Here is a 119,435-nt window from a genome sequence, read left to right on the forward strand (position 1 = left end):
ATTATTTTATATTGTAAAAACATTTTGCAATGTTACTGTTTTTTTTCTATATTTTTAATCAAATAAATGCAGCCTTGATGAGCATAAGAGACTTCTTTAAAGACTATTACAAGTCTTACTGACCCCAAACTTTTGAACGGTAGTGTATATATATATATATCAGTGGCGATTTCTTTAAGACTGCAAGGGAAGCTCAGCTTCCCCTATAATGTCACAAAATTAATGGTCAAATTATGTACTATTGTATTAACATTTTATTGACTAAAAATGCGTTAGAAAACGTTCATCTCAAAGACGAGTTCGTTCAGAATCAGTTAGATATAGCAGGTCGGCTGACTTGCTATATCTAACTATCTAACTTCTCATACATTCCCGTAGCGTCACAGTGCATTTCCCCGTTGAAGCCCAGCGTCCATTGACTTCAATGCGGCTGCTTTGAACGTTTTTTTTCAGTGCTTTGAAACTAGACGGTCATTGGATAAACGCTGCGATTATGTCCCGCCCACGGACGCTCAGCGTCTCTGGGGGTGAATGAGGAGCAAATGAGGAGTGGGCTGGCCTGGACTCCGAGCTTCTGCGTGATGATTGGAGGGTCTGTCGAAAGATTGCATCTCCTTTTGACTGACAGCGATTTTGTACTATAAGGAATCGCTGAAGCTATTCGCGCTCAGTCCCATCGCGGATTTCTCAAGTTCAGTCGAAATAAAAACTGCTGCAACCTATTTCTTTATATTTGCTTGGCGAAATTGCTTGATTTTCATCATACATTTCACACAATTATACACCACATTCCTTGTTTCACTTTTACAGAGTTTAATATTTTTTTTAGATCGTTCATTCATTCATTCATGTTAATATTTAATGTAGTAATCAATATATATATATATAGATTACTACATTAAATATTAACATGGAGGATGACTATAAATTAATATATATATATATATATAGTAATCTTGAAAAATTTTAACATAACATAATGAAACCTTATATTTCTATTAAAATACTTTATAAATAAATAAATAAATAAATCTCCATAATAACCTTATTTAAATTGCAAAATATTTATACTATATAGTAGCATCTGACTAAAAGAAAAAATACATCATATTTTGCATAATAAAACTAAAGCTTTTTTTTTTACGATTGTTTGCATTGTGACTTACTTATGACAATAAGGCACATTCTTGTGAATAAATAAATAGACAATTTTATGATGTAGGCCGAAAATGAGCTTCCCCTATTTGACAGACCAGTAGCCGCCACTGATATATATATATATATATATATGTATGTATTAGCTTTATTTTACCAGGAAGTCTCATTGAGATTAAAATCTCTTTTACAAGATAGACCTGGCCAAGGCAGCAGCCATATAGACACAACATTTTAAAATACAAGAAGTACACATTACTAGGTACTAAGTACTAAGTTACTAAGTGCACATACTTTGGTTACAATTTGTCAGTGGTACCTTTTTACCATGTCAAAATCAGCCATTTTCAAAGTGAGCCATTTTAGTGCATTTACCTTTAAATGCTAATGAGTTCTGCTCACCCCGCCCCTCTTTTCTGTGGGGTGACAAACCATAATGTTTACTTTAGCTGCAATTAGCCGTGTTTAGCTGCGAAACTGGAAACTAGCACATTATTAGGATAGGCGATTTGCAAAGATGCATAAAAAACTCTTATACTCACTTCTGCTGTAGGTGAAGCTGGATCATGAATGATTTGTGTACCCATAGACACATTTATGTAGATCCCCGGGTGCAATATTCCATTTCCAATATTTGAATTTGTAATTAATTTACATTCATATAAATGAAACAAAACAATCAGACCACATACAGCAACAAAATGACTAAATTAATGCTAACATTTATCATAAACAACATAAGATTACTTAATAAAACAAACACATAAAACAGTCATAAAGACACGATACGCTATATATGTGTTTATAAGTGCATAAATGTTCTTTACTACCTTGTTCTCCTTTCCAACCAGGTGCCAAACAACAAAGTCAAAAAAACAAAACAAAATACTGCAAAATAAAACAACAAACATTGACTAGATGACTAAATTCACTGATAAATAAATGTCTTTATCGTTTAAATAACTTACAAAGTGCAAAGAAACATGACCATATATATTATATATAAATAATATATATAAAAATAAAAAATTATATATATAAAAATGACCCTGTTCAAAAGTTTTAGTGATAGTTGTTCATGAGTCCCTTGTTTGTCCTGAACAGTTAAACTGACTACTGTTCTTCAGAAAAATCCTTCAGGTCTCACAAATTCTTTGGTTTTTCAGCATTTTTGTGTTTTGAATCCTTTCCAACAATGACTGTATGATTTTGAGATCCATCTTTTCACACTGAGGGACTCATATGCAACTATTACAGAAGGTTCAAACACTCACTGATGCTTCAGAAGGAAACACGATGCATTAAGAGTGAGGGGGTGAAAGCTTTTGAATTTGAAGAGTAAATTGAAGGGTAAATTGAACTTATTTTGTCTTCTGGGAAACATCTTCTTTCTGGAGAGATAAGTCATTCAACAATTTGACGGCCAATGATAAAATCCAGTGACGAGAGATCAACTTGAAGTAACAATTACCCACAAGACTGAAACTGGCTGAGAACTTTATATGAACAAATAAGCAAATCAAAAGCATTTAAATGTACATTGTGGAGCAAAATAACAAAAAAAAAGCAAAATTTACAGCCACAAATTTTTCATTTAAGCTAAAATCAAATGGAATGAATATACTGATGTATGAGGGAAGTTTCTGAGACAATCCTGAAGGAACGGGAAGTCGCAAGATATTTCATACTTCCCTGTGATGCAACTCCAGACATTTTCCACCCGAAGCAGAATATGTTACTTCTGTGGCACGTCAAGCATGATGCGGTGAACCAGCGGTGCACTGGCGACTCTGACCGTCCAAGTCCACTGTCCTGCTGAGTTTTGCTTAAATACATTGATGCATCCTAAGAAAACTCACCCCGAATGTTGGGCCTTTTTGAGATCAAATCTAAAGGATTCAACTCCAGTGTATTTTTGGTGAAGTGTACATATTTTGCACTGCTTGTGACCATTGCAGGTGAAGAGAGAGGACCTCAGTACGCTTAATCTAGTAAAGAACTACCTCCAGTCAACAATGTCTAAAGAAAGACAACATGTCCTGGCTCTGCTGTCTACTGAACAGCATGGAAGCTTGATTTCCAAGATTTTGTAGCCAGAAAAACACAGGAATTGGCATTTGAGAGAGAACGAGAGAGAGCGTACAATAGTGTTAAGTTACAATGGTTAGTTGTATTACATATCCAGGGTGATATATTCTGGTCCTTGAGGGCCTCCTTCCAAAGGAGCTAAAAGCTCTAACACATCCGAGCTTGATTAGCTGGTTCAGGTATGTTGGAACTAAACTCTGCTGGAATGTGTATAGTTATGTGTATGCAAACAGGGATGCACATGTGTGCGCTTGTGCGTGACCATAAGTTCAGACTACTTATTTTTGTACCAACATGGTTGACAGCTGTTAATGCACAATCACTGTTTTAGATCAACTAACTGTAATACTGTATAAGATTTCAGTTGTGCACAGAGACCAATGGCCAAGCCAGGATATTCATTAAATAATATGTTAAATTTCAGATTTAGTTTCTCACCAAACCCTATTGTATATAACCAGAACACTTGGAATATACAACACATGTTGCATGGGCCCACTCTGTGATACTTTGCATGTTTTTTAAAAGGTTGATGTTGATCACCATTTACTGCCATTATATAGACAAAACATTATAGACATTATATGTGTTTTTTTTCCCTTTTAATTCTCCATTTGTGGTCTGAAAAAGAAAGAAGAGCATGTGGCTAAACAACATAAGAGTTTTTTTTTTTTTTTTTTTAATTTTTTGGTGAACTATTCCTTTAAGAATGTTTGAAATTAAGACATAAATCTTAGTATTATTTATTAAATGTAACAAAATTATTTGTATTTAATACCAAATTAATTTAATTTAATTCAATTTAATTTTATGGTACAACAGTATTATAGCAGTATATTTCTTATTGTTTAATGTTTTTATTTAATAATCACAATAAAAGTATTCATATTTTTCATACTGAATATGTCAAAAACAGTGGGAATATGGCCTATGAAAACTCCTAATTTTTACCCAAATTCCAAAACCAACCCTAAAAGAATGATTCATGCTAAAAAAAAAGTCTTTAGAAAAAAAACATGATTTTTAACTTTTAAAAATTATGTTTATATAGATGCACTCCCTAACAAAATCACCCCAGTCATTCTAGATTTTTATTTTTTCAAATATAACTGTTCAAGTAATTTGGTGCAAATTTCCTGTATTTTTTTATACCACAGTATGTATTGCTGAAAAACAAAACCATAATTTAAATAGCTAGATAGTCGAGTTAGTGGCAGTATTTTCATGCAGTATTCTTTTTTGTCTTGTCTTTGGCACCAAATTGGTCAAAGCTGACCATAATGCAGTCCTGGCCTAATGGTTAGAGAGTTGGACTTGTAACCCAAAGGTCATGGGTTCTTGTTTTGATACCAGCAGAGACTGTAGGTGGGGGAATATCTCTATTATATTACAATATTCAAACAATAAATGCCATATTGGCGCTGTTCAATGTGGAGTGACAGATCACTGTAGCACCTCAGTCCAAGAGAAGCGGCAGCACAAAAGGGCACATGAACTGATCATCATTCTTTAATAGCAGTTACAGCATGAAATAAACATGAATGAACACCCAAAGCTTAAAGAAAGAGAGCAACTTACTGAAATCCATATCCTGTCTCACGTAATCACTCAATCTGTGTTTCAACCATGGAAAGACTCAATATACAACAGTAATATGTCACGTAATGTCACATTTACCTCAGAAAAAAAAAAAAAAACATTCAGTGATCATACACTCGTTAGTCAGCTACAAAAATTAACTCTAGAGAGCAGCATTTCGCTAAATATATGCACCATATAACATATTCATTCGATTTTTTTTTACTGTTCTTCAATATTTAATTTATGTTTGAATAAATGTGTCAGGCTTTTCTGACAGCCACAATGTTTATATTTCAAGAAAAAAAAAACTGTAGAAATATTATGTAATTGTAAATTTAGTATAATATTGGTATAAAAACTTTGTTAACTAACTAAAGTGTTTGAATACAAATCAGTTTATTTTAACCTTTGATATTGTAGTAATGTAGTACCAACTGACTCTATATAATTTGCGAAGTACTGTACCTGATATATATATACACACACAAAATAATGGATATTGATTTCGGGCAATTTGACTTGTCTTAATGTATGCTTTTTTTTTTTCATATTTAGAAATTTTGATGTATATATGTATATGTGTTTTATATGTTTTATATATGTGCCTCTGGGCCACAAAACGTCATAATGGTCAATTTTTGAAATTGAGGTTTATACATCATTTGAAAGCTAAATAAATAAGCTTTGTTTTTTTTGCTTATGGTTTTTTTTTTTTTTTTTAGGTAGGACAATATTTGGCTGACATACAACAATTTGAAAACTTAGAAAAATAAGATGAGAATAAAATACATATGTAAATATAGAATAGAACAGAATAGAATAGAATAGAATAGAAAGAGGTAGAGATGCAGGGATGTGCTAGGATGGGGGTGGTAACTAATAAATAAAAAGTTATTGCACATTATATTGCACAATGGGGGAAACATTTAACTGTTCATAAGGAGAATTGCCTGGGGGAAAAAACTGTTCTTGTGCTTGGTTGTCCTGGTGTTTGGGGCTCTGTAGTGCCGGCCAGATGGTAAAAGAGATGATGACTTGGATGTGAGGGGTCCAGAGTGATTTTCTGAGCTCTTTCCCTCACTCTGGATGGATACAGTCCTTGAAGGGTGGGCAGGGGAGCACCAATATCCTCTCGGCAGTCCGAACTATTCTCTGTAATCTTCTGATGTCTGATTTTGTAGCTGAGCCAAACCAGACAGTTATTGATGTGCAGAGAATAGACTCGATGATGGCTAAGTAGAACTGTTTTAGCAGCTCCTGTGGTAGGTTGAACTTTCTTAGAAGGCGAAGGAAGTACAACCTTTGTTGGGCCTTGTTTACAATGGAGTCGATGTGAGTGACCCACTTCAAGTCCTGGGAGATGACAGATGTCTCCACTGTAGCCACAGTGCTGTCCATGATGTTGAGAGGGGTGAGTGCAGGGGGGTTTCTCCTGAAGTCTATGATCATCTTCACTGTTTTGAACGTGTTGAGCTCCAGGTTGTTATGTCGGCACCATACAGTCAACTCTTTAACCTTCGGTCTGTAGGCAGACTCTTCACCATCCTGAATGAGGCTGATGAGTGTGGTGTCTGCAAACTTCAGAAGCTTGACAGAGGGGTCTTTGGAGGTGCAGTCATTGGTGTAGAGGGAGAAGAGCAGTGGAGAGAGAACACATCCCTGAGGAGCGCCAGTGTTGATGGTGCGGCTGCTTGACATAAATTTCCCCAATCTCACCAGCTGTTGCCTGTCTGTCAGAAAGCTGGTGATCCATTGACAGATAGAGCTAGAAACAGAGAGCTGGTTTAGTTTGGTCTGGAGGAGTGTAGGAATGATGGTGTTGAAGGCTGAACTGAAGTCCACAAACAGGATCCTCACATAAGTCCCTGGTCTGTCCAGATGCACAATGAAGTGCAGTCCCATGTTTACTGCATCATCCACGGACCTGTTTGCTCTGTAAGCACACTGCAGGGGGTCTAGTAAGGGTCGACTGATGTCCTTCAGATAAACCAGAACCAGTTTTTCAAATGACTTCATGACCACAGACGTTAGCGCCATAGGTCTGTAGTCATTAAGTCCTGTTATCTTGGTTTTCTTTGGGACGGGGATGATGGTGGAGCGTTTCAAGCATGATGGAACTTCACACAACTCCAGAGACCTGTTGAAGATCTGTGAAAAGATGGGGGCCAGCTGATCAGCACAGGTTTTCAGAGAGGCTGGTGCTTTTCTCCTTTTGTTCTTTCTGAAGACCTGGTGCATGTCATTTTCACTTATTTTGAGTGGAGGAGGGGGGGAGAGGGGGCTTGCTGGAGGTGTTACTGGTTGTGAAAAGAGATAGTCAGAACGGGTATGGGGGGTTTCGAATCTACAATAAAACTCATGAAGGTCTTCAGCAAGTTGTTGGTTTGCAAGTTGTTTGGTGTCTTGTAATTTGTGATGGCTTTCAGACCTTTCCACACTGAAGCTGGTTCGTTTGAAGTGAACTAAAAACTTTTTTGCGTAGGTCCTTTTAGCCACTCTAATCTCCTTATTCAGCGTGTTCCTGGTCTGATTGTACAAGACTCTATCCTCTTTTCTGTAGGCATCCTCTTTGGCTTGACAAAGATGTCTGAGTTTTGTTGTAAACCATGGTTTATCATTGTTGAATATTAAGGAAGTCCTGGTAGGAATGCATATATCCTCACAGAAACTGATATATGAAATTACAGTCTCTGTGAGTTCGTCCAGATCGTTTGCAGCAGCTTCAAAAACACTCCAATCAGTCCGTTCGAAACAGGCTTGTAAAACCCGCTCTGTTTCATTAGTCTATATCCTTACAGTCTTTAATACAGGTTTAGCTGTTTTTAGTTTCTGCCTGTAGGTCAGTATAAGATGGACCAAACAGTGTTCAGAGAGTCCCAAAGCTGCCTGTGGGACAGAATGATATGCATTCCTTATTGTGGTGTAACAGTGATCCAATATATTACTGTCTCTGGTGGGACATGTAACATGCTGACTGTATTTGAATGATTTCAAAGAATGATTAAAACAGAGTCCGGGTGTTTTTGCTCCGTGTCTGTGATCTGATCGGCGAGTTTCTGTAAAGCCAGGCTCACATGAGCTCGCGGAGGAATGTAGATGCTCACAAGAATGAATGAGCAAAACTCTCGTGGGGAATAGAATGTCAAGTCACCTTTTAGTCAAGTCACCTTTATTTATATAGCACCTTTAACAATACAGAATTGTGACAAAGCGGCTGTACAGTATTAAATAGGAAACAGTACATCAACAATGCAAAAGGGCAACAATAAACCCTCAATTTTCAGGTAAAGGTAGTTAATCAAATACAATAAAATAAAATACAATATCGTGTGAAGAGAAAGTGTCCCCAACTAAGCAAGCCAGAGGCGACAGCGGCAAGAAACCAGGCTCAGTCGGGGGGCCAGACGCAGAGGACTCATCTGGTTCCCGTGGTCTTGTGCCAACAGCCGTCTAGGTGACTGGTGATCCGTCTCTGGGGCTCATCTAGTCGATGTGATCTCCGCTGACATTCAGGGCTGTAGAGGTCGTCTCTAGGTGCTGATCCACCGTCTGGGCTAGGTACGGACTGGATCCGGTGGACTGCAGTGACCATCTGATCTGGATACAGACTGGATCTGGTGGTTAAGGTGACCTCGGAATAAGAAAGAAACAGACTAATATTGGCGTAGATGCCATTCTTCTGACAATGCACTGAGTACATTGGGGGTTATGGGAAGTGTTCCCGGTTCCGGTTGACCTAATTAATGCAGCCTAATAATCCTTTAATGGATCTGAATTATAAGAATATGTTGATGTGTTATGTGTAAGCAAGGTTAAAGAGATGGGTCTTTAATCTAGATTTAAACTGACAGAGTGTGTCTGCGTCCCGAACAGTGTTGGGTAGATTGTTCCAGAGTTTGGGCGCTAGATAAGAAAATGATCTGCAGCCCGCGGTTGATTTTGATATTCTAGGTATTATCAAATTGCCAGAGTTTTGAAAACGCAGCGGACGTGAGGGACTATAATGCGATAAGAGCTCGCTTAGGTACTGAGGAGCTAAACCAATCAGGGCTTTATAAGTAATTAGCAAGATTTTAAAATCTATACGATGTTTAATAGGGAGCCAGTGCAGTGTTGACAGAACCGGGCTAATATGATCATACTTTTTGGTTCTAGTAAGAACTCTAGCTGCTTCATTTTGGACCAGCTGGAGTTTGTTTATTAAGCGAGCAGAACAACCACCCAATAAAGCATTACAATAATCTAACCGTGAGGTCATAAACGCATGAATTAATGTTCCAGCATTTGACACTGAGAGCATAGGTCGTAATTTAGATATATTTTTGAGATGGAAAAATGCAGTTTTGCAAATACTAGAGATGTGGTTTTCAAAAGAAAAATTTCCATCAAATAGCACACCTAGGTTCCTAACTGATGACAAAGAATTAACAGAACAGCCATCAAGTATTAGACAGTGTTTTAGGTTATTACACGCTAAGGTTTTAGGTCCAATGATTAACACCTCTGTTTTTTCAGAATTTAGCAGTAAGAAATTACTTGTCATCCAATTAACTCAACTACACAATCCATTAGTTTTTCAAATTGGTATGTTTCACGGGGCTGCGAAGAAATATAGAGCTGAGTATCATCAGCGTAACAGTGAAAGCTAACACCATATTTCCTGATGATATCACCCAAGGGTAACATGTACAGCGTAAAAACTAATGGCCCTAGTACTGAGCCTTGCAGCACTCCATACTGCACTTGTGACCGATATGATACCTCTTCATTTACTGCCACGAACTGATGGCAGTCAGATAAGTACGAATTGAACCATGCCAATGCACTACCACTAATGCCAACATAATTTTCAAGTCTGTTCAAGAGAATGTTATGGTCAACAGTATCAGAATGGCTTACACTTAATGAAAAGCGCTTCTAGATTGGAACAGCACATCTTCTTTAACACTGTTACATCTGTACACCACCTCTCATTGATGTAAAAGCACGTCCCGCTGCCACGCGATTTCCCCATTGATTCTGCGTCGCAATCCGGTCTAAACCGCTGATAGCCCAGCAGATGTAGCGGTATCGCGTCATTCAGCCAGGTTTCCGTGAAGCACAGAGCAGCGGAGTTTGAAAAGTCCTTATTTGACCGAGTGAGCAGAAGAAGTTCATCCGTTTGTTGGGTAGAGAGCAGAGATTCGCCAGATGGATGCCAGGCAGCGGCGTACAAATTCCGCGTTGTCTAAGCTTCATGGGCGCGCCGGTTCGCTTTCCCCTCCTGCCAGGCCTAAAGCGCTTGATCAGTGCCGCCGCTCCACCAACTACGATGTTCAGCAAAACGTCTGAATAATCGAAAACCGGTAGGAGATTTTGTGGTGTGTTCTGCCAAATCTTCAGCAGTTCATCCCTTGTAAAACTGACCGTGTTTGCAAAACAAAAAAACTAAAACAGCTGGAGAGCTAAGCACAGTGGCTGCCATGTGCTGCGCCATCTTGTTTACACATATGATATCTACTACTATACAGTGAAACATATCATTACTACAATATAGTGAGAACGTTTCTTGTCTGTTGACTGTATTTTATGATTTATGGATTGATAAATATAAATGTATGCAAATGTATGCATATTTAAGTTAATTCAAGTATTGCATGATATAAATGTATGCATATTCAAGTCCATTTTGAAATTTAAATATTTCAGAAAACTTCTCAAAAAATATTTGCAAATCTTTACTGTAATCTATGAACTGGGAAAGTATAGCGACAAAAGTTCATTTTTACCCTATTTACCTGGGGTGTCTTGCCTTAACTTTCTTAATTAAGCCAATTTAAAATAACATCTGAGACTTTCTATACACATTTTACAGCTAATGGGGAAATGATTACTGACCATTGTCTTCCAAAACACTTAAGAATTACATTCCCTAAACAAAATTTCACTCTAACATTTCTTTTGTGTTTTCATTGTGATCAGTAATGTTTACTGTCCATTAATGCAATGTGTGCACCAAAATATAATTGCTCAAACCCTTAATTTCTTCTGGTGATTAAAATACAAAATAATTATAATACAATAATAGATAATCATCTTTAGAATCATTAATTTAGCTCTTCAAATTAGTAACCAATGTTCAGTTACATGAGATTAAACTTGATTTTTAAAGTCAGTTTAGTGTAAAATAAGATGAAATTACTTGTAGCTAATTTGACTTGAAACCTAACTGGGTAACCACTTAATTCTGCTTCGTGAGAAAGACCTCTAGTTGGTTTTTGGCTACATGCAGTGGTGAAAACATCAAGTAAACATGTATTAGTGCCCTTGTTACACAACTTGTTAATTGATATATATACCTCACTCTTTTATTCTTATATTTATTTTGCCAAAAGAGTTACAATACTTTTTAATGAAAACAAACATATTACTTATTTAGATACTTATTTAATTACCTAATACAGTTTTATAATGTGAGTGCTAATTTAAACAAATGCAAATAATGCATTGCTGAAATCCATCTTATATGCAGTGTGCGGAAAGAAATGATTTGCGACAAAAGCAACGTTGTCTTAGTGGGCACAAGGTTCAGAAGTCTGGAGAGGAAGTTAAAATGCATGAGGTTTTAGTAAATGGTGTCATCACACCTAAGCCAGTTTTCCTGTAGTGTTTCAGACTAGCAGACCACAGCTTTTACCAGCCAAAAGTCACAAAGACGAACAGAAGGATGCTCTGTATCGCTCTCCTCATTGCCGTACTGGCCTGTATGGCCAGAGGTAAGTTATTTCTGCTCTCTATACTAACTTTTTTTGGATAAATGTGTACAATTAGACCTCCTGTTCCCGATTGCGCTTTACATCTTCTGCAAGAAATCAAATCATAGCCAAAAAAAAATCACCCTGACACTCTTAATCAGCGAAAAATATTAGCCTGCAGTGAATAGATTTTAATGTCCAGTTGTGAACAGCAAAAAGAAAGAAAGGATTTTTAACTTTCATATTTTTAAGATGTGCCTTGTACTTGTTATTTTTTTATTCATTTATTTAAAATCAACTCAGCTGAAGCCAAACGGACAAATTCTAATTCTCTATATATGATAATTCTATACATAATTCCATTATTGTTTCATTAATTCCCAACACTTCAGTTGTCTTATTTAATGGCTTTTTGCAAAGAGATTAAAAGTTTTCATTTCAAAGCATTTTTTCTTTTAAATTACTACTAACTGATTAATTCAAAGACCCATATAAAGATTTTTGATTTTAATTTAAAACCCTTCTTCTCATAACAATACAAAACATCATTTGGTAACACTTCATTTTGATAGTCTCCATTAGACGTTAACCGTAAGCAACTTTGCTACTCCATGTCAACTAGTCGTCATTAGAGTATTAGTCTGCTTAATATCTGCTCACAACTTAGTTTAATGGTTCCAACACACATTCTACTGACTATAAGTAACTTTACAACTACATGTCAGCGTATTCTAATTGCTCTAACAGTCTAAAATACTTGTTGTAAAGTTACTTATAGTTAGTAGAATTTCTAAAGTGGATTATCAAAATAAAGTGCAACCCATCATATGGTGCCTCTTTTTTGTTTTTTGTTAGTAGGTATATTCTTTTTCAATCCTAGTCTTCAAATCTGCGTTCAGCAGCAATAATCCTATTGTGCATTAACTAAATGTTTCATCACATCATGTCAGAACAGCACGAACCCAACGGTGTGCATGGGTAATCTAATGTTTTTTAAAGACAGGTGTGTTGTGTTTGTGGCTTTGATGGCCGACTTTGTAACAGTCCTGTCTAGCTTTGGTGTGTCCTGTCCAACACAAAGCAGAAGTGAAAGTGGGAATGGGAAACAGACCCCTGGGATGTGGCTGTGCAACGGGCCACCGGTGCAATGTGTTTCCTGAGGGACCCAATCAAAGGGGCTGCTTCTACAATGTTTCAGACATTTCCCCCCGTCATATATAGCCATTTCACGGCTTTCTCTCGTTTCCCCTTTCTAAAGTTAAAAATAATGTTTGGGCCCCTTCTTCAAAAAAGTGACAAGACCCTGTGTTGCTGCAAAAACAGTGATCCAAACTCTCGCAATATCCGCTATTTCACATTTCATGCTGGAAACAGCCTTAAATTTTGCACAAACCACATCTGTACATTACACTTTTAGTGATGTCCACACCATTAGTATATGTTGTTGATGCATAATATCCATGAACTGTTTTTAATAAATGACAAGACTCTAATAAAATACATACATCTTGTCCCTGCATATTTTCTAAAAGAGACATGTCAGCAAAATGTGAAAATTCTGTCATCATCATGTTATTCCAAACCTGTAGGATGTTCTTTCTTTTGTGGAGCAGAAAATGAGCCATGTTAAGCAGAACGACTCAATGTCTCAATCAGTGTTGGATAAGTTACTCTAAAAAAGTAGTTAATTACTAGTTACTAATTACATCTTCAACATTTAATTACTTATTACTAATTACTTTCTAAATCCTGTATCAATCTCAACAACTTAATGATACAAGGGTAGACATGAAACGTGTATTTTAATTCTTTCAAATAAATAATAGATAACTACATAAATTATTCTGGTCATACTTTAGATTATGGTCCAGTTCTCACTATTAACTATTAATTAAACTATTAAACTTTGCCTCAATATACTTCTAATTATTGCTTATTATTACTTAGTAAAGTAGTTGTTAATTTAAGAATTGTGTATTAAGGATTTAGAATAAGGTCTTGTTAATATGTGCTTTTTAAGTAATAATAAACAGCCAATATCGCAGTAATATTCATGCTAATAACCAACTAGTTCATAGTGAGAACTGGACACTGAAGTGTTACCAGTATTCTTATTAACTCACCAAAGTATTTAAAGTGAGAAGGGTACATTAAAAACATGCATTTTAAGGGAGAAGTCCACTTCTAGAACAAAAATTTACAGAGAATGTACTCACCCCCTTGTCATCCAAGATGTTCACATCTTTCTTTCTTCAGTTGTAAAGAAATTATGTTTTTTGACTGATATGGACTTCAATGGTGCCCCGAGTTTGAACTTTCAAAATGGAATTTAAATGTGGCTTCAAACGATCCCAAATGCTCTTGTAAACGATCCCAGCCGAGGAAGAAGGGTCTTATCTAGCAAAACAATTGGTTATTTTCATTAGAATAATACAATTTATATAATTTTTAATCTCAAACGCTCGTCTTGCCTTGCTCTTCCTGAACTCTGTGTATTCTGACTCAAGACAGTTAGGTTATGTTGGAAAAGTCCAATCGTATTTTTTCCCTCAACTTCAAAAATTATTTCAAAATCATCCTACATCGCTGCAGAAGTACCGACCCAGTCTTTGCAAAGTGAACATGCAAAGAAGATCAGACACCCTTAACAAAAAGGTAAAACAGCGATATAGGACGATTTTAAAGTAAAGTGAGAACATGAGATGGGAATTTTTCGACATACCCTAACTGTCATGAACCGGAACAAAAACAGAGTTCAGAAAGAGCAAGACAAGACGAGCGTTTGAGATTAAAAAGTATGTAAATTGTATTATTTTTATGAAAATAACCAACCGTTTTGCTAGATAAGACCCTTCTTCCTCGGCTGGGATCTTTTACAACCGCATTTGGGATCGTTTGAAGCTGCATTTAAACTGCATTTTGGAAGTTCAAACTCGGGGCACCATTGAAGTCCACTATATGGAGAAAAATGCTGAAATGTTTTCCTCAATAAACGTAATTTCTTTACGACTGAAGAAAGAAAGACATGAACATCTTGGATGACAAGGGGGTGAGTGCATTATCTGTATATCTTTGTTCTGGAAGTGGACTTCTCCTTTAAGGTTAGATTTTAAATTTTTGATGTTATATCCACTATTGTACTGTATATAAATGTTCTACAGCCAATACACAGTATTAAGTTTAATTACATAATAAGTAACTGTAATTAAATTACAGGAAAATAACAGCAATCGCTTACTTTACTTTTCAAGGGAAAAGTAATTAAATTAAAGTAACTAACTACTTAGTAACCCCTTTAACCCAACACTGGTCTCAATCACTATTAACCTCCATTCTGCAGAATAGAAAAAGATCAAATGAGATCAAGTGAGTTTTGTGTTCCTTTGAGGAAAGAAAGCCAAACTGGCTTGGAAAAACATTGGGTAAGTAATTGATGACTAGATTTTCATTATTGGGTGATCTATGCCTTTAATCATTATCAAATAAATAAATAAACAATTAAACAAACATTTTTTAAAATACATTTTAATGAGGTCTACATATTTTGCTGGAAAATGTTTGCAGTGTAAAACTTGGTCAAGTATTTATTTTGCATCATTGTTAACCATCTTTTTTTTTTTCACTGGATTATTTAAATTGTCCGGCAATGTAAATATTTAAAGGCACATACACACCATGTAGTCTCTAAATTAAAGGAATAGTTCACCCAAACATAAACATTTGCGTAAACTTTACTCACCCTCTTGCCATCCAAGATGTAGATGAGTTTGTTAGTTCATTCGAACAGATTTGGAGAAATTTAGCATTACATATCTTGCTCACCGATGGATCCTCTGCAGTGAATGGGTGCCGTCAGAATGAGAGTCCCAACAGCTGATAAAAACATCACAAAAATCCACAAGTAATCCACACCACTCTAGTCCATCAATTAATATATTGAAAAGCCAAAAGATGCGTGTTTGTAAAAAAAGCAAATCCATCATTAAGATGTTTTAACTTTAAATTGTTGCTTCCAGTTCATAATCTATAATAACACTTCGTTCAGTAAAAAATGTGTCTGGTCTGAATAAGAAGAGAAATATGGATAGATAAAGCACCATTTACATGACAAAACAGATCTAAACAAATATAGGGATGGATTTTAATGTGAGAGACAACAGGATGGACTTTTTCAAGTGTTATTATGAATTATAGACTTATAGTTTAGTCGAAAACAATGGTTTAAAGTTAAAACGTCTTAAAGGTGGATTTGTTTTTTACAAACACGCAGCTTTTGGCTTCTCAAGATGTTAATTGATGTACTGGAGTGGTTTGGATTACTTGTGGATGTTTGTTTTTATCAGCTGTTTGGGCTCTCATTCTGATGGCACCCATTCACTGCAGAGGATCCATTGGTGAGCAAGTGATGCAATGGTGCATTTCTGCAAATCTGATAAAGAAATAGATTCGTCTACATCTCGGATAGCCTCAGGATGGATGTTTGTAGTTGAACTGCTCTTTAAATATGAGGTCATTAAAACTAATTGCATAATGCTGTTCAGAATAGTTTGAGATGGAGTGTACAATGTCACGCCACTGAACAAAAATGCATTCCCACACTTTATTTTGATAGTCCACTTTAGACATTATGCTAATAGCAAGTAACTTTGCAACTGCATGTCAACTAGTCATTAGAGTATTAGTAGACTGTCTGCTTAATATCTTCTAACACTCTTCTAAACTTTGCAAGTATATGTCAGCTTTTTCTACTAACCCTAAACCTAACCTAACAGTCTCCTCTGAGAGTTAGTAGACATGTAGTTACAAAGTTACTTGTAGTTAGTAGAATGTCTAAAGTGGACTATCAAAATAAAGTGTAACCAGAGTATTTAATGTCAACTACCATATCATTTCATAAACTTCATTTACATACAACAGGGCTCCTTAAATGCAGTCCTGAAGGGCCACTGCTTTCAGAGTTTAGCTTAAACCCTGATCAAACTCACCTGCATCTCTCAAGACCCTGATTATGTTCCTCAGGTGCCTTTGATTAGGATTGGAGTTAAACTCAGTTGGCAGTTGCCCTCCAGGGTTGCATTTGAGGAACCCTGCCATTCAGCAATATAACTTGTTTGAGGGGAAATTTTGAAGCCTGCTATATGTGTGCTCCCTTTAGCGAATGAAGAACTTATCAGCCCATATGATATGACAATGAGTCATTTGGATAAGAACTCAGCCCCTGGCACCAGCAAGGGTCCACCCGAGGTGTCACCATCTTCAGCGTGCTGCGGACTGGACGAGCTAAAGCATTCCCTCTCCCAGCTAATCCAGGAAGAGCAGGAGAGCAGGGGCTGGTACGGCGAGATGGTGAAGATCCTAACTCAGCTGGTGCAAGAAAACAAGGAGGTGGCCAGCGTTCATGCTGAAATGCTGAAGGTCCTGCGGGCCACGAGCGACCAGGGCGAGCAGCAGCTGCACCACCTGCAGAGCATGGCTCGCCTCCAGAGCCTCCTCGTGGAGAACCACCAGGCATTGCTGCTGCAAGTGTCTCGCATTGCTACCATGCTGCAGGATTCGGCTAAGAAACAGAGCCAATAAATGCATGGGCGAATGGCCATTTTGATGGCATATTATTCTTGTACTAACAAAAAGGCACTCAATAGTAATAAAAAAAAAAAAGAAGAAGAAGAAGAAGAAGAAGAAGAATCACAATAACCTAGCTAAAATGACCTAAAGCTGAAATCCTAATCAAGAAATTAAATGAAGCTGATATTTTGTGTTATTCTCTCTTACATCCTGTTTTCTGGCATGATTTTATTGTACTATTTTGTGTTATGGTTCATCTAACCTGTTGCATGAAAAAACGTCAATAAACAAGCTACTGATGACACCTTTGTTTGGCATCAAGAATCATTAATAAATCAGTTTCATTGTTTACCAATGCATAGAATGTTTCTATACACACTTTTTCACTTTTCTTGAGTTTCTCTGCTCTTCTGTGTGTCTGAGCAGAGTTTCCCGCACCAGTGATAAAGCTGAACTCCACTCCGCAGAATCAATCTGAGGTGGTCTGGTTAGTTAACAAACACTTCACTCTGAGCTGCGATGGACAAGCGGATATCATATGGAAGACGAGGCTCGGCAGACACCAGAAACACATCTCACCAAAGACCATCAGTGTCCCAAAGCCTACCACAGAGGACACAGGAACATACCGTTGCAGTTACAAGAAACGAACAGATTTGTACTCAGAGATCCACATTTATGTTCAAGGTATGTACACTGTTAAACATTTAGATGATTGTCTAAAGGTCAGTTGTAATATATATTTAGGATGGTTCTCTAAACTCATTTTGAAATTTTGCTTTTAGTTTTAATGTTTCCTTAAAAACTGCAAAAATCACAGTGCTCGTGAAAACTAAAAAAATATATGTTGCCAACTCACCCTAATAAAAAAGTAATATATTTAAAATACATTTATTTCATACTAAGTATAGTTTAAATCTATTAACAAATATACTCAAGATTTACTGATATAAAAATGATAATTCCACTTTATTTGGAGTACTACTTGTGCATATTAAATATATTTAAATGCAAGATATTTAAAGTGTACCTAAAGTATACATGCAATTGTTCCACTTTTGCACAATCAAATATACTTCAGAAATTCTTTAGTAGGACTACTAATCACACAATTAAAGTGCATTAAGTACAAAATTAGCTGTTCCAGTTTAGCAGACTTAACGTATACCAGTTTAGTATACCAAATGTACATCTGCAGGTTATTTTTATTAAGTGCATAAATATGTAAATATATTTGTAGTATACTTAGCATGCAATAAATGCATTTCAAATAGATTTTAGTATATTTATTTTTCACTAGGTTACACAAACTAATCTGTTACTACTCATGCATAAAAATTGCATGGTACATGAATAAAACAAAATAATAACACAAAAGTGAAAAGTCCAAAACTTTAAATAAAGTTTTATGACCAGTTCCACAGTGTCCCAGAAAGCAGTAGAAAATTACATCTAGAATGTTCCCATTCTTGCAAAAGCAAAATTTATATATAAAAAAGTACAAAAGTAGTAAAAAAAAAAATTACCTGCTCTAAACTAATGCTTCATAATTATTGATAGAAATTCTAAAAATATGGATGCAATGTGAAAATAAATAGTAGACTAATATTTAGCACCACAGAATTAATAAAACAATTAAAAAAAAAAATTAAGTGAAACATTTTTGTTACATTGTTACATTGTTATTGCACAATAAATTTTGCATCACTCTGAAAAGGAGTCACACAGAACTATTTCATTTCAGAATGCTGCTACTGACCAATCACAATCAAGCACTGCAGAGAGCTGTGTAATAACACATTTATTAACAATGTTGGGGGAAAGTTACTTTTAAAAGTAATGCATTACAATATTGCATTACTCGATTAAAAATAACTAATTGCATTACTTAGTTACTTTTTATGGAGAGTAATGCATTATGTTACTGTAGCGTTACTTTTTATCACCTGAGCTGATCTTGCTTATTTATTTTTAATAACAAAAAGCCTAAAAGTTATATTTTTTGCACCGGTAAAGGCCCTCACACACCAAAAGTAAAATTAAGAAGTGCCTCTGCACTTACTCCCAGTTTTTATCAACACGACGACAGGACTGTTAATTAACAGTATGCACAGTATGCTAAGAACAAAATTTACATTAACATGCAATGAACTTGTTTGACATTTAATGAATTAAAATAGTGCTTTACAGCATCAGCACTTAAGATGTACCAACAGCAAAAAGATATTTAAAGTTAACATATTAGCTGAAATGTCTGTATGTTTTACTGCAATAGATTCGGTCAAAGCCTTTACTACCCCTCAAAAGCGAATAGTAATTGAAAAAGAAGACTCAAACTACTTACTGGACTGCTTGGTGACAAACCCAGCAAGTACTGAGTTTTCGCTCCAGATGGCAGATGGATCTGCTGTCCCAGCCGAGATGAATTACACAGCGGATCCCAAACGTGGCATCCTGATTCGAAATCTTCATCCGAGCTACAACGGAGATTATGTTTGTACTGTCAAAATTGACGGAGTCCAAATGAAGTCTGAAATCTTTCAAATAACTGTCAGAAAAAGTGAGTTGCATTAGTTTTGTACACTGTTTTGTACACTTGTATTAATAAAAACATACCAAGAATCTTACCTTATTGTACCAATTCAGCACTACACATCTATTTATTGCAGAAGCACAACAGCCACCATGGGTGTCACTTCCAGCTGATCAGTACGTGCGAATTGTGGGTGAAACGCTGCATATCCCTTGTCACACCGAAAACCAAGATCATTCATATAACATCACCTGGAGCTCATCGGAAAAGGTGAAGTGCTGTGTTTTGAGAATTTGATCTGATCGCAAACATGAAACAAAGCATGAGATTGTGGGTGAGGAACTGAATTAATTAGGCAATAGAGTGGGCATCATGGTATTTTTGGTTTTGAAACCTCTTGAAAATGTGGCCTTCGGCTGTGAGTCATTGCATAGTGTCTTAGCCTACATCTGAGTCTTGGCTTGTGGTCACAAACATGACCGCAGTCTGTTTTGAAATTCTAGTGGATCTCCAGTGGTCTATTCTTAAGTGATACAATCATTTTGTATGATATACAGAATGAAATGCACTTAAAAAAAATCTGCAAAATTTACTGTAAAAAAACAGCAGGTGTGGTTGCCGGAATTTTACCATAAAAATACGGTATCAACGTTTTATGGTTTTCACTTAAATTTTCAGGTAAATACCCTTATTTAATTAACTGATATGATGTTAATGTACCAACCTATTGAAGTACTGAAATCTGTTTTGTACCTTTGTAATACACTGATAATCACCAAAAGCAGGTGGTGATGAGAAAGTCACATGAAGAACCAAAGCTCATCACAAACAGCTTGTAAAAAATAACATTTGTGACCCTGGACCACAAAACCTTTCTTAAGTAGCACGGGTATATGTGTAGCAATAGCCAAAAATATACTGTATGGGTCAAAATTATACATTTTTCTTTTATGCCAAAAATCATTAGGATATTAAATAAAGATCATGTTCCATTAAGATATTTTTGTAAATAATTTCTTACCGTAAATATATCAAAACCTAATTTTTGATTAGTAATATGCATTGCTCAGGGCTCCCATGGGTCCTTAAAATCCTTGAAAGTTTGTGAATCTGAAAAAAATGTTTTCGAGGCCCTGCAAAGGTTTTTAAATGAAATGTCTTTTGAATGAGCAGCTATTGACTTTCAATTTCATGATCACATGCACTATGTATAAAGAGAGCACATCTTACAAGTGTAATCTTGTAATCTTGTACATCTTACTGTATTTCTGTCATTGCATCATGTCTCAAAAGCACATCTTGAGCACCTAAGACATGAGACGCAGCACTTAGAAATGGTTTTTAAAAACAAGTAAAAAAAACAAAAGTAAACAAAAGCTTGCAAAGCTAGTTCTGCCTCGGGAGTCTTCTGATTGGTTCACTGTTAATACCTAATGATTATTTTTGCTTGACATGACGATGAAAGATCATACTTTGTTACCCTTCCATTATTCGCATTACTGTGTGGTTTGTGGTACAGTTCAGGTTTGACTCAGCATTGCTTTGACAATTTAGTGTGTTTTTTTGTTTGTTTGTTTTTGCCAAAGGTTCTATAAAAAATCATACCAATCACACGCAGAGACATAACAATATTTGACAGTTTAAATTTTAGTTGTTTCTACATTTGTTCTTAGGACAAGGTCTTGGCACCTTGAAGTTATCATCAATCAAGGCTGTAACCATGTTTTGAACATTTTTTAAAATAGTACAAAGTATAAAGGAGTAGAGCAGTGAAGGAAATGCCAGGTCTATATAGAGCATAGGAGTAATTATATATATAGCATAGGAGTTGATTGTGGTTCTCTGGCCTCATATGAAACTCAGTGTGCTAGAAATCTGGGCGTTCTGTTTGATCAAAACCTAAAGTTTGATAAACAGGTCAGTGCTGTAGTAAAATCATGCTTTTTTCTTCTTTGTCTACTTTCTAAAGTGAAACCTTTCTTATCACAGAGTAACTTTCAAACAGTGATCCATACCTTTGTAACAACTCATTAAGATTACTGTAACTCACTTTATTATGGTGTTTCTCAGTCCTCTCTCTCTCGTCTACAGCTAGTGCAAAACGCAGCTGCTAGATTGCTCTCTGGTACCCATAAGTATGAGTCAGTAACTCCTATTTAATTTTCACTGCGCTGACTACCCATCAAATATAGAATTGATTTTAAAATTCTATTATTCGTCTATAAAGCCCTTAACAATCTTGCCCCTCAGTACCTTCCAGAACATTGAGATCCAGTGATCTTTGTCTACTTGTCGTGCCTAGATCTAGACTTAAAAAATGAGGAGATCGAGCTTTTGCAACTGCTGGTTTGCTCTATTGTTGCTTTTATTGTTGTTTTTATTTTTGATACTTTTGTTTTGCTAATGATAGTTGTTTCTCCCTTAAACTTTGCATGCTTGTTTAGAATCACCTGTCGCATACGCTCAATTGTAAAATTTTGAGTTTTCATTTCGGCTTTATAGGCTTTTGGGTATATTTGGACAGGTCCCTTTTCTAATGGACTCCGTTATAGCTTTGTAAACAGTAAATTGCAACATGTTTTTAATAACTACTGGCCTAGAGAGTTCAGAGAATTGCACTGCGGTGTTAAACCTAGGACTAGTTCGCAAAAGTAGGTTTTTCACATCTTCTCAACCATTTAAAAAACAGTTTGATTGACAGCAGTGGTCCTAGAGGCAAAATTGTTCGGAATGAGGAGGTCTATCATTCTACATGAATATCGCTTGGAAAACCACACAATGTACAATTGTTTACACCCTCAAAAAAATGCGGGCAAAAAAGTAGGTTTTGCAAAAAATTTGAAATACCTGAAAATTCTGCACTTTCGATTGCTGTAGCGCCCCCGTCAGGACAGTTGGGAGGAGCCTTGTAGGCAGTGTGAGTACTACCATTCCTCCAAGTTTCAAGTCTACACCACATATGGTTTGGTCTGTCAGATCAGTTTTACGTGGGAAGCGCTCATCTGTGAACCCCTAAAAATGCAGACATTCTCTTTTTTGTTTGCCTAATATGTTGAAAACACAAAACTTAGAAATTCCATATTTTTAATTAAAAATGGCTGTATTTGAGAAAAAAAGTCTAGTAGTGTACATCACTGGATATTGCTGTTGTTGAACATTTCTATTTTAAAACAGTTGTCAAATTATTTAATAGTTCACTACTTCCATCTTATATCGCACTCGTTCAATGTTAAAAGTGACGCTTCAGAATTGACTTGCTTCTGTGAACAGTAAACACTGCCTACTTTGATTTGATTGGTCATCTCGTCAAATTATCAGCATGATTGTAACACTGACAAACACTGTTAGAACAGTTAAGTGAACAGTAAAGTAACAGGTCATCCGCATTGGATTAGAGCACTACCATTCCCTTCCAGATTTCTGGACAGCTCATCTGAAAATACGAATGATGACTCAGTGTGCTCCCATGGCCTGTCAGTCCATGGTTACCTTGAAAAGTAAAGGTGAACCACTACTGGCTGTCCAGAATGAAGTAAAATGCACACCTTCTGAATAGGTGCGTTCCAATTTTGTCACAGTATAAGTACTGGGTGTGGTGTGTTTACACTGAAAATTTCTAGCAGAAGAAGTGCACGTCACTGGTGCATTTAATAATAACAAAAGGTGTTGGCCACTTTATGCACTGAATAAACCACTTGGTTTCATATCCTGTGCCTGGTTGTGCTTCAGCTTACCATGATGTAGAGTGGTGTGGATTTGGTTTGATGAAGCTCTATTTGGATCATCTTGCCCAGTGTAATAGTAATTCACAGTTTTCATGAAAAGTAGTCCAGCTGGTTCAGTGTCATGTGTATGTCCTCTCTTGATGGTAATGTATCTACAGTCAATATCTTTCTGCAGTGGCAAATGTTGTTTATGTCATCGTTGTTGTCCTCTATGGATGCCAATAGCTCTGTTTCCCTGCTGGCTGGTCATTTCGAACTCAGGGTTACAGAACTGGTTACAAGATGAAAAACCCCCAAAACAAAACATAGAAATCCAACCTGGTTTAAGTGAGTCAATTTAAACATTCTCTGTCAAATTCAAGGTTTAAACCCAACATTGTGATTTTATTTCAGATGAAAGTTTAATCAGGTGCATTTAAAGTTGTCCTTTTTTTTTTTTTTTTTTTTTTTTTTTGTAAATGTAGGAATTCTAGTTGCACAGATTTCTTTTCTTTTCTTTCTTTCTTTCTTTGTTTTTTGTTGGCTGAAAAGGGTAATTGCATATTTGAGCTTGAAAGGCTGACACAGTTGATACTGTTTTTTGAAGGCAGAGCATGTCATTTGTTGCCAATTAATCAAGCAGTGGTTTTATACAACACACACACACTAGAGCATCAAATTTCAGTTCTCCTATGCTATTTTCAGATTAATTGTTGTAGTATCTCTTACTGAGCAACTATATGCGCTCACTCTCAGTTTCAATAGGCCTGCTCTGACGATGCAGTTGCATATTGTGTATCAGTTCATTATTTAAAGCTGTTTTATAACATGGAAACATACGTTTAAATATGTTTGAATACATTTGAAAAAATGTCAGCAATGTAATATTACAGCTTCTTCAACTCTGACAGACTGACAAATATTGAGGTGATTCATTGGACCCCTTGAGGACCAGATCCAAACCAAGACATAACAACAAGAACCAGAAGCATTACAATATATTATCAGAAGTTGTCAAGCTTGCATATTTTTGTTTTTTTTTACAAGAAAATCACTGAAACAAATGGTTAATGCAATGCAGTTGTGAGTGTTTTTCCTGAAAGTGCTGTGGGTTGGAGTAACCATTTGTTTCAGTGATTTTCTTATAAAAGCATACAATAGTCCATGTTTTCAATTCAAGCCAGGTCGTTCAGTTCCTCTGAATCCATTTCAGTTCCTGATTGTTTGCAAATATGTGCCAGATTGTTTTGAATGCATACCAAAATGTTTGATTAAAGAACTTCTCATGATTTGTCCTAATCAGGTACTGAATTCCAAAAAAAAAAAAAACAGCAGATGTGAACAAGTTTGCTTCATTAGTCTTTTGACCATTCATCAAGTAAACATGTCCGACGCAGGGAATTTAACCTGCACTGTCCAAAATGAAGCTGGAAAAAACAGTGTCACAGCAGTTCTCAAAGTTGTGGGTAGGTTTCTTCAAGTTGTAGAGTGATTGTATTTAAGCTTTATTTGTGAAATTGTGTTTAAGTTGTGCACGTGTTGTCTTTCAGATAAACCGTACATTAAGCTTGAACCCATCCTGTCCTCTGAATACAAGGTGAATGGAACAGACATTGAGGTGATGCAAGGGGACAAGGTTGAACTTGCTGTGCAAATTGAAGCATATCCAGAAATTAAACAGACACATTGGAAAACTCCCGAATCAAATAACACCCACGAGGAGACATTTAACAGGATTAATAATAGGTGAGTTCTCTTGTTTCTGTTCTTATAATTATTTTTATTATCTGAACCTAGATCAGTTCTAGAAAAATATATCTCAAGGAGAAGTCCACTTCCAGAACAACAATTTACAAATAATTTAATCCCCTTGTCATCCAAGATGTTCATGTCTTTCTTTCCTCAGTCGTGAAGAAATTATGGTTTTTGAGGAAAGTACTTCAGGATTTTTCTGCATAAAATGGGCTTCATTGGTGCCCCGAATTTGAACTTCCAAAATGTAGTTTAAATGCAGCTTCAAAAGGCTTTAAACGATCCTAGCCAAGGAAGAAGGGTCTCATCTAGCGAAATGATCGGCCATTGTTTTCGAAAAATAAAAATTTGTATACTTTTAAACCACAAAAGCTCATGTAGCACAGGCTCTGGGATGCGTTCTTGAATGATTCATTCATTTTGAATGAATCTTTAATGTGACTCGGGAAGAATGAGTCGTCAAGGGGAGCAAGACGACATCCTATTAGGTTCTGTACTGGAATTAGTTCACCTGTTTCGGGTTTTTCGAGTCGTTCATTCATCTTACGGTGTATTTCCACTACAGCGTAGCGAGCTGAGCATTTTCCATTCATTTCTATGGAAGCTGAGCTTAAACGCTTGCGCAATGCGTGTACGCTCAACTTCCATAGGAATGAAAGGAAAACGCTCGCGCCGCTCAGCTCGCTACGCTGTAGTGGAAATACGGCGTTATGGGGCTGTCACATGATGCTGATTTTGCTAAAATGAACGAAATGACTCGAAAAAAGATTTGTTCATTTTGCTGAACGAGACTCAAGGTCCAAGTTGGTAAAATGATCCGAACTTCCCATCACTACTACAAATCATGTCTTTGAAGTTTCATCGTCTGAGCTCCGGCTCAAAAAGGAGTATGTCGAAAAACTCCATGTCATTTTCTCCTACAACTTCAGAATCGTCCGACATCGTTGTACCTTTTTGTTTGTAAACAGCGTTTGACTTGCTTGCACTTTCTTAGTCTTTGCGCATTTGCTTTGTAAACACTGGGTCTGTAGTTCCGCGTGACGTAATTCAGTAGTATATGAACGCACATCCCAGAGCCTGTGTTACACGAGCTTTTGTGCTTTAAAAGTGTACAATTTTTTATTTTCCGAAGTAAAATGACTTTAGAGCCCTTTGAAGCTGCATTTAAACTACATTTTGCAAGTTGAAAATCAGGGCCCCAATGAAGTTCATTATATGGAGAAAAATCCTGAAATGCTTTCCTCAAAAAACATAATTTCTTCACGACTGAAGACAGAAAGACATCAAATGAACATCTTGACTGACAAGGGGGTGAGTAAATTATTTGTGAATTGTTGTTGAACACACAGCCTTTCAAATTATATTCTATCTCATAGCATAGGAGCTCAATACACTAAGAAGACTCATGCATGTCCAGTTTCTGTGCTTCTTTTCTCCCAAAGTTATGAGCAATTAAAAGGTCTTTGTATTTATTTCAACTAGGTGCATGTGTCTTTTCATCCCCTCATGTTTAAATAACTAGTATGTGTAAAAACCAAAATCTGGGCTTTCAGGTTAACTGAATCATAGAGTGGTGAATGCTGTGCAGATGAAAACCATACATGACCTTGTTTCCTTATAAAGATTGATTTTAGATGTTTAGAGCATTTTCTAAGTGCCGTTTTACAAATTTTCATGTGTTTCCCAGAATTAAATGTATTTATTCATTTGTTTATTTTATGCCTTTATTATTATTTTTGACTACAGATGACATTAACTATGTCAAATTAAGCGTATTAAGTGTAATTTCACAATTAGTTTGCAGGTATAGAAGGGCCAAAAATCTTTAAACAGAACATGTAAAATTTGACTGTGTCAGCACACACTGTTTGTCCGGGCTAACTCGACAATTCTGAATACGTTTTGCCACGCACATTCTGGCTGTGTTAAGGCATCAGTTTTTACTGCTTTTCCTTAGAACACGTAAAGATGCACAGTTTTACTGTTAAGATTACAAATTTGAATGTCTCCCTCAATGCACACACATTCTGGCCATGTTTGAATGTGTAACACTTTTTAAAGCAGATTTACCTCTAGATATACCCATATAGCAATCCTTTCTTTAGTTCTTTTGATATCTACTGTGATAGAGTAAATTAATATCTACATTACAATGGCTTTTGGAAACTAAGATTAATCTTAAGATGATTCTGTGATGTGCTTAGACTTTTAATACTTTTGGGAAATGACCAGAAACATTTATCTATTAAATGAAAGCATGCTCTATTTTGTTAAGTATTTTGTGTTCATATTTTTGCTCTATTTTGTGTTCATATTTAGCAGTGACAACTGTATGTCCACAATCGTGGTGAGAAAAGTTGGAGCACAAGATTATGGTCACTACATCTTGACTGCCAGGAGTGCCAGCATCAGTAACTCAATTATTTTTACAGTTCATGTCTACCGTAAGTCCAGTTGCTTAATAGAGAACATAGGATCTCATAAATGAACAAAACCGAGGTTTGATAATGGTTTCTTTCCAACATACAGAGAAGCCAAATACTTTGATTAACTGGGAAAATGGAACTGCCACTTGTGTGGCAACTGGTTATCCAGTACCCAGGATTCAGTGGTTCCAGTGTGAAGATGCCAGAGCTATGTATGTCATTTTTTTTGAAAATTAGATCACATATACCAGCCTCGTCTCATTGTTTATATGCAGGTATTTATACGTAACGTTTAGAGGCACAAAACGTACATTTTTGTAGTTTTTTTTTTACTTATGCTAAAACGTACAGTTTAGACGCATTTCAACGTTTATAACGTACAAATCGCTACGTATTTTTAGCTAAAAAAAAAATAACTTAAAATGTTTAGGTATCTTTTATGTCATTAAAGGAGAAGTCCACTTCCAGAACAACAATTTACAAATAATTTACTCACCCCCTTGTCATCCACAATGTTCATGTCTTTCTTTCTTCAGTCATAAAGAAATTATGTTTTCTGAGGAAGACATTTCAGCATTTTTCCCCATATAATGGACTGCTATGGTGCCCTGATTTTGAACTTCCTTTTTAAACGATCCCAAATGCGGTTGTAAACGATCCCAGCCGAGGAAGAAGAGTCTTAACTAGTGAAAAGATTGGTTGTTTACATAAAAAAAAAAAAAAAAAAAAAAAATGCAATTTAAATACTTTTTATTCTCAAATGCTCGTCTTGCCTTGCAGTCCTTGAACTCTGTGTATTCTGGTTCAAGACAGTTAGGGTATGTTGAAAAACTCGACCGAATTTTCTCCCTCAACTTCAAAAATGATTTCAAAATCATCCTACATCGCTGCAGAAGTACCGACACAGTCTTTGCAAAGTGAACATGCAAAGAAGATCAAACACCCTTAACAAAAAAGGTAAAACAGTGATATAGGACGATTTTGGAGTTGAGGGAGAACATGACATTGGAGTTTTTTGACATACCCTAACTGACATGAACCGGAACAAAAACAGTCCATGCAGATTAAGACAAGACGAGCATTTGGCATTAAAAAGTATGTAAACTGTATTATTTTAATGAAAATAACCGATCGTTACGCTAGGTAAGACACTTTTTCCTCGACTGGGATCGTTTACAACCGCATTTAGGATTGTTTGAAGCCACATTTAAACTGCATTTTGAAAGTTTAAACTCGGGGCACCATATCAGTCCATTATATGGGGAAAAATGCTGAAATGTTTTCCTCAAAAAACATAATTTCTACATTAGAGTACATTATATGTTTTGGAAGTAGACTTCTCCTTTAAGATATTTGTATCATGCCTTTTTATCATTTTATCAACAAGCAATTTAGATTTTTAGCCCCCTAAACCCACCCCCAAACCTTAACCTACCTTGTTTATAGCAAATATGCATTTTTATATTTTTTATTAATAAGCGATTTAGTTTTTTAGTCCCCTTAACCCACCCCCAAACCTAAACCTACCCATTTTATAGCGAATACAAAAGGATATAAAACGGAACTGACCAAAATATGCAGGGTGATTATCGTTTTTGTAACAATATAGAATAAAAAATATTTTGTATAGTCGCTAATCCCACTCTTACCTCTAAACCTAACCATAACTCTCTCTGTACAGTAATAAAGAAAAACATGACAGACAAATAAGTGCAATCACAATCATCTATTTATTGCAAAAATGTCAAACGCAGTACTGAAAAGCAGTCCAAATGAAGATGCGTTGCAGCTGCAGTCCTCTTTGGTGGAATACGGAAGGTTTGTTTGAGGTGCAGAGCAGAATTTAAATTGTTACTCACTGAAAATATTATCCAGGTTGCAGGTGTCATCAATACGTCAGTATTTGTACGTTTATATGCTGTAAAACGTCAGTATTGTACGTTTTAGTGTCTGGAAAAACATAAGTAATTGTACGTTTTGTAGAACCACATTTTACGTAAAATGCATATGAATTATCATGAGATCACGTCAACATGTCGTTTGTCATTGAAGGTACTATGGTATGTTTTTTTAAGATATGTTTGAGAATGCTCTAATTTTCTGATTTTATCATGATTTGGTAACAGGTGTAGTTATAACCAAACATCAGCTGTGGAATTAATGGCCACCCAGTTCACTTTGGGGGATGTCAGAGAGTATGAACCAGTGCTGGTGAAGAGCGTCTTACCAGTGACCAACGCAAATACTACTTTAACCTTTGAGTGTGTTGCTACAAACATTGCTGGAGAAGATCATGATATGTTTACTTTTAAAATTTCATGTAAGAAAAATGCAAACATCTTTGCAGTTGAGCATATACTTGTGCATTTAAAATGGAGTTGTCATCTGATGCATCTTTATTGCTTATAGATCTCCCTGGTGCTACAACAGTATGGTCAATGTCAATGTGGATCACTGTTGTTCTCATAGGAGCATTGGGTCTGGCCATCTTAGGGATGTTGATCCTCTTCTACGAGCACAGAAAGGTATGTTTTTTAGTTGTACTCAGAAATGACGAAAAAAATTGCTTTTTAACACTACCTTCTTTTTTAAGGCACACAAGTATGAAATCCAGTGGAAAATCATTGAGACCAATGATGGGAACAGCTACACATTTATTGACCCCTCCCAGCTTCCATACGACAAAAAACTTGAATTTCCACGAAATAAGCTGAAGCTTGGTACTGTAACCTTGATTATGCTTGCTGTTTTACATTATTGTAGTGTTTTTGTTATTAATGATAAGAACTACTGCAACAAATGATCCATTGCTAATACTTCAGGACAAGTTTTAGGAGCAGGAGCTTTTGGAAAGGTGGTGCAGGCAACTGCTTATGGGCTTGTCAAGGATGAAAGTGTCACACGAGTAGCAGTGAAAATGCTCAAACGTAAGTTCAATATTATGACAAATTGGGTAATAGATTAGGAAGTGATTTTAAAATGCAACATGTAAAAATCAGGTTTCAGATATATGCTGTAAAGCATTAAACATATTTCTAGCCCTGACAAATTCGTCAAAATTTAAGCAAATTCAAATATATATTCATTGTTCCTAGTGTTGGGGAAAGTTACTTTTAAAAGTAATGCAATACAATATCCCATTGCTTAGTTACTTTGTATGGAAACCAATGTGCTACGTTACTTTTGCGTTACTTTTAAATCTGTACTGGGCTTACTTGATTGTTTTTAGAATAAAAAAGTTATATGTTTTGGCAAATGTACAAGCCTCCGCACACCAAAAGTGAAATGAATAAGCCTCAGGCTGAAGTAAATGCAAATTCACATCTGTATAGTAGAGGGCACAGCGCAAATAGAAAATAGGATGCAGGAGAAGAACAACACTCTTCAGCAATTAAAAAACAAATTAAACACTTCATTTGAAGTCATTTTTGATTATTAGTATGGTTGAACTGGATCATTGTCAGTCAATAAATGGAAAAACGAAGTAACTGGTGTTACTTATTTGGAAAAAAGCAATCTGATTACATATCTTATGTTACTTGTAATGCTTTACCCCAACACTGATTATTCCAATTATCTGTCATTAAACACAAACCACAAGCACCTTCTTCTGCTGATTAAGTACAAAAAAGGCGTTTCATTTTATGTCACTTGATTGTTTTCAGTTTGCAGTTTAGCACAAAATCATTGCTTGCAAATGGCCATTATAATTAAAAGAACTGATGTGTCATTTAATTTAGGGAACTAAAATACAGTCATTGCATAATGGAGAGAATAGAACTAAAAATCAGTCCTGGACATGTATTTTGAACAGATGGGAAGTGAGGGTTATGACACTCTTTTTCTCTTTGTGTGCCTCCTGTTAAGAGAACCTTATAATAACATTCTTTTTTTGAACCAAACAGCTAGTGCTCGCTTTGAAGAAAAAGAAGCACTCATGTCTGAATTGAAGATCTTGAATTATATTGGACCGCATGAAAACATAGTCAATCTGCTGGGAGCATGTACTCAGGAAGGTAAGTCATATTTTCACATTGAATAAAAAAATCATTAAAATCATCATATTTTGAAAGAAACATAAATGAGTAATCAGTTCGCAGACACTTACTGAAAGTGTCTTTTAAAGACAGGGCCCAAACTCAGCAGTATGTTTTTATTGTAGAGTGACTTCTTATATGTGTAAATACATCATTTTCCTAACCCTTTTAAATATTGGTAAATGTTGTGCATACTGGTTATTATGGAAGACCATTTCTGTCACTGAGTAATAATTCTAATAATAATAATAAAAACATTAATCGCAGTTTTTTACCTTATAATTCACACTTTTTTTCTTGCAGTTCCAACTTTTTTTCTCAAAATTGCTTAAATAACATGCAATTGCGAGTTACAGAGTTACAACTGCATGATATAAACTCACAATTCTGACAAATAAAGTTGTAATTCTAAGAAATAAAGACATAATTACGAGCTATAAAGTTGTGATTCTGATTTTTTTATTCAGAATTACAAGTCTGTATCTCACAATTGTGACATTTTTTCACTGAATTGCGAGAATCTCACAATTTTTTTTTTCTGAATGGGACTTTATATCTTGCAATCGTAAAAAAAGTCAGAATTGTGAAATTCGCAGTTGCAAGGAAAAAAAATCAACTGCAAGTTCATATGTATTAAAAAAAAAGTCAGAATTATCTTTTTTATTTTTTATTTAGTGGTGGAAATGGGCTTTCATAGGTTATAGACTTTTAAATATAAAAATAATCAGTAGCAAAAAAACAAACAAACAAACAAAAAAACTGGTTGATCTCTGAATTTGACTTTGCTCTGGTGTAGGACCGATGCTCATGATCACAGAGTACTGCTGTCATGGTGATCTCCTCAACTTCTTGCGTCAACGAGCGGAAACATTTGTGAACAATGTTCTTGGTGTTCAGAGTTTCCCAGTGGATTCAAACCTCTACAAGAATGTGTCAGTTCAGCAGAACCATTCCACATGGTATGTTCTTGTCAGTGGCTAAATGTGCTCTGCTTGTTGTGTCTCTTTTATTGTCAATCATTAATTTATACCTTCTTCTTGTAGGATGACTTACTCTGGCTCAGAGAGCTACAAGGGGACACAGTCAACAAAGATGTCAAAAGACATTGGTCAAGGTAAAGTAACTAAGGTAATGCTCTTCTAAATATTTCCTGAAAAGAAACAATTTCAAAATTATGATTTTTGGTTTGTTTCACCAGAATCTTGTAACGAAGGATGGAAGGATTCAATGTCACTGGATAATACTGATCTGCTGGAATTCTCCTATCAAGTGGCAAAGGGAATGGACTTTCTAGCCTCCAAAAATGTAATATTTCTTTGTTATATACAGTGTTATTTTAATAGCATTTAGACACTATTATTAGTTTTATTTTTACACTTTTACAGGTCTGGCAAACTTTTTTAATTGCCACCATCAGTGTTGCACTGCAAAAAATGTTTTTCTTACTTAGATTTTTTGTCTTGATTCCAGCCAAAATATCTAAAAAAAATGTAATCAAGAAGCATTTTCTAGACGAGCAAAAATTATTGTTTGTTTTCAGAAAAAAGACATCAAATTTAAGTGAGTTTTTGCTTAGAACAAGCAAAATAATCTGCCAATGGGGTAGGCAAAATAATCTTATTTTAAGCACAATACAAGATTATTTTGCTTACCCCACTGGCATTTTTACTTTGAAAACAAGACAACAATTTTCACTTGTCTATGAAATCCTTCTTGATTTTAGAATTTTTAGATATTTTGGCTGGAAACAAGAAAAAAATCTAAGTAAGAAAAGCATTTGTTTTGCAGTGTGGGGAAAGATACTTGTGTCAGTGAATAAATGGGAAAACTTATTTAAAAAAGAAGAAGAAAAAAAACCTGTGATATTTTCTTCTAAATTTAAAAGTAATACATGACATTACTAGTTAGTTGAAAAAAGTAATGTGATTACATCACACTGGCCACCATTAGCTGCACTGCTTTCAGTTTGAAATAATTCATCTTTGGTTATGAGACACACAAGAATCACTGGCATTAACACACCATTTTTTCATATGACTTGAAAACATGGAATATAGTGCCCAATTTATATATACTAATTTTACAACACTTTTATTACAATTAAAAAAATGCAACTGCAGTGAGGACAGAATTTTCATTTTTGGGTGAACTATATCTTTAAAAAGATTCCAAACTTTGCAGTATGACTAATTATGACGCTATTTAGTGTGATTGTCATTTTCTAATGCTGTATATGATCAGTGTATTCACAGAGATTTGGCTGCACGGAATGTTCTTGTGGCTGACTGCCGCGTTGTCAAGATCTGTGATTTTGGCCTTGCACGAGACATCATGAATGACTTGAATTATGTGGTAAAGGGGAATGTGAGTTAGTTTTTCGTGTGTTCTTTTTATAAACAAATTTACCATTTAGAACCATTTAGCATTCTGCTCCCTTATGAACTACTGAATTACACCACCAAACCTGATAGAACACACACTGTTCATCTTTTCGTAGATTTGAGCCGCTAGCACACGTGCTAACATAATTAACATAGTGACTATGACTGTGCTGTAGTTTATGGAAGCCAGTTTCAAACTAAAACATTATGACGTTTTATTTCACAATTCTGAATTTTTTCTTGCAACTGTGAGTTTACATCTTGCAATTCTGACTTTTTTTTTCTCTGAACTCCCTGACATAAACTTGCAATTGCTTGTTACAAAATCACAGAATTGTGGAATATGTTATATACAGCGGATAAAATAAGTATTGAATACATTGCCATTTTTCTCAGTAAATATAGTTCCAAAGGTGTTTTTGACTTGAAATTTTCACCAGATGTTGGTAACAACCCAAGTAATCCATCCATACAAAGAAAACAAAACAAATAAGTTCATAAATTAAGTTCTGTCATGACAACACTCGCATATAACATATATGAATAACCCCCAAAGCATACATGCATCACGTCATAGCAGATCTATACAGGTGGAGCTGGGGAAGGTGGAGGGTTTCTGAAGCATGCTGCAAAACTGCTTACAGCTAGCACTAGTCATATATTTGAATGCTGAGCAGTGAGCTCATTGGCTACTGATACAGGACAGAACCAATCAGCTGTGCCATGTGATAATGATGTCATTAGGTCAGATTGAGTTAGACCTATCAGGATTGCACCATCTAGAGTTTCATGCCAGAACTCTGTATTTATGTGTAGTAAAATGGAATAACATGAGGAAAAAGTATTGAACGCATAAAGAAAGGGAGGTGCAAAAAGGCATGGAAAGCCAAGACACCAGCTGAAATCTGTTAGTAATTAGAAAGGAATCCTGCCCCTTGTCAGTGGAAATTAATATTAGCTGGTTCAGTCCCAATACTTACAGTACCAGGATGATGAAGATGAAACAAAGGTGGACATTTTAGCAAGACAATGATCCCAAACACAGCCAAAGAAACCCTCAATTGCTTTCAGAAAAAGAAAATAAAGCTGCTAGAATGGCCCAGCCAATCACCTGACTTGAATCCAGTAGAAAATAAGAACTAAAGATCAGAATTCATAGACAAGGCCCACAGACCTTCAAGATTTGAAGACTGTGGTTCCTCCATACAGGAGGCATCCTGAAGCTGTCATTAACATCAAAGGCTTTTGTACAAAGTATTAAATACATTTCAGTAGTTCAGTACTTGTTCCCCATTTCATTCCATGTACATATGGAATAAGTTACACATAACTTAATTTCTGAAAATATTTGTTTTGTTTTATTTGTATGTATGGATTGCTTGGGTTGTTATCGACATCTGCTGAAATAATTTTATGTCTACAGCACCTTAAGAAATATATTTACCGGGAAAAATGGTGACATGTTCAATACTTATTTTACCCGCTGTATAATATGTATATTATATGCAATATTATATCATGCAACCCTGGGTTTATAACTTGCAATTGTTATTTATATATCACAATTCAGCCTTTTCTCAGAATTGTGAGAAAAAAGTCACAATTACCTTTTTTTTATTTTTGCATCCTGTGGTGAAAACAGGCTTCCATAGGCTTCAGTTCAAACAAACAAACAAACAAAAAAAAGATATGACAGCTTCCCATCTGGTTCTCATGAGACATACCACAAATTGAATTTTACAGCATCTTTTGGTCTCTAAGCTGACATTGTGAGTCTCTAGTCTGCATACTGAACAAAGAAATACAGACATAAATATATAAGGAACCCAAAAATATGGGTGTTACTAAATGTAGATGTTAGTCACTGCTGCTCTACATATTGTTGAGAAGAATTCCAACATTAGTAATTGAGCATGGAATGCTTGCTCCTTATCACTGCATTCAGAGTAGCAGTTGATAAACATCTTTTACCTTTTCACGTCTACTTGTTTTTACATCGTGTTGTACTGGTTCCACAGGCACGGCTGCCAGTGAAATGGATGTCACCTGAAAGCATCTTTGAATGTCTTTACACAGTACAGAGTGATGTCTGGTCATACGGTGTGCTTTTGTGGGAGATCTTCTCCTTGGGTAAATGAATTGACTTGTTCAAAAAATTAAAATAAAGAAATAAAAATACTATAAATAAGATAGACTGGAGGCATTTTGTTGATGTGACTGTTTCCTGTTTTTAGGTATGAGTCCTTATCCCAATGTGGTGATTGATGCACAGTTCTATAAGATGATTAAAGACGGTTATCACATGCCACAACCAGATTTTGCCCCTTGTGAAATGTGAGTATAAAAGCATTTGTAAGGTTTTGGGAAAGAAACAATAAATGATAAGCTAGTCTATACACAGTAAGTGACTTGACCTCCTGTAGGTACAAAATAATGAAAATGTGCTGGAGTCTGGAACCAACGCTGCGTCCGACTTTTGCCAACATCAGAGAACTTATTGCTAAGTTACTGCCAAACCAACCCAGTCAGGTGAGGCACATCATTTCAGAATCACTTCTTATAAAAGCAAGCAAAATATACTTGCGTAACTGTGTTTTTTATTTTTTATTTTGGATTTAACACTGGATTGTATTTTGCCAGATTGTAGTCTGAATTTCTTACATAACTAGGGATGTCAATGTTAATTTGTTAGTTAACTGCCATAATCATGTAATCAATAAATAAGTAACTGTAAACTGATTATGAGCATTTGAAAATATATACTGTAGTTACAAGTATTCAATTTTGGAGTCTGATTACATAATTTAGATTTACATGTAATCAGTTACTTACCAAAACTGTACAGAGGCAACCTACACTGTGTGCAGAATTATTAGGCATGTTGATATTCTGGTCATATTTTTTTTCCAAACACATTTTACCAATTCCAAACCACATCAGTCTTAATAACTACTGTTAATTTTGTATCATTTAATCATTTAATCATTTATATGTGATCTATAATTGTCCGTGAAGGCTGGGAGTGAAAAACTCCTTATATTCAGGTGTGCATAATTATTAGGCATGTTTTCTTTTACAGATAAAATGAGCCAAAAAAAGATATTTAACCCAGACTGAAAAGTCCAAATTATTAAATGCCCATGAGTCGAATGCAATACTAATGCATTACAAGAATTTGCAAAGTTAAGGCTTGACCATTGGACAGCGAAATGCTTGTTGAGTCTGCATGGTCAGAAAAAACAGGTGGAGAAGAAAAGATGCATGTTAAAAAAATTCTGACCAGAATATCAACATGCCTAATAATTCTGCACACAGTGTACATACACAACTTTACTGGAAGGGAAGACAAATTAAAATGGGTTATACTCATAGACTGCAAAAAATATGGACATAGTGTCCGCGACGTCATCCGTAGGTTTCTTAGTGGGCGGGAGTGGGCCGTCGCCATCTTGGAATCGCGTCACTGCACGTCACTCCCGGATAATCGAAAATGGGCAAAGAGGTGGGACGTGGGTGGAGCTGGTTGTTGAAACCACGCCCACATAGCACAACTGTGGTGACGGCAGTGGCTATCCACCTCTCACTCAAGTGGCCACGCCCTAAATTATGCAGAACTTTAAGGCTTAATATAAATTAAAAGGATGAGTTATAAAAAAATCCACCCCCTTACAGTTGACATGAAGGGCAAAATTAGCTATATAGACCAAGACCACTTTTTGTACCTGGCTGTAAACCTAATTTTTTTTCTGCTGTAAAATTGGGCATTTTAACATGGGGAGTCTATGGGATTGACTCCCTTTTGGAGCCAGTCTCTAGTGGCCAGTTGATGAATTGCAGTTTAGTCACTTCCGTGTTGGTTTCAAAAGAGAGAGCAGGAGGTTGCCACTTGGTCATACTGCACTTCCCACAGCGCTACATGCAAGCATCAAGACATATGAACAGCTACAACACATAATTGAAATGTTGTATTTATGTAGGAAGTAAAAGCTTCATCTCTTCAGCAGAACAATGAAAACATGTATCCGGAGTTTCAGAGGCAGCTGATGGAAAAACAGTGTGACACAGAGTCAGTCTGCAGAGACGAGGCCCAGCCTTTGATGAGGAACAGTTTGACCTAAAATATGAAACTGAAACAAACTCTGACAGAAATGTTCTTTTAATTTTTCAAGTTTGTATTTAGATGTAGTGCCACCAAGATGAGCCATATACTTCTATGTATTTTGTCTTCACAATGATGACTTTGTAAAACGATGCTATATCATTTTGTGATTCTTTTGTAGTATTTTACTCTACCAACTTTTTTGAAAATATGGCAGCTAACACTTTATGAAGCATCTACTGTACTTCTGTTTGCATATATGTGTGTATTCCTTCTTTGTGGCATTTTTTTGTTTTTATCTGCTTTGTAAATACAGCCGCTGTTTTTATTTTTTATGCATGTCACTAATTGTAATTTATATCTGGAACCAGTAAAATATAAGTAAACTGCAGTAAAATGTTATTTGTCTTTCAAACTGCACAGCACATGATAACATAAACGTGCTCCACAATTTTGGTAGCCCCCTATCAGTAAAAAAAACATGATTTTCTGTTTCACTTGGACTAAACGTGATCTCATGTGTATGTATTGTACACAAATTGTGGTTTTACAAAACGTTTTTATAGACACTAAAAATTGTATATTGTATACACCCAAATGCGCAATTGTTCATGGGATTGTAGTTCATCAGTAAAGCTGTTAAATACACAGTCTTGTACGTGTCTTTTTGTCTGTTTTCAAGCTTTTTTTTAGCTTCAAATCCAAATTTATGATGTTCACATTATAGTTGGTTTGGTTTATATACAGAACACTACTTAAAAATAACACTTTATTTCTTGATTTTAGTTTTTAGTGAAGAATTTATAAGACTGCCATCTACAGACTAATTTAACAGTCGTCTGTATAAGTAATTGTTTCTGTATAACTAATTATTAACATAATTAAAACATTTTTTTAAAAAATAAATGGCAATTTGTATAGCATGGTAAAACAAATGTATATATAACAAATTTAAAAGCATATATATACACACATGCACAAAACGTGTTGAAATAGTCAACACAAAAATGTGTTAAAAAATAACACACACATATATATATATATATATATATATATATATATATATATATACTTCTTTAAAAAGGATGTGTTAATTTTTATATATATACAGCTAAGGTCAAAAGTTTACACCTTGCAGAATCTGCAAAATATTTATTCAAGTCAGTACTAAATAAAAAATAACATGCATTTTGTATGAGCCCTCTTATTTTGGTAAAATAATTAAAACTTTGCAGATTCTGCAAGGTGTATGTAAACTTCTGACCTCAACTGTATGCTCATCAAGGCTGCGTTTATTTGATAAAAAAAACAAACTAACAAAAACCAAACAAACAAACAACAACAGAAAAAACAATAATATGACTGAAAATACTATAGAATACTGTTTTACATTTAAAAATGTAATTTTTAAGCTGAATTTTCAGCGGCTCTTTCTGTCAGAAAAGTTTATTTTCACCATTTAAAATGGCTGTTTATATTTAATATTAGTATGCTTAGTATGAGTATGCTAAATGCAAAAAATAAAATGCATTTCTTATATATATATTACTGACCTCAAACCTTACTGACCTGGTGCTGTATGAAAGAGAAAAGAAAACATTTGACAGTTAATTTGACTCATTATAAACTGAAACCAAAACTTATTAACATATACTGTAAGTCTATCTAACTTACCTGTATACATTAGACTGTGACCTTCTGCCAGGAACATCAGGCCAATCTGCTGCTGTCCAGAATCAGGTGGTTTGTCTTCGTCTGGCATCTCAGCTGAGACCTGTCCACTATGGGAGACCCTACCAGTAGTTGTGAAGTACCAGTGGCGCAGCTCTCAGCATCACTGATGCACACAAGCCCTCACAGCACGTCAAGCTGCAAACCATGTGAGGGACCCTAACCTACCCTAACCAACCACAAGTCAACCAACCACTCATAGCTAACAACCATGCATAATGCCATAACGCATAACTAACAACCAGGTAGCAATGCACCAAAAACACTCTGAGGAGGCCAGCAACCGCAAAACAACCTAACAGCAACACAGAACACCTTGGCAAAACCATATAAACGTGCAGGAAACCTCTCAAAACATCCTGACAACCACATAACAAAGCACTGAAATCCAAATCAAGAACATGTGCTGAAAACTATAAATTACACTATAACTATCAATATATACAATATTTACATACTTCAGGCTCAATGTGACACTGTGATGACTCAGTGTCTGGGCTTCTTTCTTCTGGGCTCCTCAGGCAGGGGCTCTTCGCTGACGTCCACGTGAATTCGAGGAGCCAAGCTTCTGCTGTTGGTGGAGAAGCTTTCGGTGATCAGGACGCGTCCGTCAGGCTGCTGTGTCTCCACCAGTGAGGGGCAGCTGAGCGTCTTCCACAGATGCTGCTTGATGTTTAGTCCCAGCTCAAGGCTGTAGGGACGGCGTCGACCGCAACGTGTCTTCATCAAGGGCTCAGCCACAGAGCGGTAAATGTCCTGGTAGCCCTGGACGCTGCAGCCGTGAATGGAGACAGACTCTTCCTGCTGACCCAGAAGTGGCACTGGAGAGACTGATGCTGCTGGACGGACGTCGGGAAGGACGGCAGCATTCCTTAGGTAGCGCTTTTCCAGACCCCTGGGTCTTCGAGCTTTTGCAGACATGCAGCTGTAAGAGTGCTCCAACCTGATTACAGCCGCCAGCTGTGAAAGCTCACATGGGTTTTGAACAGAAGAGACGGCCTCCACCACGAATCCACTCAGGTGTGTTGGAAGAGCCCTGGTTCTTCTTGTGCGACGCTGCTCCATGCTAACCAATCAAGAAAAACTTCACAAACTCAACAAATCACTGAGACTCACCAAATTGTAGAGTTGTGAAGAGCTTGTAGCAGAGCTTGATCAGGATTCAAGGCTTTAGGAACAGTTGTGTTGATTTTCAAATGTCAACTCAAGCTGCTGTACTGACACAGAATGTTGAGATTCGTTTGAATGTAAACAACACTTGATGTCATCAATAAGTCAATTAGAGCAGCATGAGCTCTGTAACATGTATTATATGTTTCTCTATTAACATTTTCATTCTCATTTACAGTTGTATATAGGCAATCCTTGTCTGTGTGCTTACATAGTTTTGTCTGTCAAGGCCAGAATCACTATTAGGAGCTGCTCTGTGTTAGTGGTTCATGAATGAATCTTTTAAGTGAAAGAATCATTCTTGCACTGAATCATTTCTGTAATCCAATAAAGTCTCTTGCTTTTGAAGAGCACACCTGCTTTGATGGGTTTTGTTGCCTCCACAGACTGACTATAGCAGAAGCCGGTAGCATTTAAGAGCGGCCTGTCAAGGAGCATTTCATTGGTTTTGAATCTACTGAACCAATCTGTGTCTGGAGTCTGAATGAATCTTGTTTGTGAATGAACACAAATATGCACATACATATGGTTGTTTACATTATTATTTGATCTTTATCATTTTGTTTTCTTTTTCTGGCTTGGTAAATGTCCAGTAGCTGACCAAAAAAAGCAAAAACTATTATGTAAGCAATTCCGTTTTTAATCTGTCTTGATTTTGTAATTACAGACACTAAGAATGAACTGAAACTTGAGGTTGTGAACAGCTTGAAGAAACTTGACGTTGTAAAAAAAAGGATCATGGAGATGCTGAAATGAAGAAGGCAAAGACACATTATACAGTAGCTTCTGAAATGTATACAGTAATTTTCAATCAATAATGCCATTTGACTCTCCTGGTTTGGATTTTTCTCACATAAAATAATCAATAAATCATCTTTATATATTTATTTTAAGGTGTGCAAGTATATTATGGACAGTAAAAACAATAAAAAATAGTTTGTGTGCAATATGTGCAATAAAACTAACATTCCTTGTTTCTAGTGTGGTGTGTTTGAATGAGAAATGAGCACCTTCACAATCGGTATAATAATATGGATAATATTTTAAGCAATGCAAATGTAAATTCTGCTCTGGACCTCATACAAAACCATTAAATTCCACCAGAGAGGACTACTGCTGCAACACATCATCATTTGGATTACTTTTGGCACTGCTTTTGACATTTTTGCAATAAATAAATTATTTTGACTGTATTTACAGTATCTGTGATTTTTCTTTACTGTACAGAAATAGTTATGGTTAGGTTTAGAGATAGGTTTGAGATTAGCAACTATAAAAAATATCTCTTTAATGCTATATTATTACTAAAATGCACATTTTGGTCAGGTACATTTTAATTATAAAAATGCATTGATAAAAATATCTTAATGATATAAACAAGTCGTAAATATTTTACTGTTTTAGCTAAAAATATGTAGCAATTTTTACGTTTTATACTCTGAAATACGTCCAGATTTTTCAACATCAAAAACTTTTTTACATTTTGTGCTTGTAAATGTGTAAACATTGAGACCAGGCTGGATATAAATATGAGGTGACACACACGCAAATTTTCTATACTCATTAATTTTATGGAAAGACCTGAGTATAGTGTAGCAATTGATGTGCAATGCAAGACTGTTGAGTTGCACAAATCAAAAACTGGCTTAAACTCATCTGATGCTGAAAACATTCATTTTCAGGTCAGTTTTTTAGGAAGTTTAAATCACCTGTAGACTTTAAGAATCAGCCTGGAAGAGGATGTATGTCTATTGGCCTCATCTGCAGAAAGATGTCCAAGCAACACAGCTGGAGTTTTGGAGTCTCCAGATGTCACATACACAAATTGTTAGAGAAAATTGCCATAATTTTTTATTATTTATTTATTTATTTTTTGGAAACAGGCTGTATAACATCAAAAAGTAATGGCAAGAATGTAAATGGTATTGGTTTTTCCATGTCTTAATATACTCATCCCTTACAGTAGCATGTGTTTGCATACACTTCAAGGAAAAAAAAAAAATAGCAGGGTTTTTAAAGAAGCAGCCTTCTGAAAAACATCATGCAAGTGCTGGTTCTTACACTGTTTAAAGGATCAAATGTAAATGTTTTAAAGTCTCTTTCCCTGACCAACTCTATCAGTTTGAATGTAGAAATACTTAAATATCAAGAACTCACATGCCAAAGATATTTCAAATCAGCAAAAAACACACTGACACAAATTGTCCCATAAATTATGTTCAAATGTAAGAAAAATCATATCTTTGGTTCATATAGGCATATCCCAATGCTTTCTTACAGTAAAGGTGTCTGATGTTTCTGTACAAAAGCACCTAATTAACTCGCATTATCACAATGAAAATGCATGCATCATCTTTTGAGTTGTTACTCTCTGTTCATGTTAAAAGTGTAACAGTACTGCTATGATCGTAATAAATCTGATTTCTTTAAAACGAACTATCACTGGCTAATAATAACGCTAATAATAAACGTAACTTCATAACAAACAGCTTTAAAACAAATATCTTAATGTCACTTAAAAACAAATGTATTAATGTTACATTTGGAATTGTACTAACTGGCCAGTCTTCAAAAAGCCCTGAGCACACACAGCAAAAATAAGCTAATTTACATTTAATACGAATACATTTAATCTGCAGCAGTCACTGTAAACACGCTTCGGTTTCATGACAAGAAGAATTTGTGCGTGGTGGGCGTGGCTTGCGACAGAAACGTCACGAGTTGTACTGTCCGTCACTGGCTGTCGCTAGGATACCGTGCATGCCTCCAGTTCCGGAGTTTACAGTACTAGTTTACGGGTAAATGTATTTTTAGTGAATTATGGCAAAATCGCCCGCTGAACCGGTAGGACTTCATGCTTATTTGTTTAAGACTGTTCTAGAAAACCATTTCAGCAATATGAATATGAGTGTGTTTTAAAATAAGCATACTTTGCACACTACTGTTTTTACTGATTTGCTCAGTTGTAGAGACAGAATCACGTGCGCTTGTGCATTATTTGCAATATTTAGTTTAGCTTGTAGATGACGGTGATAAATCATTCAGGGCAAATAAACGTAATTATTTGCTAAATTGGTTTTAGCAAGATATGTACTATATGTATGTATTTTTGTTTGTTTACTGTAGGTATTTACTTTTTAAGGTTCTTATTAAAGTACAAAATATTTCTGAAAAATTTAGTTGTATAATTGTGTCAGAGTAATAAATTAAAAATGACCTTATATTAAATTATCCTTTTTTTGTTGGAAACAAAACAACAGCAATGACAAAACTAACTAAAAAACGGATCCACTAACTTAAAGAAGAGCATAGCCATTACTTACCTGTTACCTGTTTTCCTCTAATTATTGCATAACAGATAACAATGCCTTCCTCTGGACGTTGGGACTGGAACGATGAAACAAAAACCCTGGAGTTCACACGGTAAAGAACTGATGGTGGTGCCATGTCTCGTTAGCTACTATTTTATGATGATGTTCTTTAACAATCAAAAATTTGGCTTTGCCATTTGTCCCCCATTTATTTTTATCATTTTGTGCACTGGCAAAATCAGTACTCAAGATTTCTTTTATTTGCAGTTTTGAAGCCAGAGAAGAGGTGAAAGAGAAGAAAAAAACAAATACATCTAAATCCCAAGAGCAGTCCAGAAAACCTCTGGAGAAGTGGCAAAAGTACTCAGTCTTGTTTACAGTGGACATTAAACAGGACTTTGTTGTGTTATTCTGAGCAACTGATTTACTCAATTTCATTTTTCAAAGGAATACTGTGCGGCCTGCTGAACTGGATGCCTTCAAGACCTCAATAAAATGCTCACAAACAGAATACGTCACAATTCAGGATGTTAAGTGTAGGTTTGCTATTGAATTAAAGCCATGAAAAATGGTCTTTTCCTTATAACTTGGATGATTTAATATACATTTAATGTGTTACAGTGGCAGCTGTCTGTTTGCTACAGAAGAACGACAGGTTTCCCATTCCTCCACGTTTTCTATCTCTGCTAATGTGAGTATTATTTTTATTCTGATTTATTTTACTGTGTATTTTGAGGATGGCTTTTACATATTTATACTCGTACATAATTTGACTTCCTGTTTATTATATAATATATTAGCTTCTGAGTTACCCTTAAATTTAAAGCTGTTTTTTAGTTGTAGTTATATTAGCGCAACTCATTGATTCCAAATATTTCTGGCCAAAATGTTTACAGGAGCAAAGAGCTGGATGAGCTTCTTGCCAATCTTCTGCTCTACTTTTGTTGCTACTTTGAGAAAAAAGCTCTGGAGGAAAAACCAACGTTTGTCATAGCGTGAGTTTGAATTTGGAGCTGGGCATGAATTAAGTTATATTAAAAAAAGCACAAAATTATTGAAATGAAATGGCACGATTAAGATGTGTGTGTAAAGTATTTAGCAACCTTTTTAATTGTATTCATCTTTGACAATTGCTTTACCAGCGGGCCATCATTACTTAGTGACAGTGAGATAGCGATGACTGCTAAGCTGGAGCTGGCACAAAGGCAGCTTGCTGTCTGTCACTTTAGGCTGCAGCTGAAGCTGCTGCCTCATGAGCAACAAATTTCTGACAGGTCAGAACAGTGTCTGATACCATACATGCCATAAAAGTTATGTGTATTTCTGCTGTCTGAAATTGAGAGTTCACCCAAAAATGAAAATTTGTAAATAAAAGTTTTTTATTTAACCTCACGCTATCTAAGATGTAGAAGAAAACATTTTTAAAACCGTTGGTGTTTCATAAAATGCAAGTCAGTGACTAAACGCTAAATGAGATTTAAAAAAGCATATGAAGGAACACAAATGAAAACCAGTGGCTTCCAATGATGTTGGGAGTCATGAAGCGAAACGATCGTGCAAAAACACTTTTGGTTTTTATTGTTTCTCTTTGTTTATGTAAAGAGGTGAGCTGATGAAGACTAGTTTATTCACTTTATATGCTTTAGACATATAAAACATCCATGTTTCATGTCATTTTTGGGTGTTATAACAATATTTGTGTATACGTGATGTCATTGTGTGGTTACGTAAATGAAATAGAACTCATTAAAACAAGCTGTCCGGAATAAGTTTGCAGAAAAGAATCGTATTTCCCTGTTTGCCCGAGGCTCTGGATTACAAGTAATAATGTTGTACTGTAAATAATGTTCTGTTTCTTGCACAAACTGATCGTTTCACTTCATAAGACCTCGATAAATTACCAGGAGCCACTAGTATTAATTTTGTGCTGCTTGATATGCTTTTTTATTCTCAAATACTTGCACCACTGACTCAATACCACTGACTCTCATTATATGAATCACAATGGTTTCAGCTAAAAAAAACTTTTTTTTCTGTTCGACTCAAGAAAAAAGTCACCTACGATTTACATACACCTTGCAGAATCTGCAAAATGTTAAATATTTTACCAAAATAAGAGGGATCATACAAAACACGTTATTATTTATTTCACATAAATGATGTTTACATATAGTCCACAAGAGAAAATAATTTGTAAAAAAGACCCCATTCAAAAGTTTACATAAACTTGATTCTTAATACTGTGTTGTTACCTGAATGATCCACAGCTGTGTTTTTTTTTATTTTTTTTTATAGTTGTTCATGAGTACCTTGTTTGTCCTGAACAGTTGAACTGCCTGCTGTTCTTCAAAAAAATCCTTCAAGTCCCACAAATGCTTTGGTTTTGGTCCAGCAATTTTGCGTATTTGAACCCTTTCCAGTGACTGATTTTGAGATCCATCTTTTCACACATGAGGGACTCATATGCAACTATTACAGAAGGTTCAAATGCTCACTGATGCTCCAGAAGAAAACACGATGCAATGAGAGCTGGGGGGTGAAAACTTTTGGAATTTGAAGATCAGGGTAAATATAACTTATTTTGTCTTCTGAGAAACATGTAAGTATATTTTGTAGCTTCTGAAGGGCAGTAATAAATGAAATAAAAAAGGAATTTAGACAAAATAAAGAAAATGTACGCATCTCCATTCTGTTCAAAGGTTTTCACCCCCGCCTCTTAATGCATCGTGTTTCCTTTCTGAAGCATCAGTGAGTGTTTGAGTCTTCTGTAATAGTTGCATATGAGTGCGAAAAGATGCATCTCAAAATCATACAGTCATTGTTGGAAAGGGGTCAAATACACAAAAATGCTGAAAAACCAAATAATTTGTGGGACCTGAAGGATTTTTCTGAAGAACAGCAGGCAGTTTAACTGTTCATGACAAACAAGGGACTCATGAACAACTATCACTAGACAAAAAAACACAGCTGTGGATCATTCAGGTAACAACACAGTGTTACACAAGTGTATGTAAACTTTTGAACGGGGTCATTTTTATAAATTCAACTGTTATTTTCTCTTGTGGACTATATGTAAACGTCTTTTATGTGAAATATCTTATTCCAGTCAGTACTAAACAAACAATAACATGCATTCTGTATGATCCTTTTTATTTTGGTAAACATAAAATAAAATAAAATTTATCGAAAACATTTTGTAGATTCTGCAAAGTGTATGTAAACTTTTGACTTCAACTGTACATCTTAGATGGCTCGAGGGTGAGTAACCTAACAGCAACTTTTCATTTTTTTGGGTGAACTGTCCATTTAACGATCAATGTGATGGATGAGAGCATATCTGATTTATGTTAACAGAGTCAGGATGTCCTTAAATGCGTCCATTGACCGTGACATGCAGCTAAATGAGGTTTGTGCACTGATACCGTATGTGGTTCATGAAGATGCAAAAGTTAATATATTAGCCTTAGTTCTAGCCTTAGTTTCATATATCGTTCCCATGATTACATTAGTGTGTGTTTCCTCTTCCTCAGTGTCTCCTTAGATTTTACAGCTATGCTGCATGGGTGACCTTTGAGAGGCGGGGCCTACGGGGCATTCGAATGGAGACTGGACGCTTGTTCGGCTCAAATATGTTTAACCCCGCCCTGAAGGAATCAAAAAAAGGATTGAAAGATCAGGAGAGTTCACAAAAAAATCAATCTAAGGTTCTGAACCCCCGACAAACATCACTGAATAACTGGTAAGAGAGTGGCATAGCCCAACAACATGGGGAAAACTGAGTAAAATTACAATGTAGTCTAAGAATGTTTAATGTAACTGATAAACTGAAATAATTATGACTCATGCAAATGATTTCATATTATTTTTGATTGCTAAATATTTTATGCAAAATGTTTCATTAAGTGATATATAAAGTTATTATATTGTTTTAATTAAAATATTTTTATTGACAAAATTATGTTTAAATGTTATTTTTTAAAATTCATATAATTTCATTAATTTAATAGATTTTTAAAGCAAATGTTACATTTAAAATCACTGTTTTAGTTAATTTAAAATGTTTTATTATTTTTTATTAAATATTGGTTGGGTTATTTTTATTTTAGATATTTTAAATAAATAAATAAATAAATAAATAGATAGATAGATAGATAGATAGATAGATAAAAATAGTTTATTCCCTTAAAAACACACCCTATGTAATGTATGCATACAGTAATGCAGAGATTTTAGAGGTTCTGTCTTGTCTTTGTGAGGTGTTGCGAGTAATTTGATATAACTTGATCGACTTTTGTGTGCAAAAGTGAATATTTAGGCTTTTACTGGCCCGTCTTCTGTCTCATACCTCATTTTCTGCCTCTTGACCTTTAATCCAGGAAGTCAAACAGTCTCCCTCCCATGAATAAAATCATAAAACAGCATTCCCCTCTGATGGTCTCTCTGCTGCCTACTCCGCAAGAAAAGGCTTCTCATCTGTTTGGGCGCCTCAGAGGTCCAAAACAAGACTTGAATGAACAGTGTTATTCAGAGGCTGTGATAGAGGAGCTCAGAGAGCAGCTTCAAGTGCAGCTGAAGACTCTTAGGTAGGCTAATACTTCATCATGCTGTACTGAAAAGCATACTATGTGTCTGTTTTGCTTTTGTTTCTAATCGTGCATCTACTTACCTTTGCCTTTAGCTTTGGAATCCTTGGAAAGCCTTTGAGCCAGTTCAGCTCAGAGACACTGAAACCTCATGGAGGCCAGAGCGAAGAAGAGACTGAGAATGAGGAAGATGAGGGGAGTAACAGCGATGTGGTGAAGGCTGACCCACGCGTACACATCAGGAGTAACAAAACCTCTGTCGCTGGGCAAAGATCGCTCACCACAACTACAGACAAGTGCATGCGCTCTAATCGAGCTGACTTAGTCTCCAGAGCTACTACTGAAGCGGTGTCCTCAGACACAGAATAAATCTGAAAAACACCTTGCACTGAAACTGCCCTGTGCTGTTTGTGTGTTTTCTATCATGCAATTTTCTTCTTTGTTGCCCTGGTTATTGTCTGCTGTACTATGCAAGGGGGTTGTTAGTTATAATCATATTTAGTAATGAGAAATAGCAGTACGGCCCCTAGGTGGCTCTTTTTAATGTTGTTATTCAGTTCAAGCATCATAAGAGTTGTGTGTCAGATTAAAAACGTGCGTCAGAAGAAAAAACAGGGATCTTCCTCTGATTATTTTGTTTTATTTATTTATTTATTTTTTTAGTAAACAATTTGTTTATAATTGCAACTTCATCTGATTATTCTGTTTTATTATATATATATATATATATATATACATATATTTATTAGCATTTATTAGTGTATGACTGCATCTTCATCTGATTATTTTATTTTATTAATTTAATGTTTTTTATTTTATTTTTTAGCAAACAATTAGTGTTCATTAGTGCACATCTGCATCTTCATCTGATTATTTTATTTTATATTTTTAGTAAATAATCATTGTTTATTAGTGCATGACTGCATCTTTATCTGATTATTTTATTTTATTTTTTTAGTAAATAATCATTGTTTATTAGTGCATGACTGCATCTTTATCTGATTATTTTATTTTGTATTTTTGGTAAACAATTAGTATTCATAAGTGCATGACTGCATCATCTAATTATTTTATTTTATTTTTTAGTAAAAATTAGTGTTCAGTTGTGCATGACTGCTTTTTCATCTGATTATTTAATGCTTTTTTGTAAACAGTCAGTGTTAATTAGTGCATAATGATTGCATCTTCATCTTCATCTATTTTTATTTTTATTTATTTATTTATTTTAGAGTATGCAAGACAGGAAGTAGCTGAACTGTTTCCTAATAACAGCGTTAATGCTGCTAATGTGACACGCTGCTTTGTGTAGGAGTTAAGTAAGTCCAGTAGATGGCAGTAGCGCAACATTAAAGATGCGAGCTGCCGTTAAAATCCAACGAAGAAGAACTAGAAGAATGACAAGAATTTTTCCCAGTTGTTGATGTTGGAGTCTGCGCTGCGATGAGCGATCGGTTTGTTAAACCAGGTAAGAGTGTATAGAAATAATAATACATTATTATAAAGCTCGTCATTTAAGTCTGACGCGTGAAGAGTGACGTTCGTGTGAGGAAGCGGCGGCAGAAGTTCATGTTGTCATCACTGTCTCGTCGCTCTCATTCATTCCCGGATACATTTATTTGGAAGTTTTCCTGACATTTCCTGGGAGCTGTAAACGATGACATGAACTATGAATAATACAGAAAGGCGCGACAGAACAATAACCAACCTAATATTAATTGACTATTAAAGGAATAAGTATTCCACGTTTGACAGCTCATGTTCTCAGACGTGGCAGTTACTCCGGTGTTGAATGTCTCCGTTAAAGGTACACGAACGCTGTTAATTAAACACAATAACGACAAGTCTGGACATACATTTCTGGATTTCAGCAGGGTTGTCAGGTCATTAAAAACCACACCAGTCCAACCAGCCCAAAAATGAGTACGCCTAACACCCAGGATATAAGAAAGTTGTGGTAACTTTAACGCCGTTAAATGTTGTTAAAGCATTAAAAATGTATTTTGCCACACATATATATATATATATATATATATATATATATATATATATATATACACATATATGTATATGTATATGTGTATATATATATATGCATTTATATATATATATATATATATATATTTACACACATATACATACATACATACATACATATATGTAATGCATACATAAATACTAATGTATTTATGTATATGTATGTCCTAAGAAAAATGCATTCCAGTGTCAACGTACAACATTCCATACAACGTCAAAAATGTCAATAAATAAATAAATACAAATATATTTAAAAAAACAAAACAAAACATTAAGTCATTATAAATCTAAATTATAAGTAATTTCGATCTCTAGTAGACTATTCCATCCATATTTGCATTTTGCCTAAATGCAGGCAATTTATGTTATTTTATTGCCCCTGAAATACATTTTTATATATATATATTGGTAAATGTTGAAACATATTTTCATTTTCAAAAATATATTTCATTGAGCTTCACTGTTTAAAAACTTGGATTGGATCTTTTGCGAACACATACAATCCTGCAAAGCAAAATGACAAAATTTGGCACTCTTTGGGGTGGTCCTGTACTTAGACCCTGGGAGTGCAAAATCACATACTCCCTGAGTAGGTACTTCTTTGGTATAAATAATTACCTTGCAACAGTTAAAAAATACATTCAATATAGTATGAATTTTTTTATTTGCACATATTGTATTAGTCATGTTGTCTTTATTACATAGGAGAAAAAATGATTTTACACACAGCGTCAGTTGGTAGAATACACAGAGGATGAATAAATGTACTTAGGGTTTACAGTTGTGAGCAAACTAGATCGATGTACATGCATAAGCTTCATTTTCACTCTCTGTTGAACCTTTTTGATTGCTGTGGCGAGCTTGTGTTTAGGTCTGGGCTTTGCTTTCTTTGTGAAAAATTAGATGAAATAACTTTTGGAAAGAAACCTCTAAAGGTCATAGAATGACCTTGCACACATTTAGAAAACATAGATGGTTAGATATGGTATGGAATGTGCTGATCTGTGCTTACTTGCGATGCTGCATTCTGTACAGGTAATCAGGAGCACGGGTGGAACGACCCACCACAGTTTTCATATGGCTTACAGAAGGATTCAGGTGGAATAAAGAGGAATGTTCTCAACAAGAGGGTGCATGCGCCCCAATTCACTGGTCAAGCTCATCCCACTGGTAAATGTTATATATATGTCTATCTTGATTCACCTGTTTGCAGCAAATGACAAATTGTATTTTTGAACAAAATGTGAATTGGTTTTCTGTTTAGTTTTCCATATTTTTTTTTTTTGAATGATTACTTTTATTTTTATTTACCTTTTATTTGTATTACCTTTATTATTAAATAAAACAAACAAAAAAACTAGCAAAACCAATGTATTGCAAAATCACAGTTTTTTTTATTATTTTATGTGCTTTAACAAGTGTTTTTTTTTTTTTTTTAATAACTGACATGCTATTATAGATTTTATTAATATTTTGAGTAAGTTTTTGTTTTTGTGTTTTCTGTTATTGTTAGAGTTTTAGTAATTTTGTTTACTTTTTTTGCCGTTTTTGTATATATATATATATATATATATATATATGTGTGTGTGTGTGTGTGTGTGTGTGTGTGTATGTAGTTTGTATTTATTTTTATTTTAGCTTTAGTTTTAAGTTATGTTAGTACTTCAAGTTAAACAAATGAAAATAAGAAATGTTATCTGGACAACTAGTGAAATAACATAAAATAAGTTTTTAATTTTTTTTTTTTTCTTTTTTGTTTTTAATGGTTTTAGTTCTGGTTTAATTACACTTCAGTTAGACATTACACTTCAGAAAATGTAAATTATCTTATTATACCTGCTTCTGGGTGAATTTGAAATAATGTTAGCATCTGTAAACATGTCTACCATAGAAAATACACAATGAGAGAAGAAAAAAAATGCAAACATGTAGTGTTTTTAAGTGTAATTCATCTGTGACTGACAACACTATAACACAAATTTATATCAACACAAAATTAATTCTGAATTCTGAATTCTGATTCCACTGTAGGTTCTGGATCAGACATGCAATCCCCACCAGTGGCGATGCTAACGCCACCCCGAGGAATGAATCCTCCTCCAATGAATAGCAGCACCCCGCCATCCATATGTCCGAAACCTCCCTCAGACGGAAAGACAGAGGCAATAGAGATGGAGACAGAGCCGTCTATTGAAGATGTGCAAGAAGCACTTTATGGGGCGTTAAACGCATGCAGACATACTGTAAAGGTTAGAACAATGTTGAAATGTTGAAACTGGTCAAAGTTCAAGAGCCTGTAAGGCCAAAAAGTGGGAAACAGACATAATTTAAAAAATAGTTTTGCACAGTTTTTTCATTTATTGCAAATAAATGGAACCAAGGTTATTATAGTTTAACTGAAACTAAAACCTAATTGAAAAAATAAAATATAAAAAACTTATTTAAACTAGTTAATGCAACATTCCTTATTTTCATTTAATTTAAGTTGCTGTACTAAAATAACACAAGTAAAAATAAAATAAATATATATAAAAAATAAGACGTATTTAAAATAGGGCTGTCAAATGATTAATTGCGATTAATCACATACAAAATAAAAGTTTGCGTTTGCCTAATATATGTGTGTGTACTGTGTAATTATTATGTATATATAAATACACACAAATTAATGTATATATATGTAAGAGAAATATTTATGTACATAATATTTTTATTTATATATAATATAAAATCTATAAAAAATTATAATAAATACATATACTTGTAAATATTTCTTAAATATGTATGTGAATGTGCTTGTATTTATAATAAACATAGTAATTACACACAGTACACACACACATATTAGGCAAACTCAAACTTTTATTTTGCATGCGATTAATCGTGATTAATCGTTTGCCAGGCCTAATTTAAAAACAATAACAACTAAATAAAATGTCAAAAGAATAGATTTACTACTATTTTAACTACAATTAGCAAAAGCAGAAAATATTAAAATAAAATGTAATTCAGAATATCAACAAAAAGTATAATAGTACCTCACTGAAAATAACATTAAACGGAACTAATGGATCAATCACATAACCTCAAACATGACAACAAATATTTACATTTTTTGCAAAGAAAAAAAATTCTCATACCTTGTAACAGGTTCCAAACCTTATAAAGAATATTACAGTAATTAAAACTTTTTTCCTGCCATTGTATTCATTTTTTACTTGTTAGAGTGGAAAAATGAAAAGTCATGATCCTGTTGTCACCTTTTGTGTCATTGTTTTTTAGAAACAAATTTGTGATGATGTGGAAAGACGTCTGAAGCTTTTTGAGGACATGTGGAAAAGTGGAAAACTTTCTCCTTTGGTTAAACACAGGATGCATAGATTGTCCCAGGGTGAGTCTTTTTCAGTTTTCAGACTGTTGTTTACTTTCGCACACTGATTCTGTCATAAAGTATTGCAAAAGAAGTTTTACACATATAAGAGGTTATAATGAAAACAACTCAAAACGAATTCACCAGTTTAAAATGTGAATTACTCTTTTCTACTCTTCTGAAGCGGCACGTTTGAAATTGAGAGAATTGTGACATCACAGTCTGTCCTCCCTGACTGCTTTTCAGATCCAAGAAGGATCTTGAAGGATTTGCTCAACCCAAAAATTAAAGTTAACGTTTTTTTAGCTGAAAGCTCACAGCTATCGGCACTTTAAGAGTCAAAAACAAAACAAAAAAAACAAATACAAGCAAGATGAAATTAATACTCATGGCTCCTTACGGTATATTGAGGTCTTATGAAGTGAAACGACTGGTCTGTGCAAAAAACTTATTTACATTATTACCTGCAATCCAGAGCCTCATGCGAACTGAAAACTGTGATTATTTTCCCCAAATTGGTTGCTTCAGACAGTTTGTTTCAATTAACTAGTTTGTTTGTTTGTGGTCATTAGTTTGTTTACATAATCACACAATGATGTCACATATACGTAATTATTAAGGCACCCAAAAATTATGTGAAACGTGGACGTTTTACATTTCTAAAGCATGTAAAGTGAATAAACTAGTCTTCATCAGCGCACCTTTTTACATAAACAATGAGAAACCATAAAATCTTTTATTTCACCTGTTTTAGGATATTTCTGAAAATCATCATTAAAGGAGAAGTCCACTTCCATAACAACAATTTACAAATAATGTACTCACCCCCTTGTCATCCAAGATGTTCATGTCTTTCTGTCTTCAGTCGTAAAGAAATTATGGTTTTTGAGGAGAACATTTCAGGATTTTTCTTCATATAATGGACTTCATTGGTGCCCTGATTTTAAACTTCCAAAATGTAGTTTAAATGCAGCTTCAAAGGACTCTAAACGATCCCAGCCGTGGAAGAAGGGTCTTATCTAGCGAAAAGATCGGTCATTTTTTTTTTCAGAAAATAAAAATTTGTATACTTTTTAAGCACAAAAGCTCATGTAGCACAGGCTCTGTGATATGTGTTCACGATGCTACAAATTAGCAATGGGTCGTTCTTGAACAATTTGCTAATTTTTGACGAATCTTCAATGTGACTCACAATGTGAATCTTCAATGTGACACACAACGTCCTATTAGGTTCTTCGAGTCGTTCATTTTATGTGGCTATCATGTGATGAATGAACGACTCAAACCCAAAAACTTGTCAGATAGGAGGTGAGGTGAGCTAATCATAGACTAAAGAGCCAGGTAAACAATGAATGAATCTTTTCTGTTTCTTATAGCATTATAGTTTTGTCTTGTTTGTAGTGTGATCAACGTTTGCGTAAGCAGTAGATGTGTTAGGGAAGTAAGACATAACATTTTAATTATATTTTGCTAAAATGAATGAAATGGCTCAAAAAGATTAGTTTATTTTGCTGAACGAGACTCAAAGCCCAGAACCTGTGCTACATGAGCTTTTGTGCTTAAAAAGTATACAAATTTTATTTTCTGGAAAAAAAAAAAAGATGACTGCTTGTTTCGCTAGATAAGACCCTTCTTCCTCGGTTGGGATCATTTAGAGCTCTTTGAAGCTGCATTTAAACTACATAAATTATTTGTGAATTGTTGTTTTGGAAATGGACTTCTCCTTTAATATATTTCGACTGCTGTGGTCTATCTTAATAAAAGTTGACTTAAGAAGGAAAAACATGCTAGATGTGCTTTCTTTCAGACCTGAAAAGAAAAAATTGGGATTCAGCTGATGAGATCCACAGAGGCCTGATGGTGGATCATGTTGCTGAAGTCAGTCAGTGGATGGTGGGAGTCAAGCGTCTTATCGCTGAAGCCCGGAGCCTGAACCCAGAACAAATCAACAACCGCACTGATCCAGACTCATGAGGACCGTACGATGTCCATTCCTCTGAAAACCCATGCTGCATTATATAAGTTGCCAAAGTGATTTGTTAACTTATGTAAAGTTTTCTACAATCTACCTTTCGCCCATTCCCATCTACATCATCTAATATTACTTTTTTGTGGAGTGGTGGTGGGGAACAGTCTTTTTTTTATTTTTCCTCATTAAAAATTGAAAATAATGTATATTTAAAATAATGTAGGTATTAAGTATTACCACTGTATATAAAATTTGCTTTTAAAAAGGAGGTGATTGTCAATTATTTCAGCTTAATCTAGCAGGTTATATGTATTTTCTGAGATATTATATATCTCAGTGGCTATCCTTAAAATGTCATCTTGAAAAACTGTCCATTATGATGTGCAATAAAATAGGCTAAAACCTAACCTCAAACTATTGTAGCCATTATAACATGCATACATTATGCATAGCTCAAAACAACAAAAGTAAAAGCCTTTTTTGATGTAAATGCATTCCATGACATATACAGTGACATTTTATATATATATATATGTGTGTGTGTGTGTATATATATACATATATATATAAAGAATACTAATACTGTACTGTTACAAAAGGATGCAGATTCAAATTTTAGACCAAGTGTTTTCATATTTCCTATATTTCCATTTTAGGTGGCACTGTTCTTTGGTACATTCAGACCTAAAGGCTAGACATAGCAAAGAACCCGTGACACACAGGAAAGTCTAGGATTGGCACACAAATGGTGATCTTAATCTGCCTACTAGCAACAACAAATTTTATTTTTTGAGATTCTCCATTTTTTTATGGCAGCTAAAGTTTAGACAGCTAAACTTCATAACTTTACTTCATAGGGCTTTATAGGATGTCATAAACTTCAGTCCAGAGAAAGAAAAAGAAGTATAATAATAGAAGTATAATGTAATATATATCTCTAAGCAGCAATTGTTGGGGTTTGAGTGCTGTTGGAAATGTTTTGAAATACACAAGCATTATACAGACAGCATGCACCAATATGAAACAGTGCATGCTACATTTCAGGGCGATGGGCAATGGAGATTTGTTAATTGTTTGGAAACACATTTTATTAAAACTGTAATAGTATTTTGGGCATTATTCATAATAGGAAACCTAAATGTCTATCCCTTATTTTTTTTTTTTTTTTTTTTAGACTCGTTTTATTTCAGCGCTGATCTAGTGCATGCTTTAGAAGAGACCAAACTGAAGTCTGTGCTCAAAAGCATTCAAGATTTACAACTGTTAAATTTGGAAATTTTCAGGTCTATGTTCAACACGTTATTAACAGGTAAGAAATGGATTATAACTATTAAATATAAATATATATATAATTTAGTACCATAAATTCTCTACAAATACAACATTTTAAATAAAATACATTGTTGAACTAAAATATAGTACATTAATTTCACTGAAATGTAAAAATCTAACATTTTTGACCACCTCGGGAACAGCATCAGAGAGTTAATTAATATTACTCAGTACTTATTTAATTGCAATTAATACATTTTTACTAAAACATTTTCCAGTGGTTTGTAAAAGGTGTTTTTATGCGTCTTTGAGCTGACTTTTAATTGCATTTGCACCATTCTGACCAACAGTGGTGATGCTTTAAAGGGGTCATCGGATGCCCATTTTCCACAAGTTGATATGATTCTTTAGGGTCTTAATGAAAAGTCTATAATATACTTTGGTTAAAAATTCTCAATGGTTGTGTAAAACAACACCCTTTTTACCTTGCCAAAATCAGCTCTGCAAAAATCATCCCATTCTGGTCAAGGCTGCTTTAAATGCAAATGAGCTCTGCTCACCCCGCCCCTCTCTTTTCTGTGGAGTGACGAGCCTGTTTACCTTAGATGCATTTAGCTGCGTTTAGCCGCTAAACTTGCTAACTAGCACATTATTAGGAAAGGTGATCGCAAAGATTCATAAAAAAACCCTTATACTCACTTCTGCTGTAGGTGAAGCTGGATCAGAATGATTTGCGCAAACATAGACAGACATATATGTGGATCGGGAGGCGCATTCCCTTCACAAACAAAGGTAATCCACTGCATCTTCAGCAGCTCAGATGTCGGGAGTAAATGACGACCACTACCTTCATTATTACATCCAGCAACACAACACCTCAATCGCTCAATTCTTGTCTAACGTACATCTCTGCTCCAGCATCAAAGCATGGAGGTTGGACTGTTGCAGCTGATCTTAGGTAAGACGCTCAAGTCAATCAACTATCGTGGGAGCGGCCTCTGTGGGTGTGACGCCACAACGTCAGGCATCTGAGAATGGCTCGATTTGATTTGAAGGGAATATTATTTTTACAGATTAATTAAAAACCACTGCATGGATTTTTATCATTATAGGGTCGATTTGTTCAAACAACATTTATTTATTTACACAACTTGCAGTTTCTAAATCTGAATTCGGTTCATTTAACTTAACATTTTAAGTTTTCATTGTCTCCGTTTGTGAGTTTTTGTCCCCTCAACCTAAAACCGCATTAAATCAATTCAATAACTATATCACGTTCTCAACATCACTTATCGCAAGAACTGGTGAAGCCAGTTGCGGACAGAAGACGTTCGTCAGCCATCTTGGTGAGCTTCTCAACATTGTGGAAATTTTCTGAATCTACAAATTTGATAAGTAAATATTTGTATTTTTTTGGTTTAATATGTGTAAAATTGCGGATGTTGTCCAAGAAGAGTACAGGTATGGTTTAAAGTGTTGTATTTTGTATGCCAGTGTTAGTTTTGCAGCACTCAAAATCCTCACGGGTCCACCGTATTTTCCACATAAATATTATAATAAATATTGTCCCAAGCAGTACTGAGCTCAACTTATATTGAGAACGAAAAAAAATGCATTTTGACTGTTCAACAACTGTATGGATTTAGAACGGTGGGAATTAAAAAAAAATGAACTTCTTTAAACTTAACAGCGTCTTATCTCTATAAAAACGTCCGTCAGATACTTTATACATAGATGAGAAATTAGGGGAAAAAAGCAAAATAACTACTCAAACTATCCCTTTTACGCACGTTAAGTGAAACGCATTAACACCTCTCTAGAGTTGGTTTGGTTTTTGCTGACATAACATTAGATCATGTACATACTTTTGATATTGCTGACATAACCTTAAATAAATATGGATGTTTATGAATTATGGTTGGTTTGTGCTCTCTGTTATGCCAGGATAATTAGTTATTAACTAAAAGCTTTTGTCATGTTAACTTGTGTTGGAGTTTATTTAACATCATTTTTTTAAGGCAACCATGTAAACTTTTTAGGTAATTGCTGTAACGAACTCTATGAGTAAACTTTTAATTTTTTTTTACAGTGTACTGTGACCTTAATAACTTGTCACCATTGGGGAATTTTTAAGATCGTCGGCAGCAAATACGCAATGACAACTACAACACTTTGTAAAGCACTTTTATTTATAAGCCCGGTTGCATTAGAGCCAAACTGCAAAAAGTACATTTTACTCGAAAAACAATATCATACCCACCCACTTTATACAACAAAAACAGCATGCCTCAACAAAACACAGTATATACGTCAAAAACTATCAAAAGATGCTGTTAGGCCTTTCATAAACTGCTGAAACGATAAAGAAGACAAAAACATCAAGGAGGCCACAAAGCAACTCTCTTTCAGTAGCCGTTTACAATGAACCACGTTACTAGAAGACATAGAAAAGGTTTCCATGCATTTTATTTCTTTTAATTCTAAATGTCTTTCTAAGGAGTTAAATGATGAGAAAAAAGAAGAGGAAAACTTTGGTTCTGTAATGACAATTGAGTAATTGTGTCAAATGTGATACAAGTAGCCTGAAAGTGTTTAGATACAACCAGAAAAAGAATACTATGGATTATAGTTGGTTGTCTGTTGATGGCAGTGTTTCACACGATTCAATCGGATGAACAGCAGCTTTTATACAGCCATGGCAAAATGTTTGATAAAATGAATCAAACAACAAAAAATCGTGCATACAATCATCACGTTAACATTCTTGCTTTACAAAATAAATACTAAGAATCAAGAAGCAATATTTGACAAATCTGACTAAGCTCATACAGTAGTACTAATAAAAATGTAACCGGTTTAGTAAATCTGAACACACGTTATTAATCTGTGCATATAAGATGCAAAAAACATTACATTACAAATGTTTAGATAAGACAGAGATCGATCTGAATAGCAGTTACTCTGCAGATAACATATTCACCAGCAATAGTTTGAATACAATATCAACAAGTTAAAATGCTAGGTCTTTTAGCAATGTCCACTTTCTCGTTTGAATAACTTTTGATTGTTCGTGTTAATAAATGTACATTTGCTGACCGTCAAGCAAATAGAGCATTTTAAAAAGACATCAGTAGATAAACACCTCAACACTGATTATTGAAAGCTCTCTCTCTCTCCAGCAACACGCGTCCATTGAATTTGAATAGAAGTTAAGCCCGGACATCAAACACAACCCTTAAGAGCTTTTTCAAGAGACTTCCTTTTGTAATAAAAAGAAAAAATCCCTGAATCCTAAATACAAAAGGAAGAACAAATACACCAGCCCTACTGGAAGAACTTTATCAAAGTGCTCTGAGCACACCACACCAGACCCGGATCTGAAAACCCTGTACGGCAGGAAAAAAAAAAAAAAAAAACAGCTCTCGCATGCGTTTACTCTTCCACTGCAGCTTTTGATAATGCCACCGTCAGCACCGGCTTTAACTTTAAGCAACAGTTCGTTGAGTGGGTTGCTCAGCCCCCTTGATCCATCTGTTCTTGCAGTGCGGATCATGTGGGTTTATTAGATTGTGTGTGAGTTTTTTTGTGCCATCGATGCAGCTTTGATTTTAAGGGCTAAACGTATACTGAAATTCACTGTTGTTTATTGTGCTTCACTAAACTCGGTAGAAAACGTTCAACGGCGATTGTCTGGAAATCGGGCAGTGGAGGACAAGCTGTGTTGATATCTCTCACAGGAAATGTCATTACTATATTCTTACCTAGCAGTTCTACTTTATTTCAAATATATAAACATGTACTAAAGTATTTCTGTTTAATGGTAGACATTAAAATATCAAGAGATCCATTTCAATCATATTACATTCGAGTTTATTACAGGCGTAGGAGAGAGAAAAAAAAAATCTAGGTATTCGTTTTTTATAAAATGCAGGAAACAGGATCTCGTTTGGAATGTAGTAGTTGTCCCAAATCTCTCATTTGTGTCAAATATCTGCAAACGTAGCACTTATGGTCGAAAACATGGTGGCTAATTTTGTAAACATAACCAAGATACTAAAAAAAAAACATTGATACCACACAGCAGGGTTGCAACAGCAAAGTGGCTTCATCATACTGTATCCATAAAGAAGTGTTCTGAGCAATGAGAATAAATGCTAACGTGAATGTGATGACACCGTAAAGCAGAGGGCCAATGAAGTTCAAGGAATGAGATGAGAAGCTGGGAGCTTGTACATCCTCAAGCCAGTGATCCTGCAACTCTGGTATTTTCAGCTAAGACAGAAAAAGAAAGCAGGGTCAGTATGCAAAATGTTACAGAACAATTCATGTTTTTACGAATGTAATTCACAAATATTTTCTGGAGGGTTCCATGCTTGACCAAACACAGCTTTCTGTCATTTTCAAGAAAACCGGAAAATGTCGTTCAGATTTTTCAGGTGTGTTTGATTTGGAATGGAAATAAGCAAGACGTCCAGGACTGGAATTGTCCAGAGGCAGGGCTCTACGCTTACTTGTCTTTTTAGGAGCACCTTCTAATCAATAATCAAAAATCTGATAAAAAATAAATAAATAGCTTTCCCATTGCAAGGTAATATTTGACTCCTTAAAGTGATTTAGAGGGGAATTTTGTTTTTACCTTTGTAATGCCATTTCTCTAACTTAGGCCTTTCATAAGAATGTCATCAATTTTGAAAATTTCTAATTAAAACAACAAAATACGAACAAGTATAATAAGAGCAAGTTACCAGTCAAATGAAATCAGTATTAACAAAATTAATTTGTACTACGGAGGTGGCACACAAGAACACAAAAGTGGCTTGCAGGTGTATTTTCATGTTTAATGAGGCTCAGAGGTGGCATGAGTGCAATCAAATTCATAAATTCATGTTGAGATTAATGTTTTAAATATAACACTTTGAATACAGAAATATGAAATGATATAAATAACTGAAAAGATACTTTAAAAATGAAACTGATTTAATTACTGAATCATTCATCCATTTGATTTTGATTTTTTGTTTATTAGGTCTTTATGAATGTGAAACTGAATCATTGAGTCACTAGATTAGTTTAAAAATGCACGTTCATTCATAAACGAAACAACACTGTGTTTGGAGATGCGCAGCGGCTCAGTTGTGACTTTTTTCAGACTATTTTTGACTATGAAATAGAGCAAAATCAGGCAATAGTATTAGAGTCAAACAATCTAGGTATTAACTTCTTGTTTATTTAACTGGTGTATTAAATCAATATCTCATTTACAAACTCCCTTAAAAATCATTAAAAATGCAACTAAAATGGTTGCACTGTAGAGCCCTGAGTGGGTTCACAAATATTATTCAGTAACAGTATAAATGTGATTTCTTCGCCATAAGTGACACAAAACAAGATATTCCATATACGATGACTGTTATCTTTGCCTTTAGATTAAGCCATGAATGGAATAGACTCCCAAAAGAATTAAAAGATATAAAAAGTCATTGTTGTTACTCTAAACAGGCTCTAAAACAAGAGCATTTATAGGGATTTTAGTGTTAAATTTTGTAAAATTTTGTTTTTTCTCTTTTAAACATCAACCTGTCCTGAAAATTAGCCACCTTGGCTAAATCTGCCATATTTCACAAATAATTATGTATTAATAATGTGCATTGTCCCTGGTTAAATAAAGGCAACGATTATAGTAAAAAAAAAAAAAAAAAAAAAACTAGTGTAAAAATAGCAGTTGTCACGGCCCGTGCTGGATAGATGAGTCGAGAGACGAGATACGATACAAATAACAATTTAATATAACTCTTAGTAGGAACAGGTAGGAACAGGCAGGAACAGAACGATAATCCACACACATCCAAATAACGTCAAGGACCGACAGCAAACTCAAATCACAAGCAGACTTATAAAGGGTGGTGATTAAGACACAGACAGGTGTAGTAAATAAACTAATCAGGACAAAATGAGGACAGGAAGAACCAAATATGGGCACAATGGGAAAAACAAACATAAACAGTCCAAATGGCACACAGAACTCTGACATTACTCCCCCTCCCGGAAGGCGCGACCTCGCGGCGTGGAAAGGAGTGAAAATAATAAAGTCATTGTGGGAGGAGGCTCTGGTGGCGGACGGTCTTCCGGGAGGAGGACAATAAACAAAGTCCAGGGTGGTGACGATGGAGGGAGGAGCCAGGGAGAACTCAGGAGGGACCCGGAGCAGGAGGAGCCATGCGAGACCCAGACCACAGCCATCATGACGACCCACGGTGGAGCCGACGGAGGGAGGAGCCATGGTGGAGAAAAGGCTGACGACTCCAGGGGGCGACCGACGGAGGCGGAGCCGCTGGCGGAGGAGCTGGCGGAGGAGCCCGAGGCGGAGACGGAGAGCCGAAGATCCAGGGCGACACCGAGGATCCGGAGGGCCAAGGCGGAGCCCTAGGCTCTGGCGACCGAGGCGTAGGCGGAGATCCGAAGGTCCGCGGCGGAGCCGGAGCGACAGAGGATGGAGGCTGTGCCAGAGGGAGGAAGGAGGTCCACAGAGCCGGTGGGACGGAGTGACGAGGCGCAGCCGTAGGAACAGAGTCCTGAGGTGATGAAGGGCCGACGACCGACCAGGGCGGAGCCGGAAAGACGAGGGAGCCCGGTGGAGCTGGTGGACCGATGGGCGACGATGGAGACGAGGGCGCTGAGAGCCGTGGTGAAGCCGCAGGGTCGGAGGGCTGAGGCGGAGTTCTGGACTCTGAGGCTGGAGGCAGAGATGAGGGATCCTCCAGCCCTGACGCCGATGGAAGCTGGCAGACCCGCGGCGCACCCACTGCACAGGTGGTGGGCTGAGGGTGAGCAGAGGGGCTGTCAGGGGACAGCGGTGAGCAGACAGATGTTGACATAGGCAGAAGAGGGAGGGTGGGTGGGGATTCCATACAGGCAGGCATAACGAGACAGGTAGATACTTCTGTAAAGAAGTCTATTAAATCCCCAGAGTTATTCTCTAGATCTTCCGTAGAAAAGTCAATCAAGTCCCCAGAGTTATCCTCTAGATCTTCCGTAGAAAAGTCAATCAAGTCCCCAGAGTTATCATCCAGCTCACCCCCAGCAGTGGTGCAGTGGGCAGGGCTCTCCATAGCCCTCACTTGCTCCATCTTGCACTCCCCCGTCATGGTAGATGTAGCCGGCTCTCGCACCTGATCGGATGTGTAGGGCTCTGGCTCTGTGGCGATCTTTAGCTCTGTCGCTCGTGGCTCTGGCTCGTCATCCACGGTGGGCTCGGGCTCAAACTCCGCGTGTCGGGGTGCTGGTTGGCTGGGCTCTGGGTCTTGAGTGGGGCTGGTGTCATCCTCCGCGGTCAACGAAGATCTACAGGACACCAGCACCCACTCCATGTAGTCGGCGAAGCTCTCTCGTGGACCCTCCCCGGACAGCTGCGCTTTCGTGGCGATGTTCAGTCCTGCACGGTAAAATGTGCAAAGGCTGCTGTCCGGGAAGTGTGTGAGTGGTACGAGGTGGACAAAGTCTCTAGTGTGGTCCACGAGAGAGCGATTCCCCTGCTCCAGGAGAAGGAGGAGGACAGCAGGGTTATCCATAACGAAAAACAAAAAAACAAACACTGAGAAAAAAAAAACGGAAAAAATAAAGCAGGGAAACGCCGGGGATAAACTGTAGGGTCGGTCCTTCTGTCACGGCCCGTGCTGGATAGATGAGTCGAGAGACGAGATACGATACAAATAACAATTTAATATAACTCTTAGTAGGAACAGGTAGGAACAGGCAGGAACAGAACGATAATCCACACACATCCAAATAACGTCAAGGACCGACAGCAAACTCAAATCACAAGCAGACTTATAAAGGGTGGTGATTAAGACACAGACAGGTGTAGTAAATAAACTAATCAGGACAAAATGAGGACAGGAAGAACCAAATATGGGCACAATGGGAAAAACAAACATAAACAGTCCAAATGGCACACAGAACTCTGACAGCAGTATTTTCTTTGAAATAATATTAGTTAGATTCTATTTATACTACTTAGTGCAAGTGGCAGATATATGCACCTCACTATTGTAGTACACTATAAAACAGCATGCAATAATAACATATTAAGTGTAAATGATTATTTTTATTAAAATTATTAAATGAATGCCACCTTATTGGGACAATAAAGCCCTCCCTACACCTAACCCTAACCCATAAACACCCATGAGGCACTTTATTTTATACTTTTCGATTATTTCCTTCATTTTATTGAAAACAAATGGCTTTCTGATCTGTTATGTGATGTGAAAAGGGAGAAGAACGTGTTGAGCAAAAGGCGGATTCGAACTCGGGTCACTCGCGTCAAAAAGTCACCACTGCAAAATGGTGTACACAGTAAATTTAAGCATTTTACTATGATAAAGTACAGATTTGAAAAATTAATACTTTTTTACTTTTTATCTAACTTTTTATTACATGACAGTTCTTAAAACCAAGTTGTACATTCTTTAAATCAGTTCCTAGGAAACCTCTATGGGGACATGAGATGCAAAACTTGCCTTTGCCCGAAAAACTGTTTTAATACTTGCTGGCAGCCTGACAATGATTCTTATATAACGCAAACACAAAGGAGCGGTTGCCGGAAAGGAACTGAACCCAATGTACAGTTTGTCAGAACTCTCTGACAGTGCAACACTATATCGTTAAATGTATTGATTTTTGAATCTGCCTCTGCAATCGTCATGTTTGTGGATAGTAATAATAATAATTGATTTTTAGATTTATTACCTGACTCTCTTATTTAGTGATAGCAGACGGAGAGCCTGAGCGATGGAAGTGGACTATCTGCCACTTGCCATCTTTACGGTGCCAGATTCGTGTCTCCTCTGACTGGGCAGTGCATGGCATTCCGTTTGTGTCCAGATACTGCGTGATACGAATGTAGGCGATGCAGGCAGCCTCCTCGCCGATCAGGTGGATATGAGGGTTCAGGATTGTGGTGTGAACCGGCTTGCTGTTCTTTGACCATACTGTTACAAAATAAAATCACATTTTCACAAAATGATCTCTTGGTTGCTAAGAGAGGTGCTGCAATCCTAGCGGACAGGGAATGCATGGTTCTCTCAAAGTAATGAGCAAAATTTCTTTCAGTTACATTAATAGAATGTTTGTTCATAGTTAGCAGGACTTGAATAATTTTCTCAAAATATTAGCACAAAATAAAATCACCATTTTTTGTTTTTAAATTATGAAACCATTTAGTTGGATATTTATATACTTTTTTAAATGCTACTATTTACTACTTCTTTTGAGAAGATTCCAGAGTAATGTTCTCATAATGTGGAACATTACATTAATGTTTCCTCTGACATTCATATAAACAAGATTTATTTTTTTTAAAGCATTTGAAAAACAAAAAGAATGTGTTGAATTTCAATATGTCAATGTTTCAGTTTCTTTTTAATTTGAATTAAGTTTAATTAATTTTTTCGTAATATAATGCTAATCACTGAAAATCTGCTTACATCACACAGATTGCTACTGTGGAAGCCTGTTTCCGCCACTGATCAAAAAGATAATTTCAACTTTTTATCTCAGAATTCTGACCTTTTTTCTTGCAACTGTGAGTTTATCTAAGTCAATTCTGAGAAATAAAGTCAAAACTGCAAGATATAAACTTACAGTAGTAAGTTATAAAATCAAAATTTCAAGACATAAACTTACAATTCTGAGAAAAAAAGTCAGTAATGCGAACTGTGAACTTGATATTGTGATAAAGTCAGAATTGTAAGTTTATATCATCCAATTCCGACTTTACAACTCGCGAGGTACACGTTGCATCTTACAGTTTTCAAAGTAGAAGCGATGGAAATCCAGCCCCTCCACCAGGTTTCCCAGGGCCTCAGGCTCAAATGCTGTAACGCTGGGATCACACATCTTCCTGCACACAAACATAATATATCATATTAATACACTGATAATATGTCATATTGAATGCAGCTCCGACATTGACTTCTTGGTCTTGTTTAAATATGTTGCTTTCCAGAGATGAATTCTTTATGTCATGCCAAGATAATGATATATACCGACTTCAAATTGGATTACTGATCCTACGATTTCTGATGATAGCTGGCTGAGGAGCTCTTTAAAAACTTATTTTATGATTAGCCTAGGAAGCCAGGCATACCAGCATTTAGACTGAGAGGATAAGCAGAAATGAACAAGTTTCCCATGAGGAATATCTGGAATGAGAACTTGTTCTTCGATAAGCATGACGAGAGGCCATCTGCTTCATCTGCAAATTTTATGACAGCGCCATCCACCGTTCAAGAGACAGCAGAATCATGCTGAATCAGATCAAATCAATGCCTCTTAGCCGGTTTGTTTCTTCACTATTATGAATCTTAACATATTTTAAAATCTTTGATGTGCTGAAATGAAACTTGCTGTGCATGCCACACATTTCATCAAATTCTTCAGTTAAATGTATACAGATGCACAAATCTGTGTCATTATCGTTATAGTTGTGGTGTGGACTATTCTCATATAATGAGAACAGTTGGTAAAAGTTTATAGTTATAGTTATCGTGCTGGATGTGAACAGGCATTAACAGATGATAGAGCAAAAGTGTCACAGCCGTCTACTACAGTACATTCATATTTATAGATTTATAGAGTAGCAAATTGTGCATGGTGAATGACTGGATGGAAAACAGATGGTCACTAAACTCACGTGTAATTCTCAAAATCTCCATTGCTGATGGCTTCAATGAGCTGCTCAGTTACTTTGATGATTTCTTGCTTCCTCACTGCAAAGCAGAAAGATAAACATTTAAAAGTTTCTCCAGGGGATTAGACTGTGGTAGATTTGACTATAGGTGTCACTTTTAATTGATTTTCCTTTCCAGAGAAGTTTGAAGAAGTACCTGCTAAATATACAATTGTGTAAGCAGTAACAGTAACTATTAGTGATGTAACAATATCAAAATCTCACAATACGATAATATTGTGAGATGAAGTCCACAATATATTTATCCCAGTATTTAAAAATAATAAAGAATTGGAAAAATGGAAAATCTAATGCACTTTGAGAGTTCAAAATTAAGAGCTCCAACCCATGTTCTTACCTAAAAAAACTTAAGTCAGTGAAAAGTCAGTGAATTGACTTGTACCTAACGTTTAAAGGGGACTCAACCCTCTTTTTATTTGTTATATACTGTTTCAGTCTAAATTACATTCACACTGGTGTTTTAGGAGGACAAACTAATTAGAATATAATAATAATAATAATAATAACAATGACAGTAATAGCCATATATTATAAAACAATTCCGCTGCAAAATAAATGAAAATGAATACTTCATAGGTATATTATTTTTGCTTTACTCTACAGTAGGGAAATTACAATCCTTGTTTCCTAATTTCTACACTTGAAAGAGATATTTTGAATTTGGACTGCAGTAACCGTAAACTGGTAGCTGTCTGCAACTCATACTGCACTTTTAAGCGTTTGACAGGAACAGCAGTAGAGCTTTTATTTTGAAGGAAAACTCCAGCCTCAAACACGTCTCACTACAAATCTAGTGAAATGCTGTAATCATCTGCGGTGAAAATAAAGCAGAACTCTTGGCCGTTGCATTCTCAAATGCGTGCTAAACTTACAGCACATGCAATAAACAAGTTCACTGCATTCATTCACTGTGAAGGAGCCGCTCTGAGGCGTGAAAAACACCGGATCATGAGCTGATCGCCTAAACGGAGTGAAGTGAACGCTTCGCTTTGAGATGCGCAGTGAAAACAGAATTGATAAAGGGATTAAGCCATATTGTGCTTTTGGTTTTAGTTCGTTTGACAGATACTGTGTCAAAGCATAATGGCCCAAACTTTAAAGACCTTTTATTGATAATATCGTTACATCCCTAGTACATCCCTATCCCCTAAATTCTAACTAACATGTCGCTGACAGGGAACTCCTGCAATGCTCTGAATCGCTAGAACCAGGAAAAGACCAACAGACAGACAGTCTCACCTCTAGTATCCTCATCCTCAATTGTGGTGTTGGTACTCTCTGACGATTCCTATAAATGACACATTGACATTCAGGATTTGAATTGTTAGTTTCAAAGCCAAGATCACATAAAGCATGATCAGAGTTGACCAGCTGTTTGCTCTGTGCCTTCAAGAAAAAAAGAATTGGTGAAAATCAGAGGATTTCAAGTCGGCAGCTTCGGTTCTGCAACAATAAACGAGTCAGATTTCCATCCACGTTACAAATGCGATGTAACATCAATAACAGCAAAAAGAAAGTCCAGCTCCACGGCAGCCATGTTTTGGGTTGCGGCCTTTAAAGGTTGCCAGTTTGTGGCAGATTGTCAACAGGATGGAGCCTGTTTCACACTCACCATCAGCTGGGTGCTGGAACTGGACTTCCTTTTCTGGAAGAGAAATGAGAAGAGGTTAGACAGGAACAAACATTATGAGATGGACAGAGGGCGACGAGAGGAACAGCTGCGATTCTGTATACTGTATTCTTGCACCAACAGCCTGTAACAGTCCTTCTCAAATTCAGTCCGCCCTAAATTTGCTGTTTATTTCTTGAATGGCTTATAAGACTTCAGAAAGCACTTATTGTACAAACCTACCTGGTCTCACAAAAACAAGTCTCACTTTTACAGGTAAAATGACCACTAGTGTTGCTCCCATCAAGACTGAGCGACTAATGACATATATTTCAGTCTGTTCCATACATGATCGTATGGTTTTAGAACACTTAAATAATATAATGCACAAGCCATATTTAAAAAACAAGTCTGAGTTTTGAAAAGCAACTATTTTCAAAAATAAACAAAATTAACCCAATGATATACACAACTGGTCAAATATTTCTACTTTTTTAGATTTATTTCTAGTAATATTAAAATATTTATATATTTAATCAGAATATTTAATATATTTAAAGACTGGCTCCGTCCACAGAGCTCCAAATATCCACCTAACCAAAACCATACTTAAAACATATTTGAAATTGCTGTTTTGTTCACTGTAGTGCCACCAATTGCGCAATGAGTACCAAATGAGATTTGTATCAGCAGATAAGGGCTGCAACAATCGCAGTTAAGGGCAGAAATCGTTTAACATGTCAGTTTACCTTCTCAACAGAATGAGAGGACGTCCAAAGTGGATGCATGGTGCTGTGAGACAACAGACAGGCCCAGTGAGGACAGGACTTGCTTATGATATGGCAGAAATAGTACGAGTAGTATGCTATTCCAAAATGAGCCGTGGTGTTTTGGTCTTGTGTGTTTTCAAAGAATTGTTTGAATGATTCAAAGACTCACTCACAGATACACAAAAAGACAGTCACTTGTTGTCAAGTGGAGTAAACTGTTGTCTATAATATAATACAGTATAACATAATATAATATAATTAGGGCTGTCAAAATTAACATATAAATTGTATTATTATTATTTTTTTTTTTTCAGTTTACACAGCATCCCTTTTTTTCCTGGTATCCCTAGTGTTAGTATCCCAAGCACCATAGGACACAAAAGAGAACTTAATTCGGCTGGCTGTGATCAGCTAGTAGCGCATCAAATCCTCTTTTGCTAACAAAAACACACAATTGTGTCAAAATGTGCGTTTTTGGCCGAGTTGCATGAAAACACAGTTTTGAGTTAAAAAGTCCTAAATTACCATAAAAAGTTAGGAGAAAACAGGATATGTGTGTCAAATCAGTGTTACGTGCTTCAGGTTTTAAAGAGACAGTGCTGCTTTTAAAGTAAAACCTGCTGCAGTCTGTCATTGATGAAAATAAAAGAACAAAAGAAAAGCAAAAATCACTCACTGCTCTGCTCTCTGGTTAACTTTTGTAGCTTGAATAAAGATTAATCTGTATATAAATATATTACATTATAAATATGTTATACTAATTTGCGACTAATGTTTTTGAATGAATCAAGTTTATCATTCATAAAGACTCGCTTTGTTTCTGAATGAATCGGTTGAATGAATGACTGAATGACTTATTAAGACTTTGACATACTGCCATGTACTGGCAGCTTATGATTCATAATGAGAGTATAATTTAAAGAAAATAATTTCATATTGAAATATGAATTAAACAAATACACATTTATTTTCATTCATGCAATGCTGAATCAAAATATTTCTTTCTAAAGCTACTTTTGTAATGTCTATTGACCGCTTTACTCATCTAATACAATAACCGAGGGTAATTTCTCAGGCTTCTTTGATGTGCAATTAATTTGCAATTAATTTAATTAATCAGCACATCATGTAATTAATTAGATAAAAATGTAATCACTTGACAGCCCTAAATATAATGTATAACTTTATATACAAAATGAAGTTTGCAGTGTGCTAACTGCAGACTTAAATCAAACAAGATCAATTAAAATCATTATCTGTATTAATTATGTAAACAGTGAATATCTGATTTCCACCCTACCTTCACACCATCTGTCTTCTTGCTGACCCCACTCTTTCCTCCTGAATGAGAGACAAAGAAAAAGAGCGCAATTGCTATAAGAAAGGGCACAAAAGCCCAGAAAAGCACAGTGAGGGGCATAGCGCTGCTCGGCTCTCCAGCTGGAGTTTGGCTCTGGAGGATCTGTTGACTTTCTAAAATAGGTGCTGGGAGTTTCCAGCATACATAATCACATACTCCCACACGCCAGGAATGTTCACTTTTAAAACCGGCTTTAAACAAACGATCAGGAACAGTGAGCGAATATGAATATATTTAAAAACATCTTGATTTAAAAAATATGTATGCATGAAGACTTTAACAAAAAAGAATTAGAATTAGTCCAAAAATAGAAGACTATTAATAGCCGAAATAAGTTTTGAGGGAAACATACAAAAAAAAAAAAAAAAAATCCTTACTTTTGTTTATTTTTAGCAAAAACTTGCTCTGTCTTGATTTAAGCATGCTTGACCTGTGTCACAATTTAAATAATAATGGACAGAGCGTGTTACTAAAATCTAAAAGTGCACTGTTGACTCAAGCCGGTATGTTTCCGCTGGACATTATCTTAAAGTAGCTAGCGGAGAATGACCGCTCTGGGTAAAAATAGACAGGATGTGATGAATGATCAAGAGTGTTTGGGAGTGATAGAATGGCCTATGCAAACGCTACGGCTGCTGCACTTGAACAGGTGGAGCAATCTATTTTAGATCGGACATTGCTGACCTTTTACAGACCCTCACCCGCATGACACCCACACGAGAAACTGAATTCCTAAAAAAGAAAATAGTTTCCAAATGGGATTGGATTAAGGAATCGGGATGCCCCCTGAAACTGAGACATTTAGTCCGTGTTCACTTTATGATCTCCTCCTATTTGAGTAGATTTTTATGGACATGCGTAGTGCCTGTCTACATAAAAATAAAATGTTATAATTAATAAATCACACTATGTGCAGTGTGAGCACCAAACCAAATCTCCAGGTGCTCTCATGACAACACGACTGAAAAACTTGAGTGCATTCCTGCTTATAATAAAATTTGTATGCATTATAGCTCCATCTAGGATAAGTTATGAGTTATAACAGCTGTACCGATATCTCACCACCAGAGGTCACCTGTATTACTTGTATACTGAGTGCTTGGGAATTGGCATCTTAGGTGGGTTTTTCATTCATTAATCAGCCTTTGTGTTTAGTACAGGGGTTGGACAAAATAATGTGAACACCTGGGGAACAGACGATATTTCTTTTACCACCATCTGCCTTTAATACAGCTTCCAACCCTCCTATAATTGATTCACAACTTTCTCGAATGATAAGTCATCTTTTGGAAAATCTGCCAGTTTCTTTAGCGGTGTTGGAGGAGGGAATCAGCTTCTCACTCTTCTATATATTAATATATAAAAAATAAATCAGCTGATTCGTCTGGCCAGGGCAGATGTTGAAGTTCATCTTGGTGTTCCAGTTGTCCAGGTTTTATAATCATGACTCAATCTTTTTCACACATTAGCCTTGGTTTCTATGATTTTAAATTTCACAACTGCAGCTCTTTCATGGATGCTGGCTTTGTGAAACTGTCTGTGGACAGTTGTTGTGGTCTTTACAGTGAATGTTGAGGTTTGCTGTCACTTTGCGGCAGTAGTTCTGTGTTGTTTAGACACGATCCGTCGTAGTGTTTACGATCAGTTTTCGCCCACTTTTATTTTTCGCTGATGAAGTCTTGCCATGCCTGAAGCGTCATGACTGTTCTTAAAACACCAACCAACTGGGCTGTTCAGGTTACAGACATTCCTGCTAAACAGACTACTGTAATTTGTTCTGATAGATTTTATAGACCTTTTGTACTAATCACTGCTGAACCCAACATATACTGCACTGATAATTATAAAAGACAATCTCAGTGTGTGTTTTTTTAATTATTAACTACAAATGTGACCCTGGACCACAAAACCAGTCTTATGTAGCATGGGTATATTTGTAGCAATAGCCAAAAATACAAAATGATCGATTTTTCTTTTATGCCAAAAAATTATTAGTATATTAGGTAAAGATCATGAAGATATTTTGTAAATTTCCTACTGTAAATATATCAAAACTTAATTTTTGATTAGTAATATGCATTGCTAAAAACTTAATCTGGACAACTTTAAAGGTGATTTTCTCAATATTTTGATTTTTTTGCACCCTCAGATCCCTTATGACTGGTTTTGTGGTCCAGGGTCACAAATGATATTAACCCAATAAAGTGTGCTCACATTATTTTGCCCTAACCCTTCTTTGGCTAAATTTGATAGGATGACATGATTTGAATAGACATGCCAGTGATTTGAATTTGTTTTATCAAATTTTCAAATGTTTGCAAATGCCAGACTCATAAGCATCAACCGTCTTTCTGCAGAAGGTGTCAAACACAACCTTTCAAAAACATCAAGCTTCTGTACAAACCTTCAATGCAGTGAATCCAAACAATTCCAGAGTAAAATAATCTGTAGTTCTTGATCAAGACATAATCATGTACCCAAGCAGATTTTCACAAAGGGATGAAATAGAAACAGCAAATAATAGTTAAAATATTAGATTTACCTGAGAAGTTTCTGGTGGCCAACATAGTAGTAAGAATTGCACCCTAAAAAAAAAAACACACACACACACACACATAGGTTGTTTTTAATCATATTTTCTCAGTAACAATGATGCATTGTTATGCAAAATTCAGAATTTATCATTTGGCTCCCTTTTAGTTCATTATCTGGAATTTGAATTGAATCTACGGGAAATTTAAATGGAATGACACGAAGAGCAATTCAGAAGTGTTCTTCCACCTTGGTCCATAAAAGTTTTATTTCACTTATAAATATGATTGTATAGTAAATATGTATGTGTAAATGCAAATTTTTATAGGTGGCATTTCAATCTGTCCTCAAGGTTTTTACTTTTTTAATTTAGTTTGCAATGATTTGTCAAGCCAACATTCAAAGTTTGTCTGTTCTAGTTTAAAAAAAGTATTTGAATTGACTTTAGATTCAAATTGCAATTCTGCATCTTGTTTGCCACCTCAAAGCAAAGACTCCAAATAGCTGAAATTTTTAAGACCAACTAGCCTGATTTTCACCCATCATTTATTAAAGTGAAGTATGTCACTCTGTGCACAATTATTATAATTCATGGAACAACTCTTTTGGTTACCAGCCCAGAAATTTAAATGCAACTCATATGAGAGCTTATCACAGCCTTATATGAACATACCTTAAGCTTTCTTCTAGCGTTGAACTTCTTCAAGCATTCAACAGTCTCCTGTCTGTGCATGCAAGATGCAACAGTGGAGCGATGCTAAAAGCAAAAAGTGAAACGAGAGGAGAATGTTAGTTCTATAGCTGTTTCCAGAACACGTAATCTCTATATAATGAATTAATCATCTAATAAATATTCCCTTTAGATCTTCCTGGCTGTCAAAATACCAAAAACTGATACTTAAGTATGGTGTTTATGAAACATGAGCAGAGCAAATGAATATGTACAGTAAAGGCCTGATCAAACAAAGATTGATAACTATAAAGATTATTATAACATTATTAGTATCCACACCAACGCACAATAATGTTCTGTTTACTGTAAGCATGCACTGCAGTTTGGTCGAGTGTCACTTTAAATGCTTGAGCTATTTAAAAGCAGGATGGATACTGATTGGCTGTTGGAATTCTTTTTAAAGCTATTGTTTCATTATCGTTATATTTGTGGTCTGAACTTTGCTGTTCTTTGCAATTTATTGAACTTGATGTCATCTGTCCACATCATATGCGGGGTGCCCCAAGGCTTGGTTTTAGGACCTTTTGTATTCTATATATTTTCTCTATATATTATATATTTCATTTCAGATCATTAAAAAATTGCTGATTAAATTAACTGAATTCAAATACACATATAAGTGAAATAATATTCATATAAATGAAATAAATGAAATAAATGTGAATACATTAACAAGACCCTAAGATAAAACACAGTTCTATGTCCTAAAGTACTGATGGAAGGACAGAAACAGTGTTTCAGTTGTGAACTCACTGAGATCCATGGGTGCTTGAGTGCCTCCGCAGCAGTGATGCGTTTAGATGGGTTGATGGTCAGCATCTTATTAATAAGATCTTTCGCCTCAGGGGTGACTGTGTCCCACTCAGGTGAAGGAAACTGTGGGTGCAACAAAGTGATCCAAGTGTGAATCAGAGATCCATCAGCACTTTTGGCATCATCATCAATATTATACGAAAGACACCGCTTAAACTGACATCATAGGCGCCAGCTTTAATTTGCTGATAGAGTCTATGTTGGTCTTCATCCCAAAAGGGTGGGTATCCAACCAGCAGGATGTAGAGAATCACTCCTAAAGTGGAAATTGAGATGGATGGGTTAGGAGAAATTGTTTTACAAAATTGTGCAAGCTAAGGAAAGACCTAGAAGTGTAACTTATCAATCATAATTGGACAGAGAGGGAAAAAATAGAGGTTTTATTCCTTTTAGGGCAAGCTTTGAGTTGGCTTTGGGCTGGAATTTTTCTGGGAAGTGCCAACCCTTCATTTAGCATGTGCATTAATAGCGTGCTAGAGTTCCTTCCTAACAGCTTCCAATCTGCTCTTGTAAATATGTAATATGACTTCAGGGATTTGCTCCCATTTAGTCACAAGAACATCAAGGCACTGATGTTGGGTTGATGTGGCTTGGCTTGATGATAGCAAAACCAAAAGTGTTTCACACCAGACTCAGTAAAGCATTTCTTAATGGATCTCACTTTGTGCACAAGGCTGATGTCATCCAGGAACAGAAAAGGGCCTCCTCGAACAAACTGGGAAAATACTATTCTTTAAAATGTCACTGCATACTGTTGCTACACAAAATGAAAGAGTGCAGCTTCATGACGAGTACTTCAGCAATCACATTTGTGATGTCATTTCTATCTTTTCCGGGGCTATCTGGGATGTATGTGAAATTGTGAATGCAAGTACAGAATACAGGAAAGCTCTGGTTGTATGAAACTAAATCATTCAAGGACAAAACAGTTACTGGAACAACTTTTTGGGAAATTCTCTGTGAAATATAGCAGTTCTGTACAACGGGGCTAAACGCATATGATATTAACATATATCTATATTTGATGCACAAACATTAAAAACTAACCACATGCCCACAGGTCAACAGCTTTTCCATATGGGTCCTTCCGTAAGACTTCAGGGGACAGGTAACCAGGAGTGCCGGCAAACCCTGATGTGAAAAAAAGGTACATAAAAAAAAAAGAAAATACAAAGATAATTCCATTTAACTTTGTGAATGCATTGAGAATTTTTATATTTTTTATAATGATCTCTTAATCTTCAACAGAAAAATATATTTCAATGACTATTGCATGAGAGCTCAATCATACTGTTTGTACCCATGTGTTGTCACACTTTTAGGGCCAGTTTTACTAAAAAGGGCAGATTAGCATTAGATCGCAATTCCATAAATGCTGATGGGAGGGAAAAATTCTGCGTGATTTATCAACAGTGCACACATTAAAGAACATAGATGCAGCCAGATAATTTCCATAATGATCAGCACATTTACCACAAGCAGCGCAAATTAGCACCTGGTTTAAATAATGGCGCAAATATTAGTAATTTGACAAGCGTGAATGTTGGTAAAATGTGTTGCATGATTCATTTGAATACTGTCCTCCCATAAATTTTGTGTCTGATAGGAAAACACAATATACAAATGCATATTCAATAAGGTTAGGCGCAAAAATAACTGTTGTTGACCACGCCTGTTCACTGTGCGTCTTTAGTAAATCCTGACAGTACTATTATAACGCCAAAAGATGGATTGCACTGGCGCAAGCTGTTAGTAAAACTGAGCCTTAGTCAAAAGTTAATCCTAATGTAATGATCAAACCCTGAGTTGACAAGGAATATTTGTAGCAAGCGTTGTGAGACCGCTGAACCCGAGCTTTGTTTGGTTTTGTCAACTCTAAACGTAATCAGACAAAATTAAGGAACGTGCACTGATGAATGAACAAGGGAATTGTATAATTAAGAATTAAGATACTTAAAAATTCTAATAGGTTAAAAAGTACATAAATTGTCTGTTTTTTTTTAGAAAATAACCAATTGTTTTGCTAGATAAGACCCTTCTTCCTTGGCTGGGATTGTTTAGAGACCCTTAAAACAGCATTTAAACTACATCTTGCAAGTTCAGACTCGCAGGCATCTGTACATTTTTGTTTTGGAAGTGAACTTCTCCTTTAATTGGGTACATCTTTTTAACTGCTCCTTAATGCAAATATATAATTAGCCAATCACATGGCAGCAACTCATGGTCAACTCATGGACATAGTCAAGAGGATCCACTGATGTTCAAACTGAGCATAAGAATGGGAAAGAAAGATGATTTAAGCGACTGTGAACATAGCATGGTTGTTGGTGCCAGACCGGCTAGTCTGTGCATTTTAGAAACTGCTGATCTACTGAGATTTTGATGCATAAACCATCTCTAGGGTTTACAGAGGATGGTCTGAAAAAGAAAAGATATCCAGTTATCGGCAGTTCTGTGGGCGGAAATGCCTTGTTGATGCCAGAGGTCAGAGGAGAATGACCAGACCGGTTTGAGCTGATAGAAAGGCAACAGTAACTCAAATAACCACTTGTTACAACAGAGGTTTGCAGAACAGCATCTCTGAAGGCACAACACGTCAAACCTTGAAGCAGATGGATGACAGCAGCAGAAAAGCACACCGGGTACCGCTCCTGTCAGCTAAGAACAGGAAACTGATTGTACAATTCAGAAGGTAGAATCAGAGTTTGGCGCAAACAACATGAAATCATGAAACGCCGTGCCGTGTTGCTGACTATGTCCTTCCCAGCGTACCAATCTTGTAATGGCTACTTACTGCAGCAAACCATGTCACAAAGCTCAAATCATCTCAAACTGTTTTTTTGTTTTTTGTTTTTTTTTGACAGTGAGTTGAGTCTGCCTTCAGTCAATTCAAATGGCCTCCAAAATCCCCAGATCTCAATCCAAGAGAGCACCTTTGGGATGTGATGGAATGAGAGATTTGCATCATGGGTGTGCAGTGGACAAACCTGCAGCAAATGCATGATGCTATCATGTCAATATGGATCAAAATCAGATGAATCATCTGAGAGCACTAGCAGGGTCCTAATGAAGTGGCCAGTGAGTGTATAATCAGACCATATTGAAGGCTGTCATTTTATTTAAATGATTGAGAATTACATATATATTGCATATACACTTGTAAAAGTAAAGGTGCTTTAAAAGGTTCTTCACAGCAGTGCCATAGAAGAACCAGATTTGGTTCCACAAAGAACCATTCAGTCAAAGGCTGAATCATCACTTTCTTACTTTTTATAATCAGAAGAACCTTCTTTCACCACAAAAAACTTTTTTGTGAAACAGAAAGGTTCTTCAGATGTTAAACGTTCTTTATGGAACCGTTCAGATGAAAAATGTTCTTCTATGGCACCTTTATTTTTAGGAGTGTATGCAGTCTTCCAGCCATGTAACACACAAACAACTGTTGCGGTCTGCTCAACCTATCAGCAAGGATACCTTGATTAAAAAGCGTCCCGGCCCCAAATTATGTAATGCAATGCCTCGTTTTTGGGCAAATGTTTCTGAGCCACATAAAATTAAGGGTCTTATGTGCACAGTGGTGGGTAGAGTAACCAAATACTGGACTCAAATACAAGTACAAGTGCTTATTAGAAATAATTACTCAAGTAGAAGAAAACGTAATGATGATAGTAATTACTCGAGTAACAGTAAAAAAGTATCAAATGAAGACTACTTGGGTAGTTCTGTAGATCTGATTCAGAACATGCATGGCAATGAAGGTGAAGTCAATTAATCATATATTACATAAGGGATGTTTTGTCCCCATTATGTGTGAAAGAGTGTGAGGCGTGTTAAAACCCACTGAAATCTGAACAAGATGGCGCTAAGGCCCAATGATATGCCCATTAAAATATACATCCAGAGAGGCAAAGTTTAAGCTCACATGCCGCCAGCTAATGACGCAGCATTGAAGTGAATCATATGAAAGAGAACATAAATTCATTTGTTTGTGTATGTGTGTGTGTGTGTGTCAAATGCATAAAGATTAAAATCAGAACCAAATATTCAAAAGCAAGGGTTAGGGTTAGGTAGCACTTTACTTTAGGAACCAATTCTCACTATTAACTAGTCACTATTAACTATTAGCATGCATGTACTAGCAGGCTGTTTATTAGTATTTATAAAGCACACATTGATGGATTATTCCTCATGATCATGTTTTAGATCCCTTAATCCAACACCATACTTAAACTAACAACTACTTTAATAACTAGTAATATGTCACAAATTAGAAATTTATTGAGGCAAAAGTTAATAGTTAGTCAATAGTGAGAATTGGTCCCCAAACTAAAGTGTGACCCTTAATATTATGTGAAGATACCTTTGGAGTGTTAATCTATGTTTTGTGCAATTCTATGTTAATGCTGTTTGGTAGAAAAAAAATAGAAAAATGGGTCATTACCAAACCAAGCCTGTTGGTCCCCTTCAACCTCAATGGCAAGGCCGAAATCTGCTAACTTCACAGCTGCACCTTTGGATTTGGAAGCCAGAAGCAGGTTCTCTGGCTAGAAACATGGAAACAAATGGGACGAAAAGGGAAAAAGATTCACAGATAAACTGCTAATAACCATTTAGTCGTTTTTTCCTCTAACACAATACAACATACTAATATTGGAGTGTTTTCAAATTGTTCAAAAACAGTTGAAATGTACATTTTGAAATTACTTGTACACACCAACTTGTGTGGAAAATGTTAGCACTTTCACATCAAATGCACTCTTAAAAATAAAAGGTTCTTTATTGGCATCAGTGGTTCCATGAAGAATCCATGGAACCTTTCAAATGCAGAAATGTTCTTCATAGTAGAAAAAGGTTCTTTAGATTTTTAAAATGTTCCTCAAAATGGTTCTTTTAAGAACGGTTCACTGAAAGGTTCTTTGGGGAACCAAAAATTGATATTTTATGGCATTGCTGTAAAAACACCCTTTTGAAACCTTTATTTTTAAGAGTGTGCCAAACTGCAACGTCTTTAATACTTTATACAAACCAGATTTAAACAGTTTTAAGTATGATGGTACCATGGGGTTAATTCCGTAAATTTTGTTACCTCAGTGTTATTAGACATTATTAGATGCAGCTTTCGATACTACTGATTATGGTATTTTAATTGTAAATCTCAGGCAGTGCATTGGCATTCAGAGCTTGGTCCTAAGAGTTTCCCTTCTTATTTACAGCATAGAACATTTTCACTTAGGATTATGAAGTGCTCATCATCACCTGTCCACATCAAATGTGGTGTGCCCCAAGGCTCGGTTTTAGGACCTGTTGTATTCTTTTTATATTTTATAACTTTTTGTATATTTTATATCTTTGTATCTTTTTCATTTGAGATCATTTTTAAAACTTTAAAGCACAGAGATCATTTTTTGTTAAATCTCTTCATGACTATTTGGCTTAGCTAATAACTTTATCCAGCTAAAATAAAAGAAAGTGAATTCATTTTGGTTAAAATGGATGAGTTTTGTGTCTCTGCAGTGCTAATAAGCACTCCAATGTTAAAAATATGGGTGTCATTTTTGATTTGGTGTTTGGTGTCTAAAATTGTTCAAAATCTCAAAACTGAAATCTGTCAGATTTGGAGAAAATTATACATGCTTTTATTTTATCCTATCTGAATTACTGAAATGCACTGTACTTGAGCAAATTCGGCAAAATGCTTCTGTGATGCTACCACAAAGTCACCTGTGCTGGCCTTTTTACACTGACTACAGATGACCTCTTGTGGTTTTGAAAGAACACACGTTTCTGCAGAAGATGTCTCATCACTATATGAGCAACCCAGAATCCAGTTTTTTGAAAAATTATGCAAGCAAGCTGTTAATAAGGACATTGAAATTAAAATGTGCTTCTCACACATACATGAATGAAACAGGCTAAAGCGTTTAAGACAGAGAAGGCTTTACAAGGAAGTGCACTTCTCACTAAGACAAGCTGTGTGCATTTGAAATATTGGATGTTCCAGCACTGCATTTTTTTTAAAATGATAAGCTTGTGGTGTAATTATAACTAAAAGTTTGAGGTTGTTTTGAAGCAAGTGTTTTGTCTGGCGGCCACAAAGAGATAAGAGTGGTAATGACAGTGGTTTAACATGAATTATAATGAAATACCTTTAAGTCTCTGTGCACGACGCCCATCTGATGGCAATGAAGTACTGCTTCCAAAATCTGCTGGATGCAATGGCTTCAGGGAGAAAAAAAAAGGTTTTACTCAAATACATTGGAATATACTGGCCGCACAGGATTTCAACACATGACTATTTGATGTATATACATTGTGATATGTCAGTTGTACACATTCCATTTTTTTCCTTTGCTTGCTGTAGAATATTATTTTCTGCATCATTAAAATGAGTGCTGTGCAGTCTGGTTAAAATGAACATGACAGTTTTGGCAAACTTTGTGAGCTATCTGGCTCCCGTCAAGGCAAGGAGACTTAACTTTGGACTATTTAAGTTTGTGCTCTTTTATGTATATTGCCGATTATTTGTGCAATGCTTTTATACATACAGTCCATTTGTGTTGTGCTGATAGCCCACCCACCTGGCATCTGCTTCACTGTAATATTCCCTGGCAACAATGTCTTCAAACAGCTCACCACCCGTTACTCTGAACCAAACGAATGAGCAAGAATGAGCAAGTAATGGCACTAGTTAAAGTATTAATTGACTTGAGACAGCAGTTGATTTTTCTGAGGAGGTAAGGGAGGCAGTACCTCCCCGAAACTTTGGAAGACAAACAACTGACAGTACAGAAATAAATAAATCATAATGCTGCAAATAACAATTGATTACTGAATAAATCATAATGCTGCAAATAACAATTAACAATTGATTAATAAGAGAAATTGTTCATGTTTTTTAAAATCTCTTATACTCATTATGGCTGCATTTATTTGATTAAAAATACAGAAAAAGACAGTAATATTGTAAAATATTATTGCAATTCAAAATAATGGTTTTCTATTTTCTGAATTTTCAGCATCATTATTGCAGTCTTCTGTGTCAATCAACAATTAATATTACTCACTACTGATGTGTAACTAAACTGTAACAACTACGCATTAAAATAAAGTGTCAACAGAAGCTGAAATCTGTTAGTTCTAATAAAAATCCCTTGGAGACAAATGCTTGAAGTTGAAGAAACACCCATATACCTCTTTTCAACATTAGCAATTTTACGAAGACAATGGTTTTATGAAGATGTCAGAGAGTAGGTACTGTAATTATTTCAATATGAAGAAAGATATCTATTGTATCCCCCCACGCTATAGCAAAAAATTACCCTTTATTACCCTTTCCCACACAAAACCTGACATTAGCAGAGGAACGCACAAGTTTTTATCCATTTCTAAAAACAAATCATGCTTTTCACTCACTTGGGCCTTTGTTCACCTACAGCAGTATTTCAATCCATGGTTTGTACTGTATTATAGTATATAGTGTAAGTTGTTTTTTTATCTGGTATGGTTGGTCAGAGAAACTTACAAGTCAAAGATGAGGTAATGGTGACCTTCCTCTGAGATGCTGTCATGCAGCCGCACTGATGAAGGATTGACGGTTGTGGTTTGGATGGAGAAGAAAAAAAAGAGATAACATGATCATGAAGTCATTTTTGTTTCATTTATGTTTTCTTACATATACAGTGCATTGCCTTGCAAGTATTCAGACTAACGGTGACACTTTAGAATAGGGAACACTTATTCACTATGAACTGTGTCTTTTCCCTCAATAAATTCCTAATTTGCTGCTTCGTAATAGTTAGTAAGGTGGTTGTTAAAGGAACACTCCACTTTTTTTGAAAATAGGCTCATTTTCGAACTCCCCCTAGAGTTAAACAGTTGAGTTTTACCGTTTTCGAATCCATTAAGCCGTTCTCCGGGTCTGGCGGTAGCACTTTTAGCATAGCTTAGCATAGATCATTGAATCTGATTAGACCGTTAGCATCTCACTCAAAAATGACCAAAGAGTTTCGATATTTTTCATATGTAAAACTTGACTCTTCTGTAGTTATATTGTGTACAAAGACAGATGAAAAATGAAAAGTTGCGATTTTCTAGGTCGATATGGCTAGGAACTATACTCTCATTTCGGCGTAATAATCAAGGAACTTTGCTGCCGTACCATGGGATGATATTACGTGTCAGCTCTGCCGGCTGCAACTCTCCATCTACACAAACTTAGTGCTGGTCACTTTCATTGCGCCTGCTGCACCCATGGTACGGCAGCAAAGTTCCTTGATTATTAAGCCGGAATGAGAGTATAGTTCCTAGCCATATCAGCCTAGATCTCTAATCTACAGAAGAGTCAAGTTTCAAATAGGAAAAATATCGTCATTATATATGGTTATTTTTGAGCGAGATGCTATCGGCCCAATCAGATTCAATGATCTATGCTAAGCTATGCTAAAAGTGCTACCGCCAGACCCGGAGATCGGCTAAATGGATTCAAAAGCGGTAAAACTCAACTGTTTAACTCTAGGGGAGTTGGAAAATGAGCCTATTTTCAAAAAAAGTGGAGTGTTTCTTTAAGTTTAGGTATTGGGTAGGATTAGGGATATAGAATATGGTCATGCAGAATAGGTGCTTTATAAGTGCTAATAAACAGCCAATATGTTAATAGTAGACATGCTAATAAGTAACTAGTTAATAGTGCGAATTGTTCCCTATACTAAAGTGTTACCAATAAAGTGTTACCACTTTAACTGTTTCTGGGATTGTTCTTCCCAACAGATTTGCTACAAACATTTGTTACAAAATATTTTATATAAGAGCACAGATTCACCTCTGAACTGAGAACAGAGCTCATGGTATGCAATCAGGCAAAAATGTAGCAACAGAAATTGTATTAATTTAATCGATTATCAGAATGAATGACAGCCCTTTTCCACCACTGAACAAAAAATAAAAAAGGTAACCGTGTTTTTATCTCACAGTTCATTTTTCCTCGCAGTTCTGACTTTTTAACCTCATAATTGCGAGATATAAATTCGCAATTGAGAGTTATAAAATCCATTTCTGAGGAAAATTGACACTTCACAATTCTGACTTCATAACTAGCAAGTGTCTTTATATTATGCAATTCTGACTTGCAATTGTGAGTTTTTATCTTGCAGTGCACAATTCTGAGTTTATATATCAAAATTCAGACTTCTTTTCTCACAATTCCAAGTTTATATCATGCAATTCTGAGAAAAAAGTTAGAACTGTGAGATGTAAACTTGAAATTGCAAGAAAAGAAGCCTGAATTGTAAGAAATAAACTCTAAATTCTAAGAGAAAAAAGTCAGAACTGTGAGATAAAAAGTCACAATTACATTAATTCATTCATTCATCCTGTGGTGGAAACAGGCTTCAATAAAAATGGGCCAAGTGTATTTTTCAAGAGTTGGAGAGACATGAGGTTCCCCGCATCCATAGCATCCGTTTCCCTATAGACATACACTGAAAATGGATCAGAAGGATATCTTCAGATCACTGTGTCTTGGAGACTAGATACTCACTCAAGTCAGCAAATACCCAGTATTACCATGGAAACTACATAGCTACGCTCTAGCAACCATTCAGAGCACCCTAGCAACCGCATGACAACATGATCCAGCCTGATCTCAGCAACACGGAGCAACATCATAGAGACATGGGGCTGATCTGTTTAATGTGAAGCAGTTTACTGAGACCATACACAATTATTACATACACAATAAAAGAGAAAAATATGAGGTTTGGAAGCAAGTTCTGTCACGACAAGCACTAACAATTTATTCAGAAAATGTGTCTGTATTGTCGTTACTATTCTCCCACAACCTCTGCATATATGGCAGTCCACTGAACCGTATGGTAAAAGGTTGGCACACTGATTAAGGAGGGTTTGAATATCAACTTGAGCAATTTTAAGGCTAAAGCTAATCACCAGATTGCTTAGCTCCTTAATGGTAGCTATATTTAAAATAAGCTTTGTATAAACACAAGTTTACCTCATTTAGATACAGTAGCTAAGTAAATATTTGTGTGTGTGTGTGTGTGTGTGTGTGTCTGATATTCCCTTTATTATGACGACCAAATGTTCCCACAAGTATAGTGATAAAAGTTAATTTTGACCTTGCCTGGGACAATGCTTTTTTGTCCCATGAGGAAACAAGCAGTAACACTTTAGTATAGGGACCAATTCTCACTATTAACTAGTTGCTTATTAGCATGCCTATTATTATCACATTGGCGGTTTATTAGTACTTGTAAAGCACATATTCTGCATGACCATATTCCATATCCCCAATCATAACCCGTAAACTTAACAACTACCTTACTAAGTATTAATAAGCAGCAAATTAGGAGTTTATAGTTAATGGTATATTAATAGCGAGAATTGGACCTTGAAATAAAGTGTGACCAAACAAGCTTACAAATCATATTCTGAATCATGTTTTGAAAATATAAAATAGCAGAAAGCTTTGTGTGAGAGGTTGGTTTAGCCAGGTTAGGGTGAGGGGATAGGAAATACAGTTTGTGCAGTATAAAAACCATTACGTCTATGGAATGTCCCCACAAAAAATATGTGTGTGTGTGTGTGTGTGTGTGTGTGTGGTGATCTTACCAATATTGGGGTGTTTCAGCAGTCTGCAGATCCTAGCCTCCCTGTCCAGCTTCTGGTGATCTAGAATATATAAAAACATTTTTCTCATATCTTTCAACATTCAAAACAGAAAATACAAGCAAACAGCTGGTGCCTGGGCTGCTGTGGATCCACTGACCTATTTTACATACAGTTATATAGACATTTTATTATGCAAGCTCTATGTAACACCTCAAATGACAGGGGAATTTATAGTAATGTTAGTAATAATTAGCCAGTGTGCAAAGTCATTCTCTCAAATGGCTTGGGTATTACAGACATTTGCAGCTTATTTGGACTGAACGCCCCTGGTACATAATTAGTAGTCTCATGTATATTGCAGGTTTATTAAAAAATGAAAATAAATAAATAAATACTGCCATTGTGTGAAAAATATGTAATCATGTAATCCATAAAAAGTACCTGTAGGGGAGAGCAGGGACGAAAGTAACAAAGCGATTTTCTCAGAGCCCTGACTACATTTGCTTTCCAAGCTGCGACAGCACATTCAGCACGCAACCCTTTACGGAGCTGAGAAATATCACGTGATTTCGTCATCACTTTGCGCGGTTATTTAGTGCTGTAACACATCCTGAAGTTTGAATTTTCAGAGTTTTTCAGTATAATAGTAAATCGGGTTTAAATGTAAGTTCCTGTTGGGATGAAAGTAACACTTGTTACTTTTGTCCCCCTACAGTGACAACAGGTGTTTCTTTTGTCCCGCTGCATGTTAATATGGTGACTTTCTGTGTCTTGCATCATTTATATAACATGTTTACGTCATATTATATCAGAAGAATATGCCAAGAGTGAGGGTCAGAAAGACAGACCGAGGTCTGATTCAGCCACATGTTCATGCATTTCTGGACATAGGCTTATCTGTCAGGAATATCAGTCTCAGGGCAGCTGCTACATCACATTTACCTTAGTCATATTTAGGTTTTAGCCATACCTTAGCTTTTCCACCTCCACCTATGAATTTGCAGTGTTTCCAGATGTTTTCGAATTTATGCATACAAACAACTGGATGGAAACATGAATAGGCCTACTGTTACATTATGTTGAGAATTTATATTATGCTGATTTAGTTTAATTTTCATATTGTTCATTCTGTTATAAATGTTTTATAAAAATAAACTGAATAAATAAATAGATATTTTAAACAATTCAAGTTTGTACAATCCGGTTTCGAAAGATTTGATGAAACTTAAATTTTAAATGAAAATGTGATTTTTTTGCAAAGATAAAGGACAAAATATGTTTGCAGTTACATATTAACAAGGTCAAAGTCATGTATATTTAATTAAAACAAGAGTAATACGAAAAAAATCTAGCTTGTATTGTTGTTACTTTTCACCAACCTGTGTGTTACTTTCGTCCCAACCAATGGAGTCGAAAGTAACAACGTGCAACTTATGTTCAAAGTGAAATTTCTACATTTGTACAAAATACCACCTGGTATTGATAGACCACACTTGTGAGTTACAGGTCACAGCTAAAATATATCTCTGTCTACAACAATATCTTTTTAAATGATGTTTTTCTGAAAAATGGTACTTTCATCCCCGCTCTTCCCTAATTTGACAATGCATCAAAAAGTAGCAGCTGCCTAAGAAGTAATGCAATTAGTTACTTTTTATGCAGCAATGCAATATTGTAATGCATTCCTCTTAAAAGTAACTTCCCCCAACACTGATTTTAAATATTCATAATATAGGCCAACAGTGGCATTTCAGCATATACCCAAAATTGTAAAACAGTGGATTCATATGAAATTAACTGTGCTTTTCAAAAATATTACTCAGATTTATACATATTATAATTTCCTTAAGATGATTTACCTATGCAGGAATGTTTGCATAAGATAAATATGCTCAGCATTAAGCAAGATCAAATGAGGAACCTAGGAAAATCTTCACATTCTTAAGAAATGGAGAAATCAATTAAAGCTCTATGCAGACTAAAAAGGCCCCAGGGTCAGACGGTTTCTATGTCGAGCTCTACAAAATGTTCTCCTCACAATTGACCTCACTGCTTATTAGCATGTTTAATTATTTTTATGAACAATCAGAATCAAGAGGCTCTCATTACAGTTTTCCTGAAGCCAGGTAAAGATGAACTAGATTGTAGCTCTTACAGACCTATTTCTCAATGTCAAAAACATTATCCAAAATCTCCCAAATACAACATATAACACAGTTTTATTTTGTTCTGGCCCAAATTTTATTTCATGGATTTGCCTGCTATATTCATCCACATCTGCAGCCACGAATAAAACATGTTTACAGTATTTCCTTTTGTTCAGGGTGACACATGATGGATGTCCCGCAAGACCTAGAGCTTCTGTCATCAGAATGTCAAAGTCTATTAAGGGAATGAACAGGATGGATGTGGAGTACCATGTTTCTAATATTTACCTGACCCATCATCTTGTGTCATAATGAGCAGCTTTTCAGGCTGTAAAGTTAACCTTTCAAAAAGCGTATTTTATTCATTATGATCTATGTGCTTGCTTGTTTGCAGCTCAGAGATAGGTTGCATAACCTGTCTAATATTATGCATCTTTTCTTGAAAGTGTGTGTTGAGGAGGTAATGTTGCATTATTACTTTAGCTACTCAACAAACATGTATAAATAACAAATGACTATATTTTTTTATACCTGTTTTGTGGTTATTTTTAATAAACAGGTATTTTAACAAATGGAAGCTCACTATTTAATGATAAATTATGATGTTTCTGATGTTGCATTTTTGCATTTTTCAGTGTGATTTGTTCAGTTACATTACATTTGTCTATCTAATATATTGTTTCAGTATCAAAATATGCAATTGAAGAACAAAACTTTTCATGAGATCTACTTACTTTTCTATACACTGCAAAAATGATTTTCTTAATATATTTGTCTTGTTTTCTGGGATTTATGTTGAGTCTGTCTGTTGAGCTCAAAACTACCTCAAAACTACTGTATGACCTCTAAGTAAACAGGTGTGTACTTATAAGTGCTAAATGTCCTCGCTAATATAGTGGAATATCTTGCTAAATTAAAAGGAATGTGCCAAAAACCTGAGGCAGCATCAAAGCAGTGCTACTTCTCTGTTATTTTCTCTGTGGTTGTAAGGACTTACTGTAGTATTTTATTTAACTTCTTCAAATCTGCATCGTTTTGGCTGTGGTATCATTGGTGTGTGCCAGCCTGTAGGGAGTCTGTGCAGCGCATATGGCTGTGCGTTCTCCTTTAACTGGCTCTGTTTTAAGAGCTCTGTGCTCACCAAATTGCATTTAACAAGCTCCATTGTGGATGCTGTGGCTCAGATAAGCAAGTTGTTCACACTTTGTTCACAGATGACATACACTGGGAATGTGTACAAACGTCCTTTGTATGTTGTGCTCACTTGAAATTGGCAGAGCAATCTAAATGACCAACAAGACTACACAATGTCACATTTAACTGCCCAAACGCTCTCTCAGAATTTATCAGGCTTAATGTTTTTTCATGTGATATTTACGCCATCACCAGTATACGGTACTGTTCGCACTTTCCCACTGGCAGACTGTTTGCAAATGTTCAATGGAACTATGGATTCAGAAAGCACTAAGTTGGTAATAGCAAAACATAGCTGCACGATGCTTTTGGGAAACACACCCCTAAATAGTTCAGTTCAAAATGAGATCAGATATTAACCCCGAATTGTGTGACCTCGTGTCTTATTTTTACTCCGGTAAGCGACCCTTAACTGCTTCTCTGGCATTGACAGAATTTTCCAGCAATCCGTGTGTTTCACTGTCATATGGTAGGGGGCGCAATTACACATCTTCTGAAATAGTACTGAATCTCCAGATCCAAAAACAAGCAAAGAAGACAGAAGCATTGCTTATGCACATGTAAGCCAACTGATTAATAAACATTTAAAACATATAAATCAAAACTGCCTAACTTTACCGTATGAAACGCTGACCCAGGAAGTGGTTTAGGACTGTGCAAGCTTTGGGGTATTGATGGATTCGATTTCATCTGTGTATGTTTTGATCATCATTCCGAATTCAATCTGAACATAGTCTTTGTGATTTTCTCAGCTTTTTGTTTAAAATGTTGCTTTTTTTAATGAAATGTGCCCACATTCAAATATTAATAAAAAAAATACATTAAGCTAGAAGAAAATGGTTTGTTTTGTTTAAAAGCAGAGGCTCTGTTCTTGTGTGTTCAGATATTTATTAGGGCTGTCAGTTTAATGCGTTAACTTAATTAATTAGTTATGTAAAAATAATGTGATTAAAATATTTTAATGCAGTCAACACACTGGCGCTGCCCCCAGACCTGTACGTCATCTTATATTTCATATAGTTGACTGTTGACAAATATGATGCAGGGCAACAACTCCACAAATGTATTTATGCCCTAAAATCTAAGATACTGGTGCAAAAAATACCCTGTATGTGTTTGGTCTCATGTTTATATATATCTCACATACTGTATCACAAAATCACATGAGCAGCAAGAGCAATATGACACGAGTGCTGATTTTGACCTGATCTATCACAAGCTTAAATGTGATTTTATACAACAGTTTAGTAAACAAGAAGTTGATATTGTGTTATATTTTAAACACAATATTATGTGTTTTTGCTACATTTTGCAGAGAACATATTACCTATGAAGTCATAGTAGAATTGTCTCCAAGCAACACAGTGGTGTTTAGTTTCTGAATGAATCCACATTTTGAACGAATCATGTGAATCAATGATTCAAAGGCCCATTCGTAAAGAGCCATTTACTTTATTCCTGAAAGAATCCGCTGTCTGAATGAATCGAATGGATCAATGAATGACTCTAAAGACATTGACCGTACCTGCTGGCAAATTTAGTTTCTTATTTAGAGTATCATTTAATTAATATAATAATAATAATAATAATAATAATAAACATGATAGTTCACCAAAAAAAAAATTTAAATTTCTGTCATCATTTCCTCACCCTCATGTCATTTCAAACCTTTGTTTTGTGGAACATAAAAGAAGGTATTTTGAAGACTGCTGGCAACAAAGCTGTTTTGGTTACCAATGACTTTCATCGTATGAACAAAATATACTGAGATGTTTCTCAAATTATCTTCTTTTGTGCTCTATAGTTTACGTTAGGCTGTTGCAGCCTAAATGTTTGTGTAATCAGTTCTATGTTGAATCAAATAAAATATTTCTTTCTAAAGCTACTGCTTGTAATGTCTACTTGATACTTTCTCATGTAACACAAAAATAGCTTTAAATAAAATTTTCATAGTCAAATTTATTTTTGATTTATTAATCAAAACATGTAATTAATTAGATTAAACATTTTCATCGACTGACAGCCCTAATATTTACATAATTATAACAAGATATTCTGGGGTTTGCAACAGATTTGCAACAATGCTGGCAGGGAAATAAGTTATTATGAGCTATATATATTTTGAGAAAATGTACTATATGCATGCATGTTTGTTACAGTTATTTACTTTTTATATGGAGTAGACTGAATGTGTGGGATTTTCAGTTATTTGGAATTGGATGAATGTGGTTTAAAGTTGTCAGTTTAGGCAAAACCATAAGTTGAGTGTTTAGATAAGTTTCATCAATATCAACTTTTGGAAGACTATTCCGATATCTCTACTTTGAAAACAAACTTCGATTTGGGTGGGCTTGTTAAGGTCACTTCCTCTCATTTTGATGTAGTCTGAGAACACTGAAATCCCAGCTTTCAGTCGGCCCACTCATTTGGATGATGCACAAATGCAAAACTCTCTGGAGGATTAAATTTAGCTATCCTTTTGAGGCTGTGCGTTCATCAAGCGCTTCTGACACAATGTAATAGTTTTCAATGAATACCACTTGATTAAAACAGAGCAACAAAGTAACTTTCATATTTTCAGAAACTGCAAACTCGCTCGATGGTGCGTCATGAAAATTTTTTACGTTTTCTTAAAGGTATTTAAGAAATTGAATGTATGTAATTTAATGTAAATGTACATTACTGAAATTTGACTAAAATAATGTAAGAGATTCAAAACAATTATATTTAGATCATATTTAGTTAATATGATATTTAGTCTTTAGTAGCTTAACTAATGCAGCTTTAATGCTACCTAACTTTTCATGTGTGATGGCAATGTTATTTAAGTTTCTTTCTTTTTTTTTTTTTTTTTTTTTTTTTTGCTTTGGCAGAGTAAAGGATAATTGTAGAAGTAAGATTGCACTTACATTTTCTCTTAATTAGGTTATAATACATTTACAATTTAAACACTGAACAAATCTATATTTATGTAAGATGCCATCTGTTTATGTTCAGCTATTTTTATTAAACACATTTTCAGTAATAATTATTCACAAATTAATTGTAATGTTAAAAGAGTACTTAAAGTAAATACTCAGGAACTATAAAGAGACAAGTATCTGCATTCAAATTAGCGTAGTATTTTTATAAGCTTTACTTAAAATTTTAGATCATACCTTGTCTTAAATGTTCAGTTAAGTAAAAAATGATTGAGACAAGGAAAAATAGCCGCTGTTGAAAGTAGAATATGCATTTAGTATGTCAGAAATAGAATAGGGTATCCGTCAACATCTTGATATGACATAATTAGTGTAGACGTTGTCTTTTGATTACAATGGGCTCTATTTGCTTTTGACATGATATGACAGTAGACGGAGAGTTATAATAGTTAGAATCCATGCCAGCATATACTTTTGACTTAACTCAATTCTGTTGCCTATAATATATAGTTTAGTAGCACTTTATTTTTAGAACCAATTCTCACTAGCATACTGGCTGTTTATTAGTACTTTTAAAGCATGTATTAATGCCTCATTCTGCATGATCATATTTTAGATCCCTTAAAACCTAAAGTTAACAACTGTCTTACTAACTATTAATAAGCAGCAAATTAGGAGTTTATTGAGGCAAAAGTCATAGTTAATAGTTAGTTAATAGTGAGAATTGGTCCCCAGACTAAAATTTTGACTAATAGTTTTCATCCATCTGAAAATAAAGTAGCAATCTAAAGTATCTGTTTTCACTGATACTCTGTCATTTCGATTTTAGACATTCTACTATAAGTAACTTAAGTGCATCTAAGTCTCATTATTAGACTGCTGGGTTGGGGTTAGTAGAATGTTGGCATGTACGTGTTACACAAAAATCTTTAAGACTTGATTGCCATATGCTGTATAGTCTCAAACCATTGCAATAGGCAGTCTTAAATCTACCCATTATCTAAGCCATTTGTCCTATGTAGGGTTATGGGGATGCTGCTATCTTGGGCCAAAGACCAAAAACACCATGAATGGTTGACCAGTCCATCACAGTGATGACAAGCATCTATCCAGAGACCTCCTGGCTCAGCTGGGATTCAAACCACAGAAGTGACCCATTGAGGTAAGTCATTTAAGTCAGCAGTTTGAAGATATAAAACATTTAAGCACAGATCATTGGACAAATTAGAGCAAGGAGTTGTGGAACATTGAGAATAGGACGTGGCTCATCTCAGCAAAACCAACACCCCGGTGATCCATTTTCCATTTGTAGCAACCTCTTCAGAGAATGAAGGGACACCGTCAAATATGCCAGTTGCTTCCAATATTAGACCCCCATTAACCTAGAATTTCCTAGTTTTGGCTCTGCTAGGGAGACAATCGATGCAGAGGAATTCATTGAGAAATGTGAACATTTCCTGACTCGCTGGCAACTGTCAGACACTGAGCTTATGTCAACTCTCAAAGATGTTTGCTATGGACATGCCCGAAGTTGGTGACAAGATCCATAACTGGGTAGTGACATTCTTGGTAGCATTCCTTCCAACCGACTCCCTCACAAAAGTAGAAGAACAACTCAAGGCCACAATGCACAGTCCCGATCAATGTATTAGAGACTTTGCCCATGGCTACAGAGCACTGTGACTAAAAATGGAAGGCCGATCCACCAGAAAAAGAAACAACCCTTCATTTGCAGAAAGCTGTAGAGAAAAGGTTTATAATGTTGAGCAGTTTGTGAAGATCAGCACCATGTTTGAGATGGACCTTAAAGGAGTAGTTCACTTCCAGAACAAAAATGTACAGATAATGTCTTTGTCATCCAAGATGTTCATGTCTTTCTTCAGTCGTAAAGAAAGTATTTTGAGGTGAACATTTCAGGATTTCTCTCCATATAATGGACTTCTATGGTGCCCCCGAGTTTGACCTTGCAAAATTTAAATGAGTTTAAATGCAGCTTTAAAAAGTTCTAAATGATCCCAATTGAATGATCCCAAAATGAATTTCTTTTTACAATTGATATACTTTTTAACCTCAAACGCTTGTCTTGTCTAGCTCTGCGTGAACTTTGTGTACTCCAGTTCAAGTCAGTTAGGGTATGTCGACAAACTCCCGTCTCATTTTCTCCTCCAACTTTAAAATCGTCCTACATTGCTGTTTTACCTTTTCCCCTTATTTCGACATACCCTAACTGTACTGAACCGGAATACGCAGAGCTAGACAAAACAAGCGTTTGAGGTTAAAACGTATATAAATTGTAATTTTGTTTTGAAAATAACTGATCATTATGCTAGATAAGACCCTTCTTCATTGGCTGGGATCGTTTTGAGCCCCTCGAAGCTGCATTTAAACTGCATTTTGGAAGTTCAAACTCGGGGCACCATAGAAGTCCATTATATGGAGAGAAATCCTGAAATGTTTTCCTCAAAAAAGCACAATTTCTTTATGACTAAAGAAAGAAAGACATGAACATCTTGGATGACAGGGGGGGGGGGTGTACATTATATGTAAATCTTTGTTCTGGAAGTGAACTACTTTAACGCTCATAAGGAACATGCTAAAAGTATGTTTGAATTATGAGTGGCATGGGTTAATAAGAAAAATCAAGAGCCATGCTCAAACAGAGGATCATTGTCAGAGAGCATGTTACTGCTTTGAGAAGCCTGAGAGGAGCAGAGTTAAATTATTCAACCTCCAGAAGTAGTGTTTTGCTGTTGTGTGGGCAGTTGAGAAAGGGCACCACTGTCTTAAGGGTGTATTTTCCTGATGTATACTGACCATGCAGCACTGTTATTGGTTTTGCATGCACCAAAGATGACTTCTTGACTCATTAGATGGACCTTGAGGTTATACAGTACTTCAGGTCAAAGTTCACTACAGAAAATGAAGAATGAATGCGCTACATTTTTCTTTATCTAGATCCATACATGAACCAGAAAGTCTATCTGCATGCATAATGAAGGTCTAATCCTGGAATTTTGCCTTACCAACAATTCTAACCAAGACAGAAGCTACCCAGAACCAGGATGACCAGCTAAGGGAGTTAATGAAAGCTGATAAAGAAGATGGGAAAACGAGGATGGGAAAAATCAGCCGGCACAGGATGAGCCATGTGCTGTTGGCAGAAAGTATCAGCTGGTGGTGCAGCTGTCTCTCACCCCCATATTCCTGGATGGCTTTCATGGCAATCCTTCGGAAGCTCTTTTTGGAAAAATGAAGACCCTTCTTAAAATTCTAGAGTTTGCATTGTGGCCTGAGATTCATAAAGATGTATGGAAATGTGTCAACGAGTCGTCTATATGCCAATATAAAACCTACAATATCAAACCCAAAGGAACTGACATAGTGCGGGTAACGAGAGTAACACTTTTCATCTAGTAATGGTTTGCTGTTTCGCTAAGTGGACAGAGCTTTTCCCTTTGCAAGACAGTAAGAGTGAATTTGCCACATCTTGAAGGATGAAATCTTCAGTGGGTGGTGGCTCCAAAATACATTTACATTTAGTCATTTACCAGATGCTTTTATCCAAATGAGCACAATGGAAGCAATCAAAAGAGTCATGATATGCAAGTGCTATGACAAGTCTCAGTTAGCCTAATGCAGTATTTCCAGCAAGTTTTTTTTTTTTTGTTTAATTATATAATAAAAAGAAAACAGAACATAAAAAGAATAGCGCAAGCTAGTGTTAAAGGCCTTTTTTTGTCAATTATAAAATAAGTAAAAAGAAAACAAATAGATAGTAGTGTTACCAAGTCTGCGGTTTTCCCCTAAGAATTGAGCTACTTTAACAGGGTGGAAGCGACCCCAATAACCTTATATTTAGCCTCTGGAATGTGAACTGTACCAGGGCCACCCCTCCATTTTTTTTTACTGGGAGGGCCCCCTCAAAACGCGATTAGGCTAGTTTTGAGCAGTAAGTGGGCGGGTTTGTTTTGAAAACCTGGCAACCCTGATAGATAGAATACACAAAGAATAGAGAAGCTAGTGTTAGAACAAGCAGTTAGAAAACGAATAGTCTGCATACAGAATGCAAGCTTCTAGAGGGCACATAAGTCTGAAGTAGTGAATTTACGTAAAGGGGTGCAGAGCCAGTGGTGGTTTTGTAGGCAAACATTAATGCCTTGAATTTTATGCGAGCAGCTATTGGTAGTCAGCGCAAATTCATTTTCATTAAAAATTAAAGGGGTCATCAGATGACAAGTTTTCCACAAGTTGATATGATTCTTTAGGATCTTAATGAAAAGTCTATAATATATATTTGATTAAAAATTCTCAATGGCTAACTAGCACATTATTAGGAATGGTGATTGCAGAGATTCATAAAAAAAAAAAACCCTTATACTCACTTCTGCTGTAGGTAAAGCTGGATTACAAATGATTTGCACAAACATAGACACATTTATGTAGATTGGGAGGCGCATTCCCTTCACAAACAAATGTAACCCACTGCATCTTCAGCGGCTCAGATGTCGAGAGTAAACGACAACCACTATGTTCATTATTACATCCAGCAACAAAACACCTCAGTTGCTCAATCGGAGATATTCTTGTCTAACTTACATCCCTGCTCTGGCATCGAAACAATGGCGGTCGGACTGTTACAGCTGATTTAGGGCAGGTCTGAGGTAAGACGCTCATGTCAATCAACTATAGTGGGAGCGACCTGGTGCCTGTCACACCGACAGGCATCTGAGAATGGCTCGATTTGAAAAAGGGGATATTATTTTTACAGATTAATTAAAAACCACTGCATGGATTTTTATCATAATAGGGCAGATGTGTATATACAATGCCAACACACATTATTGTTCAAACAACATGTAAAAGTGAACTTTGCATCCGATGACCCCTTTAATCTTGCAGACGCGTTCTCGATTAATTCTACAGGTTTGATAGAACTGGCTGGAAGACCTGCCAAGACAGAACTGGACAGAACAAGAGCTTGAACAAGGAGTTGTGAAGCATGTTCCAAAACAAAGGGCCTGATCTTTCTGATGTTGAAATCTGCAGTACTGAACAGTTTTAGCAATGTGGTCTGAGAAAGTCAGTTAATCATCAGTCACAACTCTAAGGTTTCTGGCTGTTTTTGAAGGAGTTATGATGGATGTGTCTAACTGGATGGTGAAACTGTGATGAAATTATGGGTTTTGCTGGGTGTCGTCGGCATAGCAGTGATATGAAAAGCCGTGTTTCTGAATGACAGAACCTAGTGATGCCATGTAGACAGAGAAGAGAAGTGGTCCAAGAACTGAGCTCTGAGGCACCCCAGTAGTTAGATGTTGTGATTTGGACACCTCAACTCTCCAAAATACCTTGAAGGACCTATCTGAGAGGTAAGACTCAAACCACTGAAGCGCAGTTCCTGAGATGCCCTTTGCCAATAGGGTTGACAGGAGGATCTGGTGATTAACCGTGTCAAAAGCAGCGGACAGATCCAGCAAGATAAGTACTGAAGATTTGGAAGCTGCTCTTGCCAGTCTTAGAGCTTAAATAACTGAGAGCAAGGCAGTCTCAGTTAAACGTCCACTTCTAAAACCAGACTGGTTGCTGTGCAGGAGGTTTTTCTGTGTAAGAAAGGCAGAGACGTGGTTGAACACAGCTTGTTCAAGTGTTTTTTTCTTAAGTAGTTTGTTTTTTCTCAAGTGTTTGTTTCTTAAGTAGTGGAGTTATACAAGCTTGTTTGAATGCTGAGGGAAAAACACCTGTGTGAAGGGATGTGTTAATGATATAAGTGAGTGCAGGTACAACTGCAGGAGAAATGGCTTGAAGGAGATGAGATGGAATATCATCAAGCGGACAAGTAGTATGATTAGAAGGGATGAGTTTGGGGACTTCTGTCTCAGAGAATGAAGTGAAGGATGTGAACGAGTGTATGTTTGCTGGTAAGATATGCTTGACAGTTTGTGGCGTGGAAAATTGTGCACTGATGGTTTTAATTTTATTAATGAAGAACGTGGCAAAGACGTCAGCTGGTAGAGTTGATAAGGAGGAGGACAAAGGAGGGAAGGAAATGTCTTAAAAAGCATGTTAGACGAAATGTCAATTTTGTTGTGATATTATGTCCTTTTTGCAGTGGAAACATTAGCAGAGATGGAAGAGACGAGTGACCGATACACATTAAGGTCAGCATACCAAATACAATACATTCTTTCACAATGCTTTTGGTCAGTCTATGCAGGAAATGGAAAAATGCAATTATTATTATTATTATTTTTTTTTAACAAACAAGCCTGCAAAATAGTCTGAATTGGTTCACAAATCACTTTGAATGATTTGTTCAGTTCCCTGCATGTACTGAATCGTCTGAAGTGGTTTCTTATTAGTTCCGGGTAATTTCAGAACACGGAGAATATAAAGATCTATAGTCAACTAAAGCCAAATCTGCAAATTCTACTGCTGGCCTGCAATGAGGATCTTTGTTGAAAACTGTGTGTGCTCTCTGTGAACGATTCCACAGGTGTATATTTGATTTCATTTAAGGAATATTGTAATAACGGTAAGCTAGATCAACTGTCACATGAAATGTGTAATGTAAAAAGTTAAATGAATGAAAAGTGTCAATTTGTTATAGTAGATTTGCTTTATTATGTTGCATCAAATCCTTTTTTAAGTGTGGTCTGCAACGTTGAGAATTACAGCCAATCACACACGTTTCTGTTGAGCTTAGCAATACAATATCCAATCAGAGGCGTTTTGATTCATTACCATGGAGAACTCTGGAGTTGTTCACTCATTGACTGAATTCTGATGAATATGCATTCGCAAATTCTTTTATCAGCATAAACAACAAATTGCATGGCATTGCAGCTTCAACCTTTAATGAGTTGTATGGTAGTAATAAAATTGCCCTCAAGTAAGAAATGAAGAAATGCCCCTGTGGAAATCAGTTAATTTCTGATGCTAATATTCAAAGTAACTTGCTACTTGAGTAGATTTTTCATTGGATACTTTTTTTCTCTTACTCAAGTAAGGTAGGTAAGAGTAAATTGAATAAATTTCAGCCCGGTCAACTGGTGACAAAATAAGCAAATATTTGTAAGCATATATAGGGGGTTTGTCATTTTCCAACCCGACAAGGTATTATAAATAATAGCAATATTTAATATATAATATAGCAATATATAAAATAATAAAAATATTAAAATGTGCGTTTTAGTGTCACTCACTGGACATTTCACTTTGAAACTGCCAACTAATATCGTTGTTGCTGAAACATCACCACAAGCATTTCCAATGAGCCTAGTTAATTGCAGCCGACATATTTGTTTCTGTTCGTCTAAAATGTCTTTTCCAGTAGTAAAAAAATGGAAAGACAAGGAAATTTTCACCTGACCACGAGGTGAAATGTTTAAATAAGAAAAGGAAAACTTTCGTGTACACACAAAAAAAGCCAGTACCTAAACTCGGCATAAGGGATAATGCAGAATGAGCAACACTAATATGTTTAACATTAGCAATATTAACATTTCCATGATCCAGCTCTTGTGAAAGAGAAATAAGTGTAAACATATCTCAAAAATGCTATTTGACAAAATATTGATATTGTGGTTCCTCGGTCAGGATGGAAAAGCCCAGTGATGGCACTTTTTTCCCACAGTTTAGGTTTTATAGTGACACACTAGCTCTGCCCAGTTGGCAATTTTAGATTTCACTTACAACTGACTTTAAAAAAAGTCCTCTTATATTTCATCATCATGTCAAACTTGGTCAGAGTAACGCTAAGTCAAGATATAAAACTGCAAAAGGATTCTTGATGTCCTACATAGTGTTGCTGTGGCAACATTAACACTCCATTCTTCACATATTTGTTTTTTTTTTTTATTCTTAATACTTAAAATGTAATTTGTCACACACATCACAGTTATGCCGTGTCCTAACCAAACTCAACATAATAAGATTCCAGCCGCAAGTAATTTGACTGTCCACACCAGACACAATGTGACAGAATCGATCAAAAATCAGAGCCAATCAGAAGAGTGTGGGGGCGGAGTCTCTCTGCAAGGGCACTGCATAATGTAATTTACAAATAAGCTATTAAATCATTTTAACATTCTTAAAAATACATAGTGACTGATACTATCTTTTTCATAGAATACACTGTTTGTTCAGATAGGGTTGACATTTCAAATGTTTTTGTTTCCATATAATCAGTATTTCAGTAATCAGTGATTTAGGGCAGTGTAAGAATATTTACTGTACTGCACAAGTTGTTTCATACTTTAATATAATTTTAGATGCAAATAATATAATTTAAATGTAATATTTCCTTTTATTTCCGTTTATTTTTGTTCAACTTTATTTCTCAGTTCATAAATCCATCCGAAATTCATACAACAAAACACATGTAACTGAGGTAAAAGAAGGCTTAAAGTCCAAAAGTCACTGAAAACATATAAAAATTAAATAGACGTAAAAAATGCTTCAGGTCAATTGGCTGGCCCCATCACCAATTAACTGTTTGACAAACACATTTAACTTGCACTATAGAATAGTGATTTATTACTGCAACAGAAACATTTAAAAAAGGTTATCTTTAATACTTCTATTTTCAATTTCATATTTTTTATTTTCGAAAAATCTAGCTAGTTCATAAATATTTTTGTGGTTGATAAGGGCTTGCACAAATAAAAAGGTTGGAAACCACTGATTTAGGGCATACACAGGGCATATACAATTGTTCTTTATTACAAGACCAATCATTTTCTTAATTAGCAAAATCTTTAAGCACTGTCCCAATCACCCAAAATTTTGTAAGTTTTACTTAGTCCCCAAACTCAGTATGTATACTGTTCTCATCAAGCCAGACAACTGAATTACAGTCATTAGCTCTGCCTGATAAGTTGACCACTTTGAATTTAATGTGTATTTTTTAATTACAGGCTTTGAATTTCACACTAGGTCAAACTCATTTCTTCTCTTGTATGCTCTCTCTTGCACAAAAGATACTTGCATAATACAATATTAACAAAAAACAATTTTAAAAACAAAAAATAAGACATTTGTCTTGAGGGGTTCATAAGCTTTTAAAATGATTGAAATTATGCCACCCAAAAGTGGTTATATGACCATAAAGCAGAGAGTAAATTATTTTTCAATAATTCAATGTTTCAGAGTCAATTATTTTTTAAATATGATGTTTTTGCATATTAAAAAAAAAAAAAAAAACACCCTAAGATTTGTTATCTGAAGTGTGATCCTGTGAAGACCTGTCAGGTAGATGTCACCTTTCCTCTGGCACATATGTACTTCTCACAACATTTACGTTTGTTCATGTAGCTGATGAAGAGTGCACTACAAATGAGGAACGCAACAAAGTGATTCACCTTAAGAAGGAGTAACTTGACATCATCTGTAAAGCAAAGTTCCAATATTATTCAGGCTAGAATAGAGATAAAAGCCAGACACAGTAGCCTTATTAATATATAAAATTACCTTAAAGGAGAAGTCCACTTCCAGAACAAAAGTTTACAGATAATGTTCTCCCCCCCTTGTCATCCAAGATGTTCATGTTTTTTTTTCTTCAGTCGTAAAGAAATTATGTTTTTTGAGGAAAACATTTCAGGATTTTTCTCCATATAATGGACTGATATGGTGCCCTGATTTTGAACTTTCAAAATGTAGTCTAAATGCGGCTTCAAATGATCCCAAATGCCATTGTAAACGATCCCAGCCAAGGAAGAAGGGTCTTATCTAGTGAAATGATTTGTTATTTTCATTCAAAAAAATACAATTTAAATACTTTATAATGTCAAATGCTCATCTTGTCTTGCTCTGTCTGAACTCTGTGTATTTTGGCTCAAGACAGTTAGGGTATGTCGAAAAACTTCAATCGTATTTTCCCCCCTAAACTTAAAAAATCATTTTAATATCATCCTACATCACTGCATAAGTACCAACCCAGTCTTTGCAAAGTGAACATGCAAAAAAGATCAAACACCTTAACAAAAAAGGAAAAACAGCGATATAGGACGATTTTGAAGTTGAGGGAGAACATGAGATGGGAGTTTTTCGACATACCCTAACTGTCTTGAGTTCAGGCAGAGTAAGACAAGATGAGCGTTTGACATTAAAAAGTACTGTATTATTTTTATGAAAATAACCAATCGTTATGCTAAATAAGACCCTTTCTCAGCTGGGATCATTTACAACCGCATTTGGGATCATTTGAAGCCACATTTAAACTGCATTTTGTAAGATCAAAATCGGGGCACCATATCAGTCCATTATATGGGGAAAAATGCTGAAATGTTTTCCTCAAAAAACATAATTTCTTTACGATTGAAGAAAAAAAAAAAACATGAACATCTTGGATGACAAGGGGGTGAGTACATTATCTATAAATCTTTATTCTGGAAGTGGACTTTTCCTTTAAGGATTTCATCTGAGGTTACGCACAGAAAGTGAAACGAAGTAAAGAAGTACCCTTGCCCTGTGTAAAAAAAAAAAAACTTTTGCAAAAACAAAATCAAAATGTTCAGTGCTATTCATTGAATAGTTGCTTTACAGAGAGAACGGATAAGAACAATATAACTGATGTAGTCATAAATAATTTTTGACAGTCTATGCTGAAACTGCTAGCGTGTATGAGTGAGTTTTACAGTATATTTGTACCGTAAGTAGGTGAGAGAGGTAGAGTTACATCTTAACTTCTCATATAAAATCCTTGGCAGTCATCTCCAAGGACTGGTTTACATTTACTAATCACTGCGGCAACTGCTCAGGTTTCCCCATGATATCAAGTTTCAGTCAACTAAACATTTTATGTTGGCCACATTGTGCCTCATTACTGACACTCATCTTGGTCATAATTTAATCGCCTACATACCTTTATGTGAAATCCACCTCTGTAATTTAACAAAATTTAACTCACTCTGTTTTGTCCAAAAATATTTGCACCCTTGCACTTTTTTTCTCCAATAACCCACATTTTTACCTAAAACAAATTCGAGATTAGACAAAATATTTGCTTTCCAACTTTTTATTTCACTGTCAGTATTACAGGATCTTTGTTTTTGATTCAGAACTTAATATATCAATTTAAACCAGAAAATAAACAGAAATGGCATTGAAATAATGATTGACACCTTAGACTTATCTGGTAGAACAGCAATATACACACAATCAAGCACTTTTTAAAATTATCAACGAGCGCCTCTGTGCTGTGAGTTGGCCCACTCCTCTTGTGCAAACCACTCAAGTTCTCCCATATTAGATTGGTGCCTTCCCATAACTACTGTTTTCAGACCGCTCTACAAGCTTTCAGTGTGATTTAGATCTCATGGTTGGCCACTGCACACCAGGGTTGCCAGGTTTTCACAACAAAACCTGCCCAATTGTTACTCAAAACTACCCCAATCTCGTTGTGGTGGGGTAAATTATGTTCTAAGGTGTAAATTATGCATTTTTGGCAGCTAAAATAGCTAAAATTAGAATTTCAGGGCCGGCAACAGTGTTAAAGTAGTCAAATTCCGCGGACTTGGCAACACTGCTGCACACCGGGACCTTAATTTCATATTGGAAAATGGGAGGAATTCCTGATTAGGTGACTTTTTATTTATTTTTTTATTTGAGGAAATAATTTCACTGTATTTGTATTTTACAATTTATAATTATGTGTTGATTTATATTTATATTGTTAAGAACATACAAAAATCTGAAAGCACACAACTTTAGATAGCACTATGTGGGCTAATTTTGTTGTGCAATAGCTTAAACACAGCGTAAGAAACTTTGATTTCAAACTCTGAAGTGAATTTTAAGAGATTTTAAAAGATAAGTAAACAGTCAGTAATAAAACAAGAACAAATATATAGCACAAATATGTACAATAGCAAGAAAAAAATAAATTAATGGTGCTTTACTTTTGAGGTAGGTCTAATAGTAATATTTAGGCAAAAAAAAAAATAAAAATAAAAAATACAGAAATGTACAGTATTTAACTGTAAAATAACACTAGTCTTCATTATATAAATGTGACCCTGGGCCACAAAATCAGTCATTATTCAGCTAAAAAGCTGAATAAATAAACTTTCCATTGATGTATGGTATATAGGACAATATTTGGTCGAAATACAATTATTTGAAAATCTGGAATCTGAAGGTGCAAACAAAATCGAAATATTGAGAAAATCGACTTTAAAGTTATGCATATTACAAATCAAAAATTAAGTTTTGATATATTTACGATAGGAAATGTACAAAATATCTTCATGGAACATGATCTTTGCTTAATATACTAATGATTTTTGGCATAAAAGAAAAATCGATCATTTTGACACTTACAATGTATTTTTGGCTATTGCAACAAATATACCTGTACTACTTAAGACTGGTTTTGTGGTCCAGGGTCAGCTAATCATTAACTACTATTTTTTCATATCTCCCAAAGAACAACTAAGAACTACTACACTGACCAAAATTATAAACGCAACACTTTTGGTTTTGCCCCCATTTTTCATGAGCTGAACTCAAAGATCTAAGACTTTTTGTATGTACACAAAAGGCCTATTTCTCCCAAATACTGTTCACAAATCTGTCTAAATCTGTGTTAGTGAGCACTTCCCCTTTGCCGAGATAATCCATCCACCTCACAGGTGTGGCATATCAAGATGCTGATTAGACAGCATGATTATTGCACAGGTGTGCTTTAGGCTGGCCAAAATAAAAGGCCACTCTATAATGTGCAGTTTTATCATAAAGCACAAAGCCACAGATATCGCAAGTTTTGAGGGAGCGTGCAATTGGCATGCTGACTGCAGGAATGTCCACCAGAGCTGTTGCCTGTGAATTGAATGTTTATTTCTCTACCATAAGCCGTCTTCAAAGGAGTTTCAGAGAATTTGGCAGTACATTCAACCGGCCTCACAACTGCAGACCACGTGTAACCACACCAGCTCAGGACCTCCACATCCAGCATCTTCACCTCCAAGATCGTCCAGCCACCCGGACAGCTGCTGCAACAATCTGTTTGCATAACCAAAGAATTTCTGCACAAAGTGTCAGAAACAGTCTCAGGGAAGCTTATCTGCATGCTCGTCGTCATCATCGGGGTCTCGACCTGACTGCAGTTCGTTGTCGTAACCTTTTACTTCCCGGTTTTTACTGTACAGGGCAGATGGCAGACAGAGTGTATGGCGTCGTGTGGGTGAGTGGTTTGCTGATGTCAACGTTGTGGATTGAGTGGCCCATGGTAGCAGTGGGGTTATGGTATGGGCAGGCGTATGTTATGGACAAAGAACACAGGTGCATTTTATTGCTGGCATTTTGAATGCACAGAGATACCGTGACGAGATCCTGAGGCCCATTGTTGTGCCATTCATCCATGACCATCACCTCATGTTACAGCATAATAATGCACGGCCCCATGTTGCAAGGATCTGTACACAATTCCTGGTAGCTGAAAACGTCCCAGTTCTTGCATGGCCAGCATACTCACCAGACATGTCACCCATTGAGCATGTTTGGGATGCTCTGGATCGGCGTATACGTCAGCGTGTTCCAGTTCCTGCCCATATCCAGCAACTACACACAGCCATTGAAGAGGAGTGGACCATCATTCCACAGGCCATAATCAACAACCTGATCAACTCTATGCGAAGGAGATGTGTTGCACTGCGTGAGACAAATGGTGGTCACACCAGATACTGACTGGTTTTCGGCATTTATAATTTTGGTCAGTGTATATACAGGTTCATAATTAATGTGAATGATGCAAAATGTACTGACTGAAGAATTCAGTTATTAGGGAGTTATCATAATCTTCACTTTAGAATACTGATCCAAACAATTAGTAATCCCCTCTGAAGGTTTGGTAATTCTTCAGTCATTACATTTTGCATTATTCACATTAATTATGACTATGTATACTTAGTAGTTCTCTGGGAGATATGAAAAAATAGTAGTTACTGATTAGCTAATAGTGAACTACCACATTTAACTGACTGCTATCACTTATTGATTTGTAATCACAGTTTCATGTTAGTTAATAGTAGTTACTAGAATGTTAATAGTGCATTAGTCATTTTTTACATTGGCGCACACAAGTCTCTCAGAGTGCACAAGAATATTCTATTGTTTGTATTGGGTTCTCTTTCGGGTCATCTTGCGCTTGAATGTTTGAATTAGTAAAACTTAAAAACGTGCAAATGATACATTCCATCATCTGTCCCGATCGTTTTTTATGCTGAAATGTTCGAGGGAATTTCTGGCATTATGAGTACATATTCCTTGGAATGAGTAGATAATGAATAGTGCCAGAGGCAACAAAGCAACCACAAAACATCACTGAGCCACCTCCTTGTTTCACGCTAGGGAAGGTGTTAGAGATGATATGGTTTACCCATCTGTCTTCAGGACATTCTTCTGTAAGTATTTTGGCATGTTCTGGCAAATTGCAGTCTGGCTTTCTTATGTCAGTCGGTTGGGATCCTCATGGATTTCTTTTACCACGTAACTCCCTTTCTTTGAGTTTTTGACGGATGCTGCAAGTTGCTGAGTGAGTGTGCTGGTGCAAGAAACTGTCATACCTCGTGTCTGAGGGTCATCTTGAGTCTGGTGGCAGCTGACAGAGGTGCTTTCTCCACCATTCGAACAATCCTTCACTGCAATCTTCTATCAAGTATTCTTACGTGGCTACATCCAGTGCTGTTGGCTACAATGCCATTGGCACCTAAACATCTTGCTAACATTAAGTACAGTGGAAAGAGGAACACCAAGGTCTCTAGAAATGCACTTGTAGCCTTGAGATTGTCCGTGCTTGGCTATAATCTTGTGCATGACCTCAGAGATTTCTCTGGTTTTCTTTCCTTTGTTCATGCTCATTGCGGTACACAGTAACACAAACAGGAGAATGAGTCATTTTCTCTATTCAAACTGGCTGAATGCATGATTATTATACTGCAGGCACTTTCATCTCGGCACAAGAAAGTTCAGTTGCAAAGTAAAAAAATAAAATAAAGCATTTGTGTGAAATCTAATTATTTCTAACTACATCTAGGAGGTGTCAATAATATTGACCAGCCCATTTAAGGATTTCTTTGTGTAATTAGCTTATTTTGTTTTGTTCAACTGCATGCCTACATTTATAGATAACAAATGTTTTTATTCCAACAGTTTTCTGGAAGAAATTGTGCAAGGATGCCAATATTTTTGGCCACCACTGCTATGTACTGAACAGAAAAAAGAATGGTTTGTCTTTCCCTCTTCTGGAAATCTCACATTATTTTCTTACCAAATGTTACTACCTCTGTTTTAGCACACACAGAAACTGATATATTAAAATGCAGAATAGAATAGAATAGAGTAGAGTAGAATAGAACATAATGTCTCTTCTCAGAATGTGCATTACTATTATAAAGTAATAAAGAAGCATGTAATGTGTTTGAATCTGTCGGCTCTTAGAGGATGATAGAAAAACTAATAGCTGCGATGATGGATCGCATGCACACTGCATTGTTAAAAAACCCATTAAAACAACAATGCAAGTACAGTAGCTACTATTTGAAGCATATAACATGATGTGTGCTTGGCAACACGGTGTAGGAGGTGTGCGGCTGCCTTCAGGGTATATCACTGCCTCCTACTGCTCTACTTGACTTTCAGCTTTTACAATATCAGCTTCCAGGAAAAAAAGCCTTCCTTTTTTTCAGCGATGACAATCGTACAACAATCACCATTTGTAAGGAAATTTCTTTAAGAAAATGACAAATGCATATATAGTACTCCAGGATCTGATGTCCATCATAATTCAGTTTTATGCTTGTTTTCTTTTACAAGTTCTCCAGTTCAGTTATTTTCAACATATTTCCCAACCGCAATAAGCAATAAAACAGCATTTAGACCCACATTGCAAGACAACACATTTTTAACATTTATTATGACTACCCTAGTAAAAAATAAATATACTACAATGTATTTAAAAAACATATTTATTTCATGTTAAGTATACTAGAAATACAATTACATATTATGTACTTATTAAATTGAACTTTTAGTACGCTACACTGGTATATTTAAAGTCTGCTAAATAGAAACAACTAATTTTGCACTTAATGCAGTTTAATTGTGCGCAAGTAGTGCTGAATTCCAACTAAAGATATATTGAAGTATATCTGATTGTGTTAAAGTGGAGCTATTACAAGTATACCTTAGGTACACTTTAAATAGTTTGCATTTAAAGACTGATATTATTTAAAGATCATACAGTCCTCTTCAAAAGTGACATTAAAAGACATTTTCGGCTTAATATTTAGAAATGTGCATTGTGCACAGTAGCATAATCTTTATTTCTTACAATTTTTTTATATAGTAAGTCTCAAGCGATATGTCAGTAATTACGTTAATAGACTTGAACTATGCTTAGCATAAAATAAATGCATTTTAAATCTGTTACTTTTTTACTAGGGTAAACAGACAAAAAAATGAGACAATTTAGCCTCATCTCTGACACCTACTTATATAATCTATGTCAGATGTTAATAACAGCACACCGGCTGTATTAGGGCACTTAGGGCTTTAAAACTGAATTTGCACTTGACCTCAACACTGCATTCACTAGTTACCATTAGTGAATGTCATACCTAAAAGTGCCCATGTATTTGTGACAAATGAAAGTGAGGGATTGTTATAAGGTAAAAGTGATGTTTGACTTGGTTTTCAAATGTTACTTTTTGTCCTTTATATACTTAATGACTGCATTTTCTTAAAATAATTTGTCTCACTTGACATACACAACTAAACATCTTTCCAGATAATGAGCCTACAAACAAAAAGTCAGATGGGGGCTTAAGACTGACTACAGATGAAGTTGATGGTGTTATAGCATTTGAACTGTTCATTGGACTGATCTGTGCACCTACCCCGAGTAGACAGCTTCTTTGTGTTGATGATCTTTGCAGCATACTCTTGCCCTGAGAGAACTTTCACACATCTCCGCACCACAGAAAAGGCTCCCCTAAAAATCAGAAGAACATTGAAGGAACGTCTGTTTGTTGAACATTGAGTGTAGCATTGCACAGTGAATGTAAACTTCAAGAAAAAGACGCAGGTTTACCTGCTAGGCAGGCAGTAATATATTGGATTATGCAATATTTCAATGTCTGAATTGAATTGCCACCCACAAATGCAATTATGTAAGCGGTTTGACTGCCCACAGAAAAAGACGTGTGTGTGTGTGTGTGTTCGGTATGAGGGTGTGTGTGGGAGTAGAGCAGTGGGCACAAGGCCAGATGGAGTTGAAGACCCATCTCTGTAGAGGTGTTACATGCTCTCAAATCAAGAAAACAAGTATACAGTGCACTCGCTCAGGAAAAAAATGCTGTAGTACAGAGTGGGTGGATGGAAAGAGGGAAGCAAGCGGATTTTTTTGTACTTCTGCCTCAACATTTCACAGCATTGTTACTGGCGTTATATGCATTAATATGCATCAGCGCACAGGTATCTGAATTTGAAAGTGTGTAGCATCTGAATTACACTCACCAACGTTTATGAATGTAATTAGTCATAATTATAAGCTGGCTCTTCTCGGGTATCATGACATGTGTATATATATATATATATATATATATACATATACGGATTGAGAAATTGGCAAAACCCATTTTGGTATGCTATGACTATATTGTATGATTGTGGTAAAACTCCACAGTGTGATTTTTTTTTTTTTTATCTCTCTGAAAGCATGAGATTGTTTTAATGCACTGTTAATGGCATAATGTTGGAATTGCTCTTCAGATCTCACCGCTGAACTTTTAAGTCATTTCCTCTGTGGATCTCCTCCACCCAGTGTCTGCTTGTTATGTAATGCAAGTTGCGTTATGTACCTTCTCAAGTTAGTACATACTGATCATTTCCACACACTGTGATTCCAGTGATTTCATAATATGCTACGTTCAAACCATTTTCACCTTGCGATTTGTTTCAGATGAAACTGGATTTGCAGTTCTATATTTTCCAGCTAATGGACAAGCTGTCTAACAGTTCAGCTGATATGTTACAAAAGCATTGCATCTGAATGAAAATCACATCTCGGGCCATCGTGCAGCACAAACATACCTTTGCATCATTTTAAAGAAATGCAGCCATTAGAACTTACTTTCCCAGTTCCTCAAACAGCTGGTATTCCTCTGTGAAGCGCGTGCAGGTGATGGTTGCCATCCTGGAAGCGTGCGCTTTTCCTGCGTCTGATGCGAGTGTTCTGAGGTGAAGCGTTTGAAGCGTCGGGCAGGAGGGACAGAAGCGCGATCAAACGCCTGGTCTGGAGATCGTATTCTATATCGGAAAAGTGGAAGTGGAATGAGGAGAAAAGGATAGATCTTTCTGTGGCTGCCTGCGACTGGCTGCTGTCCTCCATACACAGCCCTCGTTACCATGGCAGCCGCATCCTCCTCCTCTCCTCACATGCTCACACACATGAAGCCATGCAGACAGTAAAACACACCCACACACCTTCGGCATGCATCACACTGTTACTTCACAGCAGTCTGCATATACTGTATGAGGAGATGGCCAAAATAGCTATTTTAAATGCTCTCGAATGAAATGATGCCTACAGTACTTCTTTATATTTGCATTCAGTCGAAATCCTTTCATTCAAACGCAAGCATTGCACCGTATGTTTTTTACATACTGGGGTGGGCCTGGTATTTCTCATTAGTAGAAATTTCATTGCATGTGGATTTAATGATGTCTGTATTCTTCTCTGTGTTAAAAAGATAGAGGGAATAATAGAGAAGAAACAATGCACAATTTAGCCAAAGTGGCTCTTCGGCCTTACAGGCTCATTAGGAGCAGGTTAGAGACCAGTAGCATCTTTGAGAGCCCCAACTGAGAATAGACTGGGTGATAAACGATATATTGAGTTAATAACGATCATAAACTCTAGACATTTTGACTCTATGGATTCATCTAACTGCAGATCCCACAGTGGAAATAAACACAGCAGCAGCAGTCAGTGCATGTGTCTAATAAGTCTGCATGTTCTGCGTGATTGATGTAGTTTCATGTGAGACACAAAACACGTGATGCTCACAGTGATTTTAGCATCTGCGTCTCAATATATGAAACATGAACATGTGAACTTCATCTCCAGGTTCATTTGAGAAAAACTACCAAAACACACACTGAAACCTAACAAAATAAGAGTGTGGTTTAACTTGAAGAAATTATAAAATATATTACTATTAAAAAGAAATGTCATTAAACCAAGATATTTGTCATCCATGTTTTAGTTCATACAGTTCTGTTGTGTTTTTTGACAAAACATTAATTGTTCTATTTTCATTTGAATACATTTTTAAAGACTGATTTAATTGTTACATTTTTATTAATTCATTTCATTAGACACTATTTTAGATGATACATTAGTATTAAATTATAAAACACAAAACACAAATCCAGGAAAAATAAAATGGAAAACACAGAATTTAGGAGCAAATAAAATGCATTTCTTAAAGCCCTAAATTAAAAGGGAACTCTGTGGAGTTTAATTGTGAACAAACAAGTTACATTAAAATTCATTCTCAAGGTCTAACAAACACCTGGAAAGCATTTCCTTCCCTGGAAAGAATCAACGCTAAATAAATATTGTGATACATAATGATATTGTATGATGTGGAAAAATTCAATTTAAAAATAAATAAATTAATTTTCAAATAAAATATATTTAAATTTTTTATACATTTTTATAAATATTCTAAAATATTTAAAAATTGTATTTTTGGCCATGTTGCCCAGTCCTACCTGAGAAAGTTTAGCAGTTATGAGTGTCCAGGTTTTCTGCCAACTAAATGAGCCATGCCAATCATTTATGAATCAATCATTCTCCTGACTCGATTCTTCCTTTTCAGTGAATTTGTCAAATGAAATTGCAAAACGGATTTACATTTGTTCAGTCCGGTCTCTACCAAGTCATCTGAAGTTTCTCAGTCAGCAAAGCAAACAGAATCAAGATACCTAAGCTGGTTGCACACTGAACGATTTTGCCCTTGTGAAACAATTTTGCTAATCCTAAAAAATTACTCTGATCCTAGGCTAAAATCTGTAGTCTTTGGGGAGTAGTTTCACATGTTCACTGACAGCAGATTAATGACCGCTGCTAGCTCCAATGAGATTCTGCCAGTGACAGAAGTTTTGAGGCAGAATCCTGCAGTGTGGTTTCTCTTATGCCGACTGTCAATTCAAGAACCATTAGTACAAAACCTGCTGTTGCAACGACAAACCTCTACTGGTTCCACACACATTTTTCCCCCATGTTTCTTTTCAGTACAAGCCATTAGGGCTGCACAATGAATCATATTTATTGATTTACTAAGCATAATCTGCTGTGATATTTGCCTGCTGGTTATTTATCCTGAAAATGCTTCATTTTCATTTGGCATTTGTTATCTTCCATTGGTAACAAGCCTTCACAGGCTGGTTTGCCGCTCTACAGGTGTCAAGAGGTTTTCACTCAGTGGCTACGGCACTGAGAAATCAAAAAAGCAAATACAGGCAATACCCGTGGCTCCTGACGATATATTGAAGTCTTAGGAAAAGTTTGTCTGTGCAAGAAACTGAAAATTTTTTACATTAATTACAATACCTGTAATATTATTCCCTGTAATCCAGAGATTACCGAACACTTGAAGAGGGTGAAATTAATGTTTTTTCTATGTTTCTCATGAAAACTTAGTTTATTCACTTTATATGCTTCAGACATCCACCTTTCACATTATTTATGAGTACTTTAATTATATAATTGTGTATATGTGACATCATGGTGTGATTATGTAAATAAACTGGTAAGTTATGGGAATCAGTTCATTAAAATGTACTGTCCGAAAAATAAAAAACAGTTCACAGAAAAGAATCATATCAATCCCTGTTCGCCTAAGGCCATGGATTACATATAATAATGTTGTAAACAATGTTCAGTTTCTTGCACAGACAGATCGCTTCGCTTCATAAGACCTCAATATATTGTCAGGAGCATTGGATATTATTTTTGTTTTGTCTGATATGCTTTTCTAATTCTCAAAGTGCCAGTAGCTGTGAATTTGCATTTTATGAATCACCAAAAAAAGTTTGAGCTTTATCTTCTTTACTGTTCTACTAAGGGAAAAAAGCCATCTACATCTTGGAGTAAATTCTCAGCAATTTTCAGTTTAGGTGAACTTTAATCTTTCATTTTCCCAATCTGGCAACCATGCACACACACTCTCTTGACATTACAGAAAACACCAGCAAACATGTTGGAATTTAGCAGTCTGCACTGTGATATTTTGCTCAAATGAAAGTGTAATAGAGACAGTCTGGTTTCATTCACACAGTAGTTTGCACTGTTTGCTATAATTAAATCTGCGAGCATGCCATGCAAGTTGATTTGTGCTAATGTGAATATGCAATAATTCTGATGAAATCTACCATTGTTCTACTCAGGTGTACCATTGTTCTCACTGATTGTTTGCTCCAAGAGTCACTTATAGAAGTGCATAACAGTTACATAATCAAGAAAATTAAAGCATGCACTTTTTAAAAAAACTTTTAAAGTTGTTTGTGCCAAAAATAAATAAATAATGACAAACCAGAACATCATTAGCACTAAGTTCTTGGGTTCAGTTTCCAGGGGATGCGTAAATGTTTAAAATCTATATCTCATTGCAGTGTAAATCACTTGAGATAAAACTGTCCTACAAATGCATACATAGAAATGATACTTCTCTTCCAAATACCCCCCTGACAAAACCCCCTTGCCTCTATTATAACCCCTTCTCTCAATTTAGGAATCTCCGCCTTCACTATAACCCCTCCTCAGTTTAGAAATCTCCACCTTCAGATGAACTAAGGTTATTAATTGTTTGTTTCACGAGTTCGCCTACCCATCCAGTCCTGATGGGTAATGGTAAACAAACTTGGCTTGCTGTCCTTAATGGAGGCTCGAACTCAAGGCTCGGCTTGAGCGCAGAGTTCAACCCCCCCATTGCAATATTTCCTAAAGGGAGAATCACAGAAATAGAGGAGGAGAAGGGGAGGTGGAGGGATGCCAGAAGAACTGAGGTTGGGCGGTGCAATGAGAGCTGCTTATATAGGCTCGTAATGATGATTGACAGGACTGAATGATTAGGCTCCTCCCGAACCTACGTTTGGAACTTCATTTAAACAAAATGTAGATAGCATATTTGATGTGATATAGTATTATCTGATATGATTACTGGGAGTGCATTAGTTACATTAGGGCATTATTATTTTTTTTTATGTTACTTTTATTGACTGTTATTATCCAGACTTTTATTCATTTAGCAGATGCTTTTATCCAAAGAGAATTAAAAGTGAGAAACTTCTCCCATTTGCCTGATGAAAAAACACAATTGCCCATATCGTCAAGCCTCATTCATTCACTCTCTCTCTCTCTCTCTCTCTCTCTCTCTTTCTCAAAAAAAAAAAAAAAAAAACTACATCTGATGGCCACACTTTTACAAGATAAAAAAGGTAAACAGGTTGAGGTTCATTTTTTTAACTATTATATGCATCAATTCGACATGAAGTGTCGTTTCCATGACAACCAAGCACTTACAGCCAAGCTGCATCCTAGTGAACGGTCACTGCACTGACATTCTAAGTTGCCAGGTTGCATTCATTTTGTAAGTAATAATTTGTTTTGTAGTTCTTTTGTATTTGCACATATAAATGCCTTTTTTTGCATGACCATATTTCAGATCCCTTAATCCTACCGCAAACCTGAACTTAACAACTACCTTATTAACTATTAATAAGCAGCAAATTAGGAGTCTGAGGCAAAAGTCGTAATTAATGGTTAGTTAATAGTGAGAATCGGTCCCCAAACTAAAGTGTGACAATACGGTTTACAAATCTTTCGATGAAAAAACTGAAAGAACAGTTTATGAATCTGTGAGTACTGTGGGCAAAGATTAATGGATCTCAAAAACTCCTATGTGACCCTATGGGGCAGTGTAGAAATGAGAGCAGTTTGGGCACTTTCTTCATTGAACATGAAATGCATGCAATATTTGGCAGACAAAAACATAAGACTTTTGAGTTCATGTAGCCACTCTGAGGAACTGAGCTGACTGAGTCAGACAGCTGCTCCTCAACTGCTTATGTAGTACTTTGACATGTCACATCTGATGTTTACAAGCACAAACTTTTCAGAATGAATTCAGTGTAATTTCTGATTCTGAAAGCACTCTGTGTGTACCTTAAACTATGCATTACATTTGTACTAATCTCAGTTGCCACACGCAAAAATGTGAAAATAATCAGATCCAAAGATTTGCATAGCTAATACTTTCCTCTTGAATAGATTGTTTCATATCTACAGCAGCCCTTTCAATCGAACCAAGATTAGATTCAGATCAAAATGAGTCCAATTTTGTGTTTACATGAAGGCTTTTCAGTCCAATTAAGCCATTAACATGATTATTAACAAATTATTTGGCTGCATGCAACATAGCTAGTGACTCAGCATTGACGATGTCTGAAACACTGCTTCAAGACAGACAGTGGTCGGTCTAAACAGCATTGCATAAAGTTGAACATATCTATAAATTTGGCTTTGTTTCCTGGCATATGACGAAGTGCCCTTTGCATGTGCATGTTAAGACTTCAGAACAGATATGCTAAGAGATAATAATGGAACGGTTTAAAAAAATGATTTTTCATTATTATTTACAACAGGATCTGCATTTTTATGCATTTAAATTAAAACATTTTTATAAAAGACAATAAAAACAGCTTTGTGCATCAAAACCTGGCAAAAGAAAATGAACTTAATTTTCAAAAGTCATTTTGCGACAGCTCAATGCACCATTTTTGACAAGCCAAAGATGTCAGTAAAGATGTAATTTGTTTAAACCAAGAAATAAACTTAATTCTGTAAATTAAGTATAATGAACTATGCAAAAAGCATTTATAACACCTGAAAATCAAGTTCACTCATTCATTCATGCATGTTATCATGGCTGTCAGAAACTTAAGCTGACTGTCGGCTGAAGTATTATAACTGAAAACATTGATATAACACACTCAGTGTCATCAATAACTGCACTGAATATATGCTGAGAACAAAATAATTAAGACCTTACAATCTATCAATTTTCATTTTCAAATTTTCATTTGAATATCACAACATTGACGTCTGTCAAAAAAATAACAATACACAGTAGTATTTACGAGAAGCAGAGGTCCAGCAAGAATATACATTTCCTAAAAAACCCACACTACACACTACTTCTGACCATTCATCACTTTCCGAGAAAAATGAAATAATGGCAGCCTGAATGGCTTCAACTGTGGTGGCTTCAGCTGCAAAATCACTCTCGAAGTCTTGAGGTTTTGATGCCAGAATATAGACTTTATTACCAGAGATAATGAAGCCGAGAGACTGCAGAGAATCTATAGAGTCTGTGTCTGCACACTCTTCTATACAGTTTTTCCTCAAGTCGTGTATAATACATTTCATACATAGTCATTATTGGTTTTTTTAACTTTTTTAATCTTTGTTTCGCTTTGACTCCAATCTGTTCTTACGAAGTAGACAGGAGGCTTCAATTTATGTTAAGTGAAACAAAGAGGCCTCATCATATATTTCGACTAATGGCAAAAAAATAGGATGTGCAGCTTCACCATATACCGTTGAGGTCAAATGTTTACATCCCCCTTTCAGAATCTGCTAAATGTTAATTATTTCAACCAAAATAAGAGGCATCATACAAAATGCATTTTAGTGTTTATTTAGTACTGACCTGAGTAAGATATTTCACATAAAAGACATTTACATTTAGTGCACAAAAGAAAATAAACTTTTCGAAAAAACAAAAAGTTTACATCCCTTAATACATTTCTTACCTGAATGCTCCACAGCTGTTTTTTTTTTTTTTTTTTTTTTTGTTTAGTGATAATTGTTCATGAGTCCCTTGTTTGTCCTGAACAGTTAAACTGTCTGCTGTTCTTCAGAAAAATCACACAAATTCTTTGGCTTTTCAGCATGTTTGTGTATTTGTACTCTTTCCAGCAATGACTATATAATTTTGAGATCCATCTTTTCACACTGAGGACAGCTGAGGGACTCATAGGCAACTATTACAGAAGGTTCAAACACTCACTGATGCTCCAGAAGGAACCACGATGCATTAAGAACTGGGGGGTGAAAACTTTTGAACAGAATGGAGATATTTACATTTTTCTTATTTTGCCTAAATATCATATTTTTTTCATTTAGTACTGGCCTTCAGAGGGTACAGATGATACCTACATGTTTCCCAGAAGACAAAATAAGTTAAATTTACCCCCCCCCGCCCCGGCTCTGCATTGTTTATTTTCTTCTGGAGCATCAGTGAGCGTTTGAACCCTCTGCAATAGTTGCATATGAGTCCCTCAAAATCATTCAGTCACTGTTGGAAACCTCAACTGTACTGCATATACTGTATTTTTATAATGCGTAAACGTTCAATTTAGGCAAACACATGATTATAAAAGTAGAATAATGTAATACAGAAATGGCTGTATTCACATAGACTTTGCTTGATTTATTTATATTTCGGTTCTACATTTAATTACCCCTTAGCAGATCTTGACTCAATAACACATGGCGTTACATTTATTTGTGCACTGAACTACATATATTTTTGAATTTGCATTGTTGTGAGCAAAGTGCATTCATGTAGTGCGTAGATTTCTGAATTAAACATGTCTGGAGCTTGTCGCTTGTATTTTTGGTCTATTTTTGGATCTGTTGTCTGCATATGTGGGATGTTATGCTACTCTTTTCATTCAGTACATGTTTCATCAACTGCAATCGTGAACATTCTGAGTAGACATCATTATCAGAGAGCGTTTACAAGAAAACCTGGACCATTTCATTGTATATACTTGCAGCTTCATCCATGTCAAAGTTTCAGTTATAGGAACTGTACAGAAATTTCGCTGCACCTCATTCTGTGTGTACTGCAGTGAGGACACACATAGAGACACATTCGGCTGCATGCATCATGACCATTCATGAAAGTGAATATTGTGTAACCACAGACTCCGACAATTCATACCACATTTATGTGCAGTACCTGCCTAGCTTTCACAGTTTATAGTGCATAACAGATAGAAGAAAAGAAATCCTCTTCACTGACCTAAAAAAAAAATCTAATCAGGTCCTCCTTTAAAAGCGATCCCATTGGTTCAAAGACTTTTAATAGGTACACTCTTTAGTGCCTGATTACAATTCCTGCACAATCACTTAACAAAATATATATTATTATTATTATTATTATTAACAATATGATTATTATTATTTATTAACAATTTATCAAGTGTCCAGTTTGTTTTATTATGCATTATATATATTTATCAATTATATGCATATTTTAAATTAATGCTTTTTGTACTTTACTCTTCAGACTCAGTAAATGCTGATTTATAGTTTTTGATTCAAGGCAATGAATGAATGTAATAGAACCTGATTGTT

General features: G+C 35.7%; 4 protein-coding genes across 7 annotated transcripts; 3 read left to right on the plus strand and 1 right to left on the minus strand.

Moving 5' to 3' along the window:
- Nucleotides 1-11,361: 11,361 nt before the first annotated feature.
- On the plus strand, nt 11,362-38,696 carry csf1rb (colony stimulating factor 1 receptor, b). Of its 3 annotated transcripts, none has more exons than XM_051093229.1 (21): nt 11,362-11,579; nt 17,550-17,810; nt 19,399-19,683; nt 19,793-19,926; nt 24,664-24,826; nt 24,911-25,106; nt 27,432-27,556; nt 27,642-27,750; nt 29,665-29,858; nt 29,948-30,063; nt 30,132-30,258; nt 30,361-30,465; nt 31,444-31,554; nt 32,372-32,534; nt 32,619-32,689; nt 32,774-32,880; nt 33,817-33,939; nt 35,975-36,086; nt 36,191-36,290; nt 36,380-36,485; nt 37,934-38,696. In XM_051093229.1, exons 1-21 carry the CDS (start codon nt 11,531-11,533, stop codon nt 38,072-38,074), a joined length of 2,898 nt encoding a protein of 965 aa, XP_050949186.1. In that variant the 5' UTR covers nt 11,362-11,530; the 3' UTR covers nt 38,075-38,696. The 3 variants fall into 3 exon arrangements, with proteins under 3 accessions (XP_050949186.1, XP_050949188.1, XP_050949189.1); XM_051093231.1 differs by having other exon boundaries at nt 37,958-38,696; XM_051093232.1 differs by having other exon boundaries at nt 11,363-11,579; nt 37,961-38,696.
- A 5,024-nt stretch (nt 38,697-43,720) lies between these two features.
- LOC127152523 (protein phosphatase 1 regulatory subunit 36) lies at nt 43,721-49,354 on the plus strand. The gene is made up of 11 exons (XM_051093233.1): nt 43,721-43,800; nt 44,315-44,379; nt 44,535-44,627; nt 44,715-44,803; nt 44,889-44,958; nt 45,164-45,262; nt 45,410-45,541; nt 47,622-47,673; nt 47,798-48,006; nt 48,644-48,850; nt 48,946-49,354. Exons 1-11 carry the CDS (start codon nt 43,777-43,779, stop codon nt 49,217-49,219), a joined length of 1,314 nt encoding a protein of 437 aa, XP_050949190.1. The 5' UTR covers nt 43,721-43,776; the 3' UTR covers nt 49,220-49,354.
- Nucleotides 49,355-50,189: 835 nt separating this feature from the next.
- sra1 (steroid receptor RNA activator 1) lies at nt 50,190-56,722 on the plus strand. Its single transcript, XM_051092430.1, has 5 exons — nt 50,190-50,315; nt 51,920-52,054; nt 52,916-53,133; nt 54,167-54,275; nt 56,062-56,722. Exons 1-5 carry the CDS (start codon nt 50,291-50,293, stop codon nt 56,226-56,228), a joined length of 654 nt encoding a protein of 217 aa, XP_050948387.1. The 5' UTR covers nt 50,190-50,290; the 3' UTR covers nt 56,229-56,722.
- A 2,943-nt stretch (nt 56,723-59,665) lies between these two features.
- Nucleotides 59,666-111,384, minus strand: camk2a (calcium/calmodulin-dependent protein kinase II alpha). Of its 2 annotated transcripts, XM_051093067.1 has the most exons (19): nt 111,075-111,384; nt 109,840-109,934; nt 86,686-86,745; nt 83,585-83,639; nt 82,641-82,706; nt 82,209-82,281; nt 80,504-80,606; nt 77,110-77,193; nt 76,224-76,318; nt 76,003-76,125; nt 75,190-75,273; nt 74,527-74,569; nt 71,925-71,965; nt 69,858-69,890; nt 69,485-69,533; nt 68,189-68,264; nt 67,302-67,396; nt 66,244-66,485; nt 59,666-61,767 (listed from the first exon to the last, which is right to left on the minus strand). In XM_051093067.1, the coding sequence occupies exons 1-18, from the start codon at nt 111,134-111,136 to the stop codon at nt 66,253-66,255; spliced, it is 1,470 nt and encodes a 489-aa protein (XP_050949024.1). In that variant the 5' UTR covers nt 111,137-111,384; the 3' UTR covers nt 59,666-61,767; nt 66,244-66,252. The 2 variants fall into 2 exon arrangements, with proteins under 2 accessions (XP_050949024.1, XP_050949025.1); XM_051093068.1 differs by lacking the exon at nt 69,858-69,890 and having other exon boundaries at nt 111,075-111,381.
- Nucleotides 111,385-119,435: the final 8,051 nt, after the last annotated feature.

The sequence above is a fragment of the Labeo rohita genome, chromosome 21, assembly GCF_022985175.1.
Source record: "Labeo rohita strain BAU-BD-2019 chromosome 21, IGBB_LRoh.1.0, whole genome shotgun sequence".
Classification (NCBI taxonomy): domain Eukaryota; kingdom Metazoa; phylum Chordata; class Actinopteri; order Cypriniformes; family Cyprinidae; genus Labeo; species Labeo rohita.

What these genes read in the sequence shown, in the direction of transcription:
- sra1 (XM_051092430.1), top strand. Translation starts at nt 50,291, where the DNA reads ATGAGCGATCGGTTTGTTAAACCAG. An exon ending in CGATCGGTTTGTTAAACCAG is followed by an intron (nt 50,316 to 51,919) that starts GTAAGAGTGTAT and finishes CATTCTGTACAG; the next exon opens with GTAATCAGGAGCACGGGTGG. An exon ending in TGGTCAAGCTCATCCCACTG is followed by an intron (nt 52,055 to 52,915) that starts GTAAATGTTATA and finishes ATTCCACTGTAG; the next exon opens with GTTCTGGATCAGACATGCAA.
- camk2a (XM_051093067.1), bottom strand. Translation starts at nt 111,136, where the DNA reads ATGGCAACCATCACCTGCACGCGCTTCACAGAGGAATACCAGCTGTTT. An exon ending in TACAGTGAAGCAGATGCCAG is followed by an intron (nt 82,282 to 82,640) that starts GTGGGTGGGCTA and finishes TTCTCCCTGAAG; the next exon opens with CCATTGCATCCAGCAGATTT. An exon ending in GGCCACCAGAAACTTCTCAG is followed by an intron (nt 71,966 to 74,526) that starts GTAAATCTAATA and finishes TCTCTCATTCAG; the next exon opens with GAGGAAAGAGTGGGGTCAGC.
- csf1rb (XM_051093229.1), top strand. Translation starts at nt 11,531, where the DNA reads ATGCTCTGTATCGCTCTCCTCATTGCCGTACTGGCCTGTATGGCCAGA. An exon ending in GATCCACATTTATGTTCAAG is followed by an intron (nt 17,811 to 19,398) that starts GTATGTACACTG and finishes TTACTGCAATAG; the next exon opens with ATTCGGTCAAAGCCTTTACT. An exon ending in AGCAGTTCTCAAAGTTGTGG is followed by an intron (nt 24,827 to 24,910) that starts GTAGGTTTCTTC and finishes GTTGTCTTTCAG; the next exon opens with ATAAACCGTACATTAAGCTT.
- LOC127152523 (XM_051093233.1), top strand. Translation starts at nt 43,777, where the DNA reads ATGGCAAAATCGCCCGCTGAACCG. An exon ending in AAAACCCTGGAGTTCACACG is followed by an intron (nt 44,380 to 44,534) that starts GTAAAGAACTGA and finishes TTTTATTTGCAG; the next exon opens with TTTTGAAGCCAGAGAAGAGG. An exon ending in GTGCAGCTGAAGACTCTTAG is followed by an intron (nt 48,851 to 48,945) that starts GTAGGCTAATAC and finishes CTTTGCCTTTAG; the next exon opens with CTTTGGAATCCTTGGAAAGC.